The sequence below is a fragment of the Thunnus maccoyii genome, chromosome 4, assembly GCF_910596095.1.
Source record: "Thunnus maccoyii chromosome 4, fThuMac1.1, whole genome shotgun sequence".
NCBI classification, from domain to species: Eukaryota; Metazoa; Chordata; class Actinopteri; order Scombriformes; family Scombridae; genus Thunnus; species Thunnus maccoyii.
The window spans coordinates 23,271,034-23,390,836 of NC_056536.1; the positions used below are offsets into that span (position 1 = coordinate 23,271,034).

The 119,803-nt window shown below is 39.9% G+C and overlaps 7 protein-coding genes, 2 long non-coding RNA genes and 1 other non-coding gene across 17 annotated transcripts; 4 read left to right on the top strand and 6 right to left on the bottom strand.

Moving 5' to 3' along the window:
• Positions 1-662: 662 nt before the first annotated feature.
• On the bottom strand, positions 663-4,217 carry LOC121895093 (potassium channel subfamily K member 15-like). Its single transcript, XM_042407931.1, has 2 exons — positions 2,660-4,217; positions 663-2,441 (listed from the first exon to the last, which is right to left on the bottom strand). The coding sequence occupies exons 1-2, from the start codon at positions 2,955-2,957 to the stop codon at positions 1,438-1,440; spliced, it is 1,302 nt and encodes a 433-aa protein (XP_042263865.1). The 5' UTR covers positions 2,958-4,217; the 3' UTR covers positions 663-1,437.
• Positions 4,218-13,784: 9,567 nt separating this feature from the next.
• On the top strand, positions 13,785-21,688 carry ogfr (opioid growth factor receptor). Its single transcript, XM_042407929.1, has 7 exons — positions 13,785-14,110; positions 14,670-14,735; positions 15,146-15,227; positions 15,321-15,399; positions 16,950-17,016; positions 19,762-19,910; positions 20,002-21,688. The coding sequence occupies exons 1-7, from the start codon at positions 13,979-13,981 to the stop codon at positions 21,107-21,109; spliced, it is 1,683 nt and encodes a 560-aa protein (XP_042263863.1). The 5' UTR covers positions 13,785-13,978; the 3' UTR covers positions 21,110-21,688.
• Positions 21,689-21,725: 37 nt separating this feature from the next.
• col9a3 (collagen, type IX, alpha 3) lies at positions 21,726-38,176 on the top strand. Of its 3 annotated transcripts, none has more exons than XM_042407926.1 (32): positions 21,726-23,109; positions 25,215-25,283; positions 26,709-26,744; positions 27,504-27,575; positions 27,745-27,798; positions 29,931-29,966; positions 30,510-30,533; positions 30,752-30,805; positions 31,671-31,724; positions 31,949-31,990; positions 32,101-32,157; positions 32,313-32,366; positions 32,524-32,577; positions 32,721-32,774; positions 32,902-32,955; positions 33,079-33,132; positions 33,215-33,268; positions 33,349-33,402; positions 33,486-33,539; positions 33,821-33,865; positions 33,955-34,008; positions 34,122-34,175; positions 34,951-35,004; positions 35,099-35,170; positions 35,689-35,724; positions 36,058-36,102; positions 36,279-36,311; positions 36,848-36,994; positions 37,132-37,186; positions 37,282-37,464; positions 37,585-37,662; positions 37,992-38,176. In XM_042407926.1, the coding sequence occupies exons 1-32, from the start codon at positions 22,912-22,914 to the stop codon at positions 38,174-38,176; spliced, it is 2,169 nt and encodes a 722-aa protein (XP_042263860.1). In that variant the 5' UTR covers positions 21,726-22,911. The 3 variants fall into 3 exon arrangements, with proteins under 3 accessions (XP_042263860.1, XP_042263862.1, XP_042263861.1); XM_042407927.1 differs by lacking the exon at positions 21,726-23,109 and adding an exon at positions 23,651-24,342; XM_042407928.1 differs by lacking the exons at positions 37,585-37,662; positions 37,992-38,176 and having other exon boundaries at positions 37,287-37,390.
• LOC121895099 lies at positions 31,997-32,760 on the bottom strand. The gene is made up of 3 exons (XR_006095675.1): positions 32,704-32,760; positions 32,236-32,346; positions 31,997-32,137 (listed from the first exon to the last, which is right to left on the bottom strand). It is a non-coding gene; the product is annotated as an uncharacterized LOC121895099 (long non-coding RNA).
• An 85-nt stretch (positions 38,177-38,261) lies between the features above and the next one.
• LOC121895092 (transcription factor-like 5 protein) lies at positions 38,262-44,286 on the bottom strand. The gene is made up of 7 exons (XM_042407930.1): positions 44,052-44,286; positions 42,180-42,752; positions 41,934-42,087; positions 41,683-41,845; positions 41,381-41,567; positions 40,210-40,351; positions 38,262-39,909 (listed from the first exon to the last, which is right to left on the bottom strand). Exons 1-7 carry the CDS (start codon positions 44,234-44,236, stop codon positions 39,784-39,786), a joined length of 1,530 nt encoding a protein of 509 aa, XP_042263864.1. The 5' UTR covers positions 44,237-44,286; the 3' UTR covers positions 38,262-39,783.
• Positions 44,287-47,101: 2,815 nt separating this feature from the next.
• LOC121895086 lies at positions 47,102-81,582 on the bottom strand. Of its 3 annotated transcripts, XM_042407917.1 has the most exons (18): positions 81,483-81,582; positions 80,093-80,176; positions 79,932-80,000; positions 78,667-79,813; positions 78,294-78,546; positions 77,779-78,045; positions 77,419-77,599; positions 59,895-60,429; positions 58,741-58,900; positions 58,467-58,583; positions 58,226-58,336; positions 57,902-58,058; positions 57,170-57,788; positions 56,884-57,037; positions 56,683-56,772; positions 56,386-56,581; positions 50,684-55,573; positions 47,102-50,638 (listed from the first exon to the last, which is right to left on the bottom strand). In XM_042407917.1, exons 3-18 carry the CDS (start codon positions 79,987-79,989, stop codon positions 47,631-47,633), a joined length of 11,943 nt encoding a protein of 3,980 aa, XP_042263851.1. In that variant the 5' UTR covers positions 79,990-80,000; positions 80,093-80,176; positions 81,483-81,582; the 3' UTR covers positions 47,102-47,630. The 3 variants fall into 3 exon arrangements, with proteins under 3 accessions (XP_042263851.1, XP_042263849.1, XP_042263850.1); XM_042407915.1 differs by having other exon boundaries at positions 47,102-55,573; XM_042407916.1 differs by lacking the exon at positions 81,483-81,582 and adding an exon at positions 81,223-81,291 and having other exon boundaries at positions 47,102-55,573.
• LOC121895096 lies at positions 63,508-69,270 on the top strand. The gene is made up of 2 exons (XR_006095672.1): positions 63,508-66,153; positions 68,167-69,270. It is a non-coding gene; the product is annotated as an uncharacterized LOC121895096 (long non-coding RNA).
• A 698-nt stretch (positions 81,583-82,280) lies between the features above and the next one.
• LOC121895087 (protein kinase C-binding protein 1-like) lies at positions 82,281-98,632 on the bottom strand. Of its 4 annotated transcripts, none has more exons than XM_042407918.1 (21): positions 98,398-98,632; positions 98,065-98,300; positions 92,790-92,860; positions 91,991-92,154; positions 90,539-90,760; positions 89,937-90,050; positions 89,673-89,765; positions 89,256-89,343; positions 89,115-89,170; positions 88,942-89,019; positions 88,725-88,840; positions 88,123-88,598; positions 87,864-87,992; positions 87,192-87,347; positions 86,360-86,872; positions 85,791-86,270; positions 85,535-85,683; positions 85,176-85,256; positions 84,997-85,075; positions 84,598-84,837; positions 82,281-83,487 (listed from the first exon to the last, which is right to left on the bottom strand). In XM_042407918.1, the coding sequence occupies exons 2-21, from the start codon at positions 98,076-98,078 to the stop codon at positions 83,309-83,311; spliced, it is 3,498 nt and encodes a 1,165-aa protein (XP_042263852.1). In that variant the 5' UTR covers positions 98,079-98,300; positions 98,398-98,632; the 3' UTR covers positions 82,281-83,308. The 4 variants fall into 4 exon arrangements, with proteins under 4 accessions (XP_042263852.1, XP_042263853.1, XP_042263854.1 ...); XM_042407919.1 differs by having other exon boundaries at positions 98,394-98,632; XM_042407920.1 differs by lacking the exons at positions 98,065-98,300; positions 98,398-98,632 and adding an exon at positions 96,026-96,120.
• Positions 98,633-99,700: 1,068 nt separating this feature from the next.
• Positions 99,701-99,773, bottom strand: trnak-cuu. Its single transcript has one exon. It is a non-coding gene; the product is annotated as a tRNA-Lys (tRNA).
• Positions 99,774-102,290: 2,517 nt separating this feature from the next.
• Positions 102,291-114,386, top strand: zgc:113278 (Translocating chain-associated membrane protein 1-like 1-like). Its single transcript, XM_042407932.1, has 11 exons — positions 102,291-102,754; positions 103,981-104,041; positions 104,216-104,334; positions 106,977-107,093; positions 107,180-107,238; positions 107,532-107,616; positions 108,434-108,504; positions 110,371-110,475; positions 110,614-110,757; positions 110,930-111,090; positions 111,254-114,386. The coding sequence occupies exons 1-11, from the start codon at positions 102,635-102,637 to the stop codon at positions 111,325-111,327; spliced, it is 1,116 nt and encodes a 371-aa protein (XP_042263866.1). The 5' UTR covers positions 102,291-102,634; the 3' UTR covers positions 111,328-114,386.
• The last annotated feature ends 5,417 nt before the right edge of the window (positions 114,387-119,803 follow it).

A 119,803-nucleotide genomic window follows, 5' to 3' on the forward strand; every position in this document is an offset into this window, starting at 1 on the left:
TAACCTAGTCAACAAGCAATCTCAGGACATCCTGAAAAGATATTTTCCCACCAAACATAAATGTGGCAACTTACAGATCAAAAAAATGTTAAGATTTCTATGTTGAAACTGTTCTAAATTTGGCTGAAAAGTGGATCTTTTAGGGTTACATATGAGTATTGTTTCAAGAGCATTTCAGCGACTATAATCCAGAGTGAAGCTGACCATAACTACACATTTAAATATGTTGTCGAAATAACAGTTTTATCTTAAAATGTTCAATTTCATTGACCCGCAAATCACAAAATCAATCTTCACTGGGTTTTATCATCTAAGCCAATTATTCTCCATTCCAATTCTGGTTATAATATCTCTAAAAGTAGTATTATTAACCTCATTCTGACCCTCTTTTTTCTCTGCTGTGATAGTTGCAACAGAAAAGAAAGTCAGCTAAGGTAAGGCCTTCGAGATCTATTTTTTTATCAAATCTAAAAGGGTTCTGGTAGTTGAAAAAAATACAAACAACAGAGGAAGACAAATAAATACAAAAGTCAAATAACCTCCCGCAAATGTGAGTTGATTTGTTCAATCACTGGATTAAAATAAAAACACTCACACATTCAATGGTCCTTTTCTTTGGTTTAATAAAACAATACTGTAAGAGACTCACATCGAATCTGACTACAAACCAAGTCTACAAGGAAGCAACACCTCCCTGACTGGAAAATGACCAGGATTGTGGGAAGTTAACCTGCTACATATCTGTTGCGTGCTACATCCATTTAATGTCAATCAGTTTTAACAAGCATAATCTCTTGATATTAGAGTGCATTAGTGCTGAACAATGCACAAAAGGTTATTCTGACCCCCAATTATAAGTACTAAAAGGATTTATTAAACTCACTGAGCTAAGAAGCCACATACCTCATGTGCTTGGTCAAAGTTCTTTAAGGCTTTTTTTAAAATATAAAAGTATAATGACATCTTCTAGCTATGGCATGAAAAATTTAGGGTTTTGTCTAAAGCAGGAGCAAAGTCCACCAAGGATCATTCACATACCTTCACTGAACAGTTATACACTCATAAATAAAGTACTATTAAAAAATACTTCTGTTAAAACTGTAGATTAAAAGCCCAACCTTTTACATCTTTACATAGCACTCATGCATTCACATTGTGTGCTACACATTCTCTTTAGCATGCACTGCACTTAGGCTTACATGCGAGGAAAACTGCAGAATCACAAACATAAATGATGTCATGGCGGTAAAAGAGGAAAAAAAAATCTCATCCTTGTTTTACAAATAAAATCGTTTTCAATAGCCACAAGAGACGGTGTATTTGTTTAACAGAATCAGTGTCTTCTGACATGCACAAAAAAGGTGTGACACAAAATACAGTATCAATGAAAATATTGTTTACAGTCTGTGCAAACACTCACTCTCACTAAAGTGCTCTTTAAACTGACTTTCTCCTTGAACGGGGGAACTCTCGGAAGCTATGCCCAGGTGAGAGTGTGCTCCCTGGGGAAGAAAGTCCAGTGTTGTCAATGGAACCTGGCGAGCAGCCCTGGATGCTATAGGAGACTGAGTTGTAGTAAACAGAATTGATATGGCAGCCGTGGTGTTCACTGTGGGACATAAGAGGACTATCACAAATGCCCAGCCGGTAGCACACACAGGAGCAGAGAGAGCTGAGGCTCGACTCTGGCCCGTGTCTGCCTGCCTTGATCTGAAAATGCAGCCTGTGTCTGCAGGGGCTTTTTCGTCTCTCCTGGTCCTCCACTGGAGAAGCAATGAGGTTAGTGCGGCTGGTTCCCTCCTCCATTGGAAGGAAGAGGGTACTGTGGCTGCGACTGTGCACCAAGTTGCTCCTCTTCCTCCCCCTGTGGCCGTCTCTGCTTTGTTCAACGTGGACACCCACAGCCCCATCCAAAAGGCCTCTGTCCCTCTTCAGTGACGCCCTCTCTTGAGCATCTCTCCTCTCATCCTCAGTATTCATGGTGAGGAAACGAAGCACCACCAAGTTAAGGAAGGCCCCAATAACAGTCAGCCCCACCAGGATGTACATGAAGCTGAAAGCCACATAGGGGGTTTTCTCCTGGAGGTCCTCCTTTTTCTGCAGGGCCACAAAGTCTCCAAAGCCGATGGTAGTTAGTGTGATGAAGGAGTAGTAGTAAGCATGGAAGAAGCTCCATCCTTCAAAGTGGGAAAAAGCTGCAGCCCCCACACACAGTGTTCCGATACAGGACAGGAAACCCACTAGGACCATGTTCTCCATGGACACCTCAGTGCAGTGAAAGCCCAGGCACTGCTTCGCCTTATGTAGGAGATAGCGGACAAATGTGTTCATCCTCTCTCCCAGACTCTGGAACATGACCAAAGTCAGAGGAATGCCCAGTACAGCGTAGAACATGCAGAAGACTTTTCCTGCATCTGTGCCTGGTGCTGCATGTCCATAACCTTTATGCAAAGAGATGGAAGTGAGAGGAACACCGTGACGCATAGAAACGCTTGAATGGTAAAACGGAAATTAGGATGGAAATTAAATGGAAATTAGTCTGTAATCAAAACAAGTCTTAAATGTTGCATTCGTGCAGAAAAATAAACTGATATATAGTAAATGCAGTAACAACATTATCACTCATCTCAAAAGATAGCAGTAATATATTCCAACTTACCAATGGTGGTGATGACTGTTATGGCAAAGTAAAAAGAACCAGCAAATTTCCACTGTCTCCCGGCGCGATGGGGCTCAGCTTGCAGCACTACTCGCTCGATTTCGCGGTAGTCGTCCTCGGAGAAGCGGTACTTCTTCTTCATCTCGTTGCGCTTCTGCTCCAGGATGCGTCTGCGGGAGCTCTCCGACTCGGACTCCAGCGCGTCAAACACCGCGGCGCCGACCAGCAAGTAAGAAAACATGCAGAGGATGAGCGACAGAGTCCGGACGTTTTGCTTCTTCATCCTCGGTGTCGGCATGAAAAGTCGGGAGCAGAGGCACAGTTACAGGTGGTGGTACTGTTCTTCAGCGTAGACTCCACATTGGTCTTGCAGCCTGTTGCGTGAAACGTAGTAGCAGGAGAGGCGTGTAGGAAAATATAACGTGGAAATCTTTGTTGCCAGGTTTGAATTTAATGTTTATGTAAAAACGCGCATATCCCGCTGTGCGCATTGAGAGCGATCGATGCTCTCCACACGGTCATATGTTAAAGCAAGTGGCCTCAGCTTGTCTCTTCGCATGCGCAAACCAGTCGCCAGTAAAAGGCTGTGTGTAATATGATTCATGCGTAAGACACATAGTAAGCTGTAAGCATCAATGTTCAGTCTCATCACACCTGTGTGCAACAAGTTAAGTCCCGACTCGACCCGGCAGATACCAATCTAACATGAGGAGGGGGATTCAGCACCATGGACAGCAGCCGGTGGGATTCACATGAACTGGCCTTCTAACTGCGTATTCAAGGTAGAGACATTCAGGGGCTGAGAACCACGGAAACCCAGAGTTCAGGTAGAACAAGCACATTGTATCTCCTCTGGAATATATAAAGAAAGTTCTGCTTGCTTGCGTTCAAACACACCATCACAAGGCTATCCTAAGTTCTTACGTCTGAAGCTCAAGTAAATGATGACCAGGCAACATGTTGAAAGATAATTAAAATTACTTAAATAGTTAGTCTGTGTTAATTTGCAGGTGTAAAAAAAACATGAGAGCATAATACATTACTGGATTAAGAAATATTGTGCTGGTGAGATTAAAAAAAACAAACAAAATGGGCTCATGAAGACTCTCAACTAACTTTTGGATTTACCACTTGACATAGCAATAAACTCACGGATTCTCTTTCACTCACAACCTACTGAATACATGTGAGATGGATGATAATGTCCAATTCTGTGTATAAGTCAAAGTAAAGACAGTTTTAATTGATACAATACATTTTTGAGATCTTGTGATGATGTCATCCAATGTAAACTATATTCCTTTTACAGATTCATATCAATAACATAATAATGAAGATTGTTTGTTTTTAGCACTGATCACAAAATCAATGGTTACAGAGTGCTTTAGAACAAACAAATATAAAACAACAAAGAGAAAAATTGACAAATAAAACACATGTTACAACGCTGTATATTTATTAGAAAGCCATTCAATAGAAGTGGGTTTTCAAATGGGATTTAAACGAAGATACAGATTTTTTCATAACATCATAACAACAAAATAGATTGTGTGTGTGTGTGTGTGTGTGTGTGTGTGTGTGTGTGTGTGTGTGTGTGTGTGTGTGTGTGTGTGTGTGTGTGCCCCTGCACATTAGTATGCTGATGTATGTGTGTACACTAAATAAACGACATTGCTACACTAGATGCTTCTGGAAATTTACTGTACTGTAGGTGATGCTGGTTGCCATGGTTACTTATACCAGAAGCCCAGACTTGGACTGTCAGTGAGGTTGAAGCTAATACGTTAAGCGCAATGATCCAGACACTCACTCCGTGAATTATATTGCTGTTGCATCACAACAAGTATCATTAATTTTTGTTACTCAGGCTGGATTTTTTTTTTGTTTCGAAGAAACATGAAAGGAAAGAAAATAAATATCACACAGTTGTATCATATAAAAATTGAGAACCACCCACCTTGTGCAGTAGGTATTAGCAGCACCAACAGGGTAATGCAGGTGGATTACCATGTGTTCTTTTGTTCCTCTCAAACAGAGCAACCTGCTCTTGGTGACCCTGTTTTTGTGTTAAGTGGCTAAATCAGCACACTTACATCCCTGTTGTGATTCAAACCAGCTCTCCATAAATCAATTACCTCTCAGCTGATAAGAGAGGAACCTGAAGCCCTAACAGCCACCCATCAATCCGCACAGCTTGTATTCACATCCTTTTCAAAGCCCAAGGACCTGGAACAAAGTGAGGAGGCCCATCAATCCCCATTGGTCCAGGGCTCAGGGATAAGTATTTAGACTCAAAGAGATGCCTCATTGATTTATTTTCTCTCTCTCTGTTCTCTGCTTTGTCTCAGGTACATTTCATTATCACACACACACATATTATCATGCAATCTACATGGAACATTGAAAACAAATGAAGAGGATATGGAAATACTGTCCTTTGTCCACTCTGTAGCTAATAATGCCTCTTTTTTGATTAGTTATTAATTATATGTAATTCTGAACATCTGACTTACAGTACTGCAGAATACTTAAGGACAAATTATACTTGTTCACAGGTCTGCTTCTATTGCTAATACTGTGTTATTATCGACATTATTATTATCATTATGAAGGTTGCTGAATGACAGCTGGTGAGTTAGTGGATGCTTTTTTCTTTGGGAAGAATTTGGGTAGATACAATAATATATAAACTTATTTTTTTGGTTCTTGCCGAAAAAGACCATTTCTCCTTTCTTAGTGCTCATTACGCCCCACCTGGAAGCAATCCTATTTTATGTTTTACCCCCATTTTTCCTCATTAAACACTGCCCACAGAAAGGATTTGTCCATTTTTTTTTTATCTCACTAAATCACAAAGACCTCCTCGGTGTCTGTGTTGATGCTGAGAATATGCAGATTGTACTGAACCATTTTAGGGATGCACATGGCATCATGCAGAGAAAAGAGGACCTTTTGCCTGAAGGCGCATTTCGCTCCTAAATAAAACCCATCTGCCAATTCTAAAAGAACAAAAATGCAAATCTGGCAAAATCCTGGAGGAAGGCTTACAAAAATGAAGCTCATCTGTAAAAGCCAAATTTTTAGAATGGAAAGGGTGTCTTTAGCAGGGAACAGCAGCTGTGCTTTGACAGGAATAAGAGAAAATTACAGAAAGGCACAAAGCAGAAGTGCAAGATGGGAAAGAAGCTTGATACTGTGAGAGGCTTTGTGTGTCAACATGCCTGTTGTCAAAGTGAAAAGAAGACTGGCGGCCTTAAGAGACAAAGTTGGATAGTTGTGAATTTGACTGCAAGGGCTTATGTCCAGATAATGATCCGGTGACTTCCTTTGACTTAGGGATGTGATTATGGAGGACACATCTGAATTTGAATTTGCAGTTTAAAAGAGAATAGGAAAAAAACAGGCTGACATTCTGCATCCTAAACAGACAAAGGAATATTAGAACAAAAATCAGAATTACAAGAATTACTGTTAATTGGTTGAACTGTTTTATGACTCCATTTGCCTGTCATCATTTGATTTCTATTTGTGTCCTATTAAATATGAGCGTTGAAAATTGAGCGTGAAAACAGTGTTACAGCCGTATGTGCTGCCTGTTTTGGGTTTTTTTGTCCTTTTCCTCTCCTGTCTATTGCTCTGCCCAGGTCATCTACACTTAATCAGTCCAAAATGAGGTGCACCTGGCCCAGGGAGGAGGACGTTAATATCTCCCAGGTTCCTGTTGCAAGAGAGGCTTCTCGTTTGTGGACTGCTGGTCTTGCCTCTCAGCCTGAGATTTCATGTTACTTAGTGTTTCTGTTGTATTTTGATTGTTTATAGTAGTCATTTAGTGTCTTGGTTTGTTTTGTATGTTTTCGTTAATAAATCCCATGGTTTGGGTGTCTTAAAAGGTTTACTTTGTTAAAAGAGTTTTACTTTGGGTAAATGGTGGATTATTGTTCGACCCATAGGGCTGACCAAGGGTTGGGCGTAACAACAGAGATTACTAGAAAATCCCAAACAACTATATTACACAGCCATAATTTAAAATGTAGATACATTTTGCTATATCAATACTCAACACAAACTTCTATAGTCTCAATATTACATCAAAGAATTACATTTCTGAGAGTGGTGCCACAGTTACCACCTGAACTGGTTTGAGAATAAATATTGAAAGAGCAGACTGTAAATTATACTAATAAAAAATTTGATAACTGGAGGATAACACGGATGAGCTAGCTGTAGTGTCATGATACAGTATAACACAATGTCTTTATGTACCAGCAGTAAAGCAAATACAATGAGGAGGCAAGAAAGTGGGCCACAGCCAGTTGTCAAACCAAGCATGATATAGACATGTGTAAGACCAAGTTTAACTTAAATATCCTTGAACACTGCTCTAGACAAATTTGTGATTTGAGCTCCAGAGCAGCTACTAAACTGTCCTTGTCGTGAGATTGTTTTACTGTTTCTGAGGTCAAGAATGAACTTTCATTCTCAACATGGACAGAGAGTTCTTAAAGTGCTCAGACAAAATGGAAATATTAACATCTGCAGTACATTTCTAGAAAATTGTGTCATACAATCAAAAGCTCCAGAAGACCTTGGGGTGAGATTGTTCTGTCAGCTACTGTTTCCAAGGTCGGTAGTGAAATTTCAGTCATAAAACTTGTGATGGTTTATGATACACAAGACACAGACAGGTAACAAAGAGAATCACGGAGTTAAAGGAGCATACAGTCAGTTCAGGCAGAGCCCTAAAGTCTGTGCGCTGCTTTTGACGATTTTTACATACATGTATGTTTATTATGGGGATTATCTCTCTAAGCAGAATCCCTGTCACTGCTTGGATTCTTTGATCTCCCTCAGACACCCTCAGACCGCAGAAAAGGTTCTGCCAAATCTAACTATTTGCTATAAAAGGTCATTACGTGACGTAAGTGTTTCTGACTGAACCATTAGGTATTTTTACATGCAGGTATGGCAACACTTTGGCCAAAACAGCCACAGTACGGAAACAATCTGCCTACCTGAGAGACACAACTATTCTAATACAGAAAAAGCAATCAAAATATGTTAATGAGTTTGTATTCATACCCAAATTTAAACAAGAATTGTAATTTGCTAAAGTTCATGCCATGTTTGACTCTGCTTTCTTCACATTGAAACACTCAGACATACACTATATGCTCTCTAGATGTAAAACAAGTCTCTTCAGAAATAGGTACTCATAGATACAGAAAGCACGTCAAGAGACAATGACTACAAATGTTCTACCTGTCAGAGTGGAAAAGTAGTTTCCTTCATCTGCAGAGGAGAACATTCCAGGTAAGACAGTGCAAGATTAGATAATATTAGGAAAGCAAGAGTAAGTATTATCCCCTCGGATCTGTCACTGACTCACAGTTAGAACAGCAAACTGAGTTATATTTAGTGCTGTGGCACAACTCACAGAGGCCTGTCTGCTTTGTGCCATATACAGGGTGGATGGACTGAGCCTATAAAAGTCCTCTGTCATCTTCTAGTCATCCACTCTCCATAGCTTTAAAGAAAAACTTTAAGAGTTCTCCTTTGTATTTCTTAATTATCCGTAAGATTATACACCGTTCCTTTATTATACTCCTATATTTCTGTTTGTAAAACAGAAAAGATCTTTGCTTCCTTTCATTGGTTTGCTTTGTCAGCAAATACTTCTGATCCTCTCACAATAGAAGAAAGTGCATGATACACATTTTCTCTTTTATGCACCAAAGTTGAAACACCACACAACATGACGAGAATTCAGATACTATGAGTCATGGTAACGCCACTGGATGGCTTTTGTTGCAAAGCAGCTGCAGAAAGTGTTGAGTGTTTTTTTTCTACATACAGTAGGTCAGCCACCAAGGATGAATGATGCCATTAAAAGTTGGTCTAAATCTATATTGGTCTGACTCTGACATTTGTATTATGACTCTTGTTGAACAGCTTCTTATGGTCTTTAACTGTTACTGTTACAACTTGACGCTTTAGACAGATAATCTCAGCTGCTGTTTAAACTTTTCCTACAGCTCGTACATTTTTGAACACACAAAGTCAGTGCATCATTCAGTGACCACGTTTGCTGTTAAATTGGATAATTGGAAACAATCATATTAATCATAGTGAGGCCACAATTGAAGTAAGCAGTTACAGTAATGCACTTCGACTTCTGCTTAATTCAATGTATTGGTCCATAAAAATGTGCAGAATAGAATTGAATAGAATTGTGGGTGTGACGATTGTATATAAATATAAGTGAAAGAGAAAGAAAATATCTTAAATAATATAAATATATTAAACATTAGAATAAGTATTACATTTCAAAAGGCAATAACTGTGTCTTATTGGAGATGCAAGCTGTGCCCTGAGTACTTAAAACATTGCTATTCATTTGACACATTGATTGCAGTAAACAAAATACACCAACATTATAAGTGACAGCCTGATAAGCATTTAAACATAAAATGTGAGAAAGAAAGAAAATATCTTAAATAATATAAATAAATTAAACATTACAATAAATATTACATTTCAAAAGGCAATAAAAGGGTCTTATCAGAGATGCAAAGTGTGCTCTGACTACTTAGAACACAATTTTCACAACTTTAAAACAATTAATATGAGAAAAAGGGAAGAGTAAATAAGACATACCAGTGTATGATTGCTTAAAGGCCAGTAAAGACAGTAGCTGATCTACACCAACACATAACTTGGCAGCCAGTCAGACCTGGAGCTGTTTGTATGAGTTCAAACTTGGCCTGGTTATTATGTAAATGTTTACTAAGTTCAGTTTTACGCATCACTAAATTAAAACAGGTTGCACCACACAGACTAGTTCTTACGTAGAGATAAGTTAATGAGGTAATGGGATATAGTTGACACATCTGACCTCACACAATACACCTCAAATTACAAACGTTATGCCAAAGATGTTAGCCTATACAGTGGTGTGAAAAAGTGTTTGCCCCCTTCCTGATTTCTTATTTTTTTGCATGTTTGTCACACTTAAATGTTTCAGATCATCAAACAAATTTAAATATTAGTCAAAGATAACACAAGTAAACACTAAATGCAGTTTTTATTATTAAGGGAGAAAAAAAATCCAAACCTACATGGCCCTGTGTGAAAAAGTGTTTGCCCCCCCTGTTAAAACATAACTTAACTGTGGTTTATCACACCTGAGTTCAATTTCTCTAGCCACACCTAGGCCTGATTACTGCCACACCTGTTCTCAATCAAGAAATCACTTAAATAGGACCTGCCTGACAAAGTGAAGTAGACCAAAAAATCCTCAAAAGCTAGACAGCATGCTGAGATCCAAAGAAATTCAGGAACAAATTAGAAAGAAAGTAATTGAGATCTATCAGTCTGGAAAAGGTTATAGAGCAATTTCTGAAGCTTTGGGACTCCTGCGAACCACAGTGAGGGCCATTATCCACAAATGGTGAAAACATGGAACAGTGGCGAACCTTCCCAGGAGCGGCTGGCCGACCAAAATTACCCCATGAGCGCAGCAACGACTCATCCAAGAGGTCAAAAAAGACCCCACAACAACATCCAAAGAACTGCAGGCCTTACTTGCCTCAGTTAAGGTCAGGGTTCATGACTCCGCCATAAGAAAGAGACTGGGCAAAAATGGCCTGCATGGCAGAGTTCCAAGACAAAACCACTGCTGAACAAAAAGAACATTAAGGCTTATCTCATTTTTGCCAGAAAATATCTTGATCCCCAAGGCTTTTGGGAAAATACTATGTGGACTAAGAACATCATACCAACAGTAAAATATGGTGGTGGTAGTGTGATGGTCTGGGGCTGTTTTGCTGCTTCAGGACCTGGAAGACTTGCTGTGATAAATGGAACCATGATTCTGCGGTCTACCAAAAAATCCTGAAGGAGCATGTCCGGCCATCTGTTCATGACCTCAAGCTGAAGCGAACTTGGGTACTGCAGCAGGACAATGATCCAAAACACACCAGCAAGTCCACCTCTGAATGGCTGAAGAAAAGTCAAAGTCCTGACCTGAATCCTACCGAGATGCTGTGGCATGACCTTAAAAAGGCGGTTCATGCTCAAAAACCCTCCAATGTGGCTGAATTACAACAATTCTGCAAAGATGAGTGGGCCAAAATTCCTGCACAGCGCTGTAAAAGACTCAGTGCAAGTTATCGCAAATGCATGATTGCAGTTGTTGCTGCTAAGGGTGGCCCAACCAGTTATAAGGTTTAGGGGGCAATCACTTTTTCACACAGGGCCATGTAGGTTTGGATTCTGTTTTCCCTTAATAATAAAACCTTCATTTAAACTGAATTTTGTGTTTACTTGTGTTGTCTTTTGTCTTATATTTAAATGTGTTTGTTCTGAAACATTTAGGTGTGACAAACATGCAAAAAATAAATCAGGAAGGGGGCAAAAACTGTTTCACACCACTGTATGTGCAAAAAAATAACAGGTTAGCGTAATAAAATAATTCGATGGTGTGTTTTTCAGAGTTAGTAGTATGCATACTACTAACTCTGAAAAACATACAGCATTTCTCCATGAACTGTATTTTTTTTTTTTATATATATATATATATATATAAATAAAATTAAGTCATTACTACTTTCACAAAGAGTTTGCAGTTAAGTGTAATATATTGTCTGGCCTCCTAAAACTGTTAATGTTTGGAGTTATAGTGTGTCACAGCTTGTGATGCTACAGTGACTTCCAGTTTACATAGCTGATGGGCAACAGATGTGTCTTGGCAACCAGTTCACAAATAACCAAAATCTTTACTAGCTAAGACACTCTAAGTTTTAATGGAACCTGCTTTAGTAAATCACTAGTTTGAAACACACAAACTTAGCAATGGGAATATAACGATTACCTGGTACATCTAGTCTTGATGAGCAGAATTCCCCCTGATGACCCTCGACTCCGCCTAGCAGACTCCTGCGGGGATAAATTATAGGAAACTCATAGTTACAAGGGGGAGATAGAGTAGTAAACAACTCCGACAGTCTCTAAATTCCTGGCAAATCTCCTACTAACACAGCCAGACTGGGTTTACATAATTATTATAATCTCTGTGCATATCAACAAATCTTTCCATCTGTATTAGACTCATTGAGGATAAGGCAATAGGGAATCCATTTCATGAAGCAGCGGCACTAAATAGCAACAGCAAATACTGGATGCCTGCAGAGCCCTCTGGTTTCCACAGTAACTAAGACCAAAAATAGAAACCCACACCAGCGGCCATTCAACATTGAATCCCCTGTGATAATACATGATTCTATTTATACCTCCCCATGTATAAATGCATCTGTCCAATTACTGTCAAAAGATGGACAACATGGTCCAATTATATGTTCACACCTCTGAATCCTCCTTTGTGCCAGTGGACCTTGTACTAGAACAATTGAATCCAACTTACAATGCTGTGATACTGAAGATATTACCCATGTGTAAGACACTTCTACTGAGAGCTCAGACTGGATTCGCAGATGAATTGGACTGTGTTTGGACTATGTGCATGTAAAAAAGAGCAAGAAAGAGCGTGCAAGTATGAATGGCTGCTTCAAGGTGTGGTTACATAGAACTGCAGGGTTATTACATGTTAATGACATAAAGTCCAATGCTTCACTCTGGTCAAATTAGAGCTGCAAGAATTAGTTGATGAGAAAATTAATCAGCAACTGTTTTGATAATCAATTAATTTTTTAAGTCCTTTTTTTTAAAGCAAAAATGCCAATAATGAGATGGTTTTAGGTTCTCAGATTTGTCCTTAACAATTTAATCTTAATTTTGTTAATATCTTTGAGTTTCTGTTGTTTCAGACAAAATAAGACATATGATGACATCATTCACCGTGGAAAATAATCGTTATTTGTAGCCCTAATTAAAATTGTGCAGTACTGAGTATGATCTGTTTTCAAATGTGGCTCATAGCTGTCACAGTGCTTTTCAACAGGCTCAACAAAAAAAAGCCAATACTTGTTATTTTGGGTATCACCCTTTTGTGACACCCTTTAGTGTTATGTTGTAGTTTAGGAATGTCAAAGATAACTGGGGTGACTAGGCTGTCAAATTGATCTAATATCAAGCACATCAACATTTCTGCATTTGCTGAAAAGATGCCTGCTTCTCCTGCTCTTGAACACCAGTCTTAAATAAAGCTGAAACAATTAGTTGATAAAGTCAATCAGCAGAAGATTTATCAGCAACTATTTTAATAATCGGTTAACTGTTGAAGCAATTTTTCAAGCAAAAATACAATAAATTTCCTTGTCCAGCTTGTCCGATGAGAGGATTTGAAACTTTTATTTGAGTGATGTGATTAACTGACTAACTTTGGGTTTTGGGCTGTTGGCCAGACAAAACAAGAAATTTGAAGATATCACACTGGACTTAAGGACATTATATTTTAAAATTGATTAATGTTAAAAAAAAAAAAAAAGAAAAATGATTCACTATTCATTAAAATAATGACATCCTTCCTTGAGGAGATCAGACCAACAAAAACTCTTTTGGATATTTTTCAAAATCCCACATTTACAAATTAGTTTTTAGTTGATTATTTGCTATTTTTTATATCTTTCCTTTTGCAAAACTGATTTAATGTTTGTTCTGTTTGATTAGTAAAGTGCTTTGCGACAGCGTTTAACGCTATATAAATAGTATTCATTTTGATTTTCCTACATACCTAGCTTCAACACCTCTACCATTCATTATGAAAAGCATATAGTTTTTGCATCTAAAAAACATGATCAGAGTTGCCAGAATTTCTGCTTGCATCAGCTGATTTTCTCCTTAACAATAACATTTTATTTGCCTTTATAGATTAGATTTATACTGTACTTAAGACTCTCATCAACTGAATTGCATTTATCAGAATCAATTACACCAGCCTGTATGGTGCCTTGACGGAGTGTCGGAAAATCAACATACTCAATAGAAACAATGAAATGAACGACCTCATTAAGTGACAAATAACACTAATACACTGATCCCGAGAGGCAGAAACTGGATGCTACATTGTCAGATTTTCTGTTAGGCGTGTTTTTACAAGGCCAATTGTGTTAGTAACGATGTGTAGAGTTGCGTGAGGGTTAAATTACTGCTACTTAGAAGGGGCACCTGAAGGCAGCATCAGTGCTGCAGCCGCCAACGGTGCCGCTGCCTGTCTGATGGTCGACTGCAAAGACGGATGGTCAGGGCCGTCCCCGTCTAACCTGAACATGAAAGTGTAACTTGATTCACGCCCGTTTATATCGTTAAACTAGGTTACGCGTGTATTTAGCTTTAGCTAGTTATTTAACGTATTTTTTTTAAATAATGGAGGACGACTGTGTGTGTGAGTACGACTCGACCTGGGACACAGAGAGTGATGGAGACGACCCGGCCGGAGAGAGCCAAACCCGTCGGTCAAGTCAAGACAAAAACAAATCTGGGTGGACTTTAGTAACAGTACGTGCTTTTAATTATTACTCTACCAAACCATAACTTACCTAAACGATGCCATGGCATGTGATATGGTGACTCCTAACTCATTGCTTATGCACTCGGCCAGGCGTTTGCTGTTATTGCCATGACTGGAAAAGCTAATGTTAGCTTTATGCCTTAACGCTGCTGCTACTGCAGGCTTGCTAACTAGCCTAGCTGGCTGCTGTGACGATAGCTTACTTTTGACGGGTTGTAAGTAGCTGATGTTACGTCGAAACATTTATGTTGGGACTGCTTACAGCGATTACTGCTCATAGTTTGTTATTCACGTTAAAATGATTAACATTAATTAACTGCTGAACCCTTTTGCCAGAGTAGGAAATGGATTAGCATGTCAATTTTCCTCATCAGTAGAAACATTGCAGGTTTTGTCGTCATTAGTAATTATGACAAAACCTGTTATAGTTGCAGTAATTTCAGCTTTTCATAACAATAATAATCCCCCCCTCCCCACCCACTCTCACCGTTATATAACGGTGAGATATTGCACGTAGGTTAATTTCACTTTTACTTTCATTTGCAGTGGCATCACACGCCCAGAAACATGAGGGCAGCAAAGGACATGCAGAACTACAGGAGAGGATACCCAGTAAGTAAGGTTAAAGGACCAGTGTGTAGAATTCAGTGGCATCTAGCGGTGAGGTTGCAGATTGCCCCCCCACCACCCCCCCTTTACCTTCCAAGGAGTTGGAGAACCTATGGTGGCCGCGTTTGGTTTGTACATTCTGGGCTACTGTAGAAACTCGGTGGTGCAATATGGTGATCTCCGTGGAAGAAGACCCTCTCCCTATGTAGATTACGAAAACACAACGATTCTTATTCTCTGGTGATTATACACTAATTAAAACATACTTATGAATATTATATTCCATTTTTGCCAAGTCCGTTCAGCTACATGTCACTAAATTCTACGCACTGCACTTTTAAATACACCATTGAAAAGCATCTCATCTCTCACAACTGAGAGGGGTCAAATTATGCTCTTTGTTCTTTTGACAGAATCTTACAGATGACGAGTGCTCAGAGGACAAAATGAACAATTTGCAGTTTTATCTCAATAAATATCCCTCCGCTCCTGATGGTAATATATTATAACTTTCTCAGAATGTGCTGTCAGTGTTTTTGAAAAGTTAAATGTGTAGTGACATGATGCTTTCTTGCTTATGTGGCACAGATGTCTACATTGACTCATTTCTTAAAGAATGGAAAAATGACTACAAACGACTGGAGAGAGTTCACTCGTACATTCAGTGGTATGTATTGTGTAAACATTGTGGTGTATGTTTTGGCTGTGTCCAATGTGAGGTTGCAAAGCTAATGTCATCTAAATCTGGTGACCTTGCAATCTGTGGCATGTTGCACACTCTTAAAGGATAGGTTCACAATATTTCAAGTCTGTCAGTTGTCCATATGAACACTGAAAGAGGTTTTCTTCACTGTAATAATTCCTCTTGTTCATACTGGCTATTAAAAGATCCCCTTCAAATGCACTCTCAGCGTAAGTGATAGAGGCCAAAATCCACAGTATGTTCACACAGTCATTTTGTACTAAAAGTTTGAAGCTTATATGATGCTTCAGCAGTCTAAGTTAGTCATATCAAGTGGATATCTGCCGCATTTACAGTCTTTTTAGCACAAAATTCCCTCTTTTTGTTTTCTCGGACAGCATTTCCCTGTTGAGCTGCGGTGGAAGTATAGTAACAAAAAGAGGGATTTTGGCACCAAAAAGACTAACGTTGAAAGGTATCTGCTTGATTTGACTAATTTGGAAGGCTGAAGGCTTCACATTAGCTTCAGATAAACGTTTAAATACATTTTTGCATGGAAGGAGGCTTCATCACTTACATCGTAAGTGCATTATGAAGGGATCTTATAATGTATGTTGTGCTCCTGAAGCTCTTGATTAGCAAAACGTGTTGTAAGGCTAATGTCTGCTGCACCATTGCACGTCTAAGGTGAGTGTGGGTGGTTTGATAAAAAGCACTGTAAGAGAAACAATCTGCCAGTGAACAAGTCAGTAACTTTGTATCTTGTTTTTAAAGCAGTTATAGCGATATAAATCAATATGAATCAATTAGTTGTTTGATCTATAAAATGTCAAAAAATAGTGAAACATGTCGATCACTGTTTCCCACAGCCTAAACATGCAACTTAAACTGCCTTGTTTTGTCCCGACCAACAGTCCATGACCCAAAGATATTCAGTTTACTATCATAGAGGACTGAAGAAACCATAAAATATTCACATATAAGAAGCTGGAACCAGAGAATTTAACAATCAACTAATCATTGCAGTTCTAAAACCAACTTTAGAGTAACACACATTCCTCTACTTTTTAAGTACCTGGTTCAAGCCCTTTGTTCCAAATTAAATGGTCAGGGTAAAAAACTACCCATTTCATGTATTAGCTACACTACATTTTATTTTTCAAAATGTTGAAATTAACCTCCAAAGACTGTGATTGCTTACTTTTCATCTGCCTAATGACAGTTTTCTAGTCTCAGCTGTCACTAAATACAGATTCGACAAAAGAGAAACTATGATTAAGCTGACACTTCATTCCAGCGAAGCCCAGAACGATGTCATGCTGTCTGTTGACACAGTGTTGCTGCTGGTCAAGACTGTTTATTAGAAGGATGTATTTAGTAAAATCATAGGGTTTCAGAGTTGTATGTAGTGTCCTTTTTGTTTTGGGGTTTTTAGCAGTTGCAGAGACGTTTGACATAAGTGCGTTAGTGTATTGTTTCTTTTTATGTTAACTGGTTTTGTGTTGTTTCTCTCTTTAATCCTCTGCCATTGTAAGGCTGTTTCCACTGCGAGAACCGGGGGTTAATTACATGGCTTCAGAACTCACCAAGAAGGAGATTGAGGTGAGTGAGACAGCAGATATTTAAATGAATGCTCAACCACAACAGTTAAATGTGCAGAGTTTGTTTGTCAACCGTAACTCGCAACTTCGGGTGCAACATAAAGCAACGCAGGAAATTAATTGGATCATTTACATTGATGACACAGAACCATATCTGATGAGAGCAAAGCCAGAATTGAATGCCGTCCAATGAGTTAAATATGTATTTCGGATGCTTTGGCTAGAGATGCGTGATATTAGACAGGCTGGTTGAATCATCCAGAAAATTGAACTGATGCCATAGTTTCTCTATGCTCAAAAATGGCTTGAGTGATAAATTCTTTCAAAAATGAGCTGCAGAAGTAAAAAGCTTGGCCGTCCTGGAGGCCTAGCAATTTCCAGTAAGACTGACTGGGGGCCTTTGTTGTACGCCATCCTGCTCTCTCCCCTCTCATTTCCTGTAACCTTTCTCTGGTCCAGTATCAAAACGAAGTGCCCCAAAAATACTTAAAACAATTTAAAGCTGCATATCTAATGAAATAATGTATAAAAATACTGCATTGTATTATGTAAATATCTTTTTTCCAACATCATTATTCATAGATTCTGCTTCACAGCGCTGCAGCCCAGATAAAGACATTTTCCACATTTTATCATTGTCCAATAGTGTAGCCTGTCTTAGGGGATAATGTCTCTCAAAATGTTAGATAAAATTTGGCTATTTTCCATTAGAAAAATTTCATATCTTCAACTCAAAGCTTACTAAAAGTTAAACACAGTGGCCACCATATAACCGCTTCAGGTGACAGCTGTAGCATTGTTGCTTAATTATAGACCTGACCTACTCTTCATTCCCTGTTACCAGCCTCACCAAACATTTTCTTGCATTGCAGGACACGAGCACATCAGTTATCAACTCACACTGTCATTTATTAACATCCGTCTGTAGAGAAAATATCTGAATAGCTTGGGAAACCTGTGTTCCAAAATATTAAAGTCTTTTCATATGGACATCACAGACACATAAACAGTGTTTCCCCTGGGATTTTTTTCAGCAGCTTTACTGTTGTGTGCGTGCCTGTATTTGCGCACAAAAACAGTGAAATAACTACTTAAAAAAAGTACTTAAGAATTGTCCCAGACAGGTTTATTCATGTTCATCGAGCCGTGTGTGTGATCATTTACAGGAGCTTTTGACACCAGAAGAACTCTGGAGGCCCAGATAGCTGTAGTTGTAATTAAATGTCAAAGAATGAAATGGCTCAACACAGTCAGGGGGTTTGTGGGTTATCCCCCAAGAAAATCTGATGTTATTTGACTAAAAACTATGCATTTTCACATCATTTTGGACCTACACAACACTGGTTGTAGTTTTTCACAGTACACTCAGGCATTAGCAAGGAGAAAAGTGAAACAAATAAGCTCACTGATGACGTAAGCACTATGTCCTGAAGTAATCCTAGTTCAGAACAGGATTAGAATTGATTTCTATTTTAAATAGGCTTGGGCGGTATCTATTTTTTCATACCTTCATACCATCCTGACATTTCACTGGGTTATACAGTATATGACGGTATTTGTGTAAAAAATACCGTGATGATTGCGGGTGATTGAAGTCATTGTAGCGTGTATGACATTGTTTAGCCTACAATGCTGTGTGTCTAATATGCAGTTAGCCTACTTAGATGAGTCTTTCTGGATTTAAATACTTATGGCCCATAGAATAATGAATAGATTGGAAATAAGGGCCCTTCTTCCATGGATTCTTGCTGGAGGACCCTTGTTGCCGCAGAGGATACCGACACGTCCGTGGGCTGAACAGAGATGATGTGCAGATGTTGCTCTTTAGCTACAACTTTCTTGAGGCAAATGGTGCACACAGCTTCGTCCGTGTTAGCTGGCTCACCTTTATCATCAGGACTGAACCCAAAATACTCCCAAACAGAGAAAGCAGAGGCATTTTTCTTTTTTACTAGTCCTGTAACGCTAACCCCACTACTAGCAGTCGCTATCTTTCTCAGCTCAGCTTCCTGTTTCACCAGTAGAGACTGACCTCTGGTGGTGCGTACTGTGCACTACATCACCTCAATACAGCGTCTCTGAATCAGTTTATTAGAAAGAGGAGCGTCTGTATTATTGACGGTATTGAAAATCATACCTTCAGGATTTCTAAATACCCTGGTATACCATGTAGTTGTCATCAACTCGCGTAAAATGTTACCTTTCACCTCACCTGGTTCACTGTCTCCGCTGGCCTCTCTGCTCTGTGTCTGTGTACGAGTGGAGGAGTAGAGCCCCGCCCTCGATCAAACACCCACACAGGGAGCAGAGGAGAGGACAGAGAGTTGAAGCTGCAGCGATGACACTAGTTCCCATTCGCTCACCACTAGCTCTAGTCAGCTGCTTGAAGTGGAGGATGTGCGCGTGGTTTGCATTTGTTGTGATCATTATGTACAATGTGAAATTTCATTGGTGGTGTTCATCATTTAGCAGCAGCGCTGCTGTTGAAAGCATATAGGGGAAACACTGCATAAAAATAAACCTTAAGCTTTTTTTTACTTTTTTTTTTTTTTTTTTACTGATAACTATACCGATTTCTGGCTAGCTAGGAATGCAAACCTATTGGATACCCTGAACATATTGATTTCCATGTATTTATTTACAAGTATGACCCCTGTTAGTGTGATGTGTGATCACAAAAGTTATAGAAATATCCTACAATATTTTGTCTCATTCACTTTTTATCTCCACCGTATGTGCTCGCCAGGCCTTCAAGAAGAATGAGGATGCCAAAAAGAGACTAGTTGAGTCCTATGAACTCATGTTGGGCTTTTATGGCATCCGTCTGGTCAACAAAGAGACAGGTGAAGTGAAACGAGCAGAGAACTGGAAGGAGCGCTTTGGAAACCTTGAGCGGTAAATATTCAAATATTCTCAAGTAAGCAACTTCCGAGATATGTACTTTTTTTCTTTGTAATTTCAGCTTCAACTGTCTCATCTCTCACAGGAATATGCACAACAACCTGCGCATCACTCGTATCCTGAAGAGCCTCGGAGAGCTGGGCTTTGAGCACTATCAGGCCCCACTTGTGCGCTTCTTTCTTGAAGAGACTCTGGTCAAGAAGACCCTTAGCAGTGTTAAACGCAGTGTACTCGACTACTTCCTGTTTGCAGTCCTGGATAAACACAAACGTCAGGAGCTTGTGCGCTTTGCCTACCTTCACTTTGAGCCAAAGGATAAGTTTGTGTGGTGTCCCAGAAAGATTCAGAAACAATTCAGGAAGGCAGAGAAAAGATCTGATGCTGTTGGGAATGGAGATGGAAAGGAAGAAGTGTATTCCCGGGGTAAAAGCAAAGACGGAGAAGCAGTTGTGCCACAAAAAGAGGATGGACCGGATAATGTTGCAAAAGCCCAGAAAGGAACTGATAAAACTTCAAGTAAAGACAAAAACAAACTATCTGAAGCATCCCCAGAGCCAAAACAAGAAGCTGAGACTGTAGGAAATGGAAATTCAGAGGCTGAATCTAATAACGAAATTTTAGGAAATGGAAATGACTCTACAGATGATGTTGATGAAATGGATCAGTCACCCAGTCCTGACACTGTGATGGCAAAAACTGAGCCCAGTGCAGACAGTGAGCTCAAATATACCAACAACTCAAAGGACACCATGCAGGAAGCAGACAACATTATGCAAACAGATGGGGACATTGACACTGAAAAACCACCGAAGAAGAAGAGAGAAGATAACAAGGTGCTGCCAAGCAACGGCTCTACTGGGGACTTAGCCAGTGGGCAGATGGAGGAAAAAGCTGGTGCTAATAAAGCCACTGGTCGAACGAGCCCGTCAGCGCAAACCCCCCTTAAGACTGCGAAACACTCACCCTCTCTTTCTTCAGAGAGGGAGGAAAAAATCCCAAGGACTGATTTTAATCAAGTGCCAGATAAAAAGAAAGAGGAAGAAACGTCGCAGGCAAATGCGTCGGCAACAAATGGGTCACTGACGAGCACTGACAAAGCTGCAGGTGAACAGACAAATGGGAAGGAGTCTGAAGATGTTGATATGGAATCAAACCCCCCCTCGAGCTCAGACCAAAATGTGGGGAATTCATGAATAAACTAGATGATTGGAGAAAATACAATAATTGTGGATAAATGAAATGTAATATAGGGACAGAGTATGACTTAAAAAGACTTTCTGGGCCTTATTTCTACTATGTTTGATGTTTAGATATTGATTCTTTTCACATTGAAGGAGTATGTGACTCAGTTTATACATGGCCATCAGACAGTGTTAAAAGATAAGGTTGGTGATAATTTATATATTTTTTTTAATTATCAACAAATCCCATGAAAAGATCAAAACCAACAGTGTGTTAGTCTGTCTCTTAATACTTTCTGACTTCACTACCCTCTCTGTGGCATTCAGCCTCAAGCCCATTCATTCATACAGAGGACATGAATCTTTAAAAACAAGTCATGAATATGTAGTTAAATGTTAAAAGGCAAAATAATCTTACAGCTGGGAACTGTAGCTTTTAGCAAATGTTACTGATACAGGAGTAAATAATAGTTTTGTTGCAGTCTATTTCCAGTGGCGGATTTCGGAGTATTTACGGCAGCAGGATGGTGTGTATGGGATCAACTCAAAACAAACTACAGTGCCCATGTTCATAGTAATGAAGGAACATGTCACCCAGTTCAATAGTGTCGCTCATTTGTGTTTTTAATAGCTTTTAGACAACAATGGAGCTCTATGGCACAGTGTAATAAGCTATATCAGGTTTTAGATACACATACAATAAATGTCAAAGGATAATTTCATTATAGGTTTCAGTCCTCTCATGGGATTTGTTGACAACAACAAAAATATATAGAATATTACCAGACTTATCCTTTAAGGTAGTAATAACTAAGACTGTCTGCGACTGATATTTAATATCTACAGAATACATAAAGCACTATTATTAATGTATATCAATGAGATGATGGTTTCAGCCTTTTTAACACCTTAATACTTTCACAACAGAACAATTTTTTTGCACTGAAAAATAATGAATTGGTTGGTTTTGTTTGTTTTTGGGCTGTTTTTGTGTAAGTAAAAATGTTCTGTACTGGTTTGTGTTTATGCTGGACCCCACTGTTCAAATGGATTTAAGACTGAATGTCACTTAAGTTATATTTCAGTAATGTTGCACAATCTGTATGTCTTCATGCAGATGTGGGAAGAAGACTATATGAACAACTGAAAGCCTTGCCAAAAATGTGATTGACTGGTTGATTGTACAATATGTATGTCTTCTTGGCAGAATTGATAAAGCTTTGGCTATAATTTGAAGTCCACTGTATGTTAATTTGAGATGGGTGCAGTCCATGAAAATTTACAAGCCAGGGTGATTATATCGATGCATCTTTTTCTATTTGCACTTTCACTATTAATTGTTGAAGTTCAAGTGGTATTTACATAACAAAATTGTAATAACTTTACAAAAGTGCTGACTTCTTTATATATGACTTTTGTCCCAACTAAATACCTGGCTGTTTAAAAGCAGAATAAAGTTATATTATTTTCTGACACTTTTATGAAATTAATCTGTGTTTAGCTAAAAGTCTAAATAGCTTTATAGTTTATTAAATCACAGTTCTCAGGATAACACCGGTAGATTTCAGCTTTTCTTCCTATTCTTGAGACTCTTCTTGGATTTCCTATTGCAGCAGCATACAATATACTCAGAAATATCAGTCTTTTTTAAATTTTTTCAGCAAATAAACCAAGCCTCAGTGAAGTGACTCACAAAAGATATTGTTGAGGCCTCAGGATCAGTGTGGGGTCGAGGGTTTATCTGTAAAAAATAAGGAACAGTTGCAAAATATACCGTTGGGAGTCTGAGCTTGCTGTTTGTCATTACGTTGTCCATGCCGGACTCAATCGCTAGATCTACTAGATCTACTGGATCTACCTTTTCCCTGTTTGGAATAATACAATTAAAATGTTTAACACATTTTTTGGCTCTTTTTCAGTTCAGATCAAGTAATGCTCAGAAATACTCGTCTTCCATGACAGAAGATGTGGATATTTCTGGGCTGTTATTGGTCTCCATGTTGACTATGAAGGTAAGAGGTGGTAATAATGTCTGCTATTCCTATATTATGCAGATTTTTCTGGTCAGGATATTTGCAGTTTTTGTGCCCCACTTATGCAGTATTGATGTAAGCATCACTACCAAACTTGAAATGCAGCCATACTCTTCATCCCACTCTACACTGCTGCAAAAATGGTCTTGAAGGTTCATGATGCATTAAGGAACCTGTAAAATACAATGTCAGATTAGACTGAAGAAGTCAGTGTGGTGCTGTTTGGTAATTTAAGGTAATTTACTGATGCAAATTAAAACTTGATCAGTTAAAGGTGAGCGCCACTGATTTTACACATTGAGGTCAGTTTTACTCGTCTTGAAGAGGACTACTCGGCCTGTGAGAACAGTTGTACGTCTATAATGTCTTTTGCGGCTCTGGAGGAGTTTAGAAAATGACCCTGAAGATGTCGTAGTGATGTCATCAGTGGTTATTTCAGCATCGGTTTCTAACAGCCTGCGTTACAAAGTGGGGGCAAGAACTTTGATGATGAGGGTATTTACCAGGTAATGAAGAGAAGATGTTGAGTTGCATTATGGGAAACGTGGGATCCAGCATTTTTGGAGCTTCATTCATACCAGTAACTAAATGTCAGGATATCTCGGCCTCCACTGCTGCAATTTTGACCTTTTTTTTATAATCTGTTTCGTGAGAGTCACCAAAATATATGGAAGTGTAATCCTACATTTCTGGAGTGCAACTTTAAATTATTGCATTTATACGTGGTACCACTGAAGAACCCTTGAAGAGCTCTTTTTTCTACCTTGCAGACATGAAGGATTTGTGATTTAGGTCAGTTTCCAATTGGTCAAAGCATAAACCCCCACATATTTTTTAACATTTTTAGCTCAACCCACTTTCTTGGTGTCCGAAATGGTTTCCCCCTCAGCTCTCTGCCTCCCTCACCAGTTCCACTCCTCCTCACCCCCCTCACCCCTGTGAACAGTGCGCCAGATTGAGTTCAGCCCCTCCAACTGGAGGCTCGGGTTTATCTGGAACCAAAGAGAAAGCCATTCGGGAGCTCTGCGCAGCGAGGTGAAGGAAGGCACCGTTGCGGACGCTGGGGGGGAGTGAGCGAGGACCGGGAACCGGGGATTTGACCTTTTTCCGCGTAAACTCGGGTTTGTGAGGGAGAGCGGGTCAGACATGGCGGTGTTCTCCGCTCTTTGGGTGATCTTACTGTGCCAGCTTTTGACATCATCCTCAGCCCAGGTAGGGTTCAACAAGTGCTGCATCCATCCTTTCTCTTTCACTAGATGCATATTCTTAACTTAGAAGTTTATGTGACCTGATAATCCACCTATTTATAGCCACATCCTTTGTGGTGATGATTACTTGCATGCCATCTACACTAAAACTTGATGAATATCGATATTTTGATCTATGCTGCACACTCCAATGTTATTAAATTTTCCTGCACAATCATCACTGATTGAATCTGAGTGATATTATGTGTCTCTGGTTCTGTGGGCCTATTTTTTGCTCCACCATATAAGCCTAATCGTGTGCAGGTGGCTGTGCTTCTCTCACTAGTTGATGAAGTTGGGGTTATGTTTTCCTTGAACCTGTGGAATGCGCGGATTGCAGATCAGTGCCACAGCGCACAATGCCACCTCTGTTCATTCAGGCTCCCCGACTGAGTCAAACGGAGGAGCTCATTTAGAAAATCCTCAGTGAAATTAGTTTATTCTGTTTGGATGAACACTTGTTTATTTGTGTTTTCGTATAAATCTAGTCTTCCTTTTGTGCGTAATTGGACATTTAAAGCGTCTTTACGCGCGCCTGTTTGCATCATGGTTTTCACTGTGTTGCAGTTGTACTGAATACTGTATGTTTAGATACATCTTCAGAATAAGGCAGAATTATTGCATTTTAATAATATTGTAGGGATTAGACTTTTAATTCATTTTCTTATTCACTCTCACACCGGTAATGCCAAAATATACCAGTTCATCATCACATCACTTTGTGTTTTATTCATTTCATATCAAACTCTCTGCTTGTGATGTTTGCATCGAATGAACTGTAACTGGCTGCTTAGTGTTACATTGTGAAATTGTTTTCTGATGAATTTTGTATTGCAGAGGCCAGGCCCCAGAGGATCGTCTGGGCCACCAGGACCCCCAGGGGAACCAGGAAGGGATGGCACTGATGTGAGTTGAGCAGACTCCAAGAGTTTGTGAACTGGAAACCAATGTGTCTGTAACTTTCTCATCTTTTAGATTTAACAGTCAACTCCAATAAGGAGATAAGAAAAAAAATATTAGCTCCCATCAATGTTGGGTTTCTCTCTGTAAGTTTTCATCCTCTTTTAAGAAAATTGGGGTTGTCAAAATGTCAATAACATTTTGAAATATGTGCCCAGACCATATACTGATATTTTTTTACTAGCCAGCTCTGCGGCTTTACGTTTTTACATGCTGTATTTCAAAATTGTACTGTATTCCCACTCCTTCCTTTAGTGTTTTCTTTGTGCATAAATGTGGCTAAAATGTTTCTAGATATTAGTTTTGATCACATTGACCCCACCCACAGCCCCGCCTACAAATATTAAATAATAATCATGGTTGTCAGGTAGGCAGGGTTTAGGCATGTATCTATCAAATGGAGTTCTGTGGGTGGAAGTGTGTTGAAAAACTGTCCAGTCATTTATGTTTGCCTTTAAACCCCTCAAAATGTTAAATATAAATGTAAATGGCTTTTATCTCTTAAATGTCTTTGATTTAATCTATTTAATCTTAATCAGCCTGAAATGTCTGGATCATCGAATCTTGTCAGATAGAAATGTGAACAATACAAAAACAATTCACTTTAATTCCAGTTCCCAGAGTCTTTACTGTTTATGGGGTTATGCTGGCTTAAAGGATATAATGTCACAGTGAAAATATGAGTAAAAACATGATGTAAAACCGTATTTTCACAAGTTAGAGGGGGAAATTGGATTATGGGATAGCAAAATCAAAACAAAAACTCTTTGCTTCCTGCATGTTTATGTCTTTGATTTGTGTTCCTCTTGCTGTTACATAAAATAATGATTGAAAAGGAAAAAAAAATGGTGAATGTTATGTGTCCATGTCAGGGAATCTCAGAGTATTTTATTTGTGGATATTTTTGTGACTCCAGTAAAGGAAGGCACACAGAGGGTCCATTCATACATTCCCCAACCCTGTGAGACCATCTAGAGTTTCACCTCACACCTCCTTCCTGCACTTTCAGCCCCCCCTGTCCAAACCAAACTGAGGCTTTTATCATGTGACCAGTCGGCGTCAGGTCATTTCAGTTGTGTTTGTTCTTCCCCAGTCGCTGCAGAAGCTAAACATTATATCCTATACACTGGAGCAGACCACAGACTCACTGCTGCAGTCACATTAATATTTCAGCTGTTTGAATCTTTCTCCACAATCAAACACTGTTGACTCTTGAAGTCTTTGAGCTACTGTGGGGGCCACATTTTAAAGAGCTTCATTTGTATGATCCTAAATTAGTCTGAAGCATTCAAGATGTGCAACAAACAGACTAAAACTGAATAAAATGTTTTTATCTGGCTATGTTATGTATTTTTTCTTTCTTATTAACAGGGCAAACCTGGACCTGCTGGACTACAAGGGAAAGCAGTAAGTATTTGAAAAAGTCAATTTTATTTAGGGACTTAAAATTATTGTGGTGATGAGGGGGGATTAACTTTATGTTCTACTTTAAAAAGCGTAAAGGTCACTCCCAGTGTTATTAATGTTTTCTTTAAACTCTCCTCTTGACTTAGAAAAAAATTGCAATACTCTCCCCCCAACATGTCAAAATGGTGTCAAACAGTGTCAAATTTGTACAACTTGTTTAATCGTGAACCCCAATTTAAACCTTAACATATCAATAAAACGTGTCAATTTCGCCACAAATGTATACATATACCCTAATACAGAGACAGAACTGTCCTCTGCATAAATCATAGTGAAAGTGCAAGTTGTCCTATTGACATAACAATTCATGCAAGTATTAACTATATTGCAAAGGAAGGCTGAAATAAAATGCATATTTAGGATGGAAAAGATAGAAGACCCTCCCCTGCTCTCCCCCAAAAAGTCAGACTACTATAAATTCAGCCAAAAGCAAACAACAATCTCCCCCTTTTCTCCCCCCCACCCCCCTTTCCCTCCCTAATATTTTTCTTAGAATCCCTTACATACCCCAAAATCACAAATTTATCTCAAAGGGCTTTAAAATCTTCACAGTATATTGCACCCTCTAAAAACTCCCCCCAAAAATCTTGCTGTTAATGTATGTAAACTCATGGTGTTCAGATAAAAGAAGTATCAATCAATTGCTCAGTCAACTAGATAACTGACTTCTTCTGCGCTCATAAATCTCTGTCTGTGTAGGGTCCTAAAGGGAAAGCAGGAATACCAGGAGGACTTGGAAAACCAGGCCTGCCAGGACTTCCAGGGGTGGACGTAAGTGTCACACAGACAGTTCTTACACTAACATCAATACACCCCCTCAGGAATGTCAGGAATCGACACCTAAACAGAATGTAGTTTTGTCTATGAAACTGAAATGATAGATGACTGACAATGTGTAAACAGCAGAACATGACGCAATGATGTACAACTTTCTCTTCAGGGTTTGACAGGTCCTGATGGTCCTGCTGGGAAGGATGGACCCGCAGGGGAGGCAGTAAGTGTGTCTTAGTCTACTGATCATGCCGGGATGCTGAGGATACACTTAAAGATGCACCGAGCTGAGTTATATGACTTCATTTTGATTGGGTGCTGTAGTATGAAGATCTTCAGGAGGGTCTAACAGGGACGAGGCCTGTGTTTCCTCTGTCAACCTAAATTTGTCAAGCTGGCTCAGCCTCTTGGTGGGAATATTTTTAATGAGGGATCAGAATTGGATTTATTTCTGCTGCTTCCCTAATCCGGCCCGGAATGCACACTGTTTCCCACAAATCTGTGGGACTGTAGGGAATGATGATCTGTTGCCCTGATGCTGAAGGAAACAGGTATTATCCTTTGAGAGATACACGAAGGACAGAATCACAACACATGTGACATCACACAAGTGCTGCATATGTGCAGTGTCATATGTCCTCAGGACTGACTTGCCACATTTTTACACAAGATAGGAAAGAACCAGTAGTAAAGATTGAGGCTGTAAGGCTGCAAATCCACTGTCAAGACAGATAAACCCCCAGGCAATTCAACTAATTTGCCAACCTAATGAGGAAGCTTGCGTCAACCAATGTCCCTAATTACTCAGATTACTGCACTGTTATAGCTGGCTCACAAACCTGAGATTTGTGCTGAATAGTCATGCATAGACAAACAGGATCAAACTGGTGCAGTTTGAGGCAGAGCAGGAGCTAATAGACATACTTTAATCCGCTCTGCCTCATCTGTGTTCAACACAACAGTAATGATGACTTTTAACAACACCACATTGATTGTGCTGTGCCAAGTTTAAGCACATCTTAGTGTTATAATTATAAGTTATTGAACCATTCTCAGCCAGCTCACATCTGTCTGTTTGTGATTTGTGTGCTAGCATAGCCTGTCGTCTGGTTTGCACACTGAGGAATGCAATGAGTAAGTGTAACATCACTATGTTAGGCCTGCTTATTTAGAGTCTTTTGTCCTCTCACCTCTCAGACAACACAAATACAGCTGTGAGGGGGGTAAACAAAGAGTTACAGGAGAGGAGATGAGATGATCACAAGGGGGCTGGCTGGGGTGGGGGGGCATTAGAAAGGAAAGGAGAAGGGGCGACACAGAAAACCACAATTTCATCACGTATTTGTGGAACAACTGTGTAAAAGTGATTTTTTAATGACAGAAATAATAGATGTAAACAAAGAAGGCATCAACAAAGAAAGAAGAAGTATCAAAAGTAATAAAATATACTTGTTATTGTGTCCTCCACAGCAAACAGTGCAAAGTATTTACTGTACATTACTTCTGGTACAGATAACCATCACTACACATGCAATGAGGGTCATTGATTTTGAGAAATGATCATATTAATCAATCACAATAATTGCCTTATATTATATTATATTATATTATATTTTCTTCTCCAAGTATCTCTAATGATTAGTTGCAAAACAATTGTGATCTTTCACATGACCTACAGCAAAATAATCATGTCCAGATTTCTACATATCTATTATTTTTCAATACTGATTTTGTGGTATTTTTATGTTTATTAATCATCATCAGTAGAGGGTGAGAGGAAACATTGACAACTTTTTTTTACTGTTTTAACCCTTTTCAATGTATTAATGGTATAATATAATTCTATATATATAATATAAAATGAAGTCATATATAGCAACAACTCTCCTGTATCTAGCTGATATATGACTAGCAGTCATGTCAAACAGCACAAACATACAAATTCATACATGGAGCCTTACACTATTTGCTTATTTTAAGGGTGGTTAGTAAGATAAATGCACAGAATGACAGTCTGATGTAAATAGTTTAACATTTTAATGTGTTCATAATATGTTCAATGTAGTTCATGCATACCCTAAACTGATAATTGTAATCGTCAATAATTGTATATGTTTTAAGACTGTCACCATTTTCATATTGTTGAGATACTTAAGAGTTTTTCTGGTAAAAGTTTACCACAATGCTCTTTAAATCAAGAATCCCAAATGCCATAGAATACCAAAGAATTTGTATCAACCCCCAAAAATAATTTCTATTATGTTCCTACATGAATAAGCATATTTTACATTTTCTTTTGCACTGCTTAATGATGTCTGAGATGCTGATTGTGATATTTTGCCTGGTTCTCTACAGGGTGATGCTGGACCTGCTGGGCCACCTGGACCTCCTGTAAGTAGCCCCACATAATACATACATACATAGCACCTAAAAAACAATACACAGGCACACAGCAGTTACTTTATATAATCTGTTCTCCAGTCCTCTAATATGTAACCACTTCACTGACCATTGTAAAGCATCTAGAAAGACTCCTCATTCTGTGTTATTCTTATCCCTACATCTATCACTGGACCAAAGGAAGTCATTCCTTTTCAGATCACATTGGATAATTTCATATGAAGACAATAAAGTTGTGTAATTCTGCTCCTGTAGAATCAGGGATATAACTCAGCTCTAAGCCCTCAGCTAACATAAAGATTATGAGGACACTTTTGAAAGCAGCACATATTGTCCCTCTAATACTCAGATTATAGTTAGCCCTGATATAACTGGACTGGAAAGTGGATATCCACCTCACGGCAACAACCTGTGACAAACTTTCAAAGTGAATTTAATGCAGTGATACATCACATGGTGGATATTGATGTTGTGAGTAAATCTAATCATCGCTTGGTGTTTGTGACTTAATTTGCCTTCCTGTGTCTTCCGTAGGGCAGAGGGAGACCAGGAGCTCCAGTGAGTACAGAGCACTGTCTTTTTATATTCTTGTTATGTGCAGTAAGGTGGCGAAAGTGATGCATTTGTATCATTTTTACTTGTTGCTAGTGTTTGTTTACATGCTGGGAGAGTGTGCTTGTACATGTTACACTACAGTATGTTGCTGTCCAGATTGCATGCTACATCTAAAAATGTACTCTGATGCCTTGCACACACCCAATGTCTTTTGTTTCTAGGGGTTACCTGGAACCAACGGGTTGCCAGGCGGAGTCGGACCCCAGGGTCCAGCGGTGAGTATCTGCCTGATCTCCCAAATTAGACTTCCTGTCGTCATCATGAAGACGTCACATCCACTGATTCAGGATGAGATATAATAAGAATACAAGAGTAATTCTTATAATTATATTTTATTCTATCCTTAATTCAATATCCAGATGGCCAAAAAATACTCTATCAACTTATCATCAAATTCATACAGAAGCATCTGTAGCAGAAACCATAAATGATCTGAATGAGTTATAAAGCTCAGAACATCTCACAGATGAAGCTGTGATTTTAACTCATAGCTCTACTGAAATCAACCAGTACAACATTGCCCTAAATTTCCATATTATATAGTACTGGTGGGCGGACAAGAATAACCACTGGAGGGGAAGGACAGTTCAGTATGTGGGCTGGCCTCGTGTTTCATCTGGGTCACACTTTATTTGGATTGTCCAGTGCTCATAATCAGCTTATGATTACTTCAAAGTTCACACAGATGCTACAAAACCATCAACAGAAGTGTGAAGACATTTTATTGTCTGGGTCAGATTTAAGGCGGGTTAACATTAAAGAATACAGTTTGGGTCAGTGTTAGGATATTCGTTCCGCTAATGTCAGGGTTACTGTTGCTATAGTGCAAAGGGTCACTCAACTGAAAATGTACTTTTTATGACCTTTTAAATATTCCAATTATCTGTCACTCTGGGTTGGAGAAAGTTACCATCATGGACAACCAGAACTGATTCTAGTAACTGCAACCAGATGACCTCACCTAGCTTAGATGTTGCAGATGAGAGAGACTGATCAGGAAACATCCGAAGTCGATGGAGTAATGTAGCTTCATAACTGAGATGCTGAAGATGATACTAATCTCCTCTGTCTGTTTATCAGGGTGCTGAGGGTCTTGCAGGACTTCCCGGACCTCCTGGCCCTGATGGACCACCAGTAAGCGCAATCATCATTATAGACTTGATAAGTGGTGCTGCTGGTACAACACAGTCATATATTTTTCCACTGCCACCCAGTGGACTTCTTGTTGAATGTCTGTAAATTCACAGAAGCACCCTACCAAGTACAAGTAAATACACCTGAACCAAGGATGCATTACAAAACATTGATAAAACTTCTCTTAATTTCTTGCTGTTTGCTGTCATCCCTCCCTCTATCAGGGTCTTCCCGGTACTCTTCATGATCTCAACGGTGACCTTCTGGTAAGTTTTCAATAATGCATCTGTGAGGGCAACGTAATGACAGTAAACTTAATGTGCGTCCTCTGCGTAGACTGTAGAGTGCTCAGAGCTTTGTGTCTTGTCCTCTGCAGTGTCCTGCAATCTGCCCCCCTGGTCCCTCTGGTCCTCCTGGGATGCCAGGATTCAAGGTAAATATAGCTTCTGTCATAGTTCTATTTTTGATTTGTTTTGAATTATATGCTGCTCAATATGTCCTTGCAATGTACCTCATGCTGCGCTCTCACAATACATTTCCCTCCACACTCATGTCTGTAATCACTTCTGTGTATTTTTACTCATGCAGGGTCACACAGGTCATAAAGGAGAAAAGGGAGAGCCTGGGAAAGATGGGGAGAAGGTGAGTTTATTATGAGACATACTATACTTTGGATGTCAGTGACATGAGGATAGAATTGTCCTATTATGTGCAAAAATTGGTTTTATTGAGTATAGCTGCTTGTATTCCTGTGAGTTGGTGTTTTGTTGATGTACTAAGTGTCCTGTTTTGTCTTTAGGGTGATGCTGGCCCACCTGGTCCACCAGGTATTCCTGGTACAGTGGGTCTGCAGGTGAGTTACATGAAGATTTTTCCTGCTTTTGTGTCACTTTATACCTGTTGTCCATTAGCGCCTGGGCAATTTTTGAGGAATAATCACATATTTAGAGCATTTTTTAATGTTTTTAAGTGCCCTCACAATGCTCTCTTTTTCAGGGCCCACGTGGTCTAAGAGGTTTGCAGGGCCCAATGGGATCTGTAGGAGACAGAGTAAGCAACTTTAATAGCATTATCACAACTTCCTTGTTCAAGCTTCTTATCACTGACAGTTCACACACTTAAATTTGTGTACAAACAGTATGTTTTCTTTGACCTCATACTCTTTGTATGTCTCTAGGGCCTGCCAGGATTCAGAGGAAAGCCCGGCATTGCTGGCATCATTGGAAAGACAGTGAGTCTCTTTTTGTTTGTAAAACACTTGAAATAATTACAACATTTAGTAGTAATTTACAGCTAGAATCAATGGCTGGTCCCATCAATGAATAGCTGTTTGTGTTTCATCTGATTTTTCCAGGGTGATGCTGGAGAAAAGGGGCCACAAGGCTTCAAAGGTCCCAAAGGTGAAATTGTAAGTAAAAGACTTTGAGTTGTGACTATGAGTTCACCAAGTATAAAAAATGTAAAACTGAGAGTCTGTTATCTTTGAACAGGGTAAAATTGGTCCTAAAGGAGGTCCCGGTGGAGCAGGACCCAAAGGGGAGCCTGTAAGTGCATATCAGAAAGATTATACATTATTAATATCACCACTCAGAACCATGAGGATCATATTTGATGTCCTCCACAGGGTATTCCTGGCAGGGATGGCAAAGATGGTACACCAGGATTGGACGGCGAGAAGGTAAGTTGCACCTTTTCTTCTTGCATTCTCTGTCTGCCGTAGCAAAACTGATGTCACACTCACAGTGGTCTCTGTTTTGATAGGGTGATCCCGGGCGCCATGGAGTAGTTGGAGAGAAAGGACCAAACGGCCTTCCTGTAAGTATTTTGAAATAGACTAGAATGTGTCCTGGGCTAATTGATAGTAAAGGAATTTGTTTAGTTCACTCGCCATCTTGATTCTTCATTCTAAGTAGCAGTTTGAATATAATACCCACTCTCAGCAACATTCTGCACATTCATTTTCTCAATCCTAATCCACTGCCTTGTTCAACTCCTGAATAGGAAAATTCAGTTGCTTTAAAGATAAAAATGTCGTAAGTCAAAACGCCTCCAAACGTACTCTGTCAGTGATCATTGTTTTGTATTTTCTGTTCCAGGGTCTACAAGGAAAGAGTGGCGCAAAGGGATCCAAAGGAGAAGTCGTGAGTGTTACAACAAAACAGAAACACACTTTAACCTTAAAGCTAAAATTAGCACCATGTAGGATAACTGTTATCTTCTCTTACAATAGGGTGATCCAGGGAAAGCTGGAGAGACGGGACCCTCTGGAGAGCCAGGTATTCCTGTATGTATCTGATGGGCTTTTGTGGTATCACTGGGACACTTAACCCAACATGGAACTTTAACAATGTTGCGTCTGGTCTCTAAACTTTCCACATCTTTCGTCTGCTCCATCAGGGTGACATTGGCATCCCAGGAGAGAGGGGGATAGCAGGACCCAGAGGAGTAGCTGTGAGTTAGTGATTACAACTGTCATCTATGGTGATGTGAACATTATCTGCTGTCAAATCGCTGCACTGCTAGTTTAGCTATAAAAACATCAAAAGCATCTATTACACACGACATTTAAAAATAATCTCTGCCCCATTTACAAGCCAAATGATTAGACTCCTTGCTGCACAGATGGCCGTCTGTTTAATTTAACCATTTTTTACAGAATGTATACTGCTCTAATAACCAGTGTGAATATTTGAAGAAATAATGACTGAAAAAGGAATGGCATTGATGGAAAATATCTTAAAAGACCACAATTCATAGCAGCATACAGCATGAATATGCTCACATCAAGATAAAACTGGAATAGCAGGATAACAAATTACTGCCCTTCAAAGTTTATGATATTTTGCTACAGAAGTAATAAGAGTATTGCTGCTAATTCAGTGGCTCACTAAGGTGAAATGGATGTCCAGTGGTGAGAGCAGGTATTCATAAAGGAGGAAATAATAAACAGAGGGGTCTTTGTTTTTGACAGCAGACCCCGCAGCGAGAAAAAAAAGATAAAATAGCAGCTCTAAAGCTGGACAGATTTACTTTCAAAGCATTTATTAGATCAGCATACGAATTAACACTATTATCACACACTGCACTGCATAATGAATCATGCCTCACATAACCATCATGTCCATGTAGTCCGTTCTTATACTGCAAGAAAAAAACATCATTAATATCCAGATTGTTTTTCTGTTGTACTCTAATAAGATCACATGATAATGTCTGTTTCCAACAGGGAGCTATTGGACCAGCAGGCAACATTGGACCTCAGGGAGTGAAAGGCTTCCAGGTCAGTTGCATGACAACACCAATCATCATCAGTTTTTTTTTTAAATTTTATTATTATCAGATAACTTACTGGCTGTGTTTGTCATGTGCTGCAGGGTGTAAAAGGAGCCTTGGGGGACCCAGGTCTTCCAGGTCCAACAGGAATCCGTGGGGAGTTTGGAGACAGGGTGAGTTTGACATTTATGATAATATGTAATGTGTCCCAAGGCTTAACATCATTCAGTGTAATGATATACACTGAATCCATGATATATACAGTTCATACACAACCACTACACCACTGAACAGAATGTGATGAGCTGATGACCTGACATAGACTAATATTATCAAAAAACAGGTACAGTAAAAACCACCCAAAAACTCAAAACCTCCTTTAAGGGCCACCCCTTACAGACACAGTAGCGATATGTAACCATCCAGCTGTGTTCATGGGCGAGTATGTCAACATCCAGGTCATCCCACCTCAGCCTTAGTGGTATAAACTTAAACTGCAGCCAGCAGAGAGCTCAGACACAAAGTGGCCTCCTGTTCAGAATCTGAGGACAGAACAAAGACAGTCTTTATATCACTCCTGGTTCCCCTCAACCAGCCCACCTCACTTCCCTTCATCCCCCTTCCTTATTCCACAAATGTCTCTATATGGCTCTCATTTATTCTCTCTCTCTCTCCTTTTTCAAACCTACAGGGTCCAGTTGGAGCTTCTGGACCTAAAGGAGACATGGTAAATATATTTATATCAAAGTTGAAGCTGGTCAAGCTTAAATATGAACTGTGATAGTCTTCACCCAGCTGCTTGAAGGTTATAAGAGAGAATAAATATTTTTTATGCTGTTGGGTGAAAATCCTCGATGTCCAAAAAAGTGTCAACTTCTCAAGAACTAAGAAAAACAGCCTTAGTGTGTTTCTTTTTATTTCCTCAATGATGATGCTAAAAATGTTTTACCAGTCCAAGAGATTACAGAATTTTCTCAGTCAGGTACCATTTTTCAAACAAAAACCAACCTGGAGTTGTGAGATTTAATCAAATAATTCAGATGTTATGTTGTAACTTTAGGGTGTGGCAGGAAGTGATGGTTTACCAGGAGAGAACGGAGAACCTGTAAGTATTTTCTTTCATTCCTATGCCCCAATCAAAATCAAAACTATTTGTAACCTAGAGACTCGTTAGTTTGTTAGCAGTAATTTGCTTTCTTCATTCATTTTTTAAAATATTCTGTAATGTAAAATCATGCAGTTTTCACTTATGTTTAACTAAACTTTTGTCCTTATTTTCAGGGTCATTTTGGACCAGTTGGACAAAAGGGAGAGGTGAGCTACATCTATGTTTTCAAAATGCGTGTGGGTGTAATTAGCGGTGCAAGTTTGTTCCAAACTCCCTCTGTGTCTCACTGAACATTAAAAACTGGTGCCTAGCTCTGAGCTATTGGCCACTTGTCAGTCACTGCACATGATTCTGCCTCACATTCCCGGTTTAATAGGATTAATTAAAGATAGGTATTGCTGCTTTAGGTTTATCGGCCAGTTCACCACTATCGCCACAAGGGAGAGACGAGTCACATTAAGCTGCAGCACAATTTTTGTAATTAGAGACACAGCACTGATGAGTCTCACTTTCTTAGTCTCATTTACTGTTTGCTGTGCTCGTTGGAGTAATTATCAAGCAACAAGACGCCATATGAATCCGCCCACGCGTCGTCTCAACAGACCCAGTTTGCTCCTTAGTTGGTGTTTAGTCAACGATCAAATCAGAGGCTTATGGATGTTTTTAGCTCCAGTTTGGAAGAAATTGATTTCTTCATTTTTGCAGAATATAATGTGTCATTTAATGTTTGTTGTTATTATAGTCAGGGAAACGGGGTGAACTGGGACCTAAAGGTGTGACAGGTCCACAAGGAGAGCTCGGAGCAAGAGGGGCCCCAGGAAAAGAAGGACCAATGGGCTTCCAAGGGGAACAAGGTCTGCCTGGAATTCCAGGAAAGACAGGTGTACCCGTGAGTGTTTTTTTATATATATGTACAAAACTGTAAGCAGCTTGTGATTAATGGTAGCATATTAAATGTTGCTGTTTTCTAACGAAACACCTGAATGAGCTTCTGCTTTAATAATGTCTTCTTCACTTGTGTTTCAGGGTAAACTGGCAAGCGAACAGCACATCAGAGAGCTGTGTGGCTCAATGATCGATGGTGAAGATCTTAACAAATCTGTGTCTATAATTCATTCCAGTGCTGAATAAAACGTAATCTGGGAATTGACCTTCTTGGTGTTTTCTATCACCCAGATCAGATTGCACAGTTGGCCGCTAACCTTCGAAGACCCCTGGCCCCTGGAATGGTGGGCCGTCCTGGACGTGCTGGACCTCCAGGAAAGCCAGGAGTTACTGGCTCTATTGGGCATCCGGGTTCCCGTGGACCACCAGGGTACAGAGGCCTGCCAGGAGAGCTTGGAGATCCTGGTCCCAGAGGTATGAAAATTAATTATAATATATAATTATAAGAACTTTTGATTTATTGGTAGGAGCACAAAATCAATTGATCAATGACATCATCTAATTGTCTATTTAACTTTTCTGTTTTCACAACAGGTGATGTCGGTGAGGCAGGTGATAAGGGACCCGTTGGCAAAGCCATTGAAGGGCCCACTGGAGACCAAGGATACCCAGGTATGTGGCCCCTGTACAGTACACTCTAATTGGAGTTTGAGCTTTAAAGTGTACCAAATCCAGGGCAGACAGACACTAAAAATGGTTTACTGTCACAAATGAAATGGAGCCATAATTAATGTTATTAGTTACATCTGTGCTTTTCCTGCTATGACACAATGTGAAAAAAGTGAGGTGTGGGAAAAGTCTATTGTGGTATAATTTCTACTGGAAACATTAACATTAACTGTCCCTCAACAAGGTGTAATATTTGATCAAAAATATTATAGAACACTTGCAAGTACAGCAGTGCTTTGTCTTTGGCTCATTCTCTGTAATGCTGTCCACAGGTCTGCCAGGAGTACCTGGAATTGTCAAAGATGGGCGTGATGGATCTCCAGGAGATCCAGGTGAGCCTGGAGAGCCAGGCAGGGTAGGTAGGACTGGGCACCAGGGCACTCCTGGAATCTGTGACACATCAGCATGCCAGGGAGCATCAGTCGCTGGGAAATCATCCAACCCCAAAAACCATTAAAATCACTTCCTGCAACCTGACGCCATCCAGACCATGGAGGAAGGATGAAAAGTGAGGGAAAGGAAGGAATGAAAGAAGAGAGCGATCACAAAAATGTCCTCTTTATTTAAATACATGTATCACAAGATGGGAAGAGTAACATCAACAGGTGTGATATTTTGAGAGGAATAGAGGAACATCCAAGGAGTGACATGAATAACAGAACAACTGAGAGACAAAAAAAAAAAATCAAGATGATATCCATAAATAAAGTGGACAGAGGCATGGAAGAGTGCAAGAGAACAACTGCATTGCTCCAAATACTATCACATAACAAGACTTGACTTACAAACAACTGGAAACATGAATGATGAGTCCTTTTTGTATAAAAACTTTGTACATGTTGTTTCCCTGCCCCCATTATCTCTAAAAACAGTGACTGTCTCTGAAGTGAATGTGCATGTATCACAGCCCATTAATGTAAATCACAGGTGTTACCTCAACATACGAGCTTACAGTGTAAAATATGGAAATAGGAGCCAGAGGTAAAAAGCCTCTGTCAAGGAGCTGTGTATGTTTTGTAAAAGGAATAAAAAGAACCAATACCCAGGTGCCCAGAAATTGTGTAGATTAATCCAAAAAACAACTTTTGATAGTCTTTTTTTACAGCTTGTTTTTTGTTTTGTTTTTTAATTACATGTGAAGTTGATTATCTAAACTTGAGAATCAAAAACAAAATAAAACTTGTGGATGGAGAAATCAGACATTGTAAAATAAATTTAAGAATCTTAGGTGCAGTTTTTTTCCTTCTTTTTTTTTCTCAAATCTGCAATGACCACATCCACTATGTACTACCGGTGCTGTAACTATTAAATATACATGACTTTAAATACTATTTATTATTTGTGGGTGACTGTTGTATGTACAGTAAGATGCTACAGCGACATGTTGTAAGAAAGAACAAATAAAGCCACTTTTCAGTAAAACATCACTCTTCTCTACATATCAAATGAACAGTTTGAGAGTAATATGCTTAACACTATGAAAGTCAAGTAATCCCATTAATTTATTAAGTAGAAACACTTCCATACCAAACTATTGGAATATATGAATAAAGACTAATTTGTATGTAGACAAGTAAACTGAACAACATGCTGTATTTTTAGAAAATGTGTATGAACAAAGTAGTAAACAAAATATGAAAGAAGCATATAAGACACATATTTAACATTTTCTAAATGTATGATAGCTGCCTCTGAAGTCTATTTTTTTTCTATCAGCTGTTTTTCAAAGGGAAACAACTATGTATGAGTTTATGAAAAGCCCTTTTATGGCAGTTCAAACACTTGCCTGATATAGTGTTGTCTTCCTGGAGAAAACTAATCATGTTTGAGCATCATATGGCGTGGAACTGAAAAGTTCCCACTGTCTAAATCATTGTAATGTAGTCAGAAGCAGAGCTCACCTCTAAAGGACACTTTTTGTCATTTAAAATGTAAGAACAACACCCACCTAACCCCCACAGCCAGACTGTCTGGGGAGATCCCAGCTACTCAAAGGTTAAATTCAATAATAAATTAAATGTGCTCCCATATCTGGCTGATCTAATCGATAAAATGGTGAAGGGGTCATTGTTCTACCGCAAGAGGAATGGTCAGTGACTCGTCCATCTCCCGCTGGAATGGGCCCTGGCCTGAAGAGGGGCTGGATTTAAGAAATAGTCCTTTATTATCAGTGAACGCACTCTGAAACTCCTGTAAAGGAGAGAACATCAGATTATTGCTAATTACAGATAATACCAGTGCTGCTATAGTAAATTTGTGCCTATCTAGGCTGCCCCTCTCCTTTACTCCAGGTGGTGGTGGTGTTGCACACTGTCAGCATAATGTGGTGGTTATATCAGGGCTTGTTTTAATGTGCTGCAGTATAATTAGGCTCTTATCTTCCAGCCGCAGGTTGCTAGTTACAAATAATTCGGCAGCAGGATGATCAAACCTTAACGTTTCACATCAGTGGATGTTTTAACTCCACAACTCGAGACCACACAAACGTACCTCTTTGAAGGTGTCACCATATGTTTTTTTGATGTATCTCAGGAAGGTAGTGGTCCACTGCAGGGTGGTGACTTTGTCTGTGTCCGAATCACAGAATGGCACCAGCATGTTCAGCTCGTCACAACACAAACGAATCCTCTTCCTGCACAGCAGTAAAGACAATACAGATGTTTTTCTGACAGTGACATCTCAAACATTACTGACTGAGGACTGAGACTTTAGGTTCTATAACCTCATGTCTCAACAATTCATAGCAGACATAATATCTCTTTGACCCGGTTTAATTTATTTTTTACTTAACATATATCTAACAAAGTCTGCATATCAAGCAAATATATGTTAGGTCATGGCCCTAAAGATGATGAACTCTGTTTAAAGAAGTACAGATGGTCTCTAGGATTTAGAATGTACATGGTGGGGGATCAATTTGGTCCTTTTTATTGTATAAAGAGAGAGCTCCAAGGTTAAAGGGTCAGTAAACAGTAAACCAGACATTTGCTGTGTCTAAGCTATGCAGCTGCAACTGCATCATTATCAGTTTATCTGTCGATTATTTTCTTAATTAATCAATTCATTGTTTGGTCATTAAATGTCAGAAAATTGTGGAAATGCTGTTACAATTTCCTACTGCACAAGTTGGTGTCTTCAAATAGTTTGTTTTGTCTGATCAACACTCCAGTACTCAAAAATGATCAATTTACTATCACATAAGACAGTAAAGACACACAATTAAGCTGGGCCTGGGGAATGTTTGGTATTTTTGCCTTTAAAAACTGACTTAAATGATTAATCAAAAATAGTTGCCAATACATATTCTGTTGATCGATTAATCGGCTAATAATTTCAGCTCCAATGTAATGCCCTCAAAATTCCCACTACGGCACAAAAATGTCCACAGCATATAGAATCTCAGTTTACTTCTCACTAGACTAAAATAAGAAGTGTTTATTATGTAGGGAATAGATCATCGTGAATGAAAGATGGTGTAGTCTGTAGTGATGGTTGAGCAAGGCACACATACTTAAAATCTTTAACTAACAACATATTACATGAGGTAATATATACGGCCCAGAGAGACAATAAATATTTATAGTAATAGTATTTCATAAGAGCATGTCACAAACTGTGGAGGGTGCAGAAACACCTTCAGCTGTGAACAATGGCTGCTCACCTGCGTTCCCTCTCCTTACTGTTGTGTTTCTCCCTGCGCTGGCTAAGCGACATACATGATCGTGCTGTTTTCCCGCTGCTGCTCCCTGATCCTCCAGCTGAGTCTGGGGCAGCCTTAGCAGCCTTCACAGGTCGAGAGCTGTGGGCACTACCGTGCTTCCTGGAGGCAGCAGATATTGCCAAATCATCTGTGAAAAACATGAGAGTGTACAAAATAAGACTAAGTTAGACACAAACATATGCATGTATTTGCATAGTAGTACAGCAGACAATATACTTTTGAAATAAGATACTGATTATTACTTTCTATGTTCACCGACTGCTGCTCTTCTGTTGTGTTACTGCTTCTGGTAAAGTGAGGTTTTGTAACAATCCTCTCTGGGCAGAAATTAAATGAAAAACTCTTGGGGATGATTAAACCCTGCTGCTTGTTTGGTTCAAGCATGTGAGGAATATGGCCAATCACCTGAAATTAAAACACAAGAAAGAAAGATTAAACATTGAATTATGCTATAAAGCTGTAATAAAACGCATGACTTTTTTTTTCACCATACTTGGCCACACATGGTCACTGGGTTATATACACCCCCGACATATGGGCTGGTAACCTCAAAAGGATTTGCTCGGTCAGTTTTCATCCACTTCTGCATTTGAGGATGTATGACTGCCTCTTGAGCCTCCGCAGACTGCTGAAACATCGTCAAAAAACTGAAACACAACAGAGATTTTTCACATTCCATAAAAACGAGTGACTTCAGCGTTAGCAACAAACAGCAATACATTTTAATAGTGAAACCTACTTGCTAAGAACTGCTGACTGAATATCTTGCTGCCTTGGCGTGTCAGCAGACATGGAGTTGAACCTTTTCTCCAAGCAAACTCTAGCAGCCGATCTGGATCGCTTCTGCGAAGATGTGCTGCTGTTGGTGGGTGAGTCAGTCAGACTGTTTTCTCCTCTGATTCTGGCCAGCACAAAACCTGGGACCTCTCCATAAGACGTTGGTGTTTTTTCACCTGGCATCACCAGACAGTGTTCCTCTGTCGAAGTTGAGAGGTCAATAGCTTGAGTGGTTGGAACGGGAGAAATCGCTGTGGCGTCTTTAGCCATCACTGCAGCAGGGTAAGATCTGACATCTGGACTGTCTGGAGGAGCTTGTGCCTCCATCTGGGCTTGGATAAGGTGCTGAAGGTGTGTATATTCAACCTCTGTCATCCCCATCAGACCAAGCTCAGTTCCCATCATCTGGCCCTGATCGTATGTCAAACATCCACCTTGGCTCAAAATCACCCCAGCAGAGTCATAGGGATGTTCTCTGGAGGAGGTTGAAGGTGGTACATGGATGGTTTTACAAGCTGAGGAAAAGGATGACATCCTAGAGATGGGATGGAGATCAGAAAAATGTTTTATTTGTCTCAAGGAGTGGAAAGTAACTAATAACATTTACTTAAGTACTATACTTAAGTACAATTTTGAGGTACTTGTACTTTACTTGAGTATGTCCATTTGATGCTACTTTATACTTCCACTCCACTACATTTCAGAGGTAAATATTGGACTTTCTACTCCACTACATTTATTTGACAGCTTTAGTTATTTTTCAGATGTCCTTTTGTGCTTTTGATATCTTATAAAAAGCAGTGTGTAGTCGGGGTCACATTTCAGATGTCTGTGAGTTGTTAACAGCTCCACCAAATAGTGATTTTTCCCTCCAAACTTCACACATGGTTTCATTTCAATAAATATTCAAATGATCCAATATTTCACCAAAAATCAAAGGTTTGAGAAAAAGTTCAAAAACAGAAAACAGATTTGTGTATCAGAACTTTGTTTTTTCTTCTCTCCTCTCCCATTAATCATCTCATGACTCCACAGATTTATCTGGTCCTAACCCTTTGGAGGGGCCCGACCCCTAGGTTGGGAATCTATGGACTTAACTATCTAACTGTATATGAAATAGTTCAAACAACTCCACCTCCAGCAGCTAAAACAGTAACATGCTGCTTACACACTAATGTGTCAGTATTAATAATCTAATGATGTCCTATATAATAATATATCAGTCAGAGGGACCAAACCACTAATTTTACTGCAATACTTTAACTACATTTTGCTGCTAATAGGACTTTAACTTGTAATGGAGTATTTTTACATTACTGTAACGTTATTGGTAATTTTACTGAAGGATCTGAATACTTCACCACTGCTTGTCTCAGCTTTCCACCATTACAGGCCACATACGTGTTAACCGACATCAACTAGCTAAAGTTAAACGTGTCGTGGGCTGTTTTATTAAATGTTTTTTGTCTTTGAACGTAACATAAATTGTTGCCCAAGATAGCTTCAACAAACTTAACATACGGTGTTGATATTAAACAATTCATTTATACCTTCGAGATGTCAGTAGTGAGTAAATTAACTTTAGCTACAAAAGTTAGCTCGCGACTTTATGTTGAGGAACGAGCGACGTTAACGTTAAGCTAGTAACGTACGCTAAATGTCACAAGACGTTGGCATAAATTAACCTGACGTGGACATCTATGTAAAAACCCTTTCCACGTTAAAACGGTTAATATACTTTCAACCATCAATTATTAAGTGGCCCAAATAATGAAGGCTGAACTCTAAATAGTCACCTCTTTATATTGACCTTTCTTTAAGGTCTTTAACTTACTTAATGCCAAATCCTGCCCGATGCCCGCCGGTGACAACTGACGTTGGAGTCCGACCCCGGACGTCGGTCAGTATCCCAGATGAAGCCTCCGATGATTTAAAGAAAAAAATGTTTTTTAACAGACCAATATCAGAAATGCTGTAGACAACCTTTAAAATGCAGTGGTAGAGATGAACTAAGTACATTTACTCAAGCACTGTATTTAAACCCAATTTAGAGGTACAGTATAACCAAGTTACCAATTAAATTGAGTATTTCTACAACTATTTCTCTACTGTACTTACTCCATATAAAACATTATGCATTGTTGTAAATTACATAATATAACAATAAAGTAATTAGCTTTACCCCAACCAGCTACAACCTGCTGCTCATGCATTGATGCATAAATTAATGTCAGTGGTTTAAACATTTATTTAACATTTATTTCTCAACACTTCTTCCACCAGCACTATTAAATTGTACACAACCATAGGGGTACTTAAATCAGCTCTGTCAACCTTCAGGAGCTTCTCAGATGTCCGCTGAAAAAGGCTGGACTGAAAACTGTCAAAGGAGGGCTTTTTTTCAGTTTATTTGAACATTTTAGCTAAATAACCCAAAACGTGTTTTTCTACCTTTTTACCAAAATACTTTGTAGTAACACGTTTACACACTGTAATTATGACAATGAGAGAGAAGAATGAGAGAATCCCACAGGCACTACAGCAGAGAGCCAATAAATATACGTTTGTGCTGATGACTGGTGCTTGTTTATCATATACTAGTATAACTGATTTCAGTAAAAAATAAAAAAAAAATCACGTTATTTTCAGTAGCTTATAATTGTTTCCGTGACTCATCTGTTAGGGTGATTCAAGGAAACTTCTTCTGCAGTTTATTTACATCTTGACCACTTTTCTTAATCCTTATTAATAAGATAAATGATAAGAAAACTAAAATCATAGCAAATGTGAATAATTGTCCAGCACTGGAACTAATGTATAATGGCAAAAAAAATATTGTTAACCCAATTCATTGTGTAGATGAAGTCTTGATCATGTAAACAATATTTCAGGCAAGAATCCATTTAGGATGTGATGCACACAGGTCAGAGGTCCAGTCTCCTGTGCTGAACAGAAAAAGCTGAGGGCCCTTCATGGGAAGTTTGTGGCTGCAATCTGGCTGTTATGTAACAGTGGTGATCTGCTATAACTAGATGTTTTTGTGATTTGTGATTGAGATATTTAATTGTGGCTAAAGCACAATTTGTGCACTTACCAAAGCTAGTTCAATATCAATTCCTTGGTGGGTGCTTTGATGCCTGATGGACTAGATTCAACTGAATGCTGTCGCCCCCCTTTGGTAAACCATGAGCTTTGCAGGTTGCTGTGGAGGCTCATGCACAATATTAACAAATGCAGACTCAGTCTTCTATTAGCAGGGATATTTTTTCCAAGGACTTGTTCTCCCTTCCCTCTTCCTCTTTTACTCATCTGTCCCCACTTGCTTGTCACAGCAAGAGCCCTTAAGAAATAAACCTGAAAACTAATTAAACAACAGGGCTTTTGTATTAAAAAATAATCCATGTTATTGTGCAAACATGTCTCATTCCAAATAAGAAAAAACAACATTTTGCCCTTTAATGGTTCTAGGCAATTATATTGGCCAGCTGTCTACATGGCACACTAGAGTAATTATATATCCTATATAGCATTTCCCTGGAATGAGAATCAGGTCATAATGTGTGTTTAAACCAGGTAAAGGATAGGCTCACATTTTTCAAGTCTGTCTTAAAATATGAACATTGAAACAATTTTTGCATGCTGTAATCATTCCTCCTGTCCATGGTGGCCTTAAAGAGATCCCTTCTTAAAGCCGTTTCAATATCAGTGATGGGGGATAAAACCCACAGTCCTCATTCTGTGCAAAATTACATTCCAAACCAAAATTAAGCTGATATGAGGATTCAGCTGTCTGGGTAAGTCAAATCAAGAGGGAAACCTTCCAAAGTCTTTTTTTATGCAAAATTCCCTCTTTGTGTGACTATTATTTACCACAGTAACACTGTCCAGGGAAACATGGGATATTATGGCCAATATCCAACTGAAAAACAGTTTCAGCATTCATATGGGTACTTGACTATGGTTTTAAGACAGACTTGAAAGATGTGAACCTAACCTTTAAGTTCTTTTCATTCTGGCTGGCTCTGTCTTAGATCAGGACAGGTATAACCCACCAAACTGGTCAACCTTTTCTCAAAAGCATTGGGAGTATGGAGCCTCCTATAACAATAAATGTGCTTGTTTTTGTGTCATTGGATACTTAATGTTCATATGGATATATCCAGTGAAGGAATGGAACAAAGTACTCAAATACCGTACATACGAACAATCTTGAGGTTCTTGATTATTTATATTTTGTTCCACTTTATACTTCTACTCCACTAAATTTCAGAGGCAAATATTGTACTTTTTAATCCACAATATTTATATGAAAGCTGTAGTTAATGTTACTTGCAGATTAACACTTTACATACAAAACTTGCTTTAAAGTATGATACATTCTTATAGATAAGCAACCCAACAATAGTTAAAATGAGCTTGACTAACCACAACAGTAAAATGATACTCAATGATGCACTGACAGGACAATTTTCCTGTATGTTGGTAAGACTTGTACTTATTGTATCTAACCATACTTTCACTCAAGACAGAATTTGAATGTAGGGCTTTTCATGGTGATTTTTACATTGTGGTATTACTACTTTTATTTTAGTCTCCGACCTCTGTTGTGTCAATCAGTATGTCATTATAGGCTAAATTACTTTTTCAGTACAAAGAATACGTTTCCTGCGTTACATGGAGATATGCAACACTATTATGCCATTAGATAAACTGTGAAGCGTGAGATTTTTATTGTAGCTCTAAAAAAGTATGAACCAGAAATTAATTATATTCCACAAAGTGTTATCACAGTGCTTTAACAAGTGACTGTTTTAGTAACAGCTGTGAGTACTATTCACATAGCAGTGAAAAATATATTGTTGGCAAAATCAAACTAAATACAAATTTAAAAAAGGTATGTCATTTTTATTGACTTCCTGCATTCTTAAAGAACAAGAACAGCCATTATTTTATCAGCAGTAGAACATTTAAGTCAGATCAAGGCTACTTTACTGACACTATGGCTATGTTAAAAAAAAGAAAAAAAAAGAAAAACATAAACAAAAAAATGTACACAAAACATTTCTGACTGTTTCCAACAAGAGATACACAACTTGAATTTACAAGTGATCAATTAAGTTTAAGAGGCATTTAGTCATTATCAAACAAAAATAAACACATCTACTTTGAAATAGACAAACTAGAACATAATAAACTGAAATATCTCTGAGCATGTCCAAATCAAGCTATGATATCTGATCTTTCGCATGGCTTTGCCTGTAGGTCATGTTACAATTTCAATAAGACATGGACAAACATTCTCCTTGAGCAAAATACATTCACTGTGTTATTCTGTGTTTTTGCAGGTCTGGTTAATCAGCCTTACTGTCCTGAAGGGACTATGTCTTGATTTTTAGCCTGTGTCTAACTTGGCTCAACATGTATTATCAGTTTGATTACCCTCTTCCTTTTCTTCTTCTCCACCCCTTGTGCTTGTCCCTACAGGTGTGCAAATCTTACCAGCAGGACTTTTCTCCTGCTCCTGTCTTTGCCCTTTGACCAATTCTCTTTCTCGACTCACTGGTCTACCTCTATTCCACTCCCTGTCTGTTGGGTGGCCTATATGTTTTTGTTTTGGGCTGAAGACATCAGGACTGTTGATCCTGCGATTTGGAAAGCGTATAAGACCTTCTGTTGGAGTGGGAAGTAAGGCAGCTCTATGTCTCTGAGGTTTTACTGCTTGCTGATTTTGTGGGTTGTCAAAACTGGGGCATGATTTTCCTCCACTGTTTGGAGCTGGACCTGGGGGCCTATTGAATGGTGCAGGATGTGGATCATTAGGGCCTTGGAATTGGGTAACCTGATGACCCTCTCTTTTGAAATAAGGTGGTGCAGACATATCTGAACATCTCAACTCCGGGCCTCTTCTTTGACCCATCTGCCTTGATCTCCTACCCCGCATGTCTGACCCACTGCAATCATACCCCGGGCTTCTTATATCTGACCCTTGCATTCCATCCTTCATGGATGGCTCAGATCCCCTTGAGTCTAACCCTGGGCCCATCAAGTCTGGACCTGTTCTATCAGACCCAGGCCCCCCAGTGTTTATACCCCACCTCCCAGACCCATGTCTTATATCTAAACTTTCAGGGGCTGGCCCATTCATGTCTGTTTGATCAGGCCCAAGCCCTCTCATGTCCGGACCTCTCCTTTCCCTCCTAAAATCATGTTCAAATCCTTGTCTACCTGGTCCACGGCTTTCTGTATTCACACCTTGCCTTTCAGATCCTAGCACTCGAAGATCTGAACATCTACCATCAGTCCCTGGACCTTCGATGTTTGAATTTCTGTTTTCAAGCCCTGGCTGCCTTAAATCTGGATTTCCTGGGCCTCTTCTATCAAGACCTTCCATCTCACATACTCTCCTATTTTGGCATGAATTCATCAAATCTGGACCTTCTCTTTGAGGCCCAGGTCCTTCCATGTTTGGACCTCTCATATTCCCCCTGAAGTCTGGCTGCCTCCAGTCATTCCTCATATCTGGACCCCCTCTCATATCTGACCCTGGTTCTCTCATGCCTGGACCTCTTATATCATGGCCTTGTCCTCTATTGTCTAGATCTCTTTCCCTTCTGAAAAATGGTCCAGGTCCATTTCTGTTTGGTCCAGCTTGCCCTCTATCAGGATCTCTCCATTCATTTCCAGGTCCTCCTCTACCAGGCCCTGGACACATTATATCTGGATCATCCTGGAAAGACCTTGGGCCACTACAACCAGGACCACTCCAATCATGTCTTGGACCTCTCCTATGCCCTGGAAATTGCATATTTGGTCTTTCCTGTATGGGACCAGGCCCACTACACCCTGGGCCTCTCCATTCATTGTAAGGACCTTCCCTCCCATGTTCTTGGCCTTGCTCATCTAGCCCTTCTTGGATAGGCCTTGGATCTCTGTTGCCATGTCGTTTCCATTCATCTCCTGAACACTCTCTTTCATTTCCTCTGGGCTCCATATAGGGCCCTCTTCCATCTAACCACTGTTCCTCCAAGTCTGTGCCTCTCCTATCTGGCCCTGGTCCTGTAATATTTCTCCTTATAGGCCTTGGACCCCTCAAATTTCGACCTGTTCTATCAGGCCCTGGGCCTTCTATATCTGGGCTTTCTTGGTTAGGTTCTGACTCTCCAAAGTCAGCCCCTCTCCAGTCATCTCTTCTACCATGTTTTAGATTTTCTGTATTTGAATGTTTCTGTCTGATGCCTAGGCCTCTTAAGTCTGGACCACCTAATCTTCTCCAGTCAGGCGCTGGGCCCTCCATGTCTGGACCTCTCCTTTCAAACCCTGTATTTCTGAAGCCTGAGCCTCCTGGTTCTTGTCTGTCAGGGCCTGAGCCCTCAATGTCTTGACCTCTGCTTTCACAACTTGATCCTCTAATATCTAGATCTCCTGGACCTTTCCTATTGGGGCCTGGACCCTCCATAACAGTTCTTTCAGGCCCCATCCCTCTCAAGTGTGGACCTCTCCTATCAGACTCTGGGCCCCCCATATCTGGAGGTCTTCTTTCAGGCTTATGACCAGTGAACTGTGGGCCTCCTGGAAAGCTCCTGCTGTGACCTGTTCCCTCCATATCTGGAGGTCTTCTTTCTGGACCAGGTCCCCTAAAATCTGGACCTTCTGGACCTCTCCTGTCAGACCCTGGGCCCTCAATGTTTAGACCTGAATGTTGAAGCCCCGGTCTCTTCATGTTTGGACCTCTTAGCCCTCTCCTGGAACCTGGACCCTCCATACATGGTCTTGTTCCATCAAGCCCTGGTTCCATGAACTCTGGTCCTTGCTGTCCTATCCTATCAGGCCCTAGACCTTCAACACCAGAACCTGGTCTTTCAGGCCTTGGTCCCATGATTCCTGGACCCCTCCCATCTGGCCCAGGGCCCTCCATATTTATATGTCCACTTTCTGGCCCAGGACCCCTTAAGTGTGGACCTCCCTGTTCTCTACCGTGAGGCCCTGGACCTTCCATACCTAGACCAGTTCTTTCAGGCCCAAGTCCCATGAAGTCAGGCCCAGGACCCGTCATATATGGTCCTCTCCTGTCAGGACCCAGTCCACCAGTGTTTTGGTGTCCTGGTCCCATCCCGGGAGGCCCTTGACCCTCAACACTGGGACCTCTCCTTTCATACCCAGGCCCTCTTAAATCTGGACCTCCTGATTCTCTCCTATCAGGCCCTTGACGGTCCATAGAGGAACCTCTCCTTTCAGGCCCTGGTCCCTGGAAATCTGGACCTCCTGGTCCTCTCCTGTTAGGCCCTTGACGGTCCATAGAGGAACCTCTCCTTTCAGGCCCTGGTCCCTGGAAATCTGGACCTCCTGGTCCTCTCCTGTCAGGACCTGGACCTCTCATAGCTGGACCTTTCCTTTCAGGCCCTGGCCCACTGAAATCTGGACCTCCTCGTCCTCTTCTGTCAGGTCCTGGACCCTCCATAGCTGGACCTCTATTTTCAGTTCCTGGTCCTCTGAAATCTGGACCTCCAGGTCCTCTCCTGTCAGGCCCAGGAACCTCCATAGAGAAATTTCTCCTTTCAGGCCCCGGTCCACAGAAATCTGGACCTCCAGGTCCTCTCCTATCAGGTCCTGGCCCCCAGACATCTGGACCTCCTGGTCCTCTCCTGCCAAGCCCTGGACCAACCATATCAGGACCCTGCCTTTCAGGCCATGGTCCCCTAAAATCTGGACCTGCCGGTCCTCTCATGTCAGGTCTTGGACCCTCCATAGGTGGATTTTTCCCTTCAGGTCCTGGTCCTCTGAAATGTGGACCTCCATGGCCTCTCTTGTCAGGCCCAAGAACCTCCATAGGTGGAGCTCTCCTTTCAAGTCCTGGTCCCACAAAGTCTGGGCCCCCTGGTCCTCTCATGCCAGATCCTTGACCATCCATAACTGGACCTCTCCTTTCAGATCCTGGTCCACTGTTATCTGGACCTACAGGTCGTCTCCTGTCAGGCCCAGGACCCTCCATATGAGGAGCTCTCCTTTCAGGTCCTGATCCAATGAAATCCTGACCCCCTGGTCCTCTCCTCTCATGCACTGGGACCTCCGTTTCAGGGCCTCTCCTTTCAGGCCCTGGTCCCATGAAACCTGGACCACCTGTTCCTCTCCTGTCTTGCCTCAGGCCCTCCATGTTTGGACTTCTCATTTCAGGCCCTGATTCTCTAAAGTCCGGGCCTCCAGCGCCTCTTCTGTCAGGCCCCTGGCTCTCCATGTTTGGTCCTTTCCTATCAGGTGGATGGACTCTCCATTCATCTTGTATAAATGACCCTCCTCTAACAGGCCCTGATCCTCTCCTATCAGGCCCTCTCCAATCATCTCTTACATCTGATCTTGGGCCACTCCAATTTGGATCCATCATATGTGGACCCTGGTCTCTATTTTGATTACCCTGATCCCTTATATCAGGACATACACCACCTGGTCTTGAATCTCTCCAATTTGGATTTATAATGTTTGGAACGAGACCTCTGTCTTCTTGACCCATTTGTTCATTTCTCCTCTCTAGCCATGGACCCTGTATATTTCTTCCCTGCATGCCTTCATCTCTCTTATTTGGACCTGATTCTCTGATGTCTCTACCTGAACTCATGGTATGTGACTCACTTCTATCACCTCTTGTATCTGAGCCACCCATACTACCCATATCTTGACCAGACCCCATATAACTTATTCCTCTTATATGTGGACTTCTTAATTCATGCATGGTTTCTGATTCTCTCATGTCAGGGCCATGTACACTCCTTTCAACCCTATGATCAGACCATGGCTCCTTGAAATCTTCTCTAGGCCCACTACTGTCTTGTCCAAAGCAAGACCCAGCACTTTCATAATTCATATTTGGCCCTGGTCCTCTCATGGGTACATCTCGCTCTCTTTGTGGGCCATGCCTTTCATGTGTCCTTGATGGGGATGCTCTCAAAACTCTGCCCTCTGAACCTGTAGATGCATTTGAATCTAAACTCCTTTCTCGACTGCCACACCTCCTGCTCAAGTCTGCATCTCTTCCATATGGCTGAAAACCCCTCTTCCGAGGGCCCCTTTCTTCTAAAACTGGACTGCCATCATGCCTAGTGTGCCTTTGAACTATTCCAGAGCCTCTAAAAGATGGACCTGCACTCCTTATATCTGGACTTGGAGCTCTTACACTTACAGTCCTCATAGCAGATCTCATAGCGCCAGTATGTGGACTTTCACCTATATCTTTTGGGTGTCTATCTCTTCCTATAAAATCTGGAGCCTCTATACCCATAACACCTGGCCTGCCATCTGGGTTTTCTGGCATTCTCTGCTCCTCTGTCTTTAGACCCAGTAAACCTTTCTGTAGAACACTACCATCTTGGCTTCTCCTCTCATCTGTTATAATCGGTTCCCTTGTACCCAGGCTTGGATGATACATGGCTGATAAAGGGTCCCTCGATTCCGAGCCCCTTGTGTCAGGCACAGGTCTATCTGTCGAAGGGCAGTGAATAGCTGGATCTTTCATATTTGGCTCTGAATCCTGCATCTCTGTCCCTGGGTCCCTCCCATGTTTCCTCTGACTGTTTACAGCTAGGTCTTGTATGTGTGGTTCAAGACCCCAAATATTGGGACTTATGCTTGGCATTTCTGGACTTCTCACATCAAGCCCTGGAAATCTAACTCCTGTTTCTCTTAAATCTTTCTGTGAGCCCCTATGTCCAGGGCCATTAATATCTGGTCCTGGATTTCTGATATCTGAACCCTGAATACCTGCTCCTGTAGCTGGATTTGAATGTGCCCCACCTTGACAAATTATTTCTGGATGCTTTAGGCCTGTACATTCCCCTTCTATCTGTTTGTCTGCCACAATCATATCTTGATTTCTGACACCTGGGCCTTGTAGATCTAGGGCTTTAAAATCCAATTTCAAAACATTTGACATTGTGCCTTCGAGAGTAAGCCATGGTATTTTAGGCAGTGTTGCTTGACCGCCAATTGGTAGACAATTGTTTTCAATTTTCACAAGTGGCATCAAGCCACTGATATGTGTCTCAGGATCTCTGATTTCCTCAGTCTTAACTGATTCACTCCTTTCTATGTTGCCAGGTTCCACAAACTGTGGGTCTGGATCAGGGCTCTCAGGAGAATCTCGAATTGGAGGATCAATTTCTCTTAGAGGAACTGTACTTTCAATTTTGCTACTAAGCAAAGTTTCCTGTTGAGTGGGTTTATCCACTTCTTGTGAACCACTACCTGTGTCATCATGGTCACTGGCTGAATGTTTTTGAAGCTCTTTGGATTTTGATGGTTCTGAAATCTCAAGTTTCACTTTGTGAAGAAGTTCATGTGAAAAGTCTTTCTCAAGGCTCTTTTGTTGTGGCGTTGTAATCTCAAAAATATTACACTTTAACTGATGTCCATCAGGGTCATTTTTTATAGTAACTGGAGTATATGATGATGTGTTACTCTCTACACATTGTCCAACAACAGGGTCTAATGGAGTATTAAGCTGGCCACTTATATGTTTTGGTTTCTCAAAGATATGAGGGGAAGGTCCTTTATGTTGATTTGGTGAAAGGGACATAGAATCTTTTTGTCTGGGGGATGATGGGGATCTTCTACGCCCATGAGAACGACGGTGTGTAGTGTGCTCTTTACGATGACGAGCCTGGCGTTCAGACTGGTCTCTAGCTCTATGCCTTGACCTCTCCCTTTCACTTCTTCTGTGTCTATCCCTTTCTCTACGTCTCCGGGAATGTGAAGGAGAACGCCTCTGTGATTTTCTTGAGGGACTTCTATGGCGGCCCCTTTCACGATGACTCCGCTTCTTTGGTGATGGCCTTCGCTTTCTGCTGTGGTATGAATTTAGAGGAGTACCCTTGTGCCCTGCTCTAGACAAAGATGAATCCCGAGTCTTTGTACTACTTCCTTGAAATACATCCTCTTGAATTTCATTAAAAAGTGATTCATCCTCTGGATCATAAGCTACATCAGAATCTTCAATCTCTCCAGCAGAGGAATACTTGTCATTTTCCTGTGTTTCATCTTGTTCTGTAACAGCATCTGCATCATTTTTAAGATCAGGAATGGCATTTGTGTCTTCTGGATTAACAGTTTGTGCATCTACATTTGGACTGTTCATAGTCTCTGAAAGGTTGTTGGCCTTGTCTGTTGATTCCAAAGGCCCTGACTCTGTTTGCATTATGCCACTCTGCTGAGATGGCAGTTGACTGAGAGGCAGAGATTTTTGTGGGGGGGACATCAGAGAATCAGAAACTGAGAAGTGAGCCATGAACATACCCACAGCCTCTCTCTGTTGACGAAGTGCCTCTTCCTGCTCCTTTAATTGCCGTTTTTGCTCTTCAATCTGCTTATTAAGCTCCTCAAGCATTCTCTGTTGTTCAGTCAGTGTTGCAGCTGAGACGACCACAGTGCCTGTAGGAAGGTTCTGTGGAACTTCAGCAAGGTTAGAAGTTTGGGCTGGGGTGGAAGTGGGAGCTGGTGTTACAACTTGGGTGGAAACTGGCGTTGGGCATGATGGAGAATCAGACATTTGAGTTTGAACAGGGGGCTTTGTTACAACATCACTTTGAATATCTTCAAAGATAGTCTCGTCTTCTGGATCATAGGCCACATCATCGTCTACAAAACCTGATAATGCAGGGCCACCTGCCTTCACTTTTTCTATGCTCTGTGGAGAAACCACTCCATATCCCATTGCTGGATCATATTCCTCTTCTGGGTCGTATGGTCGGTCAAAGTCATTTTCCTCTTCTTCTATCTCTTTGACTTTGGATTTATGTCCATACTGTTGAACAATTGGATCCACCATTGATCCAGATGCCTGGGAAAATACTGGGAGCATCTTAGCACTTACTGTTGTTGCTGTTGTTGTTGTTGTTGTTGTTGTTGTTGTTGTTGTAGAACTTCCATCAGAAGAGACCATGGAGTCAGTTTGCTTATTGCCAAACAAAGTCTTCAAGATAGTCTGTAGCGGATTCTTGTTGGAACTGCTATTAGAGGTGGACTGAGTGTTAGCAGCAGTGGCTGAGTTAGAAACAGGGGGGGTTGCTCTTATGGAAGTCAAAAGAGATGGTATGGTGACTGAGCCAGAAGAGGAGGAGTCTGATGGTGACCCAGGGCAGGAAGGTGAACCAGGAGGGGTGGTGCTAGCAGGAGTCTCTGGATCATAGGGTTGGAATATCTCTAATTTGTCAGAACCATAGAGGACTGGAGGTTTTGGGATCCACATGGGGTCTTTGGACATATGAACTTTGGGTCTCTTCTCTTCAATTTCCTGAGGCAAGCTTCCAGGACGTTTTGGTTTCTGGATGATTGCCAGACCCAGAAGAAGATTAGGCCGGTCCTTTTCAAGCCCTGTGAAATACAGAAAAGTAAAATAAATAAAACATTAGAACAACTCAAAATTGAATTCTGACAACTGGCTCTCCACTGCTCCATTGTTTTGCTTTACTGACAATTTTTGTCAGAAAGTTAAAGTAATTCTCACGAGGTGCAGGACTTTCATTAGGACTCGAAACAACCAATTGATTTATCAATAATTAGGGATAGCTCTGCAATACCATTAATAAAATGACAAATATTGTACAATCTGAGCTGACAGAGATTTAAATAATAATCATTTTAATATATTTTATAAATTAATTATATGATTCGTTTTATATTGCTTAGAGCCAACATTCAAATAACAGTTTATAGCAATGCTTGATTTCACTGCATTTAATATTCTTAGCCAACGACAATTGATTTTGTTGGCTTAAACTACAAAAATGTCGCCATCAGATTTAATCACCTGTAACCAAATTATGATAATTCCTAGTCAGAAAATTTACAAAATAGAAAGTTTGATATATTTTGAATAAAAAAAAATGTTACATTTTAAAGAAGGAAGCAAGTTATTTATAGAGATAAGAGATGAAAGTGAGAGATGGTGTTTTACTGAGGAATAACATTTGTCTATTTTTTTAAGTGGGAGGAAAAGCATTCTGAAAATGTTTGTATTAAAATACAAAAAAAAAAAAAATTTTTAATTTGGTGAAATATTGCAGCCTGAATATAATCTGTTACTGTTGAGCCTGTTACTGTTGAGGTGTTAATATAGGCATTTGCCCGAGCCAAATAATGCAAAAAAATATATATTATAAGCAGAACTGGAAGCAGTACCACACCTGGTCCTTCAAGAGGTTGTAGAATGGATGGGATTAATTCCTTTGCACTGAGCGGGACAAGATATATGTCCTTGATGGAACGGCTGTTATTGGCGACCACACCAAAACGACCTCTGCTGCTGAAGTAGGAAAACAGGGAGACATAGGCCACCTCTTCTTCTTCTGTTGCAGGGTGAAACCGGATCACACATAACTCCTAATAAGAAAAAAGCAAAGACAAAAGAAGATGTATAATGTTGATATATTTTCAACATCACTGAACAAGACAAATAAAGAAATACTGTATATACTGCTTGCCTTTGTAATAGAGGTCTTTAGTTTTGCAACATAGTCCCACACTGTTTGAGGCATGATTCGTCCTCCGATTTGTATGGTATCAGGTAGATCCTGCACACAAGAAAAAGGTCACATATTTGTCAATTCAGCTCCCAAGACAATGACAGATCTTTTTGATACAGCTGTGTGTAAAAAAAATGTTATTATTGTGCATTATTATACCGCTTTTAGAGTTTCAGCAGATCCTGAAACCAGATATCCCTTGGTGACAAACTTGGCTACAGTGAGCATGTTAAGGAAGCCTTTCCATACAATGTCTTGCTTCGCCAGGAACTGAGCTGTCTCACCATCAGCTGGGGATTCAGAGATCACGGTTCTGAAATACAAACCAAAACAGCACAATAACAATCCCATCCACACATTATGCTGATTTCACTTAAATGTATCCTTCCTAGTACAGAATACAATTAATTTCATACACTTTATAATTCCATAGTTCTTTAAATACCTTGAAGATGAGCCATAGAGTCTGGGATCTGTTGAGGACGATGGCTTCATTAAGATAGATTTAGGTACTGTTTTTGTTGGTCGCAGTGAAGAGGCTGGTGCTGACGGTGAGGCAGAGCTCGTCTCTTTAAGAGGGGCATAAGGAGCTGATTGGTTATGGATTGTATTACTGGGACCAGAGGTTCCACTGGACGAAGCAGAGATCCTGCCTGCCGCAGTACGGGGGTCACGCCTTGTGATGGTTACTGTGGAGACAGCTGGAATCACAACTGGTGTATATGCTCTCTTTGTTGCTGGAGCTTTAGGAGGGTCTGGAGTTGGAGATGCAGGAGACTCCATGACAGGGGAGGCAGGAGACTCTAAAGTAGGGGAGGCTGGAGAATCCATTATGGGTGAAGCAGGGGATTCAACTATAGTCAAAACTGGAGAGTCAATGGTAAGGGGGGATGAACGGTCCATTAGGGGAAATGTTGGAGAATCCATGTCAGGTGAATCAGGTGGTGCTCGCAGAGGGGAGTCATCTCCTGCAGACCTTCTCCACATGGGATAATGCTTATCTCTAGGTTCAGAAACCTTTGGTTTTTTCTTTGTGGGTTCCTCCTCTTCCCCAGGTATCTGGCCTGGGAAGGAATAAGAATCTGCTTTGAGCGACAAAACATAACAATGGGTGGTAACTGGATAATTAAGTCTACTAAATATTAGACAGTTATTGCCAAACATCTTTTTAATTCACCTGTGCATATCTTGCATTTCAGGTCAAAGAGGTGAGCTTTGTGTTCTGATGTTGTGTCCTTAAGCATACAGGCGAGAATATCCGGTACAACACTGCCCTTGCTTGGCTGGCATGCTCTGGTCTTGACAGCAGGAGTAGGAAGACTTCCCTTCTGTTCCTAATAAGCAACACATACCAACACAAACACACAAACAAGACTTAACCCACAAAGATATCATAGTCATGAAAAATGATATATGTTTATATGGAGCAGATGAAACAATATAATGATCATATAAAAAATTGTAATTCCACCAATTTTTTACAAACTAGATGGGTACACACCGTGCTATCAGGTCTTCTGTTGGGTCTAGGGGGATTTAAACTGGGCAAATCAACCTTCACTGCTTCATGCTTCTGCAGCAAACTTGGTGCTTTAGCAGCTGCATCTTTAACCTAGAAACACAGACAATGAAAGAAGATTATAATTTTTCACACACTGCTTGACCCTTCCAAGGCCTGACAACAAATTCAAGCTTTATATCTGATTTTTCCTTGGTTATGTTTTATGCCTACTGGACTTTACCTCTGGTCTTTCTTTTGCACTTGGCTCTGGTGCCTTGGTAGCCTGCATATCCTTCTGGCTCATCCTGACCAGTCTGAAGGGACTGATCTCTCCACGTACAACCCGATACAACAAGCCCTAGAGAAAACCCATTACTGGACTGTCAGTTTGCCAAAAAATAAGTAGCTATCAGTTGCTCCTACAGAACCTTACAATACAATATTGACAGTAGTATTGTATGGCAAGAATAGAGACCACAAAACAAAAGACAGGTTTTAATCAACTTTGAACAAACCTTGTTTCTTGGGTCTTTCAGGTTGAACATTATAGTTCTGTACTTGTTCATGTATTTGCTGTCTGTGTTGCGAAATATGTCGAACATCTCCACCTCAATGCTTGCAACAAGCTTTGCAACTTCACTCTCAGACATCTCCAAATCCTCACAATCACATACCCTTGACAAATGAAAAGGCAGTTAGTCAAATAATTTCTTGTGCATCACTGGTCTTACAGATTGAGATACAATTTTTACACTTAAATTCTTGGAAAAGTGCAACAGCTACAACTGGAGACTGTAATGTTATGGGAAAAAAACTGTTTTTGTCTGAATACAAATAATCCCTATGAGTTTGCTTACAGATTTATAATATGTGGGTCATGTATACTTAATGAAAAGGCCTCTGAAATATAGATTACTGACAATTATGTAATCAATCATAAAGAATTACAAACTGTGGCAATAAAAATCTAGTAATGAAATAAATGGTGAATTTTTAGTGTAAGCTTAATTTTGTTTTCTATTGTCCTTTTCATTGGGAACTGCGCAATACTTTGTTTAGTAAGATAAAGACAGATACTGACTTTATACATACACAAAGACTGAGTTGGATGTTACATATGAAACATATAAATTAGCCAGTGACTTGAAGAAAGCCTGAGAGAAGAGAAAAAAAGCCCTTTATCAGAATAAGTTGTAGATATATAGTTTTTGGTTTTCTCCTGTTCATTTGGAAATTTTTTCCCCCACATGCTTTTATATCTGTATTACCGAAAGATGCATGTTTTGTAAAATAGAGGTGTCTTGTAATCCCATGTGGAATGAGCTGTATGTTTGGCATAACAGAAATAAAAATTAAACTAAAAACTAAAACTATCTTTTTTCTCTTAAGCACTATAGTTTAAATTATATTACTGTATGCTTATCAAATAATGTCCATTTTTTTTTATACATGTTCATTTGCTTACTGCCATTCACCATTTTGGCTTCTACCACCACCACCACTAACTTTTCAAATTATAATTAATAATAAAAATTTTCAATTTATATGTCATATTCATCAATAGAGTATAGCATGTATTTATGACAAGACTTTGTTTTATCAAAGAATCCCAGACTGATGCTTTGATTCGAGCATGTAATGTACAGTATGTATGTAAAACAGTTCTCACCTTTTGACCAGGATGCTGGTGAGGGAGCGCTGGATGCTCTGTCTGACCTGGTTATTGGGCTGAGAGGGTCTTGAGGAGGGAGCACTGGGTGCAGGTGGCACCGGAAGATTTCGGGTTTCGTTCAGCAGTGTGGGGGCTGATGGAGGCTTCTGGCATGATGCTGAGGCTGACACTTGGCTGGACAGTGGCTGTGGTCCGGACTGCTTCTTTGGTATGACGTATGTGGTCTTAGTGACCATAAGGGCCCCTGTTTCATGATGTTTGGAGGTTGAGGTGGTTGGAGATTGTGTGACTTGAGACAGAGTAGACTTTGCTGAAGTAAGTGGTGTAGAGGGTTTTGATTCTGCAGATTTTTGCTTTGACACACTACTGTTGATTGACTCCTTTGCTTTTTCTTGAGAGTGGCTCTGTGATGGAGCTGGTTCAGTAATAGGCTGGGAAGAGGGAGCAGCACCTGTGGAGGGGCCCTCTGGAGATTGTTTTGGAGGAGTTACAGCGTCACTGTCAGCTTCTACTGGTTTACTGTCCTCTTTAGCTGTTAGAAAAAAGAACAGCAGGACATTTTGTGAATATGAAGAAATATATACATATACATATACATATATATATATATATATATATATATATATACACATATATACACACACACACACACACATATATATATATATGTATAATCTCTTTACCATAAACCATAAACCAAACCAAAACCAAAATGTCAAAGCATATACAACTACAAGTTAAAAAACAAATAAAACAAAGCTGAGTATTGGTCAAATCTGCAATCCTTAAACCTGCAGTGCAGAAATTTTACATATAAATGAATGTCTGCTACATTCAAGCCCTTCCCAAATGAGTTCACACAATGATGATTAAGTCTATCACCGCCAGATAAATCTCTCTGTATTTCACAGTATATATAGTTTTTAAATCTCATGTCAGGGGCGTTTGACTGTTAATCATGTGGCTCTTCTAGACTTTCCAAAGGTTATAGGGCCGAATGGATCAAATTCTGATAGTGACACAAATCATTTTGCAGGGGTTGTGTGACGCTCAAAACTACTTATCCACCTTTTTACATCAGCAACAGTAGGTTACGGCAAGTATGTACTGTACTGGCCATTGGGCATACTGGGATAAATCCTGGTGGACCATCAAAAAATACGTTTTTGGGCCAGTGGATGGTCAAAACATATCTATTTTTACCAGCCCTCTCTGTGTGCCTATCATTTGAAGTGTGCATGAAGCGTGCTGCTTGCCTTTGTTAGGCAATCACAGCTGAGCGCCCATCTTTACTCTCACTGCCAGAAGGGGGAGACAAAAGTCCTGCACTCAAGCTTTAAAAAAACAAATCTGCTTTACCCCCACCTATAAGGAAAGGGACTAAGCCTAGATCTACAGGTCAAACTCTGCAAACATACAGTAAATGCAAATAAACCTGTAATTGATGCAGTCACAAAATTACAGATTGGGCCTTAAGGCATTGTAATTTCATGATTGCAAAATTATTAAGATGGTGCAAGAGTATGTGTGTGTGTCTGTGTCTGTGTGTGTGTGTGTATATATATATATATATATATATATATAAATATATATATAATGTGCTTGTAATGATGCTGCAACACAAAACAATTTAATAAACATTATTAATACTGGTGTGTTCCTATACTTTTATTAATAATTCAAAGAATTATAATATATATTCACAAAAACTAAGTAAATTTGGCCAAGTGCCTGTAGTCAGTCTGTTTACATATTAAGATATTTCATTATATATATTCATAGTAATACTGTGTCCTGGTAATACTTTTAGGTTAATCTACTGGATTAAAGACATTGGACCTCATTCACAAACAGTGCATATGCACACATCTGTGCTTAAACCATGTGCATAAATGTTTAAGCACAAATCCAGGACTCATCAATATGTTCTTACCTGAATTTGTTCTTACTCACCGAACAAATTTAGAACTACCTTAAACCATGCATACGCACAGATCATAAACATCCCACGATCTTAAAAACATTATAGTCAATATTTATTTAATGTAAACAGTATATTTGAACCATAATTATTTAAAAAATGGTGGGCCTAAATATACAAAATTTAAAAGTGTGAAATTGCACAATTAATTTATTAATTATAAAATTAAAAGCTAAGCCATTTCAATCCATAAATCATCATGAATGTAATGAACTTATAATATATTAAAATTGTCCTGTTCCCACTTTCAGATGACAATAGCTTATATATCCGACTATCCATATCCCAAAGTGACACCAATTAATTTCACCCATCAGATTTGGCCGTGATATATGCAGCTGGTTAACCAGCAGCCTGCTCAGTGTTCCTCACAGCCTGACAGTTCAGCAGTGGCACAGGGAGGGGCACTCTGCTTTCGCTACGTCATGGCCCGTTGTGGACAGAGATGAAACATGATGCGCACCTGTCGCAGCAGTAGGGATTCATTTGTATTAATTCCACAGATCTACACATTTATCAGCTTTTTATTTTGTTACAGATGTACTGCATGGTATTGGTGCAACAGGTATGCAGACTGTATACAGGATTCACAATGGGGCAACCAAACCTGCCTTTCTACTTCTGAAACTATAGTTTGAATTTCACCAGGAGGTAAGTTGGGGTTTTTTTTGTTTTTTTTTTTACATTTTTACCATCACTGCCTTCTTTGCAGTGAGTGACAGCTCTCTCAACAGAGCTTTCCTTATATTGAGAAATGGTGGCGTGGTAGTATGCTAATTACCAATAGCGGGCACACGCCTGTCAATTTAGAATGATTCTGATTCACTAACATACACACAGTAAGAACAAAATTGGCCAGTGTGCACGTGTCATGAATCAGACAGTAATATTGCATGCACACTTAATTTATGCGCAAAGTAAGAAGTAATATTTGTGAATGAGGCCCAATGTTTCCAAAGCTTCTCAGTGTTGTTCTTTGAGGAAACAATGTTTCATATTAGGAGGAGTTTGGATCATCTCAGTTTATGAACATTTCAAGTTTTTTCTTTTGTTTGCTTTTGTTTTGTACAAGAAAATAAGTTAGTGACATTTCTCTGTTACTTGCTGTAATTTACAAAAAATGTCTGGATTACTTGCATAGAAGAAATCTTTGAAAGCTCTTTACCCTCATTCTGTATTACATCTTAATTTATAGAGTTAACTTTTGTGCAGTTTTAAAAACAACTAAGCTGAAGTTAAAGGTATACCATGTAGGATTTTCCTAAAAAAAAAAACAACAATGCATAGACTCAAACAAAAATAATCCCTTCTCAATCATCGCTTATGACCCACTAGAAGTTTGTGGTGGTGTATTTATCTGCAGTGACTCTGCCCTCTGCCTGTATTTTCTTATTATTTGCTGTGTTTGGGATATTTCTGAGCGTCAACCTTTTGTTAATGGGTGTGTAGCCCCCAGCCAATAACAGTGCACAGGGTGTGAGGTCAGGGCTTGTAGTGTAGCGACAAGGTAACATCGCTGTCTCCATCTCTCTCTTCTGCTCCGCTCTCTGTCTCTGTTATAGATGTATAAAGAGCTGCAGGTCTGTGTGTCTGCTTGACCAAGGGCAGGGCTGAGCTACACACATGCAGAGCAGAGAGGCCACATCGGACAGGATGAAGCTCTGCATTCACACAAAATCCGGTAATGTGGTACCTTCCCACAGGATTGGGCAGAGGTGTGCGGAGGGGTGGGTGTGTTTATTTGTGCTTTAGGACGTAACCGCCGTGAAACAATCAGAAAGTAACATTTTATTTCTCTGATTCGCAGCTTTGTTCTCTCCAGTGCCGCTCCCTCTCTTCATTCACTCTAGCTCGCTCAACCACTGCTACTGTCTCTCTCTCTCTCTCTCTGAGCCAGCGAGGAGGGGTCAACTTTGAATGCTGTGTGTTTACAAACACCAACCAACAAATCCTGCGTAGTATACCTTTAAGACAACTCTTAGGCTATGTTTCAATGCTGGAGTTCATCTATAATATCGACTTCATTAAGCTTCATATAAGCTTTGTAGCATCTTTCATGTCACTTTTATTGATAACAATGGAGGTTTATGTGAACCTGCCTATAAATTAATGTAATTTATTGTAGATACTTTATGAATCATTAATGAATGACTGACTTAAAATGACTAAAATGCCTTAATGTCTTAAAATCTTCATAAGGAAGGTAGAAGTCGGAGGACAGTCATTCTGACAAGATCTGTTCTTGTTAGCCCATCACTCAGAGAACAGTTTCATATAACATCACTGTCCCCTATCGAATAATGGCCAAGAGCAACACATCCACAGTGATGGCACAGATATGTGCTTTGGGGGAGCAGCAGTTGTTCCCCTGGTCTCCTCCACTTTTAAAACAACACTTTTTGTTTAACTTCTTGCACAGTTTTCTGTGACAAGTCACATTCACCTCCTCCATAATATCCTTTCATACTCTGTAGGCATTTTTCTGTTGTACAATTGTAAGAATCTTTGTTATTCTTTGGTGCCATTTTGAAGGATATTAATGATGAGTGTTTACTCTGGGATTACTTAGGCAGTGCCAATATGTTAAGTCATGATAATTAGTATCCACACATGCACATGCTCCCGAAGGTTTGAAAAATGGTAATAGTTGATCATTGGTATTTTTATCAGGAAGATCACACACCTATTAAAAAACATTGATAAATGTGATCTACTATGTGTTTCAGGGAAGATAAGCATTGGTATAGCAGATATACACAAGAGGCAAATCAAAGCCAAGAAGATTATTCATTGACTTCCTACTACTTCAAATAGTCACAGACGTTTTCAATGTAAATTAACAGCTGATCAAAAACTACCAGCTCATGATAAACAATGTTTCCAGCTAATGTTTAACTCTAAGTGAGGCACACAGATAATCCTGTTATTTCTGGTGCAGTACCTCTGGGCACCATTTTAAGCAGGAAAAAATATTAACCTCAGAAAAATAGATTTCTGCTGCTACATATTGGTAGACAACAACAACAAAGACTTAATAATCTACATGATACCATTATGAAAAAACTACATACCATTCAAAATAGAAACAGATCATGTGAAATAGAAGAAAGTCCAATGTACAAATTGTACGTAATGCATCATGTTAAGAGAATACAACAGCTCTGTGGGTGACGCCTTTCAAGTCCTCCTTGACCAATCAACAGGTCATGCAGAACATCCATTTAAAGGGGAAAACCACCAAATTTCACCCTGTTAATGCTAGCATACATTGTTATATATTTAATGTTATTTGTCTTCAGTGTTGAGTTGCTTGTGTGTATAAATTAGGCTGCACTTAGACCAAAATTCACCATGGATTAGTCCAACAGTTTAAGTTTTAAAGACACAAAGACCATTTTACATGCTTTTATCCTCTCGCACCTTGATTATTGCATCAGCTTCTTTACTTGTCTTAACAAAAAATCTATTGCTTGACTACAGACTGTACAGAACTTGTCTGCCAGGATATTAACCAGAGCCAATAGTTTTAACCTACCTACACTTTCGGCTTTTGGCCACTGACAGGAAGGTAGACCAAATGAGAAATAATGAAAAAAATGAGTAAATCATCTAATGAATAAAGGGAGGAGGGAAGGAACAAACAATATGCAAGTGAGTAACTTTCTGCATCTAATGTGTAAAAAATGAATAATCTTTTATTTGTGTATGATTACACTATTTTGTGTGTATGTGTGCGTAGGCATGTGTGACAAATAGTCAGCAAAAAACATATTAAAGCTAGGAAAGCAGAAACAGTGTTTACCAATATCCTACAAATACTATTCATATTAAATACTCTTACTGCTCTTAGCTTAGCCTAAGAAAAGAGTTAATTTAGGGAAGTCAAAGAGAGAGACAAGAAGATTTCAGTGCAGAGGTGTGGTTGCAAGGTATGATGCTCTTTTAGATCTTGTCATTGGTCATGTGAGGAAAATCTCAGCACACACACATAAAATAAATATTTAGCAACCCGACCAATTTGACAAAAATATATAAAAATATCTGAACTTTAATGTGGACTCTACTGTATCCGATATTCACACATTACTGATTTTTTGTTGGCTGGCTAACTGTTAGTTACAGCCTTTCTGTGCTAATTTCCTGTTATTCAAGCTGTGTTTCTCCACTTTCTTACACTTCAGGTGGCCACTTTCTCCCCTGCATGAGACAGTCCTGGATCCAGATGCTTAAACGACGTCTATGCACAAAAACTATGTATACGCCATTTATCAACTGGTATTTATAAACACAGAATGTGCAGTGAGAATGTCATGCATTCTTTAGACCAGGTGTACACGTTTTTCCAATGCGATCTGTGGGTGTTGTGATGAGGTGGAGATGAAATATAAGCTGAGAGATGAAATCTTTTAGTAAGACATTGTTTATGTTGATAACCAGCTGCACTGATTGTGCTATTCTTTGTTTTTTTTGCGTTTACACAGAGATTTGATGCCGATCAAAGGCACTTTTATAAACATAACATTAATAACTTTTGTGATTAATTTTATCATTCTTTTAATTTACACAGGAGTCAGCATTTTAATTAGCTGTATATATTCTTTTTTTTATCCTTAGTTGTGTCACACCTTGTAAACTCGGTGTAGATATGAGCGCTACAAACTTATCATTGATTACATTTCTGAGATATAATTGCCGACGATGGTTTACGGTCCATGTGATGAATTAATGATATGGACAGTATAAAGAACCACACAGCTGTGCATAATAGTCATGCATAATTACAGCCATTCTGCTGTTAGAGAACTTTGCCGTTGCAACACTGTGAAACGGCACTTCTTCTTTCCCATTTGTTTCATTGACAGCTGTATAGACTGGTGGAGCAGGCAGCAAACTGATACGAAAACGGCTGGTTCAGGGTGTCTTCATCAATTTATGGCTAATTGTGGGAGTCGAAATGAGGCTCATGCACATGTGCCCAGTTCCTCAATGGCTGAGATTCATAAATCAGAACTATGCATACGCATGGCTTTTATAAATCTGAGGAAAAGAATGCATTGGCATATTTCTCTCTTTGTGCGTTTACAGTTTTAGTCATGAATCTACACAGAGTTTTATGCATCTGACCCCTGAGCTCCATGGAAGTCCTCCCTGCGCTAAACAACTGTTAACCTTACAAGCAGTCTTATGGGCTATGATACTTAATAAACACAGAACCTTTTTTGTACTGGCATTTATTCTAGAGGGAAATTCTTAAAACCAAAATAACTCAAAAAAAAATCACAGAGCAAATCTGATGAAGCAATGTGTGAAACGTGCAGTTCTCTCCTTTTTTAATGTAATCCCCTAATAAAATAGTGTATCCTGCTGTCCTGGTGTGCGCTGAAATATTTCTTTGACTTTCTGTAATTTGCCTTGCATCAGCTGGCACCCAGGAGAGAGGCACTGCTGTGCACAGGGTATCTTCATCTTTTTAATTCAAAAAATCTTCACAACGTCACCACTGGGAAGCTTTGAGAATATGGCCCTGTGGTCCTTTTCTCTGATGCCAGTGATGATAATAATAACTGTAATAACTGATAACATCTCACTACTTCAACTTGTTTTCTGAAATTCACCAATAGGAATGTCCTTGTAATGAGTGTAGGTACTAACAAATCAAAGGACTGCATTTAGGTTTCTTTGATCTGTAATATCACCTTTTTATATGCCAACCTTCACATGACAAAGCCAAACTTAATATCGCCCTCAGCAGATTTAATTTGCACAAACCAAAGTTGTGGCAGACATGGATCTATACTTCCACTCGACATATGTATGCACTTCATAACAAACTGTCATAGAATAACGACATAACCCAGCTCACATCATAACTGAACTCAGATGTCAATTACTTTATCTTAACAGCTCATCAAGCATTCAGTTTAATGTTTCTTGGCTCTATATCAAATGGTTGGGATGTGTTGCAAGAAAGAGCAAATGAAAACACAGCTGGAAAGATTATATGAACACAGCCTGCTAACTGTATGTGGTATGTAATGGCAACAGACATACCATGCTGTATATATTTTCCTTGGAAAAGCAAGATAATATACAAAATATGTTTACAAATGGTACTATGGATTACTGTGTATAATATTTCACTGTCTGTAATTAATTTTGGTTTTAAGGATGTTGTAACCTTAATAGGTTAGTTCAATTAATCATTATAAACATATTAGTTATGTGACTAAAAATTAAATGAAGTGTTACTGTATACTGTAAAACAATGTTGTCTCGTTTGTACTGCAGGACAATGAGCATCTCTGCTGGACCAGCGGGAGCAAAGTCTTTTGCTTAAGGCATTTCAACAGATGGTACACTGAGGACCACAATGCTGCCACGCCTCTCACATTACTTCTGTACACAGTTGCTTCAGTGTATGAACATATGATTACATGATCAGATGAAATGTGCTGGAGATGTCTTTTAAATGTAAAAAAAAAAAAGTGCTGGAACTTAGGGCAAATGTTAGTTATTAATTTGCAAGATGAAGCTTATTAAATGTGCTAAAACATCTAACATGCTTTCAGATTAGTTTAAATTCCAACCCTGATTAATCCAAAATCAGCTGTTAACATAAAACATGACTTTTGTGTGTATGTGACCTTTTGCATCCGATGAAAACAATCAGGTACAAGAGTTAACCAATGGCTGTAACATTTAGAAAAAATCCTCTCTAAAAAACAATCTGCATAGATGTGAACATAGATGTTCAATGTTCATAAAATATCCTCGTTCCAAGGCGAGGAGGGAAGCTCTTCTCAAGTATCTCGAGTCATGTGCCAAAGATGGCCAACAGTCTGCAGGGTTTTATTTCAAATGTAAGACCATCACGTGATTCAAACCTCATGTGCTCAGGATGAAAATCTAAAGGCACATCACCCTCCAAGGCATATGACTGTATCTCTTGAATTGAACTACTGTTTGTTCTTAAAGCCATAGTTCGACATTTTGGGAAATACATGTGCCAGGCTATTTCTTGGCCAATAGCAGTGATTTCCTGAAGTGCTAAGCTCATTGGCTGCTGGCTGTAGTTGTCTTATATTGAAATTAAAGGACAGATATGACAGCGGTATAGATCTTCTCATCTAACTCCCGGCAAGAAAGTGAATGAGAGTATTTCCCAAAATGTCAAGCTATTCCTTTAACAACTCAGTGATTTTTTTCCCCATATTACTGTTTCACACAAGTCTAAATGTCACTGTAAAAGACTTTTTAAAAATGTGTCTCTGGGTAACCACGTCAGAATTCCTAACTTTATAAAATTACAGAGGTTTTTCAGTTTGTTCATTCTTGTGCCTCTCTTCCTTTGCTTTAAATGCAGAACACAAGTCACAAGAGGGCTAGCTGAAAGACAGGCACAAAGGCAAGACCAGTGTGGTTAGTCTCCGACTCACTCTTAAAGGGGAAGCCATGATTAGTACCTTCATGACATCATGAGTACCAAAACATATTGTGTCCTGTGGTTTAGAGGGAATTTGGCCTCAGGGGCAATTGACTGAAAGAATAAACAAAACACCACATGATAGTAGTTCTCACTCATAGGCTTTGTGTATGTCAAGCTGCTGCACTAAAAGACTGATGATTATCAGTCAGGCTGAATAGTTGGTACATCCTTGGCTGGTGTTTAGAGACACATTCACATGAGGTTTTGAGAGGGAATATGTACTGTATGTATTTATGCCATATATCACTGATAAGTGATGTATTGAGTGAGTTTGTGTACTCCCAAAGCACAAATAATATCAGAAAAACAAGAAAATGTTTCAAACATGGCACAACATTGATGTAGTACCTTTTTTGTCATATAGTTGTGTGTTGACTCCTCGATAATTCAACAAAACATGTCATAAAACTGCATTACTAGGAGGCTGGAGAGAGACATATCTGAGGTTATATAATCTGTACTATTTTACACCAGTGTTGGGAAGTTGCACAGGGGACAAATTTCAAAATACAGAAAAGGCATCTCTCACAAACTGTGATATACTGGGAATGTCAGTAGTGTATTGTATTATTCATTTGTCCAGCAGAGGGTGCTCATGTTTTACAATTAAATGCTTGAGATAAGGAAGTATTAAAATTGAAAGTGGTGCAAATACAAGGTTTGTGATCGTGTGATGGAGAAACAGCAGCAATGTGGTTAAAGATGAGGTTAAATAACAAAGAGCTACAATGGAGATCAAGAGAAACTGAATTTTGGCGGTTAAAACTGACATTACTGGCTGACTCCACTGTTAGTAAATGCCTGTTTTGCTCAGACTTAAGACTCTCTCAACTTATTTCTCAGGCAATTCTCATTACATTACACATGCCAATACTTGTGTACTGAACCAAAGTGAAATAAGTTAGTTACTATCCCAGCCTGACATTTTACTGCTGTATCACTGAAACAAATCAACAAAGATCACATGCCAGTTATATAACACCATGTGGTCACACTGCATCCAAGCAAAACTCGACAGTCAAAGTGCAAAATCTTGGAAGGAAGACACAGACATAATTTTGCGAAATTAAATGCAATGACACATTTAGTGTAAATGCCAAGCAAAACTACTAAACTTCTGACTAATGGTATCAAAAAGTAATATTTAAGGTCTCAATAATATTGACATCCTATATGATGTAACATAATGATGACAAATGTTTGTGTATGGGTAGATGTTATCTCAGTGAACCCTGACAGGACTTTACAACAAACCTTTAAAGTCATTTGCAAGTTGTACTTAAAGACTAGATTTGTGCTTATTCTGTGACATCTTCAGTGGTGTTGGGGTGAAATGTCTGACATTGGTTTAAGTTCGAGAAAAACTCTCAATGACAGCTTCACTTAGAGCTTGTCTAATAATGTCAAGTTAGCGCTCCTTGACATTTTGTCTAATACATTTCATCATGCCATCACTAAACCCCGTCACACCCATATAAAAATCCACATGCATGCATCTATGAAATTTGATTGTTTTAAAAGCCATCACTGCTACTGCTACTTGTCCCCTAAGTAGCAGGGACCATAAAGGGAATATGTAATTTTGGGTGACACTACTTCATAAGTTCATAGTTGATTTTACATAGTGGGAGGACTGGGTCAAGACTGTAAACATTGTCCTTTCCAGTGAGTCCAGACCAGTCCAAACATGTTGGGTTTCATTGTGTGCTTTTGTTGTGTGTCGCAAAACAAGACTCAAGTGTGACAGTGATCCTGTCAACAAGCAATGAGACTTAAACTAAAGGCAAAGGAGGAAAACAATGAAAGGAGAAGTCGCTCTTTGCAACAGCAACTCTCAGTTGCAGTTTAGATCAAAAGAGAAGGATCGAACTTCATTTTCTCATGTATAAACCGGTCAAAATTAGTGGCTGTCATACACCCTTCAATAAATTAGATCAGTTTTAGTTATCTGTGGTTTTAATGTGGTCCGAGTAATCTTTTCTATACCAATTTTATTTGGAGGAATAAATGTAAAAAACAGTAAAAAGTATTTCTTAAGCACCATTATCATTGTAATTATTCATGTGAATATAGTGTGTTGCATTTCTCAATAAACATGGAGCAGATTGTGTTTTGTAAATGACAATGAACTGTTGGGGATCAATGAGATAAAAGTTTTGGACAGATTTTCCTGATAGAGGCCTCAGTGAAAAAATGGACTGTGGGCCTGCCAGTCAGCACATTGTGCATGGACCTATCAAGTTTAGTGTGTTGTTGATCCCAAAAGTTAGGCAACACTGATAAAAGTTGTTCAAGGCTCCAACGTCTCAACAAATTGTGTAATGAATCCTGCATTTTTCAAGAACTGGGTTTTCTGTTTTGTGTCTGGGGTCCTTTTTAGTTTTAAAAACAATTTAATGGCCATTTCTGATGCAATTATAAATATTTAGCAGATGTATTTGTGTGTAAAATTGAGACCTTCTGGGCCCATGAGATGCTGGGTGCTCCAAACAACAATAAATTTGAGTAATGGGTAGATTTAATGTGTGTGACACCTCATTGTTGCCACTTCTTGTAGTATGCACCATTTCCCAATGGTACGGACACCTTTTATTTAAAACCATTTAGACCAAAATGTACTTGTAGATTGCCCTTGGCTGTAGTTTCAGATTCAGAGTTTAAAAGATATAGCCTTTTTTATCAGCCAATGGGGTTTGATAGTTCAGTCAGTTTAAGTGTATTTATGTAGGAACAAGTCTAAAAGAAAAAAAAAAGAAAAGTCACTCTGAGTTTCACCAAAATAACACTCGAAACATGAAATCTTTCAAAGAATTTAGAATGTCCTTGGATCCTGGAGAAATTATCACAAACCAGTGACAGATATTTATTTTTTATAATTTTAGACTAAGCACTGAAGAATAATATTTAAGATTAAGGGCATAAAGTTGAATGTCTTTTGTCATTTGTCAATGTCATTTATTTATTTTTAAAAAGGTCTGTGACAATAATACCAAAATCACATTTCCTGATATATTTTATGTACTGGAACACCTGACAGGTCAAACAGAGAATGACAGAACGTCACTTTTGCCTGTGGTGTAATTCATCACACTTTCGAGGTAGATGCTAAACTAAAGGAACTCTATAGCACTACATCCCTTCAATATGCAGTTACTAGAATATTAAATAAAAATAAAAATTAAAAGTTAAGGTAACTGCCTATTGCATAAATGCTTCAGTTGAAGTGCACTGCCTTTCCAGAAAATTTGTTGAACAGTGAAGTTCCTCTTTGATGCTTAGTGATCTAGGGCTGTATTCATCAAGCATCTCAGAGCAGGAAATCAATCCTAACTGGCAACAAATTCTCAGTGACGCATATTTGGTCTATTTTTAGTACAAGTAAAAGCATTTTATCATCAAACGTTCATCTCTCCTCTCACAGAAAATCTCTGCCTGATTTCCATCTCCTAGCAATTCCTAACAGGTTAGGACACCACTGGATCTCCCCTAAATTTTGGATATGACAGGAGTGATTTGATATAAGACAGCTCATAAAATGCCTTTACTCCGCCTAAAAATAGGCCCAAAAATGCAACCATTTGTCGGCCCTGATCTCTGGTCAGTTCTGCATTTCTACTACTACAAGTAAAAGTCAAAAAACACAGGTAGGGAAACTAATGAAGGGCAACGTCAACCCACAGACTGAGTATTAGAAAGCAAAAATCTTATTGGTCTATGGAGTGCAGGAGCCAAAATTACGACTATCTAGTACAGACTTCAAATGCCATGGATTGTATGAAAACTCATCTAGTTTGAGCCTTTAAAACAATTTCTAATCCATCCATTCCAATGACCATCCATCACATGCAGATCATCTTCCTTATACATTTAATGTTTGTGTTCTGAGGTTATGCTGGCTTTCTTTTGTTGGATAGATGTGATTCAAAGGTCAGAGGTTATTTTTCTAAACATATTCTTAGATGTTTAAGGTGACATAAAAGTCAGTTTAAACATCTAGTAGTGAAGGACATTCAGAAGCAATGTGGTGATGTTGTATACTATATGTACTGATGGGAAAATAAATATTTTCTGGAAAAGTATAGCTGTTGGTTGTGTTCTTTGATGAAAAGTGATAAAAGTGATAGAACTGTGCAGCAAATCATCGCCACCGTTCATCAGGCCACACTCTGCTGCAGTGGTCACACCTGCCCTGAAGACTGCTGGTGTGCAGATGCTGTCACAGCTTGTATTGCCTCCTGACCTCAACACCATTAAGAACTTGTGAGATGCCCTGGAACACAACAGCTGGAGACATGACCTCTGCCTGCCAAGAGCCAGCAGCTCAGTCAGGAGCTTCTCCAGAAATGTGTCAGCACCCCACAGCAACACATCGAGAGGCTCATTGGCTCCATGAGGTGTCAAGAAGAGGTGTCTGCAACAGGTGATCAAGCAGGGTTCTGATGTACTGCTGGTTGACTACTGCTAAAATTGTTTGTGAAAAAATGTATTTATTGTTCCTGTTGTTTGTATTTTATTTCAGTTTTTGATTTATTTTTGCCATCAGTATATATCAAGACTTTATAAAGGTCTGAAGATCTTTTCAGTTAGACAATGGTTGTGAGCTGTGGACACATCATCTCTCTCACTCTTGAGCCTACTTAGATGTTTCAAAAGGTGGGCAATGTAGGCAAAATGAAACTGGTGTTTCAGAACTCTAAGTTTAAAGGGTTAGTTCACTCAAAGGCTTAGTGGTATCTAAACACACGTTTTTATATGCCGAGTTTATGTTCTCCGAAATGTCTGCCACCACACCAATATGAAGGAAGTGAATCTTGTAACAACAATAAAAAGTTAACAGTTTTCTTTGAAACTATTTATTCACTAGAAAATAGTTCCAGTGAAAACCATTTACAGGGAGGTCTGTGGATTTATGTAACAGATTGTTGCTTCAAATGTAATTTTCAATGCTTTGAGCACCACAAACAAACTTTAATTCACCCCCATTGTATTGGTGTGGAATCTTTAAGATTTTAAGGGTAATTTCACTTATATTGATGTATTTTTCATGCTAATCAGAATACACTATGTGACTTTTATGTGACTTTCGAGAATTGAAGTTTAGATCACATTTTTGTGTATAAGGAGCCTGTTTCACACAGCAAGACTATGGAGTTAGCTGGATAACTGTTGAATAAGACCTGGAAGAGCCCAACCAATCCCAGCCACCTGCTTCAAGAGACAGGCTCCCAACTGCCATATGCCTTGTTTTGCTACCATCGCCTCACATGTGACGTACTTAATACGCAGTTATCTTCTCTTTGAAGGGAAGGGGAAGGAGCCTCTAACAATTTATCTCCTAAAAAGTCTTTAGGAGACTACAGATATGTTCACAATATTTACTCAAGGTTTTGAAAATATGGCAATTTTTATATGTTTAGGTTTTAAGCTTCCTTGATTAAAGTGAGTGATGGAGAAGTGTAGCCTCTGCTTTGTGTTAACTTGAACTTATAAGTAATGCAGGAAATCTGTGTGGTGCATGATACTGACCATTTGGTTCGCTGAACAAACATTATCACTGAAGTTGCTCTGTTGTTCACCAATGAAAGTTGTAGAAGTTGGGGAAAAGGATGTGTAAACTGACTCCAGGTCAGTGCTCAAAGGTACTTTTAGAAAACAGAGGTGTTGTTTGATGTTGTCTGTGTGTTTGTATTAATATGTAGAGAAATTTAGTATATTTGAGTATGCAAGCAAAAACATGGGGGTTGGGGGTTCACAACGTAAGGAACGAGAGTGTATTCATACTATTTGACCTAACCCAATTATACCAGCACTTGAATACTAAAAAATGCCTATCCTCCACCCAAGAAGTCCCACAGATCAGTTTGTTTGCATGTACAGTATGGTGAGCTGTAAGTGATGTTGTTTTCGTCATTTGCAGTAGGGTGAAGACTTTTCTCAGAGGCACAGACAAATGGAGCCTGATACTGATGGTGGCCAGCGGACACTTCAAAATCATCTTCATGGAAATGTGACAACAAATCTCCCACTGTTCAGTGGACTCCAAGTGGAAACTCATTCTAGCATCTGCACTGATGAATCCTCCAGTCCCCTCTGAATCAGCAAGAAGTCAACTCCTCCACCTTCATACCAGCTGTCCAGTCCCTATTCACTCAGGATCCTATCCAACCTCATATTGGTGTGTCTTCAATGAATGGTCCAAGAGAGTGTGTTTGTGTGTTGAGTGTTGGTGGATAAGGCACTAAGATGCTGTAAGTTACAGCATCCAGAGACTTAAGTTAGTAAAAAGTAAGTTTTCCCAGAGATACATGGAAAGTTGTTTGAGCATGACACTGGGGGCAAGGAAAGTTGTAAACTGTTATGTTGTATGTATGTGTTATGAAGTGTATTGCATGAATTAAGTGCAGCGATTTGTTTTCTGCAACTGCCAAAAAAAAAAAAAGAAAAACAAGATACTGCCTAATGGATGCTTCAGAATACTAATAATTGTGCTGTTTGTAGGAAGAAACCATTTCAAAATGAACTCTATTTTTATAAAGTACTTGAATCCTTCAGACATGGTGCTTGAACATTGGGGTCGCTCATTGAAAAATGAGCCATCATTGAGGAAACCATAAGGTTTGGAGAGTTGAGGTGATTTGACACTACAAGATCTTTAAGCAGGCTTCACAAAACCAGTGCATTCACTTGTACCATGGAGTTGTGAAAGGTTTGATGTCTATGAGCAAGACATCCTGTCTGTGCCATGGCTCTTACTATAAAGAAGAGAGAGGCCTACTCACAACACCCACAAAACACATCTTGAATGAACTGAGCTGTCATAACAGTTTAAACAAGTTAATACAATCCTTTCTTGTTGTATGACGTACATGTATGTTGTCTAAAGATCAATCAACCATCTTATTTGCGCTGTGGTTGAAGACCTTGTGTGACTAGTTTGAGTCCTGACATAATTATTAATTTCCTAAATACTGAGAAAAGAATAGCTTCATTAGGATATGTGCACTCCATTTTAATAAATACAAGCTTTGGGGCATAGACCTCCTTCAGGCATGTGGAAAGTGTGCAGCTCATAGTGTGGATATGTAGTATGTAATAAAATGGAGTGTGCAGATCCTAGACCGCAAGAGGATAATATTTGAAAAATCCAACTGAGCTTGAAGCTTCATTATTGACCTTTGAAATAGCAGTTTGTTAAAAAAAAAAAAAGGTCTATACATATCTACATATCGCCAAAGAGAGTCAAAGGGTTCAAAATTTTGAGTACCTCATTTGAGTTGTTAAATTTGATGTAAAGCTTTTTGGAGACACTTAGAGGCAACAACAGAATTTGCACGGTATGTGCACTGCAGGTTACGGTGAGAAACAGACTCTAAACCTTGACTGAAAACTTCTCTTGAAGTGTTCTTGATACACTTAATGGCAGCCTAGTTCACAGTATAAGGCACATTTCCTGAATAAAAGACTGTTGCCAACGTTGTATTAAGCCTTCCTTTTTACCAACTAAAACTTATTCCAACTTGTGTTCATCATCCAGGGAGTGATTGTCATGTTCTGCAATTCAGTATGTGTATTTTTCAGTGAGAGCCTTTGAGTTTGCAAGACACCTTTGCAAAGTCAGACAAAGTGAACATTGGAGCGGTGTTTCAAAACATGGATACCAAATGCGGTAAAGCACCCTGCCTACCCCACACATAGTTGCTGTGTGTTGTCTAGTTAGCGGTTCCCAGTTACATGAGACCGGTTTAAATGAGGGTGTTCAGTTGAATACTGAAATCCTGACGAGTCAAGATTATTTCAGCACAGCATTTCGGCCATTTAGATTTAACAAAGGAACTATAAAAGTGAATACTTACCCACTGCTGACCCCTGCTACTTATCAGTCATCCCACAGAAAGAGTATGTAAGCGTATGTGTGTGTGCGTGCTTGTTGTGAATGATTGTGTTACGTAGTGCAATAATTCAAAAGAGGGAGGAAAATCTATACTGCCAAAAGAGGCACTTGTGTTTAACCTGCTGTATGATTTGGATGTGTACGAGTAGTGAATGGTACATACACGCTGTGTAAAACTTAGATGATGGTATTGAAGTGGCCTGAACTCCTGTGAGAGTGGGGTCGCAGGCTAAGGGAGACGCAGCTTCCTTCTGCCTTCCACCATCTTCCTTCATCTCCTCCTCTTCAACTTCTTCCTCAGCTTTTCCTGCTAACCTCTTAGACGTCCTACCCGACCTCTGACCCTGTGATAAAAATATTTGCATGGCTAAAGCATAAAAAATACTTCATATTTTTGAATTTTACAGTGTTGTTTCACATTAAATCAGAAACAAAATGTAGTAAACCCACATGAAGGGTCTATGAAAAAAACAACCTCCAACATCTATCTCAATTTCTCGGTGTCCGTGTTATAATTGCTTACCTTTGCAGTGGGTTTGGCAGTGGCAGCTTTTCTCTGCGCCCGTCCTCTGGACTTCGGCACCTTAGTGCCAGAGAGTGTCTTCATAGTGGCGGCAGCATGCTGAAGGATGCAGTCAGTACCACAGTAAACAGAGTCCGGTAAAGCTCGTTTGGAGCATCCAGGTCCAATGCACAGGGGATGAGAGTCATCCGTCTCCATCTCCACTTCAGGTTCAGTCTCTGGCCTCGTCGCAGGAGCCTTCTCCTCCTCCTCCACCTCTACAGTCTCCTGAAACCAAATTCAAATCATCTTAGAACCAAAGACCAGACTTCTGTCACGCAAATCAGTCAATTACTAATAATGCAACTATAATACTGTTATGATAAATTAAATGTTTACTGTCACACAGGAATGAGAGATACTCAACCTAAAAACTAACAGCTGACACATACAAGTTGAACAGCTATTTATATTTTGTTGTGACCGAGGGCAGTGAGCCATCTGGACGTCGCTGACAGTCCAAATGAAATTCTAACCTTGAGGGCTTGCTGCTCCTCATGCCCCTCCCCTTCTTCACCAGTAGGGTTTTGTGTCAAGCATTCGGCTAAGCTAAGCTCAGGCTCTGGCTGAGTATGAGATTCAGATTGGAGTTGGCTCTGCTTCTTCGTAGTGCAGGGGGGGCATATGTACTCTTGTCCTTTCCTCTCCATCTTGCGGCCCTGTGTCTCACGGATACCGACACAGTCGCCATGGAACCACTCTTGACAACTGTCACAGCAGATCATGAACCTAGGAGCAGTGAACAAACAGCAGTGAGCAGGAAGTGAAACTGACAGATGGTTTAGGTATGCAAACATGCGAAAGAGCCCCTAAGCTCAAGAGATCCTGTTACCAGAAATGAGTGTGTACCTTTTATTGTGTTTTTGTCGACAGATGCAGTACAGAGCATTAGAGTCAAAACCTTCAGTGTCCAATATGCTTGAATACACTCCTACATTCTTATCCTCCTCCTCTGGTGCATCATCATACTGGCCAGGAGTTACATCAGGTATCTGGTCTAAGTCAGTGTCTATGATTATGCAGTCTGAGCTTGATCGTTGCGCAGGACTCAGAGTGATATCAGAGTCTATTTCAACAGGGCTGTTTGGATCATTTACTTTTTGGTCCTCGTGCAACTGCTGCAGCTGCTGTTCAGCTGGATTAACGAGCATCACCTCTTCATCATTGTCCTCATCGTCTGCCATGACTGACTCAAGCTGCACTGCCCTTCCCCTGCCTCTGCCCCTTCCTCTGCCTTTTCCCCTACCTCTTCCCCTGCCTCTACCCCTTCCTCTGGCCTTTCCTCTTCCACCTTTCCCCCCTCTAGCCCTCGTGTCTCCCTGCCTGCTTTTAGATGCCAGCTGCTCCTTAATCTGTAACAGAGTCATTTCGTCACTGTCCTCCTCTTGACTGGAGAGCAACACTACATCATCAATTTCCTCTCCTGCCACATTATCAGGAGCAACAGGCAGCGAAATCTCCATGTCATCAGCAGATTCCATATTATCAGGCACCTCAGATTCATCTGTAGCCTGAGGAGGATGGTCCTCAATGGCATCAGTAGCTTCCAAAATGTCTGGGGCTGCCAGTGAATCTGGCATTTCCAGTGACAAGTCCTCATTCCCCCCAAGCAGTGAGAAGGCGGTGTGAAAGGCAGACCCAAAATCCTGCCATGAGCTGGGGTCAAGGCTCGCTCCTGCGGAAGCTTCTGAGGCTGGCTTGCTCTCCTCTGATACAGGTGAGGATGGGGCAGACCACTCCAGGTCATCTATAACAGCCCGAGCTGGCCGAGTAGCTTTTTGAGTAGCACGGGTGTCTGTAGAGGTCTGGGGTGTCTGGTTGGTTCGACGACCTCTGCCTCTCCGTACAAGTGGAGGACTGTGGCTTAGTTCACCGACTTCGTCCATGAATTCCCTTCTAGCAATGGTTGTCCGTCTGAAGCCCCAGGACTTTTTAACCTGTGACAGGGTCGGCCTGACACCCGTATCTGCCCCTTTTGACTGGCCCTGCTGTTCCTCTACAGAAAGACAGAAGCAAACAGGATTAACAGAAACAGAACCGAAGTCTCTCTCATGTTCATTTATAGCAACAGTCTGCCCATTTAAGTGAGTCATAGACAACAGAATCAGTTTTACCTAAATTATTATCATCTGTGATGCTGTCATTTTCCATTGGGTCCATAATGACATCCATAGGTAACAAGGCTGTCCAAATATAGAAGATAGAATTTGTTAGTATACAAGCTAAAAGGAACAGTAACAAGTTGGGTGAGGGCTAAATGCAGGAAAATAGGTACCTCTGAAATCTTTAATCAATAGCCTGCCAAAGCCAAAAGTTTTCAGGACGTGCAAACTGCCATTTCACTTGTCTTTCTGTGCACCTGGGTAAATCAGGGAGAGAAAATACACCGAACCATCCACATTCAGTAATAAATTAACAATGAACATCAAACATCTACCTAAAAAGCCTTAATTAATCACCAATATCAGCTGCATCCATCCCATTCGGAAAGAGTCATTTTAAAAACTCATACATCTTAATATTTGTACAAATGTATTTAGTTGCCAGTACATTAAGACCACAAAACTAAAGCCAATAAATTACACATTCACTAAGGTTACAATAGTGAGTTTTTGTTGAAACTGTTTGAGAGATTTTGACTCAACTACTGTTAGTAGTATTGCAATACACTGAGAGATGTTTCAAATAACAATTCAACAGAGACTGAATATCACAACCGTCATGAACGTAGAATTTATTTCTTTAACACTGTTATGTTGGACTGCCCTAGTTTTAGTTAGGTGCACCCAAATACTGGCAACTAAGTCTATATTTATTTGAACAAGTCCTGATTCAAGCACAATCAAGTCAACTTGGATTTTTTATTTTTAAAAAATGAAGATAGGAAAGGTGAAACAGTTTCATCTGATTTGCCCAATTAATATTAATAATACAGACAGTGGGACTCATTTTACATGTCTACTGCACCTTTTAGGATTTTTAAATCACTTCATTGGTGAGTAAAGGAATGTAATGATAGTTTTCCACGTGTTTATTTCTTTGCACGTGATTATGCATTTAAATTTTAAGTCAGGAAATGTGTAAAAATCAACAACACTTGAAGCTCCTCAGAGAACACATAGAAATAAGAGTTTTTCGTTTATATCCAGTCGTGTTATATACAAAATCCACTCAGTGTTGACATTATCCAACGTTATACATCTTTTGTTTTGAGGCCTGGGTTTGTTCTTACATGCTACCGTTATGGTTGGGCGTGCTTACAGAGCAAAACCAGTCTGGAAGAAATCATTAGTTTATGCAAAGATTTATAGACAGTAGTGATAATTGGGCAGTCCACAATGTCACCTGCACTCTAAATTTAACTCAGTCTCGTTAGTTACACATGAACGAAACAACGGGCCTTACTACTTTCATTACCAGACCTCAGCCAGCTGTAATAGCGCAGAGACGAAACGAGTTAACGGGAGGAGAGGAGGAGAGGAGTCTTGTTTCTGCTGGCAGCGATTAACATTGTTGTCTACAGCTAATATAGCTCACCGCTAGCTGCTACACTACCCAGTAATAAATGCAATACGCTGCGCAGCCGATTGTCTTCGACGATAACGACTCAAAAACTGTGCAGCACAATTGCAACAGCAACACCGTGACGAAAATGTAAACCATACCTTATATACAAGTGATACATTTCCAGTTAAGAGTGGATTCGCTTAGATAGCTAGCTAGCACAGCCTTCCATTTTCTCTGGCTTGCTACACGTGATCTCGCGAGAACAGCTACCGGGAGGAAAGAACCGTGATTTCCTGTTCATTCTTCACCTCTCTGATCTATAATTTGAAGGATACGTTCACGATTTTTCAAGTCTGTCTTAAAAAAAACAGTCAACTGAGCACTGAAATGTTTTTTTCTTGCTATGACCATTCCTCCTGTTCATACTGACCATTAGTACATCCCCTTCATAATGCACATTATGTAAGTAATGGGGGACAAAATCCACAAGCTTCCCTCTGTGCAAAAATCTATTTAAAGGTTTATCTGAAGCTAATATGAAGCTTCAGCCGTCCAAATTAGTCAAATCAAGTAGATCACATTACAGTCTTTTTAGTGCCAAATTCCTTCTTTTTGTTACTGTACTTCCACTGCAGCTCAACAAGGAAATACTGTCCGAGGAAACACAGAGAGGGATTTTATACTAAAAAGACTGTAAATATGGCAGATATCACACAATCAGACTGCTGAAGCCTCATTTAAGCTTCAGATAAACTTTTAAATGTGTTTTTTAACAAAATGACAGTGTGGACAGTGGGCACACTGGATGTTGGCCCCCATCACTGTAATCATTAATTTGTGGTAATTTATCTGACACTATAAATCAGTCAAGGTGCACCGTTCACGTTAATCTGAGTGAATTATTTTCTATGTTTGTGATGGAAGATTGAGGACAAATTAAACGAATATGCACCAACTTGATCAGAGCATTTTTATTTTTTCTTCACGAGTCCATTTATTGTATTTACAATATGTAAACAGGAACGAGACACAAGCTCAAAACAGACATGCTCACAGGAAATAATATCCAGCCAAAATGCAGTTTCTTTTTATGCCTACCCAGTTCTGAGACACAGTCTGACCAGGATTTAAATCAGCTTTGGATAACAGAGACTTCGCTCAACGCTGACATTCATGTGAAGTCATTTATTTTCAAATAACCTTTTTTAGACACATAGAAATGTGACTTCATTAAACATACTATAAAAACATATAACACAATAAATATTGTTCAGGTATCTTCTTACAAAAACTTTGTACAGTTTCATTTTTTAGTTTTTTTAATAAATCACATACTTTTTTTAATGTAGGCCTATACAATGTGGAACTACAATACAAAACTGGTATGAGCCAAAAATTCTGCTGCTGACATGAAGAGAACATGGTTGAAATCTAAAAGTACATCATTCAAATTGCCTCAACTGACATTGAAGCAGACATAGCAGACAAAGATTTAATTTGCATAACTCAAAATACCTCTGATGGCACCATGATAAGAGAGTATAAGCTGTTGCTGGCTGTTTCAAACTTTTTGTCTCATAGTATGGAGAGTAATCAACAAAATAAAAACAGCCGTGAAGTACTTGAGAGCAGCATTGAAAATGTTAATGTAGCAAATATTGTGTGGGTTGATACAATCTTGTTCAGACTTGAAACAAAGTGGTAACAGAGCTATAACATAAAACTACAGTATGATAAGACAGACTCACATTTTATTTCTCAAGACAGACTACTTTCACATGATGAATCCACTTGAACACAGACTTGTGGAAACTGTGAATAATGGAAAAACCAAAAAATGTCCAAAAAGCATATGGGAATGGAAAAATAAAAAAGTGATTTGTCACAGAGATGCAGGCCTTCAAGCACCGAGTTTGACGTCACATGTTTGACGCCACAAGCCCCACAGCGGCCTTGCAAAATGTACAAGAGTGTAGTGTAGCAGTTATGTCACAGTAACACCAGCACTGTCCTTGTTCTTGTCCATATACGTAGGAGAGTTGCTTTTGTCTGATATGGATGCTGCTGCTGAGGGCAGGCTCTGTGTGGCAGGAGAGTGGCCTGACGATTTGACTGAAGGGTCCGAGTTGGGCTCTGCCTCTGGCTCCTGCTGTGAAGCTGTGGCTGGAAGGAAAAGCAAAATATAAAGTGAGAACATGCACACTGTGTTTATCCACTTGTGTCAATGAAACACATTAATGAGGTACTACAAAGTCACACCGTACTTGATACTTTTCACTTTATGTCAGATGGGTTTATAGGAGGGATAGCAGACTGTATTTGTGGTGATTGCAAGATATTGTGGCATAAATATTGTGGGAGCAGAGGAGGAACTGCTTCAGAATTTTAATGCAGTCAAGAGACAGAAAGATTTTTGCCTGTCTCAAAGCACTGAAATGAGATCAAATAACCCATTTGAAAAAGAATGAGTCTCACATCAGGCTCAACTGTGAGTGGATAGAAAATTCTGCTGAATGCAGGGACACAGCTATCTTTGAAAAGTAACAACCATATCAGAAATGTAACAATCCTACACTCTATGAATAATCAGTAGGAGATTATAATTGTGTCGGACACCTCAACTACTCAACTAGAGTGCAGTCATTTTCTCAAAACCAATAATAATCTGAGGAATCACCAGTCTTACTGGCAGAGAATATAATGTATATTCTACAGTACAACACTCCTATAGCAGAACAGATTACCTCCTTATTAATGCAACATCACTGTCATGTGTGAAACAAGTGAAAAAACATTTTAGTTTTGAATCACAGTACTTGCTGAGCAAATACTGGGTCCTTCATCCACAATATGTAACATTGGCACAAGATACCTATGAGCATTCACGCTGAGAAAACACAACTTGAGGATGGCTCTGAGAAAAAAAAACAAAAAAAAATAATGCCCTTAGGCTACCTTCTATCCTTCTTAAAATGCTATTCAAATAAAATCAATATGTTTTTGTGTGTTTTCTCAACTGAGTATCTTTGCTAGACTACATTCAAAGCAAACAAAATAAAAATCAACATTATTTAGAAATCTGCTGAACAGCAGCTTTAGTATTTGTATTTTCTAATTCATTTTCAATCCAGTCACCAAATCATTGTGTGACAGCTTTGTGCAACACAGGGCAGAACATAAAACAACAAATGTTAGTTACTTTACCAAAGCAGGTTACCCAAATGTAATCCACATACAGGAAACATTAGTGTGTCATGATTGTGTTTATGCTACCTGACTGCGTGCAGGACTTCATGTGTTCTGGCCAGTGGGCTTGCTGGCAGGGGTAATCACAGTAACTGGTATTCCAGCAGCAGTAGAAGATGGCCTCCTTTCTGCAGTTGGCGCACCACTGTTTCTTTTTGGTCTCGTCCACCGCCTGCTGCTTTTCCAACTCCGTCTGCTTTTTCACCTCAGCCACCAACCGTTCTCTTTCCTGCTCCAGACTCTGCCTCATCTCTGCCATTGTCAGTTCTGTATTAAGGTCAGATAAAAACATATTTAAACTCATGCCACATGTAAAAAAAAAAACATCCTTTTTTTACTTAATACTCATGAAAAGACTAGTGCAGTGATACACATATCATCTCTCAGCGGTGTGGTGACACACATGCCCAGAGTCAGTAAACTTACCCAGGTTGTGCTTCATCTCTGACAACTCTTGTTGATGCAGCCACTGGAGCTTCTCAATCTCTATTCTTAACCGTCGAATCTGTGGGGGAAAAAAAATACACACAGAAATTAAAATCCCTTATAACTTGCAAAGTATTATGTTAGCACATTAATAACCACCACTGTATGTCAGTATTTACCTCTGCAATTGTGTTTCCTGATGTGCTTTTGGAAAGGTCATTGTAGATTTCAGTCATTGTCCCTTTTATTGTGTCCATAATCTGCAAAGTTTTGCCAAAATCATGTGATATTAGAATAAGTGCACACTTATAACTATTTTTTATTCCTTAAAAATAAAGAAGTGAAAACAGCATGTATAAATTCATAAAACGGACCCTTAAGTTTCTTTATACCGCTCTTTTGTCTAAAAGTATGTGACATACACGATAATCAATGCAAAATGACCTATTATCTAGAGAAATAATGCTCAATGATAAACTACTGTAGTCCTTTTCTAATTTCCCACATTTAATCACAGAGCTGATGATTTTTAACTTACTTTGTTTGTGTATTTGGCTATGTCTGCAGCCACATCAGCTGAGACTGTAGGGATTTGCACGTCTCCTGACATGAATGAAGAGGAGCTACCAGAAGGGACCTGGGCAGCTGTTGATGAGGAAGTATTCTGAGGTGGGTCTTTATGTTGCCCTGCAGGGTATAAAACGTGGAGAAAAGGGAAATTAAATATCTTTGAATATAAATTATTTATGTTATGTTAAGTTTAATGTTGAGATGAATTACGCTGGTGTATATACCTTTGACCGATTGTCTGGTCTGATAGCGGGTACTTGAGGAGGAATTCTGCTGTTGTGACTGCAGCTGCTGGGGGCTCCGTGTCTGCGCCTGAGTCTGGGCTTGTGTCTGCACTGCTGACTGCTCTCCATGCTGCTGCTGCCTCTGCACCTTTTGCATATGCCACTTCTGAGAGGACGTCTGAAATTTGGTGGTGGGATTCCAAACTACTGCTCGCTGCACAGCTTGAGCTGTTTCTTTAGGCAGTAGAGGGCGCTGTTTCTTTACAGCAGTGGGTGCTGGGGATGTTGTGGTGACTGAGGTGGAAGCAGGAGAGGGAGCACTGGTGGTGCCGCTGGTAGTTGAGGTGGCACTGGGCTGACCAGACGCTGCAGTGGAAACAAGGTTGAGGGCTGCTGTGATGGCAGGTTGCAAGGAGTCTTTCAGGTTGGAGGCAGCATCCCGCGCTGGTGCGACTGCTGCAGCGGATGAAGGTTGTTTACCTGGGCAGAGAAAATATCATAACATAAGGATATTATTTTATCTCAAATGATAATCACAAGAAAAAATGTGTATGTCAAAAAGGTCTTACCTTCCAACTTGGCAACATTAGACTCTTTGAGAGTTTTGGCAGCAGAAGCCCCCGGCTCTCTTCTCGCCCTCTTAGAGTCACGGCCTCCATGTTCATCCCCCAGGTCAATCACCAGCTCTCTCTCTGAATCAGAGTCTTGCTCACCCACTGATGTGGCAGCAGCTGCTCTACCCTCCTCCGTAGTCTTGGGCTTGTCACTGAGGGGCTGAGTCTGGGGTGTTTTGGCCTTGTCTTGGGGTTCCCTATCTGGGCCATTGCTACCCTGCTTCTCTTTGAGCAAGGGTTCAGGGGTGGCTCTATCCCCTGTCCCTGTAACTCCCTCCTTATTCTCTCCGTTTGTGCTTGCTTTGGGCCTTTTTCTGTCTGCTTTGTCCTTGTCATCCTGGGCGGAGCTCTTTGGCTTATGTTCCTCATCGCTGAGATACTCGCTGTCGCTTGAGTCAGATTTCTCAGAGTCCTCAGTGTCGCTGTGATCCACACCTTTATACACATCTTCAGAAATCTCATCTATCCCTGCATGGAGACACATACATTCTTCATGTTTTTAAAAGTTTTAGATTGTTTTTGTCACTTAGAGAATAAATGGAATAAAGACTTTTTCTTTGGTAGTTGTTTAGAAAACAGTTCCCCACCGCTAATCCTAAATCAGCAGCAGTCACATATTGTCAAATATCACATTTAAGCTGCCACATATTTGGAGTAAATTCTTCATAATGTATCACAACATCAAACATTGTTGATAATATAACATTAAAAGATAATCTGACTTTATATAAAATCTGAAATCTAAAATTACATGACATTAATAATAATTGTGTAATTGTGTATATACCGAGCTGTGCCTTGCAGCTTTCAATAGTCTTGTCCAGGCTCCTGATGGGTCTCTTTGGAGTCGGGAGGGCAGCTGATGCTCCCTGTTGTTGTTGGTGCTGTTGTTGTTGTACGGTCTCACTCAGCTCCTTCAGATCCATCTCAGCCTTCACTCGGTCTGAAAGGAACAGGTCAATGTTTAATTTTTCCAAAGATTCAAGATTCAGTTTGTCATTTTCTTGTGTATTTGCATACACGAAAAAACAAAATGCTGTTCCTCCCAGCCCACAGCAGTGCAACAACAACAGAAACAAAGATATACTGTTTATCTAAAAATTCCATTAAAAAAAAAAGATAAAAACATAAATCCCAAGAGAAAACAAAAACAAAAAAAAGAGCAAGAAGTTAGCAGCACAGTGTATTAAAATGCATTTAGAGAGAAAAGTACATGTCTCAGTTTGATGTAGACAGCTCTCGCATGTCAACGAATGACCAGCACTGATGGGGGAGTTATATAATCAATTTTGCTGTCCAGAGAACGAATATTAGGCAGTATGATTGTTAGAGCTGCCGGTTTGTATGGGTTAACATACAATTACTGATATTTCTCTTGGCAGTATCAGCTTACATAATGATGTTGATTATTAGTAGCCATGACAACATAAATACATATATTTGTGCTGCTGGTACTGACCAAGGTTGAGATTAAGGATGCCCCCTGTGGCTGCAGTCCTCTCCTGCTTGGGCACCAATCCAGGGTTAAAGGGTTTTGGGCTGCCTGTCAAGCTGCCTGCAGGACCCATCTTCCCTGAGACAGGAGATGCTGTAATTACAGAAAAACAAAAATTCTAAGCTTAATTATTTTGCTTTGCACATTCAGGTTAATGTTTTTTTAAATGGCATCACTTCACTCAGGGAAACACAGCCAGAGTGTTGTAAAGTTAAACATTTACCAGTACAGTCCATTGATTCCTCTCCAGTGCTATAGTGGAAGGCAGAATTCCTGCTAGCCTTTTCCATATCCTGCTCCCCATCAGATCCTGTGTGAACCGAGGAGTTGGTGCTCATAGGAGACCGTGGCATGTCTGTCATTGAGACCCTCCGACTCATACTACTGGGTGTGGAACTCTTGCTGAGGACCATCTTTGGAGATGCGGTTATATCAAAGTTGAAGCGAAGTTTATCAGGTTTCTCTGTTTTCACTGTGCCAGCACTGGGGTTGGAGGGGTCCAGTAGCATCTGCAGCTGGTTGTTGGGTGTGTAGGGAGTGCGGAAGGGTGCATAGTTGAAAACCCCAAATTTCTTGCGAATGTTTTCCACATAGACCTCCATCTCTTGCATGGCACTGTTGAAAATGCTCTTTGTCTTCTTTACAGAGAAAGGGATCTCTTTGGACATGAGGTAGCAGTTGTTGATGGGGACCCAGGCCCTGCATAAAAGCACAGCACAAAAGCAAAATAAAACAAAACAAATTATAAACAACCCAGGAGACTAGTCTTGACTATATTTTGCTGTAATAACCCAAGCAGCCACTGCACCCACAATCTTATCTCACCTGTCATGTTGTCCAAAGAATCGTGCATCTACCTGCCCGTCCTTTTCCCGAAGTGCTTTTGCTGGCCAGAAGGGAAAGCCCTTTAGCTTAGCCCAGACCAGGGGGTGAGGTTGACTCTATTGGGGACAAAACAAAATAATTCAGTGCTTCACAGATCTAAAATCTAACAAACATTGTTTAAATGTGGTATCTGGTTTAAAGTCATGTAAAGACCTACACAAGGCTCACAAAACCAGTTGTCCCTTTTTTGGCATGAGGACAGGTAGCACTCTGGACACACCTCAATCTCATTCATCTAAAAATGAATATTGAATGAAAAAGTTATAATTCATTCACAGATTGGACCCACACAGAAACTTTGCCATTATGAAGTTAGTAAAGCTTCTTTACCTCATGTTCACAGATCTTGACAATGACTTTCGCAGTTGCTGTTAACTTGTGATTACCTGGAATAAAGTTACAAGCTTATTTAACATTTTCTTTCTTTACTTAGCAGTAGGGTGATTGTGAATATATATCAAAGAGGCCTACCTCCATTATAGATGATGCAGTTGTGTAAGATCCATTTCATATCAGCAAGAAAGGCTTCCGTGCAGCCATACATTTTCTTTTTGATATTCTATCAAAAAGAGAAGATAATAAAATTAAAAATGAGACACTTAAATGAAAATAATCATCTGTTTACATGTTCTACACATATGATTGTACCTCTCCTAGTTTTCTGCAGCCTCACATGTGCTTAGGTCTGTCTGCATGTTTTTATATGCAACATTCATCCTTAATGTGCCCCAGAGTTGTAAATCTGACATTCAGGGGGCCACTCATTGAGGCTCGTTAAGGCATTTTTTCCTCTCTTGCTCATTCCAACATTTTTTGCCTACGTTCAGCACTTTTAAAGACTTTGTGGGTTCTGTTTTTATGTGAGTAAAATAAAATACATTTTGGTACCTTCTCTAAAGTACACAAGTCCATGGGGTGGAAGATGTACTCTGCATAATCCGGGTGCTGTTCCAGAGACACAGGCTTCTGAAAAGGCTCTGTCTGCTCAGTTTAGACAAATATAAAAAAAAGAAAGAGAAACAGATATGTCAGACAGATCTCTACTTTCCTGGATAGATTTTCAAGACCTTTGCGTTTAATTTTTAAAACCCTTTGTTAGACATAGAAAGATTATAGGGCAGTTATTAAATCAGCATCTTTAAAAGGACTCACCCCTGGCTGTTTAATCTTTTGGAGTGCGAATTTGAGCAAGTAGGAGAGTTGGTCTATTGTCAGCATTGTCATTGCCTTGCTCTGGGTTTCAATGCATTCAGCAACTGTTATTTTCTGCAACAACAACAACAACAACAAAAATGTCATTATTAATGTCATTAATGAAAATAAACATCAAGCAAAAGGACAGATCTTAACTTTCGAAGACTTTACATAATCTGCTGGGGGGGTTTTTTTAACTTAGCTTGTACAAATGTTCAAAATTGTGCCACTTGCACAGAAGTGCATACTAAATTTCCTAAAATGTAACGAAACGGATCAAAACTTTAATTGTCTAACATCTATCAAGCGTATAGCGCAATACAGTTACACTTGCAGGGGTGTCACAACATGTGCCATTGAGGGCCAAGAGTCTGCAGAGTTTTGGATCAACCGCAGACTAAAACAGGCGATTTCACTGATTTGTTCCTCATCTCTGGCTCATATGGAACATAGTCTGACACCCCTTTTCTCAACAACAATTGAGATTGTGCCGTGAGTCCCACAATCGTGCACATCATTCGTGTACACCCACACACATAAATGTGTCTTCAGCGAGATACCTCACACTCTGGACAGAACCAGTCGCCCTCAGGCTCGGCTGGTAGTTTGAGGCACTTGGCGTGGTACACCCTGGGGCAGAGCTCACAGCAGAGCACCTGGCCCTCGCGGTGGCACAGCCAGCAGTAGAAGTCATTCCTCCCGTCCTGCGGTACAACATCAACAGGGTCTGTGGTGAGTGCTGGCTGCTTCATATAGTAAAAGGGACCATGTCTTAGCTCTGACTGAAATGCAGGCAAGAGAAACAGGGGGGCAGGTTTCAAAAAACACGCAGGAACACAAAAAGGTGCAGTGCAACAGAAACAAGGCAGCAATACGGTGGGGTAAGCAGGGTAAGCAGCATAGAGGGCATTAAAGGCAATAAACCCAACACAAGACGTTTTCTAAGCAAATAAATAAACTACGTGAACATCTGGTCATGTGACTGCTTCAACTGTGAGTCAAACAAGACTAACCCAACAGGTTTAGGGTGTGAGCTTAAGCACAAGTGTGGTTCTTTTTATGTTACAACTAAGTAGCTCATCTTTCAACTGAGAGCAGACACAATGCATGATATGGTTCTCTGGTAGGTACCCAACTTGATGGATGAATAGAGGCCGATGCATCTGGTTTCACAGCTCAAGATGATGTTTCAGTCCAAATAAGCTTGAACTTAGACCACATGAGCTTATACTTAATAAGGAGAGCTTTAAACAAAACCCTTTTTCACTGACATGGGTATTAACTGATCATTAGCAGTGTTAAAGTCCAACTGCAGCTCATTTGACGCCTTCCAGAGAACCAAAGCACATAATCTAAACTTATCTAGAATTATCTTTTTATATCATGCAAGGTCAACATGGGACTAAAGGGCAAAAGGGAATCGCTCAGCACGACATTAACATGGCAAGCAGCTAAGATAAATATATGGATAACAATCAGATAAGAATGCATAACACTTATATTCAGTAAAACAGCAAGGTATACATGACCAAAGGTGATTATCACAGTTCAGAAGTCATAATCGAAAAACACAAAAGTGCAAAATGTATTAACAAATAATAAAGTTAACTGAGTTGACCATTCTTTCATGTCACTGCTCCAAACCTACACAAGATATCTATCACAACAAGATATATCCACTCTCACAGTAGTTCACACCCATTCATATTTGTCCATTTTTAAGTTAGCAGTATAATACAGATAAAATCAAAATTGGCGTGCTCTTGAAGGCAATAAGGTGTGTTTGTGACCAGTGTTTCCAGTGTGGGCAGGCCTGGAATTTCTTTGTAATGATTCATTGCTTTTTCCATGTAATTCGATAGAAGAATAAGCAATTTGTTTTGGATTTCACCGTGAGTATTACTCTTGGTGTCATCTCCTTTAAAAACTCCAACCTCTAGTGTGGAAGGACACTGACATTTACCCCCATGAGAACACGCCAGATTCTCATATGAGTATACTGCCCCCCTTACCTGGTCTTTGTTGTTGTTGTTGACAGCCCCAGGCTTCTTCTTTTTCTTGAGTGGGCTGGGGGAGGTGTCTGAGGGAGAGTGTCCATTGGAGGAATGGGTGGGACTCGACACCTTTCTCTTCTGTGGTGCCAGTGGTCGTTCTGTTGACCCTGGTGGATCAGGGACTGGACGCAGAGAGACAATCAGGTCATCAAATCACAGGAGACAGGGCTTGTATTATTCTCTGTACCCATGTCCAGCACATTACACAAGCCTTAGAAGATTTAAAGACTGGGGTGCTATGAGACTAATTTAGCTAGTCCTAGAGGAAATCAAGAGGAGGAAAACAATCAAGACACCATACTACACCATTTCCATCCTACATTCTCAACCAATGAAGAAAGGCAAATTGAAGAAATTCAGTTTTCAGCTAAACAATCCAATGCAGTCAGATGCAGTGTTCAGTTTTTAATATTCTGTCATCCTGGTAACATCAACATCTAATACAGACAGCAATCACACTGATATAAAAAGCAATTGTTGAAAACACCACTTATATAGAATATATTAACACTTGATAGTAACAAATAGCCAGAGGGCTTCTTCTAAACTAACTAGACTCTGTGTTGATACTATTGATACAAATTCTAAACAGGCAAGGCAGCCAAGCATGATGGATTATCTTTGTAGTCCTAAGAGACTAACAAAATGCATTAGACTGCTCTCGAAACATGGAGTAAATAACCTTCACATTCTCTGAAACGAATCCACCCGAAGATGTTTGACTCTTAATGTGAGGCACTCGGCCTTAGAGACTTACCTTTGGATCGTACAGACGCATCCATCCCCTCTACCACATCAGACTCTGTCTTTATCTCCTCCTCAGCCAGACTGCAGCAGCATAGAACAAGAGCACACAGAAACACAGAAAGAGAGGCAAACACAAAGTCAGAAAGGGTGTTCAGAAACCACATCAGCATAACAGTAAACAAGTGGAACACCACCTAGGGCACCAGGGTCCCAGAGGATCTGTCAATAGGGACTTTGCAGGTTTCCATTGTTATAGTTTTCATTTGATTTCAGTATCGCTCTGACATTGTGTTACAAAGTTCAAATCCTGTCCATATCATCAGTGACAAATGAGTCTGACTATGTTCTTTATATTCCAAGAGAGAAATTGGTATCACCATGGCAACGCTCCTCTCCGCTAAGCACAAGTTGATATTCACAACAACACATAGGGCCGTTTAGCTGACATTACCCTGCACCTCCGTCCTTCAGAAGATATTGCAGCTGTGATATTTTAATCCGACTAGGTCCTGATCTTTGCGCTGCGCTTTGTTGATGACAAACTGTAAATATCCTATAGTCCTATAGTAAGAAGAAAGCAAGAGGGAATTGGTCTGTACTGCTGGAGGGAGAGCATCTCATGGCGATGAACAGTATATGTTTCTGACACCTCTCAAGCCCCTTCAGTAACAACAGGGTACCCTCAAAGGATTTGGGCCCATTCTTGGAAACCAATAGCAAGAGATCCATCTAATAAGCTTCAAACGCAGGTCTGTCTCAATATTTTTGGCCTAAATCTTCATCACAGGCATTTTTAAAGAAGCTCTGCCGCTCAAAGTCATCATTGTGCATCACCTCATCTGTAACTTTGTGGCCACATATTTTAATTTAAAGATATATTAATATATATAATTGTGGAGTAACATGAGCATTTTGTGCATTTCTCAAATCATAAATGTTTTACTGCTGTATTAAATATTACTGATGTAAACAGGACAACAATCATCGATCCAAAAGCCAAAAGAATAAATCCTCTCCAACACACACATTTATCACTGGAAAAGCCTGATTCCCCAAGTCTCCGCTTCTGCTCTCATCTTATTTCCTCTGAGAGAAAAAAAAAGGACGAGAATAAAGGGGGCTTGGCGATAAATGAAGGTCTTTGAGTGTTTGGCTCCTCCTTTGTCAGAGCAACAGAGGGCCTCGTTCCAAGGATGTAGTCTTTATTCACAAGCCCCAAGAAGAAAACCCTCCCAAGGACCCCTGACAGGTCACACACTTGACCAGTTCATAGCATTGGCTGCAGCTCTAGTTACCAGCTAGGATGACGGGTTTACAGGCTACAACTCAAAGGTCAACCACATTTGTGGGATAAGCTTCTTTTTTTTCCCTCTCTACTGAAAGTAAAGGAATGTTCTTCATGTCCCCTCCTCCACCCTTAAAGAGACATTCCACACAAAGTTGATCAAATGTCAATTCACTGAACTAACAGGTTTAGTGAATCAGAACAAAAACGACTCTAAAGGGGATAAGATGTGATCACATCATCTATTAGACACACTCATTTAAAGTCAACCTTGATGTTTGTTTCACAATACAGAACTTTTACACAGACTAAAAATCGTCGGTAGCTCAAGATAATCGAGGCTAAAAGACATTCCTTCGTTCTTTCAGACATTCAAACTGACAACCGTAGACAGCTTGTCAAACTGAAACTTCATATTCACGCATCATAACTTGCGTCATCTCAAAAATGACACACATGGGTTGAGCAGAGTTTCTTTAAAAACATGGCACATGGGTATCTTGTTTCAGCCTGCCAACAGTCACTCACACACTACACACACACACACATACACACACACCCACCCCAACCCCTCCGGGGCCTTCCTCTTCCGGACTGAGTGAACAAACGAGGCCCACATGAAAATAAGAAAACGTTAGCAAAGTAGTACTGCAACGTGTACTAAAGCCCTGAAAAGAGAGAATATTCACCATCAGCAGGCAGCTGAAGAAGTGCTGAACAAAGGGCCACAACCCCATATACACACTTAATAGCAATGACAAGACATTGCTGCAACTAGCAGGAAGACGGGTTGACCAGTAGTAAAAACGTGTGCTGATCCAAAGGGCACTCTCAGATCAGCAGCTATGATCCATCACACAAGGAGAGTTAGGCAAATAAATCCTCAGCAGATTCTGGGATATATTCCAGAGAGACCCAGGCTCAAGAAAACTGACAGTATTCCCCTCTTCAAGTAGTACCTGATGGACAAAAAGGAGACAACACTGACTCAATGCCTTTAGATTCCACTCCTGTGAGAGACGAGCAGGGTTTTCTCGTCACAGAAAATGGAGGCCACAGCTTGCTCCCCTCCCCCCTCTCCCCCATCCCCCACTCCGAGGCTCAGACTCAGGCACTGGCACATCCATGCAGGAGGACCAGAGAGATCTGTGGAGATTACAGTCCAACATTTTTAAAAAAAAAACTGTTATGTCAAGACAGACCTTCACAGCTTATCATAGAGATACAGGAGAAGAGGGAGACACAAGAAAATCCAGTGAGGAGCAGTTATCTTTTTTCTTTTTTTTTTTTTTAATGTATCCAGTCTTCCCTTCCCTCCTTCACTATGAATACTGCTGTCATAGAATAATTTGATTTCATTTTAAGGAAACAGACCATCACTGTGAAACCACACTCTGTTTCTGGCAAAGCTATTCTCTATACCTAAAAACAGTGCGCAGGTTTTATACTTCAGATTCTTCAGATATCTGAAGAAGTGGCCTCTCTGTGTGACAATCCAGGAAAAGGCATTCGATGCAAAAATCATATTGTACTCTTTCCACTGGAACTGTTATTGAAGACACTTGGGATTAACACCATTGACTGAAAAAACATCCTACTTACCCTGCTACACAAAACCCGAGAGAGATTATTAGGTTTGTATTATGAAACCTCTCTAACCAAATGACAAGAGACACACTGAGCTTTCACAAGACCAAAAAACACATGCAGACAAATGAAGAAATGCATACTATTAGCTTTTGCTTTTCCTGACATCAACAAAAAACAGAATAAATAAAAAGGATAAGGTTTACATTCCTGGTCAAGCCTGTCTACATTTAAAGAAAATAATGATTTTAAACATTAATGTCTATTTTAGCATGCCTCCTTTACAATGTTAAAACAATGTCTCAGCACTTAATCAGCAAATAAAGTACACTGCTAGTATGCACAGAATATCCTAAATAAAAGAAAATTTTGACCTGGATTTTTTATAAGGCTGTAAAGGTTGAATCAAAGATGGCTGTGGAATTTTCCAGAAGGCCCTTCTCGCTGCTGCTCTCCCTCTGATTGTCAATCTTTAACCTCAACTGCAGCTGCAATTGGCTGGAGGGCCAACAGGGTGGAACATTATTGGTCGGCTGAGCTATGCCACACGGATCACAGTGTGCAGGCTCCCCTCTTCCTTCTTAAAAAGCATTTTTGCTGCAATGCAGAGATTTCCCCCTGCATTAGAAAGGTTTATTTTCTTCAATTATATCTTGCCCTTCTTGATTACGGCAATATAAACCAGAGAGGAAATGAAAAAGGCGTTTTGGGAGATTATATTTGTGGTTCTGATGCATAATTCCTGTCTCGTTCAGAGGCTACATTGCCTCGGAGAGAGGCCCAGATGATTTGTTCCCATCACCGTGAACGTTACACATTGCTGACATTTCAAACTATCAGTGTAACATTTATATTACAGGCTGACTTAAGCCCTGTGAAGTAGCTCATACCTATTCAGTCATAGAATTTAACTTTTGGTTTTGGTTTTTAAAAGAGAGCACACAGGCCATTAGTTTAAAAAGGAAATACCGAGTGTAACGTTTCTACGACTGGCTGTCGAGTAGATGAAACATGCCTTGTGTCAGGCCACATGTAGTAAGGCAACACTCTTTGTCTCCCCCACGCAGTTGAGACGGCTAAAATGGTGCTACATGATGTAACACAATGTACAGTCTGTGTTCTAACCATGTTCTGTTTGTGTGTTTTTTCATACATCTTGTCTATGTGTAGATTTCTTTCCTCAAAAAACAGATGAAACCTACGGTTTTGTATCTGTCTCTTATGTATCAATGACATGTCTGTTATGTGTAAAAACTGGAAAAACCCAGAAAACCATGAGGGAGAGGAGAAGACAAAGTAAACAACAGACAGGAGTTAAACACAGCACCGCCTTTTAAATACTCTCAGGCATTTGCCAAGAAACTATATACACACACGTCACCTAAAAACGAGGTAAAGTCTCAGGTTGATTTGCTGTCCTGCTGACTGATCTGTGAAGAGACTGAAAGACGAAACTATGAAGGAGAGCTCTCTAAAACACAAAATGGCCACTGTCTGAGGATCAGAGAGTGGAGGAAGCAGTTTCACCACAGTGCTGTACAGCCCTGGCTGTAAACGCAAGGCCTGTGGTTGTAAATAGAAGTAACCTGTGTCTCGACATCTTACTTGTAGAGATTAGACAGGGGGAATTTTAAGAGAAAACACCTGTGACAAGAGGTTTGTTTCATGTGTGACAAATATGTAGTGTAGAAACTCCAGCCTCTGTATAGTTTTGTCATTTGTATCGAGGTAAAGAGTTTTCTTCAGTTGCAGAATCATACACACATATATATATACACATACACATATACTTTTGGACCCCACTGTATGTATATAAGAAACATAGTAATCAGAAAAATAGTATTCAGTCATATCCTGTGCTCCTCGTCCTCTTTACAAGCACATCTGTTGCCCCCCGTGTCTATTCCCCTGCCTGGCATGACACACAACACAGAGCCAATCTACTTACAAAGGGTACATAATACCCCCCCACCCCTCCTCCTCTACCTCTATTGCCCATCCCCCATTCTTTCTCTGCCAGGCTACAACACAAGACTGCCACAACAGAAAGGAGATGTGGGTGCCATTTTTAAATCTAACTCTCTTTTGCATTATAAAAAAGGAAAAGGATTTGCCATGGTCCACTCTGCCTCCTGTATGGCAGCCTGGTTGTCTGGGGCACCCATGTGACCCTGAGACACAGATAGAGAGCAAGGGTGAGAGTCGTTACCCAACCCCCCACCCTCAGCACTGTGGAGCAGAGAGGCCTGGCGAGGCCTCCAATCCACCCCAGCTCCTCCTCCTCCTCCTGCTCCTGCACACTAAACTGATTTTTTGGTGTGCACATTCATCATTAGAAACCAACAGTCACCACAACAACAAGAAGGAAGCCATGTTGTTATCAGAGAGTTGAGATAAAAAAGACAGAGCTTACCTCTGTGGATGCATGGCTGCCTGACACACTGTTATGTCAACACTTATAAAACATGGAGGACACTCTCAGCCCTCAGCCGGGGAAGGCTCCGCTCTTCAGGCAAGGCGATCAGGCCCCGGTGATGTTAGCCAGATCCTGACTGGTCGCTTCCCTCACAGGCTAGATGCAAGGCCGCGTCTGATTGGCCGAAATGTTTCCTGAGTAATTATCTTTGTTCACTGCAGGCAGGGGCAGCACTGTGAGTGTCAGAGACAGGGAGAGAAAAATAAGCACGGAGCTAGGCCTAAAACCATGAAATAACGTGATTAATATGAGTATTTTTGACATACAAACCCTGTATAACAACGTTTTGAAGCTTCCAAGAGTAGAATCTGGCGGTAGTTGTCTCATTTGAAGGCTTTAGAAGTAGAAATGGCAGCATGTAGAGTGAGGAGCAGGACACCATGGCTTCTCTGCACAAGCCTGCATTTTTTTATGTGGAGAGGGCCTTTGTTTAAACTCCTCCCTCCCTCTTGGCCATTTCCAGAGAAAAGAGGCTATAGCTCTTCACCTATTTAGGCGATTCAATCTGCAAAAAAGACAAAGATTAAACAGTTAAACTGTGAAATAATACAATGAAATCACTTTGATGTGGGTAATATGTTGTAAAAGACTGAAAAGCAATACAGGGTTAGAGGTTTAGCCTTTTTATGTCACACATTACTGTAATAACCTTAATATATAATGGCCCTTAAGCTTGTGTCTAGCCAACTGTAGTAAATATAAAAAACAAAACCCTGCTCCTCCTCCATAAGAAGATCTACTAAAATTGGAGAGTGATTTGAAAAGCACTGAAGGCACATTATATTAAGTGTGTGTAAGGTTTTTTCCTCACGCCTGTGCTCTAACAGTTATCATTAATAATTAAACACAGGTGGATAAAGCACCAGTTTTGGTTTCCTTTTGACACTTGGGGCACATTGACAGACTCAATGAATGGACAAATAGAAGAACATATATAATGTATTGAAATACTACATAATGATCCTGCCATAAAGACAATTTTGGGGACATTTATAATGCTCCTGTTTAGCTGAGACTATGTCAGTGGTTGACTCAACTCTACGGTCATTTGTAAGGCTGTAATTTATAGTGATATACTGAGCTGCATAATATTGGAAGGTGTTTCTTTCTTTTATTCTACAGTAGATGTAAATGTGGTGTCCAAATATTAGAAAAAATGTTAAATGTAATGCAGTACAGTAAAACACCACGAGCAAATAAACCATAGCATCTAAAATGAACACATTATAACACATTGTCAAAGAAATAATGTTATAGTATTACACTATACATGTTTGGCCACAGTGTGCATTTTTCACCAGAGGAACTGTATTAGACTTCATTATATTGAAAGCCGTCACCATTTTAATTCTCAATAGAGGCATATGCGGGTGCCATAAAAATGAAAAAAAATCGGCCAATATAACGCAATCAAATACCAACATTAACTATTCTAACCATACTCACAGAAACTGAACAGTGTTGAATTTTGTTACCATAGTTTTATTTCTGTTATAAAACATCCTACACATTGCCCACTTATTCCCCTTAATCATTCACAATCAAATTAAGCCTGCGGGAGAAAAAGTATGTGCGCCCAACGTGGGGCTCGAACCCACGACCCTGAGATTAAGAGTCTCATGCTCTACCGACTGAGCTAGCCGGGCTGATGCTAATACCGATGACGATTCTCTTTATGATAATGCATATATGTCTCGTTGTCATTTCCGTTATACTGTATACGTGAGCTTGTGTCACGTTTCACTGGTGTTAACCACTGAAGTAAGAAAGGGAGGGCTTCGTAGGTCCTGCTATCCCCAGTTTGTCTCATACTGACCTCTAGCGCCCAAAATGAGAAAGGGTTATATTTAGTTCGAGTGAGCTGGGATGTTGTTCAGGGCTAAACTGTAAATTGCAGCTGACACTGTTAACTACATGTAGTTCAATTACTAGTTTAACTACAATTTGCAGTAGTTGGGTGGTAACTACATTCAAATCTCAGTAGCTTTTTCAGTAGTTATACTTTGGGTCATGTAGTTTAGGTAGTTATTACAAAGTACGTATTAGTATTAGTATTCTCACTATATGAATTTTCCTAGAAATTTAGCATTTTCCTGACTCCACTTCAACTCCTATCCTCTCCTTAAAACACATCCTAAGTGAGGATTAGCCTGCCCTAGTCCCTAAATCAAACACACCTACACTATTCTTTACTCAATGTCAGTCCAGTTGTACCTCTGTGTAACAATATGAGATTCCAGAGTGACGTTTGTATGTAGTTTAACTACATTTCATTGTGAAATAGCTGGTAGTTTGGTAAACTAAAGTTTTAAAGTAGTTTCCCCAACAGCTGGTAACTGATATGGTTGAATGGTCATGTTAAGGGATCCAATTTAGGACGCAAAAGATTAGCTAGCTACTTGATGTTCCAACAACAACCCACTGTAGCATGACTGGTTTCACTAGCGTATTTTGCTAAAGCTTTGTTTGTTAAATGGATTATAATGCCCCTGTATCCCAAAACAAAACTTCAATTAACTGTTAAGGTTACTGACGTTAGTTGGGTCAGCATCGTCATGTTCTCCTACAGTTTTCTCTGTGAATTTTAAGTTAACATAACTGTGCCGACTTCGGACACATAAGATTTTTTGGAGATAATTACAACCGTTATGTTAAAGGCGCAATATATGTCATTCAGCCCCTCTAAATGTCACACTAGCACTAGCATCTCAGACCAAAACAACTGTGCACGTCATTTACTCAAAGTAGTTGGGGAAAAAAAGAAAGCAGCCCCTGAACCAACAGCTCACAAAACTCAGATCAAACTGTCAAACTAGGCACGATGATCAAAATTCTGTTATTGCATTGCCTATTTCTAAATGTTTTTAGAAGCATATTTTAGTGTACTGTTTAGCTGTAATCTGAAAAGGTTTGTGACCCGACCGCCATGTTGAAAATGGATGCGGGGGGGACAGGGAGGGACTCACATGCACTAACATTCACATGATTACAACATACACAGAGTGTGACTTCATTCTCTGCTCAGGACACCATTACTCCACTATATCTTTACACAGCAAATAGTTGTTTACTGACATCTAGTGGGGCTGAATGTTGTATATTGGACCTTTAAAGGAAACATAATACCACCACCAAATGACTTATTAACTGGTAACTGACTTGGTTTGCCTTTTAGGTGACATGCAAGTGAAAAAACATACCCACAGAAAATAAACCTGTGGTGGAGAAATAGTGTTCTGGGTCTAATATTTAACATACAACACCACCACAAACAATGAATCAAAGCATAATATTTACCATGTACATCAACAGCTCTGTGAAATAGCCTTAACAGAACCTCAACATTAGTGGGAGAGTCACAAACACTGTATTTATAGCAGGGCTTTTGCATTAGTGTGCCTAACATTGTACAATGATTTATATTTTTATGGCCACTGGGGTTAATGGTATCTAAGAACAGACCTTCTTGTTGCCTATAAGAGCTAGACATATAAAAGACATATAAGACATATAAAAATATCGACGACTTAGAACCATGCCGGGGACCCCCAGGGATACTTGAGGGGGTTCCAGGGGGTCCCCAGAAAAATGTGGAACATTTTAATTTCACTATTATTTCATTGATTACAAATTAACCCAATGAGATAATGTATAAGAATGATAGTCTGTTCATAGGTTTCACATTATTCACTGTTAATCTCAGTTTGTAACCCAGTCTTACTATTCTCATATACAGCACCATTTCCAAACAGACTTATAATTTCAGCCAAGATTGTGCTACTGCATATCCTCAAATAATTATGCATCACTCAAACTACCTAAATGGTGAGTTTAGAGCATCTGCTTTGCTCGTCCATCCTGAAAGCAAAAATAACCTTAAAATTAACCCAATGAGATAATGTATAAGAATGATAGTCTGTTCATAGGTTTCACATTATTCACTGTTAATCTCAGTTTGTAACCCAGTCTTACTATTCTCATATACAGCACCATTTCCAAACAGACCTATAATTTCAGATTAGATTGTGCTACTGCATATCCTCAAATAATTATGCATCACTCAAACTACCTAAATGGTGAGTTTAGAGCATCTGCTTTGCTCGTCCATCCTGAAAGCAAAAATAACCTTAAAACTGGGCGCTTACGTGGGGCGCGTGAAGGCACCACGGGCCTGGGTTCTCCTTCTACGTCAATGACACTGGGCGGTTCATGAATGGGTTTTTTGGAGTGGGAGGGCCCGTCATCTGACTTTACCAGGCTGGAGGAAAAAAAAGTGGGTGTTGTGCTTTGGTGTGTTTGGTTTGCTGCGATGCATCTTCATGACTGTTTTTAAACACACGAGCAGCGGTTCTCGGTGCCCACAGAGCGGAGCAAACATACATCAGCTGAGTCGTGCAGGCCGGCGGCAGCAGCAGCAGCAGTGCAGCGGGGGGAAAGTAGCTCCAACCCAGCCAGACTCAGTGACGGCAGCCCTGAACCAGAGGAGGGAGAGCCGTGTCGGTGAACCATGGGTTTCCGCAAGAAGAACAAGAGCCCGCCGGTGCTGAGCCACGAGTTTGTGATCCAGAATCACGCCGATATGGTGTCGTGTTTGGCCATGATTATCCTTCTCGGCCTGATGTTCGAGGTACTGTGTGATTGAACAGGAAAAGCGCAGGAGCTGTGTTTTAGCCGAGTGATGTTAGCTGCTGCTAACTATCGTTAGCTGATATGACAGCAGCACTCCAGGGGCAGGGCGCTAGCGTGTCTGTCTCCTTCCCTTCTCATGTGTCTCACTGTTTGCCAAAGAAGATGGTGAGGAGGGCCACTGGCACAAATAACAGGTTATTTTACCAGTCGGCTAACTCATTGCCTCCTTGGCAAGTCAATACATGTATCTGGCCTTTAGCAACAAGATGCTCAGGCTTAAATATCTGTCTGCATGCTTCACATTTGAGATAGATAGATAGATAGATATATAGATAGATAGATTCTTTGTTATTATCCTTCAAGGAAATTTGTTGCCACATTCTGCACATAAATCCATAGATACATAAATACAGTATACATCCACAACATATGTATACTGTACATATGAGATACATCCATATTTATACACATACCTACATAACACATATATACATGACAGTTGCCAGGGTATTTTGTTTAGTGATGCCAGGGCAGAGGCGACAAAACTCAAAACGATAACATGCCCGTTTCCAGGCCAGGGATCTGTATGTACTTGGACAGAACAACTCCGGCTGACTCTGTAGCCACGTTTGAATGAAATAAAATAGCTATCCTCCTTAATAAGCAGTCCCCACCCAAACCCAGCCACCAGACTGAAAATATCATGAAGACAGTGCAGCCACTTTCTAGACCCCCTTTTTATAAGATAAGGTTATAGCTAGGTGCCTATCCTCTAGGGGAGGTGAAGCCTATGATACAAACTCACTCTGACGCAGTGAGAGTCATCATGGAAACAGTAGTAAACTTAAAACATACATCATTTTGCTGGAGACCCCTGGGAGCCCCTCCAGGTAGCCTCTGGAGCCCCCCAGACCCCATTTTATGGGAATCATTGAATTCAGATCCTTGCAGTGACACAGCAGCCCCCACTCATATATGTGTATGAAACTATGAATGGATTGTTTGACAGTTTGACATGAAAAGATGCAGTCATCAAGATGTCATAACCAAGGGTTGGGTTCACTAACATGGATAGACAATCTTTAGGAGGCTCACACAGACTTTTATTACAGCATTAAGACAGTTTTTTGGCTTCGTTTGCATGAAATCTGCCAGTTTTTAGTGACAAACCTTTCCTGTGACTCAACATAATCCTTTAATCCTGTTTCTTTCTTTGCTCTTCAGGTCACAGCAAAGTTTGCCATCATGTTCATCACAGTCCAGTACAATGTTACGCAAGTTCTTGGTGAGTAGAAGTTCACGGGTTGAGTAATCATGTCAGTATTTTTAAAATAACTCAAGTGAACCACTCTGTATTTCTGAAAAAAATGCACAGTACTTAATTGGTCTTATTTTGCCTCTTTAGCTATTTTTTTTTTAAGATTTAAGGTTTTAACTTTGTGCTTTTCTTTTTGCACAGACGAGAAGAACGAGCCAGTGAACCTTTACCAGTATGGCCCTAAAGATGTTGCCACCGTGTTTTTCTACTTGCTTATTGCGGTCATCCTTCACGCGTTGATACAAGAATATATTCTTGACGTGAGTATGCAAACTCCGCTGCAATCATTCTCGCTCACATTGTTTTCTCACTGTGGTTTTTTTATGTTGAGTGTGGATAAACATGGTCTGAGTGAAACAGAAACTGATAAAGAATATCCCCATCTCTACTTTATCAGCTCGCACGCTGTCAGATTCTCACAAGAATTCAAGTAAATCATAATAGCTGTCACAACCTGTGTATTCACGAAAATCATCTTTGTTTATTTTTTTTCTATTTCAAAAGGATCAAAAGTATCTTAGGCTCCGTTGCCACGTGTGTGTGCGCTCTTTTCTGGTCCATTATTTATTTTTATTTTTTTTGGAGAGACCTTTTCTTTGTAGGTAATGAGATCTCATCTCTTCACCTGTGTGTGCGCACTAAAGCACAAATCACTGAAACAATGCTCATGTTTCTCCTGACGTCTTTTGGCTTTGATGGCAATTCCCAGTGGGATATTATTAGCAGAAAAAAACATTTTTTGGTCCAAAAATAAAAATCTCTTTTGGACCACATTCAGAGACAGTGTTCCTCTTAAAGGATAAGGTCACATTTTTTCATACCTTTTTTAAAGATCCCTTCCAGACATGTTTTAAGATGTATATCAAAAACTCTACTTTGAATAATAATGTGTGTCTGAAATGTTTTTTCCATAAAAAAAAGTTCAATTATCATCCTTCAAATAGCATTTCCTCCGTCTCCCTCATTAAAAAAAGCCAGAATTTATGAATATGCAAATATTTTTCATTTCAAATGTTTAACTGCTGGACACAAGATGTCCCCTCCTTCACTGTAAAGTCCATTCTCAGTGTTTATGCACTGGAGGCTTCAAGTTTCCACATCACACTTGTCTAAGTTGTATATTGGACCAGGATTGGCTTCCAAACTATTTGTGATGTCATGTGATGAAATGGGATTTTCAATGACCACAGAGAAACTTTCCACTTTCAGCAGATGAGGTGAAAACAGCCTTTTAGTGTCAAACTCTACAACATCATTCTGCACAGTGAAGCTAAAATATCAAACTGTAGGAACAAGAAGAAAAACATGTTTTTGATTGTTACTTCAGTTGGATGTTTCACCTTCACTGTGCAGAATGATATATGTGCCGAGTTTGACACTAGAAGACTTTTTCCACATTCATCTGCTAGAGGGGGGAAGTTTCTCTGAGTTTACATCAGATCTGAGTTCAAGACTTGTAACTATGAGCATGATTTGTGACATCGTTAAGGCCTTGTTTACACCTGGCATCTACAGGCATCTTGGGTGATCCAATCACAAGTAGACAGCTCTAAGTAGAGGTGTGAACACACCCAAGATGCATTGAGGATGCATTGAGATCTGATCACTCAGACCACATTCGGAAGTGGTTCTTTTAGCAGTGTAAACGTAATGTGTCCAGGGCCACATTGAAGGACTGCCTTTTCAACTGACATCCTCTATTTTTTGGCAGACTAGGGAATAGTTTGGAAACGAAACGTGGTCCAGTATGCAACTTGCACAAGTGTGATGTGGAAACGTGAAGCCTCCATTGCACATATGCTGAGAATGTATGTGCCTCAGTGAAGTAGGAGACTTCTTGCATCCAACAGTTAAGGTTTTGCAAATTATTTTTATCTATAGACACTGGAGGGAAGGAGAAGGAAAAGATGTAATTTTAACTATTTTAACAAGAAAATTGAACAAGGAAAAACCATATTAGACACAAATTATTATTCTAAACAAAGTATTTCAATATATCCTAAAACAAGTCTGGAGGGTATTTTTAATCTAATATGAGGCTTAAACAATCTGAGTTAAGTAGGTATCTTCCAAAGTTAGTCTTGTTAGAGCAAAATTTCCTCTTTGTGTTACTGTCCCTCCACTGCAGTTTAGCGAGGAAACTCTGTCTAGGGAAACACAAAGGTAATTTCATACTAACAGCACAGTAACTTTGGAAGATATCCACTTAATTTGACTAACTCAAACATCTGATTCAATTAGCTTCAAATAAACGTTGGAGTACATTTTCTCATAGAATGAGGATTGTGGATTTTGTCCCCCATTCTTGCATGGGAAGCGCTCTGGGAAGGAATCTCAGTTTCAATGTACATACGGGCATTGAAGTATTGTATTTCTACTTTATCAGACAAAGTGCTTTACAATTTGCAACTATTCACACACACACACACACACACATATACTCACAGTCTGATGGAAGAGGAACTACCATGAAAAGCTTTGGCCTCCTTAACCTCCCTGGAGTGGAAAAACAGGGAATTAAACCACTAACATTGCGGTTAACAGACGACCTGCTCTACTGCCTCCAGACTTAATATAAACTTTTAAAAAATGTGAACTTATCCTTTAAGGTCAAAAGCCTACAGTTGCAACATTTGTACAAGAAGTAAAAAGTGGAAAACTTGCACAGCTGCTCTGTTTATGCTTAGCCTCCTATTTCTCATTAATCAAAAGTGTATCTACAAATACCTTGAAGTGAGATGTAACTGCAAAAAGTGACATCTACTTTTACTACTATGATTCTAAAAATGCTGCTTATGTTTTGTTTTTTTTAAATATATAAATGCAAGGAACTAAATTTCCCCACAGATCAAATGTGATATTCTAATGTGTTCACCTTGTTTAATATTTTGTTTAATTTCAGAAAATGAACAGGAGGTTGCACCTGTCGAAAACCAAACACAGCAAGTTTAATGAATCGGGACAACTGGCTGCATTCTACCTGTTCTCCTTCATCTGGGGCTGCAGCATCCTGACAGCGGTACGAGCGCCAGGAGCCACATAAAAACACATTGTACCCGTCTGCATTAGACTTTATCTTATGCATTGTCTCTTTTTCTTTGACAGGAGGACTTTGCAACAAATCCTACTTTCTTATGGGAGGGTTACCCACATACTCACATGGTGTAAGTGAAGATTTACATATCACAAGCAAGCTCTCTCTTAACACCTTTAAAAAAAAAAAAAAAAGACTTGGTTTGAATGTACGGGATCTTATTAGAGCACAAGCTTAATGTCATAGATGACACATCATAGATGTTTTGGATCAGGCTGTGTTTCTGGTGGGCTGCTACACCTGCATTATTTAGTACTACCAACCATAGAACAGTACACTGTGCACAACATAGTCTATTGTATATAATTAATATGGTATAACTGTCCAGGCTCTTACCTCTGCACCACCTGTCCTCTTGTCTAGTTTTCAGGTCAAGTTCTTCTACATTTGCCAAATTGCCTATTGGCTCCATGCACTTCCTGAGCTGTACTTTCAGAAAGTACGGAAGGTAAGGGTCATTTCAACGATGATGACACATTTAAGTATTAATGTTTCAGGCTTTTGTATGCTGCTGTGGGTTAGCAGAGAAGCAATTTCTCAATGTCTTTTGTTCTTTCCCTTCAATGTACAAAATTAGATCGAGATAAACTTATACTAGTTGTCATTGAAGTAAAAACATAAATTTGGGAAATAACGTCTTCAGTCTGTAACCTATGATGAGTGCAGTGGTATTCATATATCCTTCTGACCGCTGTTAATACCCTCTAGTGTATTCATGTGTCTCCATGAGGAATCAGCTGACTCAACTCTAGTTTAATGTGCAGTACAGAGTACATACAGGCGATGAATACCTCAAACAATCACACCTCTGTTGCAGTACTTTCAGACCAGCAAGAATGATTTGATGTTTTTCTCTCTCTTGTCAGAATTAGTATGAAGAAGCTATTATTTTTTTATTGCCCCTTCTTCTACTCTAAGGAAAAAGCATGTTGATTTTTTTTTTTTTTGATTAGCCAAGTGGATCTCAAGACTTAATTTGCCTAGGAAATGTGTAATTGTTTCAAAACAAAAAGGTGGTTAGTAAGTCCTGTCTGTGTTTTTAAGGTTGCAGACTTTAAAGAATATCATCGCTCCTCAAAAAGGTTTCACTATACAGTAAATCCGATTACAAAAAAGATACATTTTGTTCAAAATTTTAGATGCTCTGAGCCAACATAAAACATGTTTTGTCATCTAAATACCTTTCTGATAAACTGCACTGTCTGTAGTAACTGATGTGACCGGAACTAACGCTGGTTCTCTTCTCCTTTGTTGTCTTTCTACAGGAGGACATCCCCCGCCAGCTCTATTACATTTGCCTTTATGTTGTTCACATCACTGGTGCCTATGTTTTAAAGTGAGTAAAATGATTCATCCTTCCAAGTGTGTCCTCTGAGGATGATATTCAGGTTGTTAAGACCTGATTCATTCTGATAATGACTGAGCATGTTTCAAACAGATGTTGGATAAAATAGTCCTAAACCTTTTTTTTTTTGGGTAAAGGTAATGTTGTGAATTTGTGAAGTGAATTTAGTACACTATTCTGCGATTAACAACCTGGACATCATACTTGACACAAAGCTACTGCACAGTTTCACAGAGTTTATGGAGGGATTGATTTTTTTTTTTTTTCTTTGAGTGATGGACTGTGAGAAGTTGTTATTATCAGCCTGTTTGACCTCCCTTCATTATCCTTACATGACCCCATAAAGATCATTTTTAAACTCTCAGCCAGGTTCAGCTGACTCAGCAGACTGTCACAGACCAGCCCTATAACCACGGTTATCTGTGAGTGACTGAGTGAGTGATGAGGTTTCACCATTGGTCAGCCGGCTGAGCGTTGGAGTTTCCCTATTGGCCGTTGCTCTTTCAAAATGAATCGGCGCGAGATGATGGAAGTGGAGGACAGCAGCACAACACAGAGCGACTGTGTTTCTGCTTTCTGTTACGACCTCTGACACTCTCAGCTCCGATGTTAAATGCAGTGAAATTAAGCTTAAGCTAAACTCTTATTTAAAGAGACACATACCAGCGTCTCTACCGTCCAGTGTGATCGACTCTCTGGCTGACAGAGCTGTCAGCAGCCGGCAGGAGAGACGCCCTGTGGTGTGCTTGAATTTTATAACTTAACTAATACCAGGACGCAAGCTTTTTATTTCTCTGACATTTTCACATCACAAACAATAAACATGAGTCTTGCAGGTGAAACGTATGACTCATGCAGCTGTTATATCAGTTTGGTGTGGGGCAGCTGCTCTGCAGGTGCGCTTAACTGTAACTGCGATAACTGGGCAGAGATAAGCCTCCTGAATTGGCACCCAAAATTCTGTCAAAACTTTCATTTATAACTCCCACCGCAGCCTCCAAGATCATCGACTTGGAAAGAGGCAGAAAAAAGGCAAATAGAGGCACAAGAGAGAGTGCACAGTTAAAGCATCCCAAATAACCATCACTTTGAAAAAACACTCAATGCAGAGTGAAAAACGAGAGTCAAACAGATGAAAGAGGAGGGGGAGTTGACAGATAAGTAATTAGAATAGTTATAATTAGAATTAAAATAAGTTGTTAATCAAACATTCCAAGATATGAGTGGAAAGGATTGTTCTTCCAGCTGCATTTATGACCTTTTTTTTTTTACTCAAACATAGATTAACCATGTCATGTGATATGCTTTTTCAGTACACTTTACCAGCAAATATTACTAGGACCACTACAGAAAATTGCAGATGAGTAGTCTCTTCTCTTTGCGCATCTCCTTTCCTTCAACTATTCTCTACTAGAAAATACAAAAATGTTATGTGGGGAAACTGAAAATGTTATATCACCTGGTTCAAAGGTATTTTCTTAAACCTTATATATAGCTGATAGTTTTCTGTGTTCTGTCCTCTCCTATAGTTGTAATTGATTAATCGTTTGAGTCATTTTCAAGCAAAACTGCCGAACATTCCTGAGCTCCAGCTTCTTAATTGTAAGAATTTGCTGCTTTTCTTTAAGGTTTTGAACTGTAAGGCACTCAGAACAAGCAATTTGATGACATCACCTTCAGTACATTGAGATGGGCATTTTTCTCTATTTCCTGATTACAATTAATCAAGAAAATAATCGGCATATTAATCAATAATGAACCTTATTAGTTGCAGCCCTAGTTGACTCCTCCTTTCTTTGTTTCATGAGTTACCTTCTGTTAATGTTGCCGTCTCTGTCTGTGTCTCATCTGTTTCAGCCTCCACCGACTGGGCCTGGTGTTGCTGGTCCCTCACTACCTGGTGGAGCTCCTGTTCCACGCTTCACGCCTCTTCTACTTCAGCGATGAGAACAAGCAGAAAGGGTATCTGAAAACAACATGTGGTTTCATTCATCTATCAAACACGTTTTTTTTCACTTATTTGGTGGGTGGTACAGTAATTTCTTGCTGATCTGAACAACCTGATACGACGTTTTTTCTTTCTTTCTTTTTCCATTGCAGTTTCACTCTGTGGGCGCTGCTTTTTGTCATTGCCCGCCTCCTCACTCTCACACTGTCAGTTCTGACGTTTGGCTTCGGGCTGCCCCGTACAGAAAACCAGGGCTTTTCCCTTGCAGAAGGCAACTTCAATGTGCTCACCATAAGGCAAGTCCAGATGGCAAAATAGGAAGTGCCCTTAATGTCTTGTACATAGAAAATTTACACATGGCATTAAACTTAAAAACAACAAAGTGGCCAAAGTTTTGTTCATCTGTTCACAAGTTAAATTGCTTTAACTTTTGTAGTTTTTAAAAATATGTTCTCCTCGCACCCTTAGGATGACTTGTCTGGCAGCTATCTGCCTGACGCAGGCTTGGATGATGTGGAAATTCATTAACTTCCAGTTGAAAAAGTGGAGGGAGCACAGCCAGAACCAGGCCTCAAAGAAGAAGATGGTCAGTCCAAAGAGCAAGCCTCACAAAAGGGAGCCTACAAGGGGTGAGTATTCAAGAACCTCAGCTTCCGGTCACCCCTACCGGCACAATGTGATCCTATGTTTCAGTTTATATGTTGCACACATGATGTGTTGTTGTTGTTTTTGTGAACATGCGTATCTGAAATAGCTTTAATCAGGAGTGTTTCTTTTGACTTGTCTTGTCAGGAGGTGCTGCCAATGGGATTGTGAAGTCTGAGGATAAAACGTCTCCACGGGCAAGAAAAGCCAAAACTTCATAGAGATGGAGCAACTGGGGGGGAAAAAAAAAAAAACTGAGTGAGGGAGTTCTCACAATGTGACATTATGTCTTTAGACAACTTCAAATTTTGTCTACTGCTCTCCAAAACAAACGTTTAATCGCACTAAGAAACCTTACCTAACAGTCCCTTTGAGGTTGAAACTCCTTTTTGAAAAAAGTTCAATGTTACTGTCAGTTAGAAATGTTTTATTATAAATTATGGTTCTCTGTAGATGGGACACTGGCAGGGCAGTGCTGGTTTTGATGCTTTAACAGGATAGATCTAGCGCTTCAAAGTGTCCTTTTGTGTAGAACTATGATCACTCGCCGGGTACTTTAAAAAGAGTTGCTCTTCAGTAATTTGACACGGAATCAGTTAACGTCACAGTACCTTAAAAAGCGAATTTTGACTTCAGGGCAACTTAATGTAAAGTGTTAATGTTACTGTACAGGGTCATTTTAAGTTTTGGCCTTATTCAGTTAAACTCACAAAAGAGGCCACTGGCTCGTGCCCCAAAATATAGCCTTTCTTGCTCTGCAAGACAGCACTTCGATATTCTGCTCTTGTTAGGAAAAGATTTTAAATAAATCGCTCCAAAGGAATATTTGTGCTATTTAGGTATTTGGCATAGCTGCAGCCAGAAAACTGAAGCTTTTACTTAACTCCTTGATCATTTACTGCCATTGTTTGACAGCCTCTGCCTTTGAAATCCAACATGTTCTAGGATTGAGGCACTTTTATATTTTTTATTTGCTTTTTATCACTAGTCTGGTAATCAGCTTCACACTGTTAACAGGGGCTCATCCAGGTTAGGAGCCTTACCAAGAGGAAGATGTATTGTAACCTGTAATGCTGTACTGTATGCATACAGTTAAATCTTTATCATGGCATGATCCGAAACTTGAGCAAGAAACTGTGTTTGAGGCTGTGATTCAGTCTTTTATATGGTTATGTCAATGCATGGTGGTTTAAGGCTTATGGCTAGTTCCTACCTGTGCTGTTGAGTTTGCATCTCTCTCTCACACACAACCGCACACACACACACAAGCATTCAGTGGCCTTTTTACAACTGCTGCAAGAGGTTTGAGTTATTTATTTTTGTCATATACTACAGATAGTTATTATTTTATATGCTTTGAAACAGCTATAACCAGCAAACACAGCGGTACATAGCAACTGCATTCAGTTAATCCAAACAAAGTGTCCTTATATTGTCAGTGGTTTGTATCACTCGTTCTGCTTGTGTTGCGTTCTGTTTGCCTTCTCGGTTCGCTTTTTTATTCTCGGGTATCAGGGGACAAGCTATTCACCACTTACAAGTTGTATCCCATGGTTCAATGGGAGGTGTGTTTGTGAGGGGATGTGTTTGTATGCCTGTGCACTTACTCGTGTGTGTGTGTGTGTGTGTGTGTGTGTGTGTGTGTGGGTGTGTACAGTATAGTTTAAGCCTACTGTGTATGTTTGTGAATTAACTGGGCCTGAATGATGATGATGATGACAACGATGTTTATTGCTTGTCTCGTAAAAAAAAATATTGCCTGTGTGCAGAGCATGAAATGTGACAATCTGTTCATTGACTCCTGCCCCGTTGGTTGTGTTTCACAATCATATCTTGTCCCTTAGTTCACTTTGGTTGGGCCCGTCTCAGTTCCCAACACACTTGTGTGTGTGTAAAACACTGAGTTGTGGATAGGTGTATGTTCTATAGGTTACTGGTTACTAAATGCTTCTGTGTTCAATGTCTCTAACCCCTCAGATGCCCTATCCTGTGTGAGAGAGACTCTGTGATTTCTGCCAAATGTGGCATGTTCTGTCCTTCCTGCTTCACCTTTTCAATGATCCTGACATTGCTACAGTATGGAACACACGTATTGTACTGTTGGCCATTCTCTTTCCTCTCACGGACCAAGTCCTGCTCTTCTACTAAACCACTGTGCATGCGAAGCTCTACTGTACAGAAAAGACTGTACTACCTGTCTGTAGACAGCTGGAGTTGGGAGTCTTAGTCTAGAGCAGGGAGGAGATGAAGATGCCATTCATTTTTGCTCCCTTTAGTGCTCCTTATTGGGACTTTGGTGGTCTTTAAAGCCCTATGTCTGTGTATGGCAGTGTCATAGGAGGGAAGGAGGAGCAGAGGACGTATGTACCAGCCTGTTATTAAACTGTCTCAGATGTAAAAGAAAAAAAAAAAGAACGGACTTAACCCTACACTGTACTAAAATATGTGTCAGATTTTTAAGCTATTTTTATAGAGGGGAAACTGTTGAAATTCACTGTTGTTCAGTAAACACGTGTGAATATTCGTTTTGCATCCATATTGATATGAATTGTTTTTTATATGAGAATGAAGCTTGCTGAACTGTTAGCCTGGGATATACATTGTGGTATGAGTGTAAAAAATTTACTTAGCCTAATGGTTTATTTAACTTCATGGCCTTATTAGAGCAAAGTGAACTCAATTGTATTACAGTGCTCAGTTAACACTATGCTGCAGGTGTACGCTGCAGCTTTCACACCTACATGTTTTATGATAGTTGAACACACCGACGTAATGACACTTGTCATCCAACACGTCAGTTTAAATATATGATCAGAAGAGCAAATGGTCAGTATAGTGTTTTATTTGTTGCAGTCCTGCAGGTGTTTTTCAGTTGTGACCCGGACACAGAACAATAAAACTACATTATTCAGAGTGAAACCTTTTCTTGCTCATCAGATGTCATACTGTACAACAATCAGCAGACGATCAGGCTCTGAAACATGAGCCACACTGCAGTTCACAGCCCCTGTGCTTTGAGACACAATAGCCTGTATAATCCCACAGGAATGCATTTTTTTTTTTTTTGCATTATATGCATTATGTCAAAGCACCATAACACTGCACACTTTGGGCTGTTTTTGCATTGATTTACATGTTATGTTTTTGTTGTGTGTGGACCCCAGGAAGGTTAGCTGCTACCTTAGTGGCAGCTATTGGGGATCCAAATTAAGAATAAGTGTAAGAATTGATTCTCAATGGATCAATAATGAGATCACTTTAAAAAAAAAAAAAAAAGACCTGCACAGCAGAGACACGTTTATCGTATTCTATTAATTCATTCTGCATTGTCCTTGATTTGTTTTTTTTATTTTGCTGCTTGTTTCTAGATGTTGCGATATGTTTCCTTTTCAGATATGTTGTCTCTGAAATGCTCTGATGGTATATATATTTATGCAAGTTCTCGTGAGTTCTGATCACTTTTCTTTGTCACACTTTTTTTTTTATTTCATGTTTGAATAAAGCTTTTGTTCAAAACACAAACTTGTTGAACATATTTTTTGCATACTGCCCGAGGGTTCATTAGTAAAACTGTCTCCATGGAAACACCATGCAAAAAAAACCAAACAAGCAAAAACATTGCAGTTTCAATATGCATGGTAAATTGTGAGAGCTGTAGATAAATATCCACTTCCAAGGTGAAGAAGCAAGAAAAATGTCATTCTTAAAGCTTTCTGAGGCTTCCCTCTCTCAGCTACTGCTCATTTATTTTCTCACCTATTTCACTTAAGGATATATTTGGAGACCTACTCGATTTTAAGCATTTTTAATTTATACTACCCACTGGGAATGGTGTCAGGAGACATGTGCAGACATGAGGAAATATTGGCTAAAGCCTACTTCTTGGCTAATTACCACCAGGGGGCAATGGTGAGCTATTCGCCTGAGGGACAGAAGCAGTCTGCAGGGGCAGCTGCATACAGACCTGCATTAATAAATCATTAGTCAGAGTGAGAAAGACTGAAACATTGTCTTATCAAACAGTATGCAGCTCAACACTCATAAAATCATCTTCTGTGTACAGTCAACCAGCTGAATGAATCAACTGATGGGTTGCAATATGGATTTATCCATATATGAGGATATGTTTCAGAGGGGAGACCTCCGCCTTGGCTCCACTGCTGTGCAATTTGACTGCCGGGGCACTGTAAACATGACATCTGCATCCATGGATGGTGAGGAATGAGCACGACACAGAAAAGAGACACCTGCACCTCACTGCTAATGTGTTGTGTGGTTTCAGAGTAATGGGTTTTCTCTGGGCAATCAGACAGCATGATGGATCAGTGGGAACCAGAGAGGCAGGCTGGAGCTCTGCAGGGTCAGCACAAGGACAGGAGTTCACACACACGCTCTCCATCACACACACATACACAAACACACACACTGATGGCTGCATCCCCAACCCAAACATACATGACCTGGACCTCCGGAGGGCGTGCTTCAGGAGCAAACTTGCAGAAAGAGTAAAACAACAGGGACGTGCTAAGGCGAGGGGGGGAAAAAATCACCATCCCACTCTTTTTTCTTTCTTTTTAATTCCTCCCCTTCATCCAATGAGGATAAATCTCGCGCTGAATCGTCAGTATTATGTGTAATTTCCATATAAATTAGCTTCATTAAAAGGGGAGTACTTTCTTATTTAACAAAGCTCATTTTAAATTCTGTATTTAATAAGACATGTAATCCCAGACTTGCAGACTAATAGCCAACAATTAGCAGGACTGGAGCATGTGTGTGTGCCTTTGTGTTTGTGTATGAGTGTGTCTGTGTAATCTCTTGGAAGTATTGTAGTCCTTTAGTATTATTTTCATTGATTGTCTCAAATGAGCAAATTGGGCAGCAGCTGCTCTCCCTGCCAGGTTTACTTGCAGTGAACCATGAAACATGGTGGAGATCTAAGACGCTCGTGACCTCACGGCTATTTGTGAGCCAGCAGACGCGAGGGGAGTGTGTGAGGTGAGCAATAGAGCAGGTGTAGACCGATGAAGGAGTGTAGAAGGGGTGGAAACATCTGGAGGGATCAGAGGCATGGGAATGAAAAGCAGACGGGAGTAAAGACTAATGGAGGGAAGAGTGAATGCGTGTATGCGTGTGTTGTGAAGAGGAGAGCAGTGCCCTATCAGTGTCCATCAGAGCCAGTAAATGCAAATTAGCGTGGTCTATAAATGGTAGAGATAGAGAGAGGAAAGGTGAAATAAAGAGGCTATAGAAAACAGTGAGATAAATGAGAGACTAGTGACTGGATGGGAGGGAATAAAGACGGAAAAAGATGTCAGTGGGTAGATTTTCATCCACCCCTCATTTAATGGCTTTTCCCCCACCTTATTCAATATCCAGCTTTGTACTATTTAGTGTCTGTGTGTGTGTGTGTGTGTGTTTCTGTGTGTTCGGTTGTGGTTGTTTTATTCAGACAAATCAGTTTAGAACAAATTCTTATGTGGCAAAAAGCAAAATACTTGATGCTAAACTGATGGAAAGAGGGAAATAATAATCATAATCATAATTATAATAGGAGACAAAAAAAATATTATAAGCCTATAAGACTAAATGTTACTGCTTTTGTGTGGAAGTTCATTAATGACAAAACAATTGAGAGGGCATAAACACATTTAAATGGAAATCAGTCTTCAAGTCCAGATTTAAATGAGCAAAGCGACAGATTTATAAGCACAGAACAATTTTTGAGAGTAATTGTGAGTGTTATTGATGTTTGGAGCCTGCAAGAGGAATGTTGTCACCAGATTTGAAGAAGCATTGGGCCTCCTTTGCTTGGTAGTTTGCAATCTCAGGCTGAGAGCAGAATAAAATACAATGGATTTGATTTGGATGTAAAGTGTAAAGGCCTGCTTCACCAGTATTTAAACCGGCAAAATTCTTTGGATTCGCTTGCAGGGGTTAAGTAAATCCACACATTTTTTTCGTGTTGCATCACCCTTTGGTGAACTTGATACACTAATTCATGCTGTTGACCAACGGCAAGCCGCCTTGACCTTTGAGGGAACAGAGAGTCACACAAGTCCAAAATGGGGGAAGCTGTTGTTCTCCTTAATACATCTGTGATCGTAGTTTATTGCAACATCACTTTAATTTAACCCTGTCGGATTATAAACTGCTCCACAAATACATTTTTTGAGTAAACTTGTCCCCTCAGCGACCAAGATAACAAGCTATTGCTAGTTTAAGAGCTTTTTCCCTCTTCAGACATTCTTTATTAAATGAAATGATCTACAATGATTAGAACAAAATGCCAGGGGGAGTAAACATCTAAGTACTGAGAAAATAGGAAGAAGTTCGATGTGGTGGCTGACTTGCGCTAGCATGTTCCCAGCTTGCAAGCATGATCGCTGATTGCTTGCCAGCCACAACAATTCACCAAACCTCTTGCACCGACCATCTTGCAATGACGTGCAGATGAATTTCGCAGTTTTATTTCTTATGGCCCATTTACCCTTTGCCCTGGTGTGAGCCAGGCCTCTAAGTCACTGATTCCCAACTTCTGCGGTTGCAAGGGGGTAGACTTTGAAAGATTGTGAGTAGTTCAACTAATTTGAAAAAATAGAAATTATAATTTGATTTAAAAATTATATCCACATTCAAAGTCAGCTGTCACAGACTATAGTGCTAAAAGTAATGATAAAGAGTTGAAATAGCTAAAAATAAATAGATAAATGGTTGAAATGTGGAGCTTCTGCCACTGTAATGCTTAATCTTACCAACCTTAACATGGACAGAATGAAAAGATATTGTAACATAACCACTTTTAGATCATTAATAGTTAAATTATGTCCAGTTTATCATATTCAAATTAACATTTGGAACATAATGAGAGGTGTCTTCAGTTCATCTGACAGGGCTGTGGGGGTACATCTGTCAGAAAAAGACTGGGAATCACTGCTCTAAGTAATGTTAGGCCACTTCCCAGCGGAGTCCATTGACATTGTCATTTGTCTCCATGCAGGCATAACTATGGAATAGATGTGAGCCAGCATATAGGCATATTCTTCTGAAAGCATCTTATCCAATAATTGTTTTCAAGTGTCTTCTCAAGTTTTCAAAAGCTCAGACTCTGCCAAAACGGCTGGGGGAAATTATGAGAGCACGTGTTGAGCTGAGTGCGCACAAAATCAGGATATTTTGCTTAAGACTCGTTTCACGGTTCCAAATCTGTCCCCTCAAATCTGGATCGATTACAGCTCGAATTTGTTCTGTACTCACTCACTAATAAACTGTCCTACATACGGACATTATGTTGTTTTTTTTAAGCATTTGTACTTTTGTGGTAAGTCATTGCTGCCTATGACTGTTTACAAGACCTTACCAAAACATGATACTGTGTGGCATGTTGCAGTGTGAGCTTATAGGACCTCAGTTATGAAGTCAGCACGTGTCACTTTTGCCTGAAGCATTCAGATTGAGCAAAGCAGAAATCAACAAATATGTAGAGGGAATATGAATATGATTTATGCATGTCCTCAGACTGTGTGGAATGCTTCATGTGTGTGTATGTGTGCATGCAGCTGTGCACCAACAAGCTGTGCATCTGGAACATGAATCTTTATACACCTACATGCATGTGCTCACACACATACGCACACACACACACACACACACACACACATGGCCCAGCCCGCAACTGGGACAGCTGACAGCACTAGCAGGGTCACATGTGTTTATACAGTCTCATCTGTTCCTTCGTTGCCTGAATTCTCTCTGTAACACTCGGTTTGTGCACTCCTCCGCAGCGACAGTAAACACACAAATCCCAGGCTTCACATTCCTCCACCTTTGTGGGATTTGTTTTTCCAAAACAGCAACTTTATCGTCCCTTGAGGCTTTCGAGCCAGTGATTCTACAACTGCCCCCGTTTTTGCTTTATCTGTTCAATCATGTTGTATTGATTTTGCATTGGGTGATGCTGAGGTAGGTTTCACAAGCAGAAATGGAGGCAGAGGGTAGAAGTTACATGGGACTGGACCATATGGTGGATTCATAAATGTATGACAAACTAATTGTTTCCCACAGCTCACCCTTTGTCTCTCCTAATATATTTGTGGGCAGATTACATGTGCGTAACTTCCCTCCCTTTTGAATACAAATTGATAGATTATCATTTGAGTGCTAATAAGTCCACTTCACTCTGGCTCTACGTAGTCGAGGTCACCTCTTAACCTTCCTGTATCTTCATTTTTACCACCAATCCAACTGGATATGGAGCATAAAGATGGCATTATGACTTCAAGGCCTTAGTTTCTATCCAACATAATTTTCACCTCAGCTTTTGTGTCCAAATTCGGCAGAGGTGGGATGGTGGGAACTTGTATTAAGAAAAATATGTAACATTAAACCCAGAGGCATATTAATTCACCTGGTCCATTATTTATTGTGTTTCGCTCTTTTACTCTCACCCATATACAGAACATACAGATGTTAACAGTATTTTCTGCATATGGGCTGCTTCTTTTCTCTCTCTCCACGTCTCACATCTGTGTGTGTATATATGTGTGTGTGCATGCTGGTAGCTGTTCCACTACCCTCCTGAAGCCTCGTCCATACCTGTTTGGAATTTTAAACAGCTTCCCTGTTCCTCTCACCTTCCCACAACTCTCTCTGCAGTCCCCTAAATTCTCACTGAGGGATTGTCTCAACAATAAATTG

Coding starts and splice junctions, on each gene's coding strand:
- LOC121895093 (XM_042407931.1), bottom strand. CDS start 2,957: ATGCCGACACCGAGGATGAAGAAGCAAAACGTCCGGACTCTGTCGCTC. Junction 2,442..2,659: donor AACAGTCATCACCACCATTG/GTAAGTTGGAAT, acceptor CTTTGCATAAAG/GTTATGGACATGCAGCACCA.
- ogfr (XM_042407929.1), top strand. CDS start 13,979: ATGGAGGACGACTGTGTGTGTGAGTACGACTCGACCTGGGACACAGAG. Junction 15,228..15,320: donor ATATCCCTCCGCTCCTGATG/GTAATATATTAT, acceptor TATGTGGCACAG/ATGTCTACATTGACTCATTT. Junction 19,911..20,001: donor CGCTTTGGAAACCTTGAGCG/GTAAATATTCAA, acceptor CATCTCTCACAG/GAATATGCACAACAACCTGC.
- col9a3 (XM_042407926.1), top strand. CDS start 22,912: ATGCCGGACTCAATCGCTAGATCTACTAGATCTACTGGATCTACCTTT. Junction 26,745..27,503: donor CTGGACTACAAGGGAAAGCA/GTAAGTATTTGA, acceptor CTGTCTGTGTAG/GGTCCTAAAGGGAAAGCAGG. Junction 33,133..33,214: donor AAGGTCCCAAAGGTGAAATT/GTAAGTAAAAGA, acceptor ATCTTTGAACAG/GGTAAAATTGGTCCTAAAGG.
- LOC121895092 (XM_042407930.1), bottom strand. CDS start 44,236: ATGTACTTAGTTCATCTCTACCACTGCATTTTAAAGGTTGTCTACAGC. Junction 41,568..41,682: donor GCAGTCGGTGAACATAGAAA/GTAATAATCAGT, acceptor TGTTTTTCACAG/ATGATTTGGCAATATCTGCT. Junction 39,910..40,209: donor ATGGTGACACCTTCAAAGAG/GTACGTTTGTGT, acceptor TCTCCTTTACAG/GAGTTTCAGAGTGCGTTCAC.
- LOC121895086 (XM_042407915.1), bottom strand. CDS start 79,989: ATGGATGTCATTATGGACCCAATGGAAAATGACAGCATCACAGATGAT. Junction 78,547..78,666: donor CGACAAAAACACAATAAAAG/GTACACACTCAT, acceptor CACTGCTCCTAG/GTTCATGATCTGCTGTGACA. Junction 57,038..57,169: donor CTCTATGGCTCATCTTCAAG/GTATTTAAAGAA, acceptor TTTGTATTTCAG/AACCGTGATCTCTGAATCCC.
- LOC121895087 (XM_042407918.1), bottom strand. Junction 87,993..88,122: donor GGAATCAATGGACTGTACTG/GTAAATGTTTAA, acceptor CTGTAATTACAG/CATCTCCTGTCTCAGGGAAG. Junction 87,348..87,863: donor CATCCTTAATCTCAACCTTG/GTCAGTACCAGC, acceptor TGTTCCTTTCAG/ACCGAGTGAAGGCTGAGATG.
- zgc:113278 (XM_042407932.1), top strand. CDS start 102,635: ATGGGTTTCCGCAAGAAGAACAAGAGCCCGCCGGTGCTGAGCCACGAG. Junction 107,094..107,179: donor GCTGCAGCATCCTGACAGCG/GTACGAGCGCCA, acceptor TTTCTTTGACAG/GAGGACTTTGCAACAAATCC. Junction 108,505..110,370: donor ACTGGTGCCTATGTTTTAAA/GTGAGTAAAATG, acceptor CATCTGTTTCAG/CCTCCACCGACTGGGCCTGG.